Below are 140588 nucleotides of genomic sequence, written 5' to 3' on the forward strand. Positions count from 1 at the left end.
AAAATTTTCTATCTCGTTGATGATCAATTTGATGATATTACAGAGAAGATGAGCCCTAGTCTTGAGGAAGACAAAATCACTGCCATCCCAGGGATGAGTGATACAAGTAGTCTGAATCCATTGGGAAGGGGAAAACAAGGACTTTCTTGCATCTTTTTATAAAAGCTATATAGGTCCACTAGGAATGAATTATTTCTTTTTTTTTTTTTACATTAATGTTTTCTTTTATTTTCTTAACTATAATTTAGCAGTAAGTTTCTTTTTTAAGCTTTTTCTTTTCAAGACATATTGAGGAATAATTTTTCAATATTGGCCCTTGCATAGCCTTGTGTTTCAGATTTTCCCCTCCTTCCCCCTACCACTCCCCTAGATGGCAAGAAATCCAATAGATGTTATACATGTTAAAATATATGTCAAATTCAAAATGTGTAAACATTTATACAATTCTCTTGCTGCACAAGTAAAATCAGATCAAAAAGGAAAGAAAATGAGTAAGAAAACAAAATGCAAGAGAACAACAACAAAACGAGTGAGAATGCTATGTTGTGATCCACATTCAGTTCCTACAGTTCTCTCTCTGGCTATAATTGACTCTCTTCATCACAGAGTCATTGGAACTGACATCAGTCATCTCATTGTTGGAAAGAGCCACATCCATCAGAATTAATCATTGTATAATCTTGTTGTTGCTGTGTATAATCATCTCTTGGATCTGTTCTTTTTACTTAACATCAGTTCATGTAAGTCTCTCCAGGCCTCTCTGAAATCACCCTGCTAATTGTTTCTTATAGAACAATAATATTCCATAACATTATCATTCTATGTAGTGGTTCATAGTCATCTCCAAGAGTTCTTTCCCTGAGTGTAGCTGGTTCAGTTCCTTTCTGCTCTATTAGAACTAATTTGGTTCATCTCATTGTTGAAAAGGGCCACATCCATCAGAATTGATCATCATATAGTATTGTTGTTGAAGTATATAATGATCTTCTGGTCCTGCTCATTTCACTCAGCATTAGTTCATGTAAGTCTCTTACAGAACAATAATATTCAATAATATTCATATACCACAATTTATTCAGACATTCTCCAATTGATGGCATCCACCCAGTTTCCAGTTTCTTGCCACTACATAAAGGGCTGCCACAAACATTCTTTCATATACAGGTCCCTTTCCCTTCTTTAGTATCTCTTTGGGATATAAGTCCAGTAGAAACACTGCTGGATCAAAGGATATGCACAGTTTGGTAACTTTTTGAATACAGTTACAAATTGCTCTCCAGAATGGTTAAATCCATTCACAATTCCACCAACAATGTATCAGTGTCCCTATTTTCCCGCATCCCCTCCAACATTCATCATTATCTTTTCCTGTCACCTTAGCCAATCTAAGAGTTGTGTCCTGGTATCTCAGAGTTGTCTTTTTTTTTTTTTTAATTTTTTATTTAATAATTACATTATATTGACACTCGTTTCTGTTCCGATTTTTCCCCCCCTCTCTCCCTCCACCCCCTCCCCTAGATGGCAAGCAGTCCTTTATATGTTGGATATGTTGCAGTATATCCTAGATACAATATATGTTTGCAGAACCGAACAGTTCTCTTGTTGCGTAGGGAGAATTGGGTTCAGAAAGTATAAATAATCCGGGAAGAAAAACAAAAATGCAGATAGTTTACATTCGTTTCCCAAGGAATGAATTATTTCTTTGGGGGTATTGTGGAGTGCAACCACATATGATGATTTTCTAGACTTCCTTTGCACTGGATTTATAAAAAGGGGATCAGTTGAAAAGTTGATGTTTCTATCTAACATATATAGGACTGCTTGCCATCTAGGGGAGGGGGTGGAGGGAGGGAGGGGGAAAATCGGAACAGAAGCGAGTGCAAAGGATAATGTTGTAAAAAAAATTACCCTGGCATGGATTCTGTCAATATAAAGTTATTATAAAATAAAATAAAATATTTATATAAAAAAAAGAAAAGTTGATGTTTCTTTTCCCTTTTTAGAGATATCCAAGGGAAGAGAGAAATGATACTAGAGACATAAGAAGACAAAATTAGAGTGGAAGCCAATTCAAATGTCTCGTTTTAAAAGTTGAATAACTTGTCCAAAGTCACACTTTATAGCAAAGTAAGTAACAGAGTTAGTGATCAACCCGAAGTTCACTGATTCCAGATTCTGCAAGGGAATTTTGGTCTCTAGAGAAATGGATAGTTATGGAGAAAGAGGAGAAGAATGAGATAGAGCATAAAGGTAAGGGATGGTTGGGTGATTAGAAAATTCAGCTATTGCCCCTGAGCTAATCTTGTGCCACTTGTTACCCTATGAGAATTTTCAGAAATAAAACATGCTATCATTTGCTATTCCACATTCTTAAATTCTAGAACCTCCTTTGTGCTACTGGATCACATAAATAATGAATTTTGTCATTCATAAGTAATGAACAGAATTCAAAATATAAAAGTTGCATGGTACTATGCACAGAGTAGGCACTTATGTAGGGGACTGATCAGAAAACTCCATGATCAATTTGATGGTATTATAAGCAGGAGGACTTTTGTTTGAGACTTTGATCTGATAGCCCTGTAGCGATTGCATGGATTGATTCAGGAAGAATTGCCTGGTATGAACCATAATAAGCCAGAACCATTTTTTTGTGCTGGACCTGTAAAAAGTGGGATAAAGTGCTGTTAGTCTTTCTTTCTCTTTTAGGGAACATCCCAGGGGAAATGGGATTAAACCTGAGAGTAGATTTGGTCCAAAGAGGATTATGTATCTTACTTTTCCATCTCCTCCTTCTTCAATCCCAGAAATAGCAGCAGGTGGGAACAATGGTAGAATGAATGTTCCCATACATTGGATGCCCAGTGTCTGCACCCAGCCATGGAGAAAGAGCAACTAAGATCTATTACAGTTACACATATGCTCAACCATATGTCCCAGAATAGGGAAACCAAGCAGCCAAAAGAGTGGAGTACCTGAACTCCAGTCTCTTAGATAAAGTAGGAGGGAATTCCTTGGTAATATCAACTTCTAAATTTGGGATCCACCCTCCTATTTAGAAACAAGACCAACCTCTCAGAGAGAAGAGAAGCCTACCAAGAGGAAAGCAGGAGCTCCTGGACAGCCCCAGCCCCCTAACCTACAAAGCTAGAGTCACCCCATGGCAGTATAAAAATTCAATTACTATTTAACACTGCCACTAGTTAGATCTATGCACTGGTCTTCCATTACCCCCAACTGATATCATCTTTTGGGTCAAAAGAGTGCCATTTCTAGACATAGGAAAAATAGGATGAAAATTAGAAAGAAATTAGAGATAGAGAAAAAATAGAGTGTTCCCTGAGGATTCAAAATAATGTTGGGTGGCATTTATATATTGCTTTATGGTTTACAAAAGTCTTTACATACGTTAACTCATTTGATACAACAATCCTGTAAGGTAGATATAGTTATTATTTTTATTTTATAGTTGAGGAAACCAAGGCACAAAGGTCTTAAGTAATCTATTAAAGTTCACATAGCCAGTAAATATCTGAGGCAAGAGTCAAACTCAAGACTTATTGAGTCTATCCATTGTGACACCCAGCTGCTTCTATGCCAGCATGTAGGCATCTCCCCACAAACCAAGGATCCATTGCCCATCCAGAGCTTTCCAAAGAGGGAAAAAGTCTGACTGCAACTGGCCCTCCTCCCCCTTTTCATAAGCTCTGGCTCTCAAAAGTTCGTCTCTCCCTTTTTATAAGCCTGAATTCACACCCACAAAAAAAAATCCTCATTCCAGCCAATTCACGACAAATACATGCACACAGCCTCCACAGGGATAATCAATCAAAATCCCAAACAGAGGCCCACCTCCTTGTAACCTCATCAAGTTGAACTGGGAACTCCCAGCTCAACCCATTCTATGAGCACCTACTGAGTGTGTAATACTGTGCAAGCTTGATATTTCCAATTATGCTCATTACTTACTCACTGAGTTATAAAATTCAATAATTCACAATGAGTCTCCAGAGCTTGAAAATATGGGGTAGCAAATGGTAGCATATTTCATTCCTGAGCATTCCCATTGCATTGTTGCAGACACAAAGACATTAATACAGGACAACTGGTAAGTTTTCCAAATATCTCATAATTCTTTACCTCATCTTTTTCCTCTTTGCCTATTACTACCATCCTTTAACTCAGGAGTTCTAACCCTTTTGGCAGTCTGGTAAAGCCCCTGGAATCCTACTGAGAATAATATTTTTAATGAATGAAATAAGACAGATAAGATTGCAGCGGAAACCCATTCTCTTGAAATAATTATTATTCAAAAAAAAAAGTTAGCAGATCCCCTAGATCAAGAATCCCTACTTTAACTCATTTACAATCAACTTCTATCTTAATTTTACTGACCCCACTTTCTGAGTTGAAGAAATCTAATTATGTCTTTGACCAGGAAAAAATGATGAGACATCAGGGAGAGTACAAAGAAGACATTTCTAAGATATTCTGAGTCACTAAAAAGAACTAATGACAAATAAATACAAATTTTGGCATTTTTAAATCTCATATGCTATGCAGCATCCTGCAATACCGTGGAGTAGGTATAAGCCAAAAATCCATTCTTAAACAAATTCAAAAATAAAAACATTACTGAAAGACCTAAGGTGGTCACTAGCAAAAGCTAATGAAAGAGCTGAATGAACTATGGCTAAAAACCAATTCACAATCATTTTACAGCAGAGTTTTTTCTAGGTTTATCTCATTTAGTTAGAGTAGATAGGAAAGCAATTTATTATTAGTGCAAAATCTCTGGAAGCTACATCTGCTTCATGGAAAAGCTCTCTTTATATATATTCTGTTACTTGAACACATAATCATTGCTAAAAATCTCTATCTCTGGACCACTATGATACCCATCATCTTCCACAGTCTGTGATAAGATACCAAGTAAACTTTCCTATGATTGACTGCCAAGTTATCAGTGCACCTCTGATCTTAATAGCCAAGGCAATAATCTTAGCCAAACTAAAGACAAGGTGGCAAACTCCTTGGTAAACCCAATGTGCCAAGTTCTAATGCTCACAGACAATCACTCTGGGAACTGACCAGACTGCCAGGAAAAGCATTATTGTTCTAAGCGGGCCTATAAACTTTGGCTCAAAAAACTGTTAATATTTTAAGCAAAAATGAAGTCTTGACTTGCAAACAAGTTTTAGTTAAGCAACTCAGTTTTTAAAAGGGGGGGACTTGTGATTTCACTGGTTTAGGAAATCTGAAGATGATCTCCACAAAGATAAATTGAAATTTTTGGGATTTTGAGTTGCCTAGATTAGAGCAGAAGCATCAAGTATATTGATGCACAGGAAATAATGCCAAATGCAAAACTGACCAGCACAGTTTGAAATGTAATTAAGAAATTTTAATAAAATAAATAAAAATAAAATGAAATATGGATATTAATATGTTGTTTTTTTAAGTCAACATGCAGTCCAAAAGGGTATTTATTTTTGATTTGATAGTCCTCATTTCTGTGAGTTTGACACCAGGACCCTAGAGCACTGAGAGATTAAGTGATTTGCCCAAAGTCATACAATCATTATGTCAGACTAAAGATTTGAAACCAGGCCATGCAAGTGCTAAATCTGCTATGTCTTTCTACTTCTCTGGCATCAGAAAGATTTCAAGAAAAGGGTCAAACGAATACCCAACCTTCTCTCAAGTCTATTACCACCCTTTCCTGGTTTTTTTTCCTCATTAAGAAAAAAAATTTTTGGTTCTTAGTGAATATCTGTATTTTGAGCTTCCTGAGACAGATTATTTTTCCAGAAGAGTTCTACTTCTTGGGAAAGCTCCCTAAATTGAAAATACAAAGAAAAAAATTAATCCAAGACAAAGAAAGGAGCCAGGATCAGAAGTAGACATTTTGATTTACTTTACAAGACTTTAGTTCTTTGACCATAAAACAAAATGAGGGCCAAATCAAGGCTAAATCAGCTGAGGAACCTGATAGAATAAAGGAGAGATCCAAGGCAATCCTAACAAACTTTGGATAGAAACACCATCTGCATCCAGAAAAAGAACTATGGAGATGGAATACAAATCAACACATACTATATTTGCTTCTTTTTTCTGTTTTTTTTTTTCTCTCCCATGGTTTTTCCCTTTTATTCTGATTTTTCTCTCCCAACATGATTCATAAAGATTATAAGTAAATAAAAGAAAAAGAAATTTTGAAGTCCAAATATGAAGCATCATTCTAGGCAAGGAGAAAAGCCAAATGAGGCAGGCAATTTTCTTAGCCATGGGCTTAAATTAATTTAACTAATCCCTTCCCCAGACCAGTATCAGCTGAAAGTGTTAGTCACTTACTTAAAGCATAGATCTCCCAGTTCAATCCCTAAATCCCAGTATCTTACTATCTATCATCAAAACTTGCCTTCATCTCCTAGAATATCATTGTTTCCAAAGCTTGCTTCTCTTCTTCTAGGCAATGAAGTCTTGTCAACCTAAGTAACTAGCCTTCTGGGTTCCTAAGAATTGTTTATAAATGAAGTCAAAGTAACTCCACCCACAAAAGCCTGGAATCAAGGTGAGTGCCATTCATTGAGTTGTCAGTCCCACCTTTAGTCTGGGAAAAGATGACTTCATGGAAGCACCCCACTATATTATATAATAAACACAAAAAATAGCTTTCTATACTGTGTATATACCATTATGTATGCAGGTTATAGGATCATAGACCAAGAATTAGAAAGAACTTTACAAGTCATATGGTCTATTATGGGAATTTTTTATCTCATATTATTAATTTTTATTATTCAGGGCTCAGGGTCATTTCTCATACAACTTTTAGTTAGCTAAAATCTTATTTTTTGTTAAAGTTAACCCCACATAACCAAAACATGACTCATGTAATACTATTACTAATTCCACCTAGATGAAAAATTGAGGTGACTAAAATTTGCTAGGAAAAAAATGAGAAACATAAATAAAAGAACAAAATTCAAAAACAAAGACTAGCACCTGCTTCTATGCACTTGAATCATTAGCCCTGCCTCCCACAAATTGCTGTATCCTTGGGCCTACAATATGGGAATGGCAAATATTGAATTATATCCTGAATTTCATCACTATATAAATATTTTCTACTAGATAAGTATGAAGACTCAGATCTCCTCAGTGAAGACTGTTTGTTACTGCTCTGGCCTGAAGTAGGAAGTGACTTTACATCATCTTTAGAAAGAGATATTTATGAAACATTGTCTCCTATTTGTCTACCTCTCCTCCCTCCAACAATTATACAAGTACAGTCAATAGTCTATTATTTCTGGGCATAAATTATTACTCATCACTTGTGTTTGAAAATATCTACAAAGTTAAGCTAAAATGCATTGTAATCTTCTGAAATATAGTTCCCAGCTCCCACATTATAGAGGACCAAGGATTAGCAAGGCTGATCTGAAAGCTTAGTTTCCAGATGGGAATGAAATAAAATACTCATATATCATCTAAGAATTAGCAAAATCAGGAAAGCTATTTAGTGAGAATACCATGTTGATTCAGCTGAGCTTTTCAGCATCAGTGTTGGTCATGCTACCAATCTGTTAGAAGCCTAAGGGAAGATCCAGGTGATTATATACTTGTCCCTAAAGCACCAGGAAGCTATATTAAGTATTCAAGTCTTTAATGCTCTGAGATAATTCAACTTCAAAACAGTTTCACTACCTCTTAAGGAAAAGAACTAATTTAGCCCACATGGAAGGGAACTACAGTCCTTAGTCCTTATAACACAGAAGTAGATAGAATCAGTCTTTATACTTAAAATCCAAGAAATAACCCTAGTTTCGTGATATATATTCATCCCAAAGAGGAATTACATTTGTCCTAGGCTATTGTGGCTTGTGAAATCCTTCACAAACTTTACCTTTAGTGGGCATTTTAGGAATATCTTTCATTAAAAAGAAAGATTTGCTGTTAGGTGGTCCTTTTGGCCAGCTACTCATAAACATAATGTTGTTTTCAACGGCATCATTTCACACAGAATTTGCCAATTGAGGAAAGGTACTTTCCTATGCATTGGATAGTGGGAAATGTTCTTGCCTTGGATTTGAAACATAGGTTCATGGAAAATGAAAGGATGTCCATCAATTGGAGAATGGTTGAGTAAATTGTGGTATATGAATATTATGGAATATTATTGTTCTGTAAGGAATGACCAGCAGGATGAATACAGAGAGGACTGGCAAGACTTACATGAACTGATGCTGAGTGAAATGAGCAGAACCAGGAGATCATTATATACCTCAACAACGATACTGTTTGAGGATGTATTCTGATGGAAGTGGACCTCTTCGATAAAGAGAGCCTTAATTGATCAAAGATGGACAGAAGCAGCTACATCCAGAGAAAGAACACTGGGAAACGAATATAAACTGCTTGCATTTTTGTTTTTCTTCCCGGGTTATTTATACCTTCTGAATTCAATTCTCCCTGTGCAACAAGAAAACTGTTCGGTTCTGCACACATATATTGTATCTAGGATATACTGCAACCCATTCAACATGTAAAGGACTCTTGACATCTGGGGGAAGGGGTGGAGGGAGGGAGGGGAAAAATCGGAACAGAAGTGAATGCAAGGGATAATGCTGTAAAAAATTACCCTGTCATGCGTTCTATCAATAAAAAGTTATTAAAAAATTAAAAAAGAAAAAAAAGAAAAAGAAACATAGGTTCAAACTTGTCTTCGGTGTCTGCTTCAGTTGTTTTGATGGCCCTTGGAACAATTAATTCTTATCTACCCAGTCCTCCACATGGATGTCTACCCCACATGCTTGGGGTAGACATTCCCCTAACTCACGGGTGTTTTGAGGTCTATCAGTTAACATCAACCTGGTTTAACCCATCTGTGGAGACAGTTTTACTGGAGTGAGACCACTAAATATGCTGCAGCTTCTTGGAGCCACAGGTGAGAGTTGGGTGGCAGGTGAACATCAAAAGTGGATGAACAACCCCACATCAAAATAAGGTCAAAATGGATACATGATTTGGGCATAAAGGATGATACAGTAAACAAATTAGGAGAACAAGGAATAATTTACCTATCAGATCTTTGAAGACGAGAAGATTTATGACCAAAGAAAAACTAGAGAACATTATAAAAAATAAAATGGACAACTTTGATTACATTAAACTAAAAAGTTTTTACACAAAACCAACAGAAACAAGATTAAAAGGAAAGTACAAAGTTGGGGGAAAAAATCTTTACAGCCAGTATTTCTGATAAAGGTCTGATTTGTAAAATATATAAAGAACTATGTCAAATTTATTAAGAATACAAATCATTCCTCAATTGATAAATGATCAAAGGATATAAACAGACAATTTTCAGATGATGAAATTAAAGTCATCTATAATCATGCTCTAAATCACTATTGATTAGAGAAATACAAATTAAAACAACTCTGAGGTACCACTTCACACCTCTCAGATTGACTAAGATGACAGGAAAAGATGATAAATGTTGAAGAAGATGTGGGGAAAACTGGGACACTAATACACTGTTGATGGAGTTGTGAAGTGATCCAACAATTCTGGAGAACAATCTGGAACATGCTCAAAAGGTTCTAAAACTCTGTATACCCTTTGAAACCCAGCAGTGCCATTACTGGATCTGTATCCCAAAGAAATCATACAGGAGGGAAAAGGATCTATATGTGGAAAATTGTTTGTAGCTGTGATAGCAAAGAATTGGAAAATGAGTAGATGTCCATTAGGTGGGAAATGGCTGAACAAGTCATGGTATATGAAAGTAATGGAATATTATTATTCTATAACAAAGATGGTGAACAAGCTGATTTTAGAAAGGTCTGGAAAGATTTACATGAACTGATGCTGAGCAAAACAAGCAGAATCATGAACACATTGTACACAATAACAGCAAGAATGTGCGAGGATCAAATATGAAAGACTTGGTTTTTCTCAGCATTTCAGTGATCCAGGGCAATCAACATAGACTTTGGACAGAAAATGCCATCTGCATACAGAAAAAGAACTAAGGAGACTGGATATAAACTAATTCTTTTTTTTCTATTTTCCTCTTTCTCCCATGGTTTTTCCCTTTTGCTCTGATTTTTTTCTAGCAACATGATTCATAAAGCAAAGTATGTTAATAAATAAAAAGAAAAAAAGTGGATGAGCAGCCCTGAAAAGAGCTCAGCAAGCCCTCACAACAGAGGGGCTAATTTTCTCTAAACACCTACATACCTCATACATATCCTATTAGATAGGCATTCCACGTATCCCCATTTAATATACATATGAGGAAACTCTAGAGGTTAAATGATTTACCTGGATGTCACACAGTCTGTGTAACCTATAGCACAACCTATATCAGAACCAAGAAAAATAGACTCTTTGACCCTAAGAACAATGCTCTTTCCATTACATTACACTAAATGGGTTAAGCAGCAAATTTCCTTTCACCACAGTATTATTACCAGCACTTAGCTCATGTGCCTAGCATATTGTAGGCACTTAATAAATGCTTATTCACTAACAGAGTAGTTTCTTATGGAAATAGATATACATCCTCCTTTCCCTTTATTGCAAATGTAGGATCATGAGTATTGAACATCGAAGCTACCATCAAGCACAGTCAATATGTTGGAAAGTTTTGCTGCACAGCTTTTTAAAAAATCTTTCTTTTTCTCATCATAGTCAGCATGCTAAGAAAGGGGAGCAGAGGCACATATATGGACATATGATATAAAAATAAAAGATCACAAAGATAAGTTTATTTTTAAATAGATGCTGGAAATTATGTTGTATGTTTGACTTATATTCCCATTCCTCCATATTATTTCACTATAGCTTCTAATACATTTTTTCCTTTACCAACCTATTTCTTCTTTTCCAGTTCTAACCTTCTAAAATGCCATCTTTCCTAAATAGTTCATATTTATATCATGTTTTTATGCTTTACAAATTCCTCTCATCTCAAATCTCCTGTGGAGTGGGTAATTTCTGATATTACTACCCCATCTTTTGCATAAAAAAACTAAGATTCAAAGAACTGAGATTCAAGCTCTTTTTCTCTGATTTCAAGACCAGGTACCTTTAGGAAATTGAAGCTAATAAACCTACATGAGGATCCCTTTGGGTTGCATATTGATTTAGGAAACCACATTAACATTATGTTCTGTTGTATTTTTATTTTATTAAATACTTATCAATTGTACTTTTATATTATTTTATATATTATATATCAATTATATATGGCTTGGGTTATAGTTCTGTATTTGACAACTCTATAACCATGGTACTCATAAAGAAATAATGAAAGAAGATGAAAATATACAATTTATTATTCTATTTAAGGGAACTACTTACACCAACAACTTAAACATGCTTTAAAAAAAAAAAAAAAAAAAGGCTTGATAAACTGTAGTTGAAAATTTGTGAATGAGTTACCATGAAGACTTTCAATGAAGAGGAACAGAAGTGTTTGCATTAAACGTAGAAGGGCCGCTAGGTGGCCCAATGGATAGAACACTATACCTAGAATTGGGAAGGCTCATCTTCGGGAAGAGTCAGGAAGTCCATGACTGGACAATTCACATAACCCTGTTTGCCTCAGTTCCTCATTTGTAAAATGAACTAGAGAAGAGAAAGATAACTACCCTTAGAGCTTTGCCAAGAAAACCCTAAGGGGATCAGAAGCATTAGATACAACTTTAAAAACCTCAGAGTGCTGGGTTTGAATCAGAGGAGTTTTATTTGCTGAGGATTACCATAGTTTAATAGCTTGATTCTTAGAAAATCCAAGTCCTGATCTCTGCTACTTATTAACTTTGTAGCCTTGGGTAAGGATTTCTTTGAATCTCAATTTTCTCACTTAATTATGGGGATAGTATACTAAGACACAGGATTTTCTTGTGGGGAGCCATTTATAAACCTTTAAGATCTATATAAATGTGTGCTGGTGATATCCTAGCTCCTGAGGAAGTACCCAGAACTCTAGGCTATGAATTATTCCTTGGGATTGGGTGAAGGGTGTGTCCCTGGCAAACACTGCTTTCCTACAGAGCCTAAGTCAGCATTCCCAAGATTTCATAATTTGTGGCCATTGATTAAAAAAAAAAAAAAAAAAGTAAGTGTACTAAACGATAAAGCTAGATCTTGGAAATTTTACAGCTTGTGCCAATATAAAACTACTCCTCACTGAAAGGTCATTCTGACAGTGCTGACTTGTGCTTTGACAGGTGCTATTGTGGGTGATGTGGCCTCTAATTGTTGACCTTGCTCTATGATGCAAGAAAGACAAGGAACCCATTCAACAAATATTTGTTTTGTGCCTACTATGTGCCAGGCACTCTGCCAATGATGACATAAGAATGAACTGTGTTTCCTGAAAGAAAGATAATAGGACAGATAATTATAGGACAGATAATTACAAATTCAAAGTTGGGAAAAGACTCTAGTAGTGATGGAGTCCAATCTTCTCATTCTAAGATGAAGAAATTAAGACACAATGAAGAAATTAATATTCCCAGAATATTGAGATAGAATACTAAAAATCTAAGGTGGAATTTGAACTCTAGTCTTCCTAAATCCAACCCCCTTGTCCAAGCCCTTACAACTAGTGCTGCAATTATAGATATGATATAGACTTTCTTACTAGTTTTCAAAAGCCTACAGTTAGTGAATATTTTTAAATGTTGTCTCATTTGGTTGATGGGAAGACTTGTCAGTAAGCTCTAGCCTCAAAGAATTAGGTAGCCTGCTTCTTTTTCTAAACTAATCCCTCCACTATATTCTCAATTGTCTTTTCCCATTTCTTTCAGGATCTTGATTCAACAGCTTTTATCTTTTTTCTTGCACACTCTTCTTTTTCTTTTTTTTACTTAGCAGTATTTTATTTTTCCAATTACATGTAAAGAGTTTTAAACATTCATTTTTGTAAGATTCTGAGTTCTAAATTGTTTTCTTCCTCTCTCCTTCACCGCTTTCTCTTTCCCAAGATAGCAAGCAATATAATAAAGGTGATCCATGTACAATACATTTAAATGTATTTCCATATTAGTCATGTTATGAAAGAAAAATCAGAACAAAAGGAAAAAAAAGCACAAGAAAGAAAAAACAAACCAAAAAAAAAAAAAAAAGGTGAAAATAGATGTTTTGATCAGTATTTAGTCTCCATAGTTCTCTCTCTCTCTGGATGTGGATGGTATTTTCCATCACAAGGCTATCAGAATTGTCTTGGATCACTGTATTACTAAGAAAAGATAATCTTATTGTTGTTGTGCACAATGGTCTCTTGGTTCTGCTCATTTCACTCAGCATCAGTTCATGCAAGTCTTTCTAGGATTTTCTGAAATCATCCTCCTGATCATTTCTTACAGAGCAATAATATTCCATAACATTCATATACAATACCTAATTCCCCAACTGATGGGCAGCCACCCAGTTTCCACTTCCTTTCTGGCACCCTCCTCTTGAAGACATGTTGTTCACTTGGTACTCTTCTACCTTCTCCCACTCATCAAAGCCTGTGAGCAAATCTAACTTGTCACTTAGATAAGAACTGATAAATTATTTCATTGCTAAGTGAAAAGTAGGAGAAAAATTCTATTCCAATGTCTCATTGTGGTGTGGAGCTGAGCCTGGGTACTTGAAAGCTATGCCCATAACACAGGCTCTAGAAGGATTTGCTAGAAGGACTTAGAGTGCAGACCCATTAAAAACTGCTACTATTGCCTTAAAAATGAAGAGAGGCCCATTACCAATAGTTTGTCCACCTGCTGGCCATGGCAACCGGTGAAATAGAGCAAAATATAGAGGTCATCATCTTCCTCTGTTTCCTTACTCTTCTGCAATTAAGGTGATAAAATAGCTGAAGATGCTTAAAAAATCAAAGAGTTTTTTTCAAAAACCAACAATAAATATCAATTTAATCTACTAACTGAGAAAATTGCTGATGGTGTTAATTACATAATAAGGTGTGGTAAGAATATCAGCTATTAAAAAAGATAACTTGTAACAGAGAAAACTTGTATAAAGGTCACTGACTATAGTATCACTGAATCTAAAATAGTAATTTATTGTGTTCTCATAACCATATTATGCTGTAAATTCCATGAAAGATCTTAAAATTGATTTTTTTCCTAGTGCCTACATGTTGTTTTTTATATAATAAGTTCTTAATAAATGGTTCATAAGTTAGGAGTTATTCTTAGCTCTTCACTATCTCTCACCCTCCCCGTAACTAATTTGTTCCCAATCTCACCTCTGCAACAACCCTCAAATTTGTCCCCTTCTCTCCTCTGACACTGTCTTCATCATTCAGATGTAGGCTCTCTATGGGCATGCAGGGGAGCTCAAACTACGGCCCCGCAGGCCAGATACAGCAGCTGAGGACGATTATCCCCCTCACCCAGGGCTATGAAGTTTCTTTATTTAAAGGCCCACAAAAGTTTTTGTTTTTACTATAGTCCGGCCCTCCAACTGTCTGAGGGACAGTGAACTGGCCCCCCATTTAAAAAGTTTGAGGACCCCTGCATGGATCTGCCTGCCTCATTTCTCTTACCCCTACAATTCATCCTTCCTTCATTCAGCCACTAAAGTGATTTTCCTAAAGTGGAGACTCAGTCATGTCACCTACTTATTCAACACTTTCCAGTGACTCCTTATTGCCTCGAGGAATAAATACAAGTTTCTATTTGGGGTATTCAAAGGCCTTAATTTATAACCTACACTCCTCCTACCTTTTCAATATTCATATACTTTATTCCTTGACATGCACTCTTCTTCCTGGAATGTTTTGTTCATGGAACAGCCATCTCCAAGCTCTAGGCATTTTCTCTGGTTGTCTTCCATGCCTGGAATGCTCTACCTCATCTCCACCCACTGGCTTTCCTGACTTTGTTTAAGTCACAACTGAAAACAAAAATACAGAGAAGCATGAAAAGTTATATGAATTGATTCAAAGTGAAGTAAGAAAGAAAACTTTGTACACAATGAATGATAATAATATATATGGAAAGAATAAAAAAAACACATTATCCAAACTGAATTTTGTGAAATTATAAGGTACAAAGTTGACTCCAAAAATAAAATATAAGAAGATGCTTCCTCTACCCCCAAATCCACTGGTTCTGGAATATTGCCTGTAACATGAATTTTTTTCCTACATATTGATTGGTTTTGCTGAATTGTTTCTTTTCTTCCTTTGTTTAAAAAAAAAAAAAATCTTGTTAGAGTGATGTCTGAATTTGAGAAAAAACATTTGACAAATTCTATTATGCTATTGAGATGGATAGATATAAGGTAGATGATAGAACAATTTGCTAAGTTTAGAATGTTTTGAATGGCTGGCCCCAAAGAATAGTCATTAACATTTGTTGTTGATGTGAAAGTCGATCTCTCAGCAGAATACCTCAAATCTCTGTGCCATTTAATATTTTATCAATGATTTGGTTAAAGACAAAGAAGGCAGGCTCATCAAATTTACAAATGACAAAACCAGAAGAGATAGCTGATAACAATGTGTAACAGAACCATGATTCAAAATATATATCAGAACAGGGTTAAACAGATTTTTAAGATGAATTTTAATAGAAGCAAATGTAAATTCTTAAAAACTGTAAACTACCTGAGGTCAAAGATATATTATTTTTCTCTAAATATCTCTAGCAACTTGTACAATACCTAACACACTGCTGGTATTTAATAAATGTCTGTTGATTCCCTATAGAAGAGATAGAAACGGCACCAAAGAGTTACTGGGTTAGGTCAAATGTATGAGAAGAGTTTCCATACTGAAAGTTACACAGTTTTGAATGCATTGAGGAGTCAATTCACGGGGAGAGGGAAGATACCTTAGGAGTAAAAAAAAATTCAAACTTTATTAGCACCCCCAAACAAAGGTAACTGAAAACATTGACTGCTAGTCCAAAGCCCTATTTTTGTATCTATATAAAAATTTCATGAGAGTAATTTTTATATGCATCAGGGTCAGTTTTGATATTTCTGAAGGCATTCAAGGACATTTTAAAGAACAGGTAGATTTTTACAAGTAGTTCATAGTAGCCCACATTTTCACTATCTCACAATTGACTAAAAGATATAGAATATATATGCAAGATAAAAGGTAACATGAAGCAAGCAAGCCAAAAATACCTTCATTATCTCAACCACCAATACTCCTAAGATCTGGATAAAGATAGCTCAAGACCCCTAAAATAACAGTGGCCCCAGACTCCTGACCCTGCCACTGTGGCAGGCTCTTCCTCCTCCATCATTGCATTATATGTGTGGTCTCCACCCTGGAACATGAGTTCCTTGAGAACAGTCTGTTATGCTTTTCTATTTGTACAGCTTAACAGAGAATTTAGCCCAACACTTTACATATGGTATATATTTAGTAAATCCTTTTACTTTCATTCTTTTATTCATTCAAGATTTGATTTGCTTATTATTTCTTAGGCTTTTTTTAAAGCATGTAAGTGAGTAAAGAAAAATATTCATTCTCTCCCAATAAAATTTCCCATGGATACATCAAAATATTTGATTCCTTGAAAAATACAGCTTGAAAAAACTTTGGTAATCTTCTAATCTTTAATAGCAAGTGAGATATGAAACAGTAAGCATATATACTCACCAAAATTGTTTGCCACTAACATGGAAGAGATCCATCACAGGATCCAAGTTAAATAGGTGTTCTATATGGATGATGGAATCTTCCATATGTTCCTATTTGCAGTAAGTCCCAGAATTTTGTAGAGCTTCCTAGGAAAGATCAATAACTCAAAAAATTGACCCAATTATCCATACTGAGGAGAAAAACACACAGAGGAGAATCCTTATTGTCTAGAATATGATAAGCAGATTATGTGGATAATCTATATACCTCCTTCATTTGAAAAGCTACCTAGGATGGATACCACAAAGGGACCATTAATTGATCCCTAAATTAAGCAGATTATTACAGGTATAATTTCCTTAGGAACAAAGTTCCTCTAATGTTGGCAAATTTCTTCTGGGTACAAAGCCCCATATTTTTAAAAAAATATTATACTAGAAATGCTATATAACTGTCATAGAAAACTATGGTTTCCAAAGATTTTTAAATGTGTATCAATCAGAAGCAATGGAGAATTATGTAGCAGATACTAATAGGCTACTATTTTTTTAATTAAAGCTTTTTTATTTTCAAAATATATGCTTAGATAGTTTTCAACATTCACCCTTGCAAAACTTTGTGTTCCAAATTTTTTCTCCCTCCCTTCCTCCCATTCCCACCTTAGACAGCAAGTAATCCAATCTATATTAAACATATGCAATTCTTCTATACATATTTCCACAATTATCATGCTGCACAAGAAAAATCAGATCAAAAAGGGGGAAAAAGGAGAAAGAAAAAAAGAACAAACAACAACAAAAACTGAAAATAGTATGTTGTGATCCAGTCCTCAGTCCTCTCTCTGGGTTCAGATGGCTCTCTCCATCACCAGTTCACTGGAACTGTAGGTTACTATTTAAAAAAAAAAAAAAAACAACAATGATAACCAAAAAGCAATAAAAAAATCAATCAACAACCATTTAATAAGTACTTTCAGGGTGTCAAGCATTTTTCTAGGCAGTAAGTATACAAATGTAAGCATTTTTTTAAAATCCCTATTCTTAAGGTGACATTCTAAATAGAAAGAAAAGTACATATATAAATATAAAGAGAATTAAATAAATTAAGATAAATACAAATAAGTACAAAATGAAAGTGGGAGTGCTAGCTGTTGGAAAGATCAGGAAAGGTTGGAAGCAGTTTGAAAAAAAATCTAAAGGGTTTAGTTGACTACAGTTTTAATGAGTCAATATTTATGATATAGTAGCTAAGAGCCTAATACAATTAAAGGCTCCATTAAAAAAAGTATAGTGCTCAACATTACAGAGGTGATAGTCTCACTGTTCTCAGCTCTGATCCTATCAATTTTGATGCATTATGTTCAATTCTAGGTACCATATTTAAGCATAACACATGGCTCAAATTGCATTTGCATGAGACTATTCTCACTAGTGGAGATTGATTATTCAATGATCTGTGTCACTATACTAAAGAATCTGGGAAATATCTTCTTGATTGAAATCTGGGATCCTCACTCTTGGTTGAGCTGAAATGATTTTCCTCCCAATGGGAAAGTACAGTCACCCTGTCTGTTCTATAATTACATTCTCATATGGACATTTTTTTGATTTGTTTATTTTCAGTTTGTATAATTTTGTTTTGTTTGTATTTGCTATGCATGTTTGTTATAGACCTGATATTTAGTAGGAAGGAAATCAAACCTTGAATATTTTGGAGACACTCCTTCTACATGAAAAGATAGCCATTAGAAGCTCAATTTGAACCTAAAAATTATTTTCTCTAGACTATATTTAAAGAAGCAGATAGATAAAATTCTAGCCCAATATCCTTTCTCTTTGAAGGGAATAGTCATCAGCTTTTGGCCCCAATCTCCTGCTTTCCCTTCTGCCAGGAATCAGTTTTCTTTAGAGAAGGGTGAGAAAAGCATATATGTAGTCCTTCCTCTCTGAAAACCACAACTGGACAGATCCATGTGAACACATAACTTTTAAGCCATAAACACAGAACAACATGCCTCTTACTAAGGATGGACATTCACAAACTGGAGGAACTCTAAAAGAGGACATTCAAAATACATGTATTCTTGAAATCATGTTATATGGAGAGAAATTGAGGGAAATGGGAATGTTCAGCCTGTAGAAGAGTAGATTTAGAAGGGATAACAGCTATTGTCTCCAAGCATCTGAAAAGCTCCACATGTTAAAAAAAAATTATTAATTTGATCTGCTTTAATAGAAAGTAGAATATGGAGCAATTGATAGAAGTTGCAAAGAAGCAGGTATAAGCTTAAGGGAAAAAATAAAAGTTCCTAACAATGAAAGCTGTCCAAAAGTGAAATGGGACGCCTCAGAATATGACTCCTCCTCATTGAAAGTCTTCAAACCAAGGCCAGATGACCACTTTGTGGGAGAAGGGAGAGTGAAGAGAGAATCCTTATTCAAGAACACACTTAATGAGAGGATCTCTAAAGTGCCTTCCAACTCTCAGACTTTGTGAAATGTCCAGCAGGTAAGTGAATCTGAACAGAGCTATGGTAAGAAGACAAACTTGAAGGTCAAGATTTGAGAGATATTGGCATAAAGGTAATAGATGAAATATGAGAAAAAATTAGGTTTCAGAAAGGGAAATTAAATAAGAGCAGGGTGTCAGTTTTAGGAAATGGTCAGAATAAGACAGGAAGACCAAGAAGGAAAAAAACACAATGAACTTAATATTTTCTATATAACAGATGACCAATAGAAGTTTTATGAATGAATGAATGATCAGAGAAATAGGAGTAGAATTTCTGTAATATATCATGTCACTCATGCTCACTATCTTAGAATCATATTTGACTCCCTATCCCTATTCAATTAGTTTTCAAGTTTTGTCGATTAAATTTCCACAATTTCTAATGTATAGGTCTGTCTGATCATATGATTTTCCTTCTCAAAAATGTCTTAAAAGTTCTCTATTGTCTAGTTTATAAAAATTCAAACTTTTCTACCCTGACATTTAAAGTAGTTATCTACTAATCTTTCCAAACTCATCTCACACTACTACTAGTCATCTACGCAGCAATATAACTAAGCTGAAAGAATTACCCATCCTTTACTTAGGATATTCTCTGAACCAAAACATCCACCACCACAGCTCCTTTTTTCTCCATTTGTCTTCTTAGCTGTCTTTCAAGGCTCATATCAAATGCCAACACTTTGATGAAGCCTCACTGGATCCTAAATTGATCATTCCTCATATGAGTTCTCAGAATGTCATTTTTTATGTACTTTTTGTACCCTAATTTGTCTTATATTTATTTGTTTGTGTGACTAATCCTACCTGGCTAGATTATAAATTCCTTTAAAATTTCTGAATGTCTTCCCCCTTGTCTATATGTGCTGCTTTTGCACCCCAGGTTTCCTTATGCCTTTGTCTTTTTTCCTTTTTCCCATTCCTTTGTTTGGTTCTCTGGCTATACTTGTTTCTTGTGAAGTACCATATTGGATAGATCCATGCAATGAGTTCTGCAAGTCACATTCTCTTTCTCTCACACACACTCAGATAATCCCAACATAAACTTTGAGCATCGAACCACTTTCTAAATAGGACATTTCAACCCTTTTCAAAGTCATTTCATAGTTCTGATCTGCCACCTTGTGGCTAATTTTTGCATATAACAGCAGAATGGACCTGAATTGCTTCAATGTAACATTTCTTCATTTAAATAAAATTAATAAGCATTTATTTAACTTGTATACAGTGCTGACCTTGTTGAAGAAAACATTTGTTAAATATAAATATTAATTATATTATAATCATGGATGAAACAGCTCATTGGGCCTTCCCTCCAACTGCATATCATATCCTTTTTGGCTCAGAATGAATATAAATAGCAGTTGTTAGCCAGAAACTCTGAAGGTCTTCCCATCCCGGATTGATTTTTTTTTTTAGCTAGGTAAAAGAAGCCATTTTATGGCTCATTTTTTTACCTAGCCCTAACTACTGTTGGGCATTGCCTCAGTCAAACTAAGACCTGTTAAAGACCTTAACTTAAAAAGGCCACCCACTGCATCCAGGGCCATCTGCAGTTGTCCTAATGTGTTTTGCCACTGGTCCCAGATGACTCTTCTGGAGAAAGTGAGGCAGGTGACCCTGCACACTCCTCTCTCACTTAAATTCAATTCACTTGCATGTCATGGCTTCATTTTCCTGATGTCATGGTCCTTTTCAAGAGTGAAGAACAAATAACAACAATATCACATTCTGAACAAAGAGCATCCTTCAAATTGCACATGTTTAACATTTATTTGGATTACCCACTATTTAGGGGAGGGGGCAGGGGAAGGGAGGGAAAAAAAATTTGAAACACAAGATTTTTCAAGGATGAATGTTGCATTGTAAAAATATTAAATGCTCTTGGATTGGGCGAGCAAATATAATAAAGATGACAATACTACCTAAATTAATCTATTTATTTAGCACTATACCAATCAACCCCCGAAAAATTATTTTGTTGACCTAGAAAAAATAACAACAAAGTTCATATGGAAAAACAAAAGGTCATGAATTTCAAGGGAATTAATGAAAAAAAAAATCAAATGGTGGCCTATTTGTACCAGATCTAAAATTATATTATAAAGCGGTTACTAAAACCATCTGATATTGGCTAAGAAATAGACTAGTTGATCAATGGAATAGGTTAGATTCAAAGGACAAAACAGCCAATAACTTTAATAATCTAGTGTTTGACAAACCCAAAGACCCCAGTTTTGGGGATAAGAATGCATTATTTGACAAAAATTGCTGGGGAAATTGGAAATTAGTGTGTCAGAAACTAGGCATTGACCCACACTTAACACCGTACACCAAGATAAGGTTAAAATGGGTTTATGATCTAGGCATAAAGAATGAGATTATAAATAAATCCGAAGAACATAGGATAGTTTACCTCTCAGACCTGTGGAAGAGGGAGGAATTTATGACCAAAGAAGAACTAGAGATCACTATTGACAACAAAATAGAAAATTTTGATTATATCAAATTGAAAAGCTTTTGTACAAACAAAACAAATGCAGACAAGATTAGAAGGGAAACAATAAACTGGGAAAACATTTTTACAGTCAAAGGTTCTGATAAAGGCCTCATTTCCAAAATATATAGAGAATTGACTCTAATTTATAAGAAATCAAGCCATTCTCCAATTGATAAATGGTCAAAGGATATGAACAGACAATTCTCAAATGAAGAAATTGAAACTATTTATAGCCATAAGAAAATATGCTCCAAATCATTATTAATCAGAGAAATGCAAATTAATACAACTCTGAGAGACCACTACACACCTATCAGATTGGCTAGAATGACAGGGAAAGATAATGTGGAATGTTGGAGGGGATATGGGAAAACTGGGACACTGATACATTGTTGGTGGAATTGTGAACACATCCAGCCATTCTGGAGAGCAATTTGGAACTATGCTCAAAAAGTTATCAAATTGTGCATACCCTTTGATCTAGCAGTGTTACTACTGGGCTTATACCCCAAAGAGATACTAAAGAAGGGAAAGGGACCTGTATGTGCCAAAATGTTTGTGGCAGCCATGTTTGTAGTGGCTAGAAACTGGAAAATGAATGGATGCCCATCAATTGGAGAATGGTTGAGTAAATTGTGGTATATGAATATTATGGAATATTATTGTTCTGTAAGGAATGACCAGCAGGAAGAATACAGAGAGGACTGGCAAGACTTACATGAACTGATGCTAAGTGAAATGAACAGAACCAGGAGATCATTATATATCTCAACAACGATACTGTTTGAGGATGTATTCTGATGGATGTGGATTTCTTTGACAAAGAGACCTAATTTAGTTTCAATAGATCAAGGATGGACAGAAGCAGCTACACTCAAAGAAAGAACACTGGGAAATGAATATAAACTGCTTGCATGTTTGTTTTTCTTCCCGGGTTATTTATACCTTCTGAATCCAATTCTTCTTGTGCAACAAGAAAATTGTTCGATTCTGCACACATTTATTGTATCTAGGATATACTGTAACCTATCCAATATATATAGGACTGCTTGCCATCTAGAGGAGGGGAGGGAGGGAAGGAGGGGAAAAATTGGAACAGAAGTGAATGCAAGGGATAATGCTGTAAAAAAATCACCCTGGCATGCGTTTTGTCAATAAAAAGTTATTTAAAAAAAAAAAGAAAAGAAAAAAAAAGGGATGAATGTTGCAAATTATCTATGCATATATATGTATATGTATATGTGTGTGTATGTGTGTGTGTGTGTATATGTATATATATATATATATATTTTTTTTTTTTTTTTTTTTTTTTTTTTTTTTGCTGAGGCAATTGACTTGCCCAGGGTCACACAGCTAGGAAGTGTTAAGTGTCTAAGACCAGATTTGAACTCAAAACATCTTGACTTTAGGGCTGGTGCTCTATCTACTGCACCAACTAGCTGTCCCATCTATGTGTAAATTTTGAAAATAAAAAGCATTAGTAAAAATAAAAAGCATCCTTCACCTACTTGTTTCTTCCCTAAAGATGAATAAGCCTAATTCTTTTCAAGGGATGTAAATTTCATTTAAGAGGCATTGTAGTATCCTAGGCTTTATGCAATCTATATAATGTTATGTGTAAATAGGAAAATCCAGAAGATTTTGCCATTTGTATCTAATCCCTCCTTTGTGTGTGTATGAGAGGGAGAGAGGGGAAGAAAGAGAAAAGGGAGAGAGAGACAGAGACAGAGAGAAGAGAGAGAGAGAGAGAGAGAGAGGAGAGAGAGAGAGAGAGAGAGAGAGAGAGAGAGAGAGAAAGAGAGAGAGAGAGAGAAGAGACAGAAAGAAACAGAGAGACACATAGAGACAGAGACACATACAGGGAGAGAGAGAGAGAAAGAGAGGGAGAGAGAGAGAGTGTGTGTGTGTGTGACAGAGAGATAGAGAGATCATTCTTATACATACTTCTATTTGTTAGTTGTTTCTCTTGATGCAGATAGTGTCTTTCTTCATATGTCTTTTGTAGTTAATTTGGGTATTTATAATAGTCAAAATGATTTATTTGCTCAAAGTTATTCTTAAAACAATAATGCTATGACTGTATACTGTGTTTTCTCAGTTCTGCTCATTTCACTCTTCATTACTTCATGCAAGTCTGCCCATGTTTTTTTAAGATCATCAAGCTCATTATTTCTTATAGCACAGTAGTATTCCATCACAATCATACACCACAACTTGTTCAATCATTCTCCAACTGATAGGCATCCCTGAAATTTCCAGTTTTTTTGACACTACAAAGAGAGCTGCCATAAATATTTTAGAATATATAGGTTCTTTTCCTTTTTTTCCTAATCACCTCTAGAAATAAGACCTAGTAGTGCTGGGTCAAAAGGTATAGACAATTTAGTAACTCTTTGGGCATAATTCCAAATTGCTCGCCAAAATAGTTAGATCATTTTACAATTCTACCACCAATAAATCAATATCCTTTTCCACATCCCCTCCAACATTTGTCACTTTCCCCTTTAATCATTTTATTTTCTTCTTGAAGGAAAATTTCTAAGGTTGATTGTTATTCTATCCCATTGAAGGCTTTTAAATAATACATATGTATGTATAACAACAGTGGGATTTTGTATTCTCTACATCTTTCAAGATCAATGACATAATTGTAAACATGTGATCTAAACATGAAAGTTATTTTCAAAAGTCTGCCTGTTATCTTCTCATGCTTTTACTAACGATATTTTTAAATGTATGTAGATTATCCTCATATTTTGTAAATAAAAAAAAAAGAAAGTAAGAACAGATGGTTCCATGGTTATTGATATTCTCTTGATCACTTTTTGTTGGTAGAAATAGCACTTGTGCGTTACACACACACACATGTATATACACACATACTTACATACATACCCAATCCATTCATTAACTTCCCTATTAGTTTGAAAATTATTCCTTCAATGTCCTTAAAATTGTATTGCTTCCAGCATAGATATTTTTTATATATACTTGGTCTGATCTAGTTGCTCTAGTTGGGTTCACAGAAGAAACAAAGAAAATAATTGAAGAAAGTAATTGGTTATAGAAATGTTGAATTATTTTCTCACTTTTCAATTGTTTAAGTAATACTCAAGAAAGTCTGGTTCAATTTGGTCTCACTGTGAAGCTTTACACTAATTCGTTTTTCCTTCCATTGCTTCTGACAATTCTTTTAAAATTCATTTGCTTACTTAAGTATACTGTATCCATCTTATTAAAGATACTTTTCATTGACAGTTGTGGTAATTCAGGAAGGACATAGGCAGTTGACAACAACTATCAAACAACAGCTTTCAAACCCTCCTGCTTTGTGGACTGCCAAAAATCATAGTTACTATAAAACTCAGTGGTCTTCATTTTATACTTGAAGCAGAGAAAGTTTATAGTGAGAATGGACACTTTCACACTATGTGTTAATAACTTTTCACAAGTCTACTGACTTTGAAGAAATGAAATAAAAACTATAATATTCTCAACTAGAAAAAAATCCCCCAAATGAAGAAACTGCAATTCCTTTGGGAGGCTATATATGGACCAAAATTCAATTCCAGATTGCCTGAAAGATTGGTACCAACGCAATTGATTTTAGAATGGATGAAAGTAGGAAAGGGGGGAAGGTCCTGATAATTCCCTGTGTTTGGAGGAAATTACATAAATGCTTATAGAAGACAGAGAAGAAATACAATTTTTTTACATTATCCACTCTTGCCCCAAACTGGAAGACTGAGAGGGATATATGTCCATATCAATGTATGTGATATGCAACTAGACCAGGGATAGGGGAAAGGAGGAAGGCGTAGGAGGAGAAGCACATGTGAAAGGTAGTATCAGAGAACCTCTTTTTTGTAGGTCTTCTCAAAAAGAGTCCTTTCAAAACTTGTCTTCATCTGGCCTTGATCCTTTCCTTAATTTGTAGTTGATTTTTTTTTATTTTTATTTATTTTATTCTGAACTTTAAGAAATATAAAACAAGTATTTCTATAACAAGTATGTTTGATCTTAATCTTGGCTTTAACATATTGAGATTTTGAATACAAATAAGTGATTTCATTATTACTCAGTAAGCAGTCATTTACTATCAAGATATATTTTCTTGTGATCATGTCCAGTGCCTCTAAGTCTCTAAGTCTTTTTGGCCTCTTTCTTTAATAAATATATAAATAAATGTTAAGTGATATCTTTTAACATCACCTAGAACTTTCCCTCTCTAAAGATATCCTTCTGTCTCTCCCCACCTCCCCACCATAGCCTTCAGTATAATAAAGAATTACTTTTTTTTTTTTTTCCTAAGAGCAATTGGAGTTAAGTGACTTGCCCAGAGTCATAGAGCTAGGAAGTGTTAAGTGTCTTGAGACCAGATTTGAACTCGGGTCCTCCTGACTTCAGGGCTGGTACTCTATCCACTGTGTCACCTAGCTGCCCTCAAGAATTATTTTTTAAATAAAAGAAAAAATCAGTCAAATCGTCCAAAAATCTGACAATAACATGCAATATTACATACCAATGGATCCCTCACTTCTAAAAAATAATGAAGGGAATTAGTTCCTCATCCTTTAATTACTCTTTCATATTTTCCAGCATTTTTTTCATTATCTTCCTCTATTCCTACTTTAAGTCAAGAAGCATTATAAATGTTTTAATTAAAATTAGAGTATCTTATCAAGTTTTTGTGAAGATTTTCTAGTCCTTTTCATATGTGGCACATAAATTGCAGTTATCTTAGTATTGATCTTTTTATTTACATATTCATTATTATCATTCCAGGGAAGATGATCTAATAATGCTTTCTTATTGGCTTTTAATTATGTAGGGTCCTAAAGCACTGAACCTAACATCAGAAAGATCTGAGTTCAAATTCACCAGAGTCAAGATGGGGCGAAAAGGTAAGTGTGATCAGTTCAGGGGAGGTGTTCTGGGAGAGAATTAAGGGGGAAGGTATCAGAGGTCATTGTGTGGAAGAAGAGTGGAGTTTTCTAAGGGAAGGCAAAGAGAGAGATAAAATGTCAATAAACATCAGATTAGATGGGGGATTTCAGAATTCTTTAAAATAGATGTGATACTTTTGTGGGTGGTGTCAACATCAAAGGTATGATCATGTTTGTTTGTGATGGAAGTGGGGAGGAAATAAGTAGATTGAGGAAGTGAGTGGTTAGAGTATTTGAGGAAGAGTCAATATGCATGTTGAAGTCTCTTAATATGAGGGTAAGAGTTGAGGAAAAGAGCAAAATTATGAGTGAGGTATTGAACTCATTGAGGAAAGAAATAAAGTGATCTGAGGTCTGTAAACAACATTTACCAGGATTTTGTTTGGTGGTAGACATGAACAGCATGAATCATAAAAGAAGAGAGGTTACTGAGTGATGGAGGAAGAAGGAAAATCTGTAAGTGGCAATACAGAGCAAGGAGTGTCCTAATTCTCCTTCCTCATGTAGGGAGCTGAGGAGAATGAGTGAAGGTGTAGCTAATAGTAGAAAGGATGGCCAGGGAGTCTGTGTAATCAGAAGGGAGCCAGGTTTCAGTAAGAGATTGAAGGTAGAAGGAGTCAGAGAGGAAAAGATTTAATGTGAAAGGAAATTTATTTATATAACAGGTATTCCAGAGGATAGAGAATTGGGTGGAGTTAGGTTAAAACTTTAGGATGGGAGGGTAGAGGGGGTTGAAATGAAGAATTAAGATTTGGAGTTAGAAATTGAAGTTTGGAAGATGATCTATAGGAATTCAGAGTCACTTGGAAGTGAAGGGTATATTCCTTATTAAGTGGATTCTAGTATTTTTCTACCTAATGGATATTGGAAATTAGGATGAAGATAAGTGACTAGGGGAGGGAAGACAAATTTATTCAGAAGCAAAAGTGATGTTAAAAAATCAAATAATATCAATAAAAATAAAAATTTTAATTAAAAAAATATTTTCCTACTATAATGTCTCATCTTGGTAGGGAGTGACCACTGAGCCCCTGAAAGCTAACACACTGGTGTGCACCTTCCTTCTGATGGACGTGGCTCTCTTCAACAATGAGATGAACCAAATCAGTTCCAATAGAGCAGTAATGAATTGAACCAGCTACACTCAGAGAAAGAATTCTGGGAAATGAGTATGAACCACTACCTAGAAGTCCCAATCCCTCTATTTTTGTCTGCCTGTATTTTTTATTTCCTTCACAAGTGTACATTATTTCAAAGTCCGATTCTTTTTGTACAACAAAATAACTGTATGGATATGTATATCTATATTGTATTTAACTTATACTTTAACATATTTAACATTTATTGGTCAACCTGCCATCTGGGAGAGGGAGTGGGGGGAAGAAGGGGAAAAATTGGAACAAAAGGTTTTGCAATTGTCAATGCTGAAAAATTACCCATGCATATATCTTGTAAATAAAAAGCTATAAAAAAAAATTTTTTAATACAAAAAAAAAAAAAAAAAAAAGACAGGCTTTTTTTCAAGTTTGATAAGATATACCAACACTTAGGTTCCAATTACAAGGCCTTCAATATAGTCATCTCTTTGTCGGACAAAACAGTCAATAACTTTAATAATATAGTGTTTGACAAACCCAAAGATCCCAGTTTTGGGGATAAGAACGCATTATTTGACAAAAATTGCTGGGAAAATTGGAAATTAGTATGTTAGAAACTAGGCATTGACCCACACTTAACACCGTACACCAAGATAAGGTCAAAATGGGTTCATGACCTAAGCATAAAGAATGAGATCATAAATAAATTGGAAGAGCATAGGATAGTGTACCTCTCAGATCTGTGCAAGAGGAAGGAATTTATGACCAAAGAAGAACTAGAGAGATCACTATTGACCACAAAATAGAAAATTTTGATTATATCAAATTGAAAAGTTTTTGTACAAACAAAACAAATGCAGACAAGATTAGAAGGGAAACAATAAACTGGGAAAACATTTTTACAGTCAAAGGTTCTGATAAAGGCCTCATTTCCAAAATATATAGAGAACTGACTCTAATTTATAATAAATCAAACCATTCTCCAATTGATAAATGGTCAAAGGATATGAACAGACAATTCTCAAATGAAGAAATTGAAACTATTTATAGACATATGAAAATATGCTCCAAATCATTATTAATCAGAGAAATGCAAATTAAGACCACTCTGAGATACCACTACACACCTGTCAGATTGGCTAGAGTGACAGGGAAAGATAATGCGGAATGTTGGAGGGGATGTGGGAAAACAGGGACACTGATACATTATTGGTGGAATTGTGAACACATCCAGCCATTCTGGAGAGCAATTTGGAACTATGCTCAAAAAGTTATCAAACTGTGCATACCCTTTGATCCAGCAGTGTTTCTATTGGGCTTATATCCCAAAGAGATACTAAAGAAAGGAAAGGGACCCGTATGTGCCAAAATGTTTGTGGCAGCCTTGTTTGTAGTGGCTAGAAGCTGGAAAATGAATGGATGCCCATCAATTGGAGAATGGTTGGGTAAATTGTGGTATGTGAACGTTATGGAATATTATTGTTCTGTAAGGAATGACCAGCGGGATGAATACAGAGAGGACTGGCGAGACTTACATGAACTGATGCTGAGTGAAACGAGCAGAACCAGGAGATCATTATATACCTCAACAATGATACTGTTTGAGGATGTATTCTGATGGAAGTGGATCTCTTCCATAAAGAGAGCCTTAATTGATCAAAGATGGACAGAAGCAGCTACACCCAGAGAAAGAACACTGGAAATAAATATAAACTGCTTGCATTTATGTTTTTCCTCCCGGGTTATTTATACCTTCTGAATTCAATTCTCCCTGTGCAACAAGAAAACTGTTTGGTTCTGCACACATATATTGTATCTAGGATATACTGCAACCCATTCAACATGTAAAGGACTCTTGCCATCTGGGGGACGGGGTGGAGGGAGGGAGGGGAAAAATCGGAACAGAAATGAATGCAAGGGATAATGCTGTAAAAAAATGGCATGCGTTCTATCAATAAAAAATTATTAATAAATAAATAAATAAATAAATAAATACTTCCTTTAGTCCCTAATCATGTTCCAGGAACTCTTTTTTTAATGAAAGGAAGAAGCTTGTTCATAAGATAAATTCCTAGTATTGTCTATCATAGGATGCTTAACTTGGCTACATTTTGTTGCCTGTAGAGCAGCAAAGACCACTCTCTTAGACATGTGGTCCCCAGACAATCTTTCATTAACTCGAATACCACTTCAATACAATTTGTTGGCTGAAAACATTTTCTTCATAAACTTCAAAAAGTTGGAGATGAATTTCTGCTAGGGGAACACTTTTTGCTTTTCAAAATCAAATCCCAGCATGCGCTTCAATCTGGAGACCATATGTCTAGGAAAACAGTTCTTTGCAACTCAGGTCACACTAAGTTAGTAACAGTCTTAGCCAATCTACTTTATAGTGTTGCCCAACACGCCTGACAAATTCATTGCGTTCTTCCTCTTTATTGGTCCCATGCTGGGAGTTAAAAAGAGGACTGTGAAAGAAAATTAGATGGAATCAGTCAGTGCTGATTTTATTTGGTATCATTAAAGAAAGGCCCTGTTGATTAACTGGAGACACTGAAGGCTAGGAGCACAGAGTTGGAAGGCAGGAACAAGGGAAAGTCACTAGAGCAGCACCTGTTTCCTAACTCAGGTGGCAAGTAAATACTTTCAAAACCAGCGTAATATGTGCTGCACTACTGCCTTTGCACAGTGTCTCTCACAATGGCAAATAGTTTCTTCAGAATGGGAAGGGGATTGATAGGGAAAATATGCTGCCAATGATGACCCCAGATTTTTGAGAAAGAAGAAATGTGAAGTTCACCCTGCAAGGCTACCCCTTGGACTTGATCCATTGTTACATTCCTTTGGAATGTGTGTCAGCATTCTTTTTGGGTCCAATAGATGGGATTCTTGGGTCAATCATTCCATCCACCAGAGCAGCTCAGAAATTCTGAAGCAGTATTTTGAGAAGGAGTAATCTTTAAGAAAAAAATACAATATATGTATACATATTTATACAGTTATCTTGCTGCATAAGAAAAATCAGATTTAGAAAGAAGATAAAAATAACCTAGGAAGAAAAATGAAAATGCAAACAAACAATAACAGAAAGAGTATAAATGCTATATTATAGACCACAGTCATTTCCCATAGTTCTTTCGCTGGGTGTAGCTGGTTCTCTTCCTTACTGCTCTATTGGAACTGATTTGGTTCACCTCATTGTTGAAGGGGGCCACGTCCATCAGAATTGATACTCATATAGTTTTGTTGTTGAAGTATATAATGATCTTCTGGTCCTGCTCATTTCACTCAGCATCAGTTCATGTAAATCTCTCCAAGCCTCTCTGTATTCATCCTGCTGGTCATTTCTTACAGAACAATAATATTCCATAACATTCATATACCACAATTTACCCAGCCATTCTCCAATTGATGGGCATCCATTCATTTTCCAGTTTCTGGCCACTACAAACAGGGCTGCCACAAACATTCTGGCACATACAGGTCCCTTTCCCTTCTTTATATCTCTTTGGGGTATAAGCCCAGTAGAAACACTGCTGGACCAAAGGGTATGCACAGTTTGATAACTTTTTGAGCATAATTTCAAATCACTCTCCAGAATGGTTGAATCAGTTCACAACTCCACCAACAATGCATCAGTGTTCCAATTTTCCCACATCCTCTCCAATATTCATCATTATCTTTTCCAGAAAGGTGGGATCTTGTTCAATTTGATTAGTTTCCCACCTTTGAAGTTATGGACATGAGAGATGAAAGTTTCTAATATGGTAGAGATTGTGAAACTAACCCTAATTTAGGGAAAGCCTGAAATTAATTGTAAGTTCCAGAAAAAGTCAAAAAGGAGAAGGAGGTGCCAGGCATAATGTCAGAGAAAGGAGGAAGAGGGTAATATGACTTTAATATATTTAACATGTATTGGTCATTCTGCCATCTAGGGGAAGGGGTGGGGGGGAAGGAGGGGAAAAATTGGGACAAAAGGTTTGGCAATTGTCAATGCTGTAAAATTACCCATGTATATGTTTTGTAAATAAAAAGCTATTAAATTTTAAAAAAAGAAGGTAATGTGAGAAAGAACCAGATATTGCCCCCAATTGACCTTGTTAATTTATTTTTCCAAATAATCTTTTATTATTATTATTATCATTGTGCTGAGGAAAGAACTAAGCTGTTCACTACATTTTTGTTTCAATTTCAATTGCCCTTTCTTCTCAAAGGTCCCAAATTTCCCAATGAGAGACACTTGTTTAAACTCCCAGAGCACTCACCAAAGCAAAAGGGATGAAAAAATCCAAGAAGAGGATTACAGGAAGGCCATTGTGTTCACTGCACCTTCTTTCTTTTACCTTTATTAAATTGACAGCACTTCTTAAGACATGCTGAAAAATTCCATAAAGGTTGAACATTATCTCCAGATCCTATAAACTGAGAATATGATGTCTAGGGATGTAACTAACTTTGTTAAACTTCTACTATAATCAATGCCCACTTATTAAGATCCCACAATGTGCCAGGCACTGGACTAAACATTGGAGATAAAAGTAGAAATGAAACACTCATTGTCTCCAAGGCATTTACATTCTAATGAGAAAGGCAACATGTCAAAGTGAAATTCCATTCAAAATAACCGTTGATAGCATAAAATATTTGGGAATCTATCTACTGAAGGAAAGTCAGGAATTATATGAGCAAAATTACAAAAAAGTTTCCACACAAATAGAGTCAGACTTAAATAATTGGGAAAATATTAAGTGCTCTTGGATAGGCCGAGTGAATATAATAAAGATGACAATACTCCCTAAACTAATCTATTTATTTAGTGCTATACCAATCAGACTTCCAAGAAAATATTTTAATGATCTAGAAAAAATAACAATAAAATTCATATGGAACAATAAAAAGTCAAGAATTTCAAGGGAATTATTGAAAAAAAAATCAAATGAAGGTGGCCTAGCTGTACCTGATCTAAAATTATATTATAAAGCAGCAGTCACCAAAACCATTTGGTATTAGCTAAGAAATAGATTAGTGGATCAGTGGAAAAGGTTAGGTTCACAAGACAGAATAGTCAACTATAGCTATCTAGTGTTTGACAAACCCAAAGATCCTAACTTTTGGGATAAGAATTCATTATTTGATAAAAACTGCTGGGATAACTGGAAATTAGTATGGCAGAAATTAGGCATGGACTCACACTTAACATCATATACCAAGATAAGATCAAAATGGGTCCATGACCTAGGCATAAAGAACGAGATTATAAGTAAACTAGAGGAACATAGGATAGTTTATCTCTCAGACTTGTGGAGGAGAAAGAAATTTGTGACCAAAGATGAACTAGAGACCATTACTGATCACAAAATAGAAAATTTTGATTACATCAAATTAAAAAGCCTTTGTACAAACAAAACTAATGCAAACAAGATTAGAAGGGAAGCAACAAACTGGGAAAACATCTTCACAGTTAAAGGTTCTGATAAAGGCCTCATTTCCAAAATATATAGAGAACTGACTCAAATTTATAAGAAATCAAGCCATTCTCCAATTGATAAATGGTCAAAGGATATGAACAGACAATTTTCAGATGATGAAATTGAAACTATTACCACTCATATGAAAGAGTGTTCCAAATCATTATTGATCAGAGAAATGCAAATTAAGACAACTCTGAGATACCACTACACACCTGTCAGATTGGCTAAGATGACAGGAAAAAATAATGATGAATGTTGGAGGGGATGCAGGAAAACTGGGACACTGATGCATTGTTGGTGGAGTTGTGAACGAATCCAACCATTCTGGAGAGCAATCTGGAATTATGCCCAAAAAGTTATCAAACTTGATCCAGCAGTGCTACTACTGGGCTTATATCCCAAAGAGATACTAAAAAAGGGAAAGGGACCTGTATGTGCCAAAATGTTTGTGGCAGCCCTGTTTGTAGTGGCTAGAAACTGGAAAATGAATGGATGCCCATCAATTGGAGAATGGTTGAGTAAATTGTGGTATATGAATGTTATGCAATATTATTGTTCTGTAAGGAATGACCAGCGGGATGAATACAGAGAGGCTTGGAGAGACTTACATGAACTGATGCTGAGTGAAATGAGCAGAACCAGGAGATCATTATATACCTCAACAACGATACTGTTTGAGGATGTATTCTGATGGAAGTGGATCTCTTTGATAAAGAGAGCTAATTCAGTTTCAATTGATCGAGGATGGACAGAAGCAGCTACACCCAAAGAAAGAACACTGGGAAATGAATATAAACTGCTTGCATTTTTGTTTTTCTTCCTGGGTTATTTATACCTTCTGAATCCAATTCTCCCTGTGCAACAAGAGAACTGTTCGGTTCTGCACACATATATTGCATCTAGGATATAATGCGACATATTTAACATATATAGGACTGCTTGCCAACTGAGGGAGGGGGTAGAGAGAGGGAGGGGAAAAATCAGAACAGTAGCGAGTGCAAGGGATAATGTTGTAAAAAAAAAAAATTACCCTGGCATGGATTCTGTCAATATAAAGTTATTATTAAATAAAATAAAATTTTTAAAAAAGAGAAAGGCAACATGTGTATAGATATAGATATAGATATAGATACCTGTATGAATGTGTGTATTTATTTGTTGAGAGAGAGAGAGAGAGAGAAAGAGAGAGAGAGAAGAGAGAGAGAGAAAGAGAGAGAGAGTCAGTCATAATATATAAGGTACAAAATAAGAGTTATTTTGGAGAGGTGCATCAGTCCATGATGGAACTCACACTTTTCCTTCTAAACATACCCCTCTTATAAACTTCCTTATTTCTATTAAGGGCATTAATATCCTCCCATAATACAAGTTTAGCACTTCGGAGTCATCGTTTATGTCTTCTCTCTTCTTCACCTGACCAATTAGTTGTCAGTCTTAATGATTTTATCTCCATAACATCTCTTGTATCATTGGTTTCCTCTCCATTCACACTGTGGAGTTGCTTTCATTATTTTTTCGCTGGACAATTACAATAACCTCCTAATTAGTCTCCCTGCTTCCTCTCTATGGTTTCTTCAATCAATCACCTTCCACATGGCTGCCCAAAATAATATTCTTAAAATATATCTGGCTATGTCAATCCCTTGCTCAAAAATCCTCAGTAAATTCCTATCATTGGGGTGAAAAAAAAACACACACACATATCTCAGGCTGCAATTTAGGATTTTACACAATGACTCCCGTCACATTTACAGGCTTATTTTATATTACTTCACTCATAAATTCTAAGTTCTAATCAAACCCATATATCTAGATATTCTCTGATCTAACTCCTTCTTCTGAAAATTTGCATAAACACCCCAATGTAACCCCATAACAGGATCCTCTTATCATCACTAATTCCCAGAATCCTTATTTTCTTCTTTCAAAGTTCAGCTCATCTCCACCACCTTCTGTTCTTACCAGTTCTTAATGCTTTCTTCCTGCCCATATTACCTCATATTTTCTTATCTATGTACCAGTTGTATCCATCTACCCTTCAGTAAAATGTAGAATCTTGGATTTATAGAACTCCTTGAAGGTAAAAGTTGTTTAACTTATGTCTTTGTAGCCCTAGAGCCAGGCATACAGTATACACAGTGTTTGTTTACCTCATTTGGATTAAAGAGTTTCTGAGTCTCTGGGACCAAGTGACCAAGGCCAAGGGAGCAGCAACATCTGGGAAGCATTGGTCCAGCACCAGAGTAGCCTTCCTGGCCCAGTCCAGCAGCATCCAAACCTATATAGGAGCCACTATGCCCCCTGCATGATCCAATTGCTCAAACCCACTCAGAATAATGATTTTCTATCCACAATCTGGAAATAAAGAGCAAGCACAGCTGATTGGTGTTGCAAACTTGTGTATTACTAAGACCATACTCCACAGCATGTCACAAGCACCCTCAGAAGAAATTAAACTCACTGAGACTCTGAGTTCCAGAGTTATGTGTGTTCCCTTCATATCCATTCTTCCCCACTCTTTGTGTATGGTTTGCCCCAGTATTGATGGAGAATGCTTTGTAATTATTATTTTTTGGATAAATTTCCAATTTAAAGTACTGAGTTTCCTGACTGATTGTTAAGGGGAAAGCATCCACTGCGGCTCAGGAGCAAGTGGTAGGATAATTTCAACTCACAGATCCAAAAAGTAATAGCAACCCCTACTCTGGTGACCTAAACTGCCATTGCCAGTGTGAGCTGAAAGAATGAACCCAGAGAGGGATATTTTAAAAGGGGGGAGGTGAGGTTAATGAATTTTTTTAACATACAAAAGATAGCAGAAGGGGAAGTGGAGCCAAGATGATGTAGCATCAGTTACAATATCTCCATAATATCTCCAAACAAGTATTGATAGATAACTCCAAAGAAAAAAAAAATTTGTAAGTGGATGCTTTTATCCAGCCCAGGTTATCACATAGAGAGGGAGAGAAAGGTTCCTGGACAAAGGGAATAAGTCTAGCCAGCAACAGCCATGTGACACAGCCCAACATTAGAACAAAAAGAGATTCTAAACCCAGTGGGGAGTTGGGAGAAGAAACCCTGTGGAGGGTGCAGGAATAAATGCCCACTGGCAGCTTTGTTTCTTACTATCCAATTCTGGGTCACAGATCCAGGGCCACTAAGGAGGGGAACAACACCAGCTGGGGAATGGTCAGAAGCCCTAAGCTCTGCACTGAACAAGGAACAACTTCAGAAGCAAACAATTTGTCATTTAAATGATCTAAATTCAGACCAACAACCCAATTTGAAGTCTGCAGTGAAATAATCAGCCAAGATTAACAATTCAAAGAAGAACTTCTCTCACACCCAGTAGAACTTCCCAACTATTTTATAGTGTCTGGTTCTAAAAGCAGTCTATCACAACATCCACCAAACAATCCAACAGATATGGGGATTAAGAACTTGAAGAGCTGAGAGGGTAGAAATTAAGTTTTGTTGTTTTTTTTGTTTTTGTTTTTGTTTTTTTTTGGGGGGGGGGGTGGAGGTTGGTTTTTTAGTTACTGAATTATATCCATTTATGGATAAGCATTGAAAGTTTGCAAATTTTCAATATGAACTGTCTCTGACATCCCAACATTCAATACCCCAAGAAGGAAGCAGCAAAACAACTCAAGTTGCCCTGCAAGTGCACAGAGACTAACCCAACATCAGGTCCTTTTGTAAAAAAAAAAAAAATTTAAACAAATAGAAAATAGAAAATAAATGAAATAGAAAAAGAAAAAAAAAAAACATAGTCATGTGCACAGCACTCATAAGAGAGGATTCAGAGTATGTAACAATAAATTTTCATTTCAAGAACCCAACCAAAGTTACTATAAGAAAAGGGAAGACTGGAATCCATCTTCAGAGGAGGATATTGAAGTAAAAGAAAAAAAAGCTTCTCATACCCCAAAGAGTAATATTAATGGTTATCTGCCCCAAAAAGAATTCATAGGAGAACTCAAAAAAGAAAAGCAAATGAGAGATTCAGGAAAAAAATTTTAAAACATCCAAGAAAAAGATTATGAAAAGAAAGTCAATCAATTAGAAAAGGAGATCCAGTCTTAAGGAAGAAAATGACTCTGAAAATTAGAATTGGATAAGGGGAAGCCAGTGAAATTATAAGAGACGAAGAAAAAAGAAAAAAAAGAAAAAAAAAAAAGAAGAGAATGTGAAACATCTTATTAAAAATAAAAAAAGGGAATAAATCAAGAAGAGAAAACATAAGAATAACTGCACTACCTGAAAGCTCTAACCAAAAGAAGAAACTCAACACAATAATACAGGAAATAATTAAAGAAAATTGTCCTGAAATGATAGAACAGGAGGGGAAAATAGAAATAGAAAAAAAATCTACCAATCATTACCTGAAAGGGATCCCCCAAGGAAAACATACAGGAACATCAGGATTTCAAAAATCCTGGATCAAAAAGAAAATTTTACAAATAGCAATAGCAACAACAACAAAAACATTCAAATATGCTAGTTACATAGAATCACATAAAACCTATCAACAGTGACAATAAAAGACTTCAAGTCCTGGAATACTATATATCAAAATCAAAAGAACTAGGGTTGCAACCAAAAATATTATATTCAGCAAAATTTATATTGAATGAAAAAATGGATATTCAATGAACTGTCAGATTTTCAGGATTCTGTTGCAAACAAATTTGAACTCAATACAAAATTTAACATATAAGAGTCATCATCAAAGACTAATTTCAAGGGACTTAGTAAGGAAAAACTTTGTGTTCCATACCTGGAACACAATACCTGCTAAGATTGTCATTAGTAATTCGGTAGTCCAAAAGAAAGAGTGGGGCAGAGCTGAGTGTGATGTGATTCAAAACAAATGCAAAACAGTAAAGAAAAAGATAAAAACATTAATTATGCTATAAAAATGAGGTTTGAGAGCAAGAACTGACACAGAGGAATTCGATAGGGGAAGAGGGTGGATAGTTCTGAAATCCTTCTTCTATCAGGAATAGGTGAAAGAGGGAACATATACATATGTACATATTTTCTCTCTGCATACACACACACACACACACACACACACACACACACCCTGTAGAGGGGTATAATGCCCTCCAAAATCTATAAAGTAATAAGAGGGGGAAGGCATAGGATGGGAAGAGTATAGAAGGGTGTGTAGATTAATGGCAATGGGATAAAGAAGGAAGGAACACTTGAGGGGAGAAGATCCCATCAGAGTAGAACTGATTAAGTAATAACAAGGCAAGTTCATGAGTAGAAATAGTTAGCAGGGATAGAAAACATGAAATAATGCAACTATGTGTGTATGTGTGTATGTATATACATATATGTGTGTATATGTGAGTGTGTGTATGTGTGTTTAGGAAGGGAAGGGAAGGGGAAAGAGAGGAAGAGGCGGGAAGGGAGCGAGGGAGAGAGGAGAGAGAGCAAAAGAGAGGAAAGGGAGAGAGAGGAGAGAGGAGAGAGACAGAGAAAGAGAGAAAGAAGGAAGAGGGGGGAAGGAAAGAAGGGAGGGAGGGGAAAAGAGCACGTGCAAGAGAGAGAGAGAAAGAGAGAGCGAGAGAGAGAGAGAGAGAGAGAGAGAGAGAGGTATGAATTCTTTTTCTGTATTTTATTTTCATTATTTCTGTGTCTCTCCTATGACCTGTATAATATGTGCAAGCTCATATCTACTTGAGCCTTGGCCAGCTATAAACATATTTACTTAACCTGAGCTGATGACATTTATCAGTATTTGATTTTGATTTTATCGACCACTGTCTGCTTGATTAAGTCTGAAGGCCTGATTTTCTGTTTCCTAGAAATCAGGAGATTTCTAGGAAACAGAAACCTTCCATTCCAATCTCTCCTAATAGCAACAACCATTTAGATACCTCCTCCTCCCCTTCTCAATGCTCTTTTACTTGTGATGTAACCTCTTGATTAAAAGCTATGTATCTTTACTACTTCTTTAGCCCTTCTACTATGAGCTTTCTCTTTCTTATCTCGTGATGGGATGGCTCATCCTCCCGAGGTTTTTTTAATAAACAACTTTTCTGCTTTCTACTTTGAGTGATCTCTGAGTAGTCATTTTGGGTAAGGGTCTTCTACATCCCTCACACTACTACTACACACTGAGTTTGTTGTTTGTAATTTAGTTCTCAAAGAAAATCATGATATCAGGAAGTTTGAGGACTTAAGTGAGGGAAGGCTGTACAAAGTCACCAATCTCATTTTCTCCTCCAGAGCCATCTCATCAGGTCAAAGAAGCAATACTACAGGCATCCAGTTCCCACATGATTTAGCAACTAAGACTGTAAAGGACCAGAGAGCTTCAACTACAATATTTTTAAGGTCAAAGGAGATAAGCCTATAATCAAGAATAATCTACCTATAAGACTAGGTACAATCTTATAAGAGAGAAAATTAATCTTTAATGAAAAAGTTCCTTGAAGGCAGAGATTTTATTACTAGTTTTTATTTATAATTTATTATATATATAACATATAATATATATTAGCATACATTATTTATAATGTTACTAGTATTTGGCATAAAAATTAGAACACAAAAATACTTATTAAATTCTCTATATTCTTTGTATTTCATTTTTTATTACTAGCTTATTACATTATGGTCAACATAATACTTATGCCTTTCTACATTTTCTTACGATATTTTTATGCCTTTATATATGATTAAAAGATTCAAGTAATGCTGGAAAATGTATGTTTTTTAATATTTTTCACTCAGAAAGCAACCATTCAAATTCTAACTCATTTTAATCTTTTTTTTTCCAACAATCTGTTCAGTGTTCTAATATCTTTAACTTTCTTAACCTAATTCATAAAGGAAATAGTAAAGTAACTTGAAATTGTCATTATTCACTTTTTTCATTGTGGCTTTTTCCTTTTTAAAACTTGGATATTTTGCTGTTTGGTGCATGTATATTAAATAATGATAGTGTTTCATTGTTTATGGTGCCTTTAAGCAAAATATGCTTTTCCTATTTAATTTTCTCAAAAACACCAATTTTCACTTTTTTGCTTATCTGAAATCATGACAATATTTCCTGCTTTCTTTAAATCATCTATAGCATTATATTTTGTTCCAGACCCTCAATAATTTTCCAGAAAAGTGATACAAAAAAAAAGAACATTATCTAAATACTTTTCTAAAGACACAGAAGAGAGTAAAAGGAAGTTCAGAGGCAGACACAAAAAAATAAGGCTATTTTATTACCTTGTGGTAAATTTAATGTATTCTTTAAAAAAACAAATTATATGCAATAATTCATAAACATGCAATTTTTATTCTATGTTAAAAGTTTATTGATATATAAAGTTTTTAATAAAAAAGAAAATTTGTATTTATTGTTTATGCATTAAATATAGTACACAATTTGTTTTATATTCAGAGATTCAAAATTGGGGAGGAGGGAGGAAGGAATAGTTGTGAAGTAGGAGCTACAGCCACTTTTTCCCATAAAATAATTTTTATAGACCCTCCCCCTTCAATGTTTCCAGGAAAGAAGAAATAATATACATAAAAAGGACAAGCAAGAGTAAATCTTAGGGAACAATAATGAAGCCATTTTAAATCTCCTAAAAGCATTAAGAATATTGATTTTTTTTAAGTGCTGGAAAGAAAAGAGTGTCTAGTTCAACTCCTTCACTTTGTGGATGAGGAGTAAAATGAGATTCAGAGAAATGAAAACTGTTTTCAAATATATCTGAAGGCCCTATGGAGCAGAACTAGAATCAATGGACAGAAAGTGCAGAGACTGATTTTCATTCAACATAAAGAGTAGCTTTCCAATGATTTAGTGCTATACAAAAACAGAAGGCTTGTCGTGGCTTGGTGACAACTACTAGAGAGTTTCGCTAAGAGATTGGAATGCTACTCATTAGAGTTGTTGAATAGGGGGTTCTCATTTGGATATGGGTTAGACTTAATGGTTCCCGGAGTTTTTCCCATTTAAGTCACCTGCCAACAGAGACAGACTTGACATCAAAGACCCATTTCTCCCTGACTTCCTGGTTCAGTATTTTATTATATTGCACTGTATCCTTCCTAGTTTTTAGGGAATCTGTTATTTGGACTAGGTTTACTATTTTCTCCTCTAAGCTATTTATTTTTCCAATTCTTTTCTGCTATTATAGAGCTTTGGTTTCATTTCTTTCTCTTAATTCATTTCTTCCAGAAACTTTTGTAGTTCTTGTGTGGGAAATCCAATTTTTCCTTTGGATCACTGTTTACAATTGTTACACAGTTGCTCCTCCTTTTGCAGAGGAGCTCTAGATTCACTATACTTTTTGATATTGCTCCATTCTTTGTTTTATCATCTCTCCAACTTTAGAAGCTGAATTAGGAATTCGTGCTTGAGTCAAAGTATGTCTCCTATTGTACTTTGTGATCTATTCTACTTTGACCCTCCCTCCGTATTTATAACTAAAAAAGGATGATTTATAAAGGAGTAAACTAGATCTTCTAGAACAAAATATCTGAAAATAGGGGGAAAAAATGGTTTTATAAGATACAGACTTTTGTCTAAGATGTCCAGTTCCTCTATACCTGTTGCAATAAGAACCTGAAAGTCACACCAAATTAAATAATGACCAAGAAATCCAATGAGAAACTATAGTAAGTTATTTCTTCCACCTCAGGACTTTACAAAAAGTCAGTCAACAGTCTCCCATCAATAGGAAAGGAGGCCTCCAGCAAAATCAATCAGGCACATGCAAATGAGCCCCATAACTTTCTGGTAAGATCAAAACATGTACAAAGATACATGTAGTCTGGAGCCTATTTGAATCATTTCAAAAGAGCAAATTGTTAAATATTGGGGGTTAGAATTTACCCTTTAAAAATTAGCAAATACTACAAATTAAGACTTGATTTATTTCTAACCCTAATTCTATCTTGCTGAGAGCGATGGAGAAAAGATTAATAAGGTAAGTTAAACTTAAAAGTTGTTTCTTATGCACACTCTGAGGTTTGGGGGAGGGGGGAGAGGTTTTGGAGTCAGTTGTTAAACATTTATCAGTATATTCAAAAATGTAGTCTATCTGGAGGGAGCAAGAGAGGAAGGAGAAATCCCCATAGAAGACCCATAGTGGTGGACCTTGGGGAGCAGCAGGGACCTGTGCAGACAGAGCCATGATTCCTGTAAACATGGCTCAGATTAGAACATCCCAATCTAAAACCCGACATGAAAAAATGCTACTACAGACCTGAAGATCTAATACTCAAGTCTAAAATTTAAATATTTTAGTTCAAAAGAACTTAGTTTCCTCTCGTTAATACCTTTGAATTAATTCACTGAATTTGTTGTCACTTTGGAAGGCAGTGGAATACAGGATTTATTTATAGTGGACAGTCTTATTATCCTACTCCAACTTTCAAAACTTGCTTATTATATGTGCTCTTAAATAGGATGACAATTCTCTATGCCTTGTGTCAAAATGACTTTTGTAAATTAGATATGATCATACTGTCCTATCCCAGAAGACAGCAAAATGCAATGAAAAGTATGCTACATTTCATATAAAAAGCCTTATATTCAAATCCCAGCTTTATTTACAACTTCTGTGACTTTAGGCAACTTTTTAATCTGTAACTCAGTTTCCTCATCTGTCTAATCAAAGATCAGAAATTAGAATTTGAATTTAGGACTCAGGTCCAGTACTTTTTCCTATATCACAAAGATCCCAAGAGGAAAAAATTAGCTATGAAAACTTTTTGGATGCACAAAATATCTTACAAATTTACAAGTGTTAAATTCATTGCTTTTCTCTCTCTCTTTTTCTTCAACTTTTTATTTATGCTTCTTTTTTACATTCTTTCTCTTCTTAAGAATGCAATCTTTCCTTAATATTTTTGTGTTATTTTCTACAGGTTTCAATGTAGTAACTATGCTGATTTCCACTCATTATAACATTTAATAAGGATAATTTTTTTACATTATTAACAATGATATTGGGAGGTGATTGCTCCTTATTCTAAGTATTTGTTTCCAAGAGGCTCAACCAGTATGAGGATTTACCCCTTGGAAATCTGCAAACAAATCAGAAATAAACAAATTATTGTTTTGTGATTGGCTACAATTAAGAAAGTAATGGAGAAAATGTTAAAAATGTCAGTTAAACTTAAAAGTGTATCATATACACATTTTTGAGATCCACTTATAAAGTATTTACCAGCACATCCCTGTTTGTACTTTTGCCTTTGAACTTAGAACTTTTACATTTTGCTTGTACTATAATTATTTGTGTATGTCATCTCATCTATTGGCTTATAAACTTGTTTCTTCTTCTTAATGTGACATCCGTTTAGCTCCCTGTTGACCTCAGGATCAGCAAAAGTCCTTGGTCTTTAGGGGGAGAAATAAAGGAGACAGACAAACCTCCACAAAGCTCGCCACCAACCTCCTCTATAATTCTCTGTATATGCCAAAAGATCGAGCCAACAAAGAATAGTGAGAAAGGCCATTTTCCAAGCATATGCTAATAGAGTATTGTCCAATAGGTAATTAGCCTTAAGTGCCTGGTTGTCTGATTCTAGTGCACCTATTCAGAGTTTCAGACCTTTGCATCTTTACATACTTTTTATGTGGTAGGCACTTCATAACCATTTGTTGAATAAATAAATGTCATTCCTTTCAAGATGATTAAGAGCAAATTTGGGCATGGGAGGATTTGAAGGGGGACCAATACTATAAAAATAGTACTGTCCAAAAAACTCAACAAAACTGTGTCAGGGTAAGTAAAGCTATATAAATATCAAAATATAACTTCTGGATATGTATCTGTAACCTGATCCATCTTTCTGTCAAGTATAAGGAGACACATCCTGCACCACCAGCAGACTGATTTGGGGTGGGGAAATGGGGGAGGACAGAGGACCTAGGACCATCAAAGTTGAGCCATCTCTTCTACCTCCAAGAAGATTTAGAATTTTACCTATCTGCCACTCTTTGAATATCTCTTATCCAGAGATATGAATGTAAGTTCAGAATGAAAACCATTTCCCTAATTGCTCTGAGAGGGTAACCTTTAACTAATACTCATCAGCTTACTGCCAAACAATGGTTATACAAAAAAATTAGTATTACTAACTAATAAACCGATTTATCAAAGAAAATTACAAATAGAAACCGGGCTGGCATATAATTTAGAATATAAAGAATACACAAGAATAAATTAATACTTCAGCTGAGAATAAGATAGCTCAACTCAACCAAAGAAAAAAGAAATATATGCATCACAGAAAATGTTCCCAAGAAGGGACAGTTAGTTGATGTAGTAGATAGAGCACTAGCCCTGAAGTCAGGAGGACTTGATTTCAAATCTGGCCTTAGACACAACACTTTCTGGCTATGTAACTCTGGGCAAGTCACTTAACCTCCAAATGCCTCAGCAAAAAAAAAAAAAAAAAAAAAAAAAAGTTCCCTAGAACTAGCGATATAATTCAAGATGTACATATAACCCTGATATACCATTATGTATACTTACTAGGGCTAGCAGTACATTAATAACACTGACATCCATAAATGTATCCAATAATGCTTCATTAATGCACATGTCATCATCTATTTAACAATATCAATCAATCAATATTTAACAAACAATAACAATAATTAATCCCTCTAGGAACAAAACCACCAACATGAGTTGCTACAGGGCCCCGTGAGAATGCTTTATACTGTGCTCATGATAAAGTTCTCTCAGTGTCTCACCAGAGACATGTCCAAGGTGGTGGTCTGAAAAGTTTCCTCTCTATCAAATGCAGGGAATATAGCAGTCAGATCTGTTGATTACCCAGAAGCAGAATGATGGCTGAGGCTGTTGGTTTTCTCCAAAATCTGATTGGTAATTGATTGCCCAAACTTATATACGGATGAAAAGAAATTACCAATCAAAGCTAATATTATAGACAAGTGTCTACAAGATTTGAAGTTCATACACATTAACAAGTTAAACCAGCTAGAGTGACACACACATATTAACATATTAACCCACTCAAAGTGTTTATAACTGGAAAAAAAAAACCTTACATAACTATTCACAAATTGGTTACTTAAGACAAAATAGTTACTAATGCTAAGTTAACATTCCCACTAGAAGGTGCTGCAAGTCAAGGGACATAATATCAGATACAAACACATCTGCAGCTTTGGGGCTATAATATAGTATTCAAAGTCTCGGCTCACCCGTTAACCTGTCTTTCTGCAGATCTGGATGTTTCTCCAACAAACTCCCTTATGAAGGTACACAGCTTCACACTAAACATTTTTATATCACACAGCTTGAAGGATAAGGTTAGTCCTCAGGAAAAAACCATTACTTCACCTGGGTGGAAGTAGGTGTTATATACTTGTGTAAAGAAAAAAAAAGTTATTTATACCTTCTGAATCCAATTCTCCCTATGCAACAAGAGAACTGTTCGGTTCTGCAAACATATATTGTATCTAGGATATACTGCAACATATCCAACATATAAAGGACTGCTTGCCATCTAGGGGAGGGGGTGGAGGGAGGGAGGGAAAAAAAAAATCGGAACAGAAACGAGTGTCAATATAAAGTAATTATTAAATAAAAATTAAATTAAAAAAAAAAAAAGAAAAAAAAAAGTTAAATTTCTAAAGGTATCATTATTTCCCTGTGCAAGCTCCCATTTTCAATGACAAAAAACTAATCACCTGTTTCTAATAAGTAAAATTACATCCATTTATAGCTAAAGAGAACAATTTGGTCACAAGTCAGATACCCAAACAATTATTCAGAGAGAGAGAGTATATTATAGTAATATTAATCTATTATTAACTTATCAAATATTTTATGCTGAAATCTAAGTATAGTATGTCTATAGCATTCCTTTTGTAGCAGGGCTTTTTAAAAATTTCCAGAAAATGATCAGAATGGTGTAGAGGATAAAGGGTGTGGTCTGAAATCAGGGAGACTTGTATTACTGAGTTCAAATCTACTCTTCAGACATTTACTTAGTAGCTATGTGATCCTGGGCAACTTAACGCTGTTTGTCTTAATTTCCTCATCCATAAAAAGCTTAAGAAATGGCAAATCACTCCAATATCTTTGCTAGGAAAACCCCAAATAGGGCTACAAAGTCAGACACAAATGAAAAATGACTCAATAATAACAAAAGATCAAAAAGACTTAGGAGAAATGGGTAAATACATTTGCCACATACATATATGGTTCTCAGAGCCCTTTATTCTTGAAAGAACTTCATTCCAGGAGATTCTCAGATTTGGTGTGGAAAAAGTGATATTCATCCAAACTGTACTGAAATTTCTTGTGGGAAAAATGTTTTGCACTCTAGTATCACTAAGGTAATCAAACAAGATGGGTCAGATCAAAAGATGAGGAATCAGGGGTGTTGTCCAGCCCCACGTGGTGGATAGTGGGAAGGAAGTTGTTGCAACAAACTCTACAACATTCATTTTAAAAACCATTTACTATTGGTCCTTCCAGGTTAATTTGATCATTTCAATATTTCACAGACTCATTTAGGGGGAAAAAAATTAGTCAAATCTTATGAGTGGAGAGTGGAATGTGGAGGCCGCAAGAATCAAAACATGGAATGGATATTCAAAATGGCAGATATGAGAGGGATTTCATACAATCATAATTTAGAGCTGGAAGGAACTTTAGATGCCATCTCTAGTTCAATGTTCCTCCAGTCCTTTAAGGATTGTGCAAGGATCAACAAGTAGGCCAGTTTGACAGGATTGTAGCAGTGTTTAGAGAGAAAGAAAAAGTAACTTAAAAAAGGGTCTAGGTTATAAAGTGCTTTAAATGTCAAAAAATTTAAATGTTTATTTCTAGAGGTTATAAAGGCACTGGAATACATAGTAATGATCAAGAAAAGAGTGAAGGTGGAAGAAAACTTAGATGTATGCTTTAGAAAACTCATGTTAGTAGCTGGATTAGAAAAGGGACAAACTGATAAGGCTATTGCATTCATCCAGGCAAGAAGATAGCTGTCTAAGTGCAGAAAGGATGTATATGACAGGTGTGGTAGAGGTTACAAACAGTATTTTGCAACTGAATGGCTATCTGGAATAAGGAATGAAATGCACAACGCTGCAAATCAGAGTAAAGGAGAATATGATGCCATCTTTGAATAAGGACATTTGGGAAATGTGTAGGCCTCAAAGAGAAAGATAATAAATTCCACTTGGCATGTGATGACCATCAGTTGAAAAATGGCTAAATAGTGATATGAAGGTAATTGACTGAGTAGAGCACAAATTTATATGAAATGATACAAAATAAAGTACACAGAACCAGGATAAATTTATACAATGATAATAATAAATGAATTGTAATTGAAAAAGAAAACTACAAATTCTATAAAATTATAACTAAATGGATTATGAGAAGGTAGCTCTCACATCTTTACAAAAATGAGGAACTATGGTTAAAATGTCAGTTATTTTTAACATGTTGATTAGGTTTTTTCTCTTTTTATCTCATTGTATAAGGTTTCCCAGGAGAGACAGAAGAGAAATCAGCATTAGGAAACATAAATGATAAACCAACAAAATATATCAATAAAAAATTATTGTAAAAATGTATGTGTGCTGAAAATCAATCAAATCATTAGTAAACATTATGAGAATTTCATCATTTAGACTTTTTAATTTTAAAGAAATGAGATGATTTTCTTATCTTTCCTTTTCTCCAAGATTTCCAAAATATACTCATTGCAACTCAGATATCAACTCAGCAAATTCTTTCAGTACATTAGGATATAGTCTCAATTTTTTCAAATTGAGAGCAACTCTCTAACAGCATTTTTTCACTTAAGAGTTTTAATACTTGTTTTACCACTTTTATTCTATTTTTTCTAATCTGAAAATCATGCTTTGTTAGGAGAAATGGAAACAAAACGGAAGTCAATCTAACAATAAACATTTATGAAGCATCTACACGCAATATGTCAAAACACTGCTAAATGGCTGGGGATACAAAAAAGCAGCAAAATAGACCCTGCCTTCAAGAATTTCACAATCTGCCTTCTTTCTTTCCTCTTATGATTGTTCATGTTCATAGTTCTTTCATATTATTATTCTAAAGACTTTTCCATTAATTCCCTTCATCTTTAATTTCCTACTCCCCAATTGAATTATCTTTTCTAACACAGACACAAAAAAAACTTGTCTAACAATTTATACAATATTTTATTCTAGGAGTTCATCACCTCGGTGATAGAAGGATGAATTTCAATCTTTTCTCCAGTCTTCATGTATGGTTTTTTTCCCATTATTCAGTTCAACTTCGTTTTCCTGACATTTTTTCTTCTATTACAGTCTTCTTTCTTCTAATTCATTCTGCCTAAGATCATGGAAGGCTCATGCTTCTCTGAATTCCTCATATTCTTAAGTGTACAATATTCCATTCATTCATATACCAGCTTCTCAGTTATTTTCCAATAAAATGGGTATTTTAAAATATTTCCAATTCTTAATTATCACAAAAACGTTTCCTATATTTTGGGACATATTGGACATGTTAGCATGTAAATTCTTTGAAAGGAGAAATTGTTTGGCTCCTTGTAGCTATATTCCCCAATCTTAAAACAGTTATCTAGAAAGTATGAAAACATTAAAAATAAATGCTGGTTGAGCAGCTAGGTGGCGAAGTAGATAGAACACCAGCCCTGAAGTCTGGAAGACCCAAGTTCAAATTTGACCTCAGACACAACCCTAGCTGTGTGACCCTGGGCAAGTCACCTAACCCCAACTGCTCCCCAGTCCCTCCTCCCCCCCACCCACCTCCCACACACAAAGTCTTAATAAAAATAAATTCTGGTTGATTGATTGATTTTTGATTCCTTGGGATATGTGCCTTGTGGTGAGATCATTTGGTCAAAGGATGTTTTGGGCTGTTTCAATTCTCAATAATTGGACCACTTAATAGCCATACAATGCTTTAGTGTGCTTGTCCTCCTAGTCCTTCCAATTTTGTCTTTTCCTTTTCCCATCTTTGGAATTTGCCTGGAATAGATGTAAGCTCAATTTCCCTTTTTTACCTTACTATTGATGACCTGGAGGATGCTTTCATGTAGACATATTGAGAAAATCCTTTAAAAACTTTTCATGTCAGATAACGAATGTTGGAGAGGATATAGGAAAACTGCGACACTGATACACTGTCAGTGGAACTGTGAATGAATCCAACCGTTCTGGAGAGCGATTTGGAACCTTGCATATGTGACGACCACGCTAGCACCCCAGATACCTCAGAATCAGCCAGTCAGGATAAGCAAAAGTCCTTAGTCTTTATTCGTGGTCCCCAGACAGTGGATTGAACAGGATTGGAAGCAGAATCTCCGCAACCACCTTCCCCCTCATCTAGCGCCAAAGAGTGACCCTGGCTAGTCTTACTCCACCCTCTAGTCCCTCCTACAATCCCCTGTACAAACCAATCATTGAAGCCAGCACGGATAGCAGAAAGGACCATTTTCCAAGAAAATGCCCATAGAGTATTGTCCAATTGGTAGTTAGCCTCAAGTGCTAGGCAGTCCTGACCTCAGTGCATCAACTCAATAGTTTCAGCCCTCTACATGCATACCCCCTTTGACCCAGCAGTTTCTACTGAGTTTATAACCCAAAGATATGTTAAAGGAGGGAAAGGGACCCACATGTGCATAAAACTTCGTGGCAGCCCTTTTTGTAGTGCCAAGAAATTGGAAATCATCAGTTGGAGAATGGCTGAATAAGTTGTGGTATATGAATATTATGGAATATTGTTCTTTAAAAAATGACCAAGAGGATTGATTTCAGAGAGACCTGGAGACACATGAACTGATGTTGAGTGAAATGAACAGAACCAGATTATTATACACAGCAATAACAAGACTATACAACGATCAATTCTGATGGATGTGGCTCTCTTTGAAATGACATGATTGAAACCAATTCCAATTGTTCAGAGATTAAGAGAGCCATCTACAGCCAGATAGAGGACTATAGGAACTAAGTGTGGACCACAACATACATTTTCACTTTGTGTTGTTTGCTTTGTAATTTTTTCTTCCTTCTTGATCTGATTTGTCTTGTGCAGCAAGATTAACTATATAAATATGTATACATATATTGGATACAACATATTTTAACATATTTAACATGTATTTGACTACCTGCCATTTAGGGGAAAGATAGGGGGAAGGAAGGGAAAATTTGGAACAGAAGGGTTTTGCAAGGGTCAATATTGAAAAATCAGCCATGTATATGTTTTGTAAATAAGATTTAATTTAAAAAATAAGATATTTTAATATTTAAAAAAAATTTCCACAATTGCATATACTAAGATTAATTCAAGCAAAGCATTTGAATATCTTCTCTCAGGAAATGTAAATGTACTTTAGTTCCGAAGATTACACATTAGTATTGAAAAATTATCCATGTTTTGTAAATAAAAAATCTTTAATAAAAAAAAATCATTCCTAGATAAAGTCATGAATAGAAAAATAAATTAAAAAAAAAAACTTTTCATGTCATTTAGCCACATTTTCAGGACTGGCCCTTGGCATTATACCTTGGAAACAATTATATTTTGGATTTTGATTACTGAAAACTACTGTAAATAATTGTCCACATTATATCATCTCTAATATTTACTGATTTTATTACTAAACAATTTGGTTTTCAAAGTAAAAATTATCTTTATCTTTTATAATCTCTACCCTCTAATATTCCACAACTTTCTGAAAAGCCTACTTCCTTCTGAACTTTGAATTTAAAAGATGAACATTTTTTGACATGACCAATTAAAACAAACTCAGAAAAAGAATGACTCACCCACAATCATGCAAAATTGGGATTTTAATCCAAGGCCTTTGACTATAAATCTGATGCTGCATCAACTACAATAACCGTATTTTGAATCATTTAATTTCAATTTAAGTCAAACATGTGCTTTCTATAAGCCAGGCATTAGAGTTACAAAGTCAAATAAAAAGACTAATTTGATTTTTAGCCCTTTTCAAATGACAAAATGATCCTAAGAGAAACCCCCATTTTTCTTGATTAAGGAAATTTTATATTTTCAGTGAAACCCCATTTAAGAGCTAAGCTGCTGAGGGAAGTGTTATCTATTTAGGTCTTCAAACAAGAACCAAGGCATGGAAAAAAACAGTAGATGCCTCTAGAAAGAATCCAATCAAGTCAGAGATTCCTAAGGGCAGTCTTAATGAATATTCATTACATGTGCATATTTCAACATTGGTGAAAACAAGAAAAATTAGCCCTTTCAAGGCAATAGTATGAACACTTAAAAATTCAACAGATAATGGCCCAAAGGTAATACCAGAGAGATTGATAAGCATACTGTTTACAACTATAATAGCAGGCCTTAAGGGTTTCTCCATAAGAACTCATTAAGTAAAGCAATCAAAAAATATTTATTGGGTTTCTAATGTGAGCATCACATAGTACTGGCAATATACTCTCATGCTCCTGACAACTTGCTTAAGGATAATTTCTTCCATATAAAAATGGCTCATTTTCCAATCCAACTAGTGAGAGAAAAAAAATGAGAATGAAGGTAGTTTGGTTTTGTTGTTGTTCCTGTTGTTAAATCCCAACACTATGAAAGCGTTACACTATAAATTTCCTTCCCTTAAGAAAAAAATTAATTTTCTTTTCAATTTTTAAGGAAGACTACAGAAGCCATTTTGCCATCTTTGTCTCTAGACAAGTTTCAATGAACAACAAATAGAAGGGGGAAAAGCTTTTAATTGAAAAATAAATCAATACATCTCAAATAAGACAGTGTGTTTTACAACATACAATATAATTGGTTGAAGAGAATGGTTTTCCTAAGTGGTATGGTGAAATTTAAACATTTCATTTTGAGCATATACAATGCCCCCATCCCCCAAACTCAAGTAAAAATTCTCATACACTTTCATTCTGAACTTATATTGGTGAACCCTAGTCTTTCCTAATTCATTTACAAATGGAAGACAGTCTGAAACATATCTGATTACTTCAATTTTTTTATTTTCAGTCTTAGAATTTTTTGTTCCATACCTAGGGACTTGGTACCTGAATAAACCTCCTACAATAGTGACATCATTAGCTCCATATTCCCAAATGGGAACTTTTTAAAACATTAACATTATGCTTATGCAAAAGTCTTATGCAGATATATAGAGAGACATGGTCACCCCAAACATTACAGATATTTAACTTAAGTCACAAACTAAATAGGCTACAGTGCTTCAAAAGGCAATTCTTTCCAATGAACTACCAGTCAATTTATACACCATAGCCATTCGGGTTTTAAAGTTATAGCCAAGTCTCGAAATACTTTGATATATTTAAATTATTCAACTATTGAACTTATTGCTTTAAACTAGGGGAAAAAAATTAGGTCAAAAGTCTTTTTTTTTTTTTTAGTTATAATTGTAATTCCAAGGGTATGTAACCAAAATGATAATGTTCAAGTATGTAGTTAACTTTCACTCTTTGGAATGACAGAACAGAGGCTATGCTCATTTATGTGTATGGCTTCCTATGTGATTATTGCGGACACCCATAAGTAAGTTACTCTTGTTTGAAAAATTTTTTTACAAAATATCACTTCCAAAATTAACATCTTTATTAAATCAGTTAAGAAATGTTCACTGTAGAAAAGTTAACATTGAGGGTTTTAACAAAACCAAAATAGAATTTTTTTACACAATATTAGCAGCAAACTACTTTTGAGGTTTCCATTTTCTGCTGTTTTTAAAGATAGCGTAAACAGTATTCATTAGCATGGAATGTCAGAGTCCACTCTTTATCCCAATTCTGTGATTTAGGCCCTCCAGTGCAAGATAATTTATGATGCATGTGCTAGCACTCAATTCCCACAAGTGAAGACAAAAAAAAAATGCACAAGGTAATCCTATCACTACAAAGTCCTGAGATAGACTTTCTGGCTTAAGAATTTATTTTCTCATTACTTTAGTCTCTTTATGACAAACTCTTTATGAGTGCTACACATGCATGTAAACTCAACCTTCTCCATATCTCTTCCCACATCCCCCCTTCCCCCCCCCCCAAAAAAAAAAAATTAGCAGCCAACTAGACAACCTGGCATTTGGTTTCTGAGTGGGTTTTTGGAAATTTAGTGACTATACAATATTTAACTAGTCCAATAAAAACCCTTTGACCTCCATATTGCTTTTCCATTTTTTCATATCTAAGCAGATAACGGTGCATGTATATCACCTGCAAAAGTGCCAAAAATATATAGCATACACCTTAGCCTTTGTGAATAAAAGAAAATTTCTTATATACATAGAAGAGGATATACCCCATTTAAATTACCTGTTTATCAGCATGTAATACCTTCAACTTGAAAAACGTTTCATTAAACTCACTGCTGTCATAACTACTTAGTATCACTACTATTAAATTCTGGGACCAAGGGTTGCTCTCAAGTAACTGTTTCTTCAGTGTTAATGGTCTTTGACAGTCTGAGATTACGGATTTAACTGTTTTCCACAGAAATAAAACTTAATTTCTTCCCAATGACAAAAAGGAAGTCACACAGCTATGCAATACTCCACATTTTTAACATAAGGAAACAGAATGGAAACATTCACCTTCCTTTCTTTTAAGTGTTAATATTACTAAAGAAATCTCACTACTCTTCAAAATACTAGAATCTATAAATATAATTTTAAGATTAATTTTTCAGCTACAAATCACACAAAAAAGATGACTTTCCATTTAATTCTCAAAATTTCCATTTTGATAGTAGTAATAACTGGCTCAGATTTATAAGGGTTTAATCCATTTAAAAAAAATTTGCTATTATTTACTGCACAATGAATAAAGTGGAAAACTGCATCAAATTAAAAAATGAGAAATGAGAAATTCAAGAAAGCTTAACATAGAAAAGAATAAGGTACAACATTTACATCAGCAGATTCCATTTTTCACCATCACCACAGGGAAGTTCTTTCTGTTTAAGTAATACTATAACCTCCATTTTTTAAAAGTCTATTCTTGTTTTACAATAAAAACAGAGTAGACTGAATTCCTTTTTATTAATATACACATCAGGTTACTGAAACGTGAATTCACGTAGCTTTTCCCTCAAAGATGGCACTTGCAGATAGAAGATGCAGATGACTACAACCTTCAGAAGTTTACTTGATAAGATTCTTCAACAGCAGTTTGATACTGTGTTTCCTCATCTAACTGAAGATTCTAAAGAAAAAAATATTAACGATTAAAATAAGTTATCATTTAGGCATATTCCACGATTCCAATCCATACTATATAAGAATTTTTAATGCTGATCAAAGGCAGCTAAATAAATAATTAATTTTTAGCTTCAATGAAAGAGGGTAAATTTTATTTTTCACAAATAAAATTAGAAAATTCATATTTGTCGTTATATTTGGTTCGTTATTCCCAGTCTTTATTTTCAATCTTTATAAATGAATTTTAGTCACCACATTATCTTCTACATAAAATTAACATCAAAACTGTACCAGTAAAATACCCAATTACTGTTTATAAGACTGAAATTTACATTCTTTTAAAATATTGCATAGAACAAGAATGTTTTGGAACCTAAATGCAAATCCAAGGATACATTTAAAATCTTATTTTCTTGAGTTTTTCAGTCTGTTTTCTTTTGCAACATGGCTAATAAGGAAATGTATTACATTACTGTATAAAGAGAAGTCTTATCTTAATTGCGAGGTGTTTTCAGATTGGGGAAGAGGGAGGATGGGAGAGAGAATACAGAAGACAAACTAAAAAAAATGTGAGAAGTCAAACTTAAAAAAAATCTTTGAAAACAAATGTGTTTACTTTTGCACCTGGGAAAATTTGAAGTTTTTTTTTAGTTTTTCATAACTAAACAGTAAACAGACTTGGTGATTATAAAATTTCACAATTTCTGCTATACTGTCACATAATTATATATTATATTTAAATATATTATAGTTTTACCACACATAGCTTTAAATGTTTCAGCTATCAAGGTGTTTTGTGTGTGTGTGTGTGTGTGTGTGTGTGTGTGATTACTTTTTCTATGATTTGAAAATATAACATTTTGAAATATAATAAAAAGTTAATGGTGAAATAATATTTATTAAGTGCCAATTATACACTAGGCACACTACACACTAAGCCCTGGTAATAAAGAAAAAGGCACAAAAACCTCAAAACACAAGAACAATAACAACAAAAAAGTTACTCAATTGAATCAATTGCCTGCAGGATATCTCTATCTGGGTATTAACAATGGCATCTCAAACTCAATACATCTAAAACTGAACTCATTAGCTTTTTAATTTCACCCTTCCTCAAACATCTATTCTGTCAAGGGCACAACTAACCTTAGTTACAATGTTCAGAATTTTGTAGTCACAAAAATATAAAGAATAAAAAAATGATCTTAAAGATCACCTCCCTCTTCATTATCATGAAGATGAGAAAAATAGGGCGCAGAAAGAAAAAACTTGTCCAAGATTACACTAAGTGGCAGAGTCACCACTGTAGCTACATCTTCAGACACCATATTCATCTTTCTTATCTTATTCTTGATATTTCCCTTTCTTCCTTCCCCCATATCCAATCAATTACCATATTCTTCCACTAACCTCTCTCATACATTCATTTTGTATACATCATTACTGTCTTAAGAATAGCTTTACCCTTCACCTAGACTAATGTACCAGACAGTTTCTACTCCTTGTCTCTCTCCTCTTAAAGATTTATCGTCCATATAATTCCCAAAATACTATGATGAATCATTGTCTTGTGTGAACAAAATCAACACAATCAAAATTAGAAGGAAACCAGAAAGTCGTTTTTTTCTCTTTTTAGATAAAATATATCTCAAATAAAGGCCTCATTTCTCAAAATATATAGACAACTGGGCCAAAAATTTAAGAATACAAGTCATTCTCCAATTGATAAATGGTTAAAGAATATAAATAGGGAGTTTTCAGATAAAAAAAAAAAGCTATAGTTCACATGTAAAAATATTCTAAATCATTACTGAATCAAGAAATGCAATGTAAAAGTCCCATATTTCATACCTAGTAGACTAGCTAATATTAACAGAAAAGAAAAATAACAAATGTAGAGGGGATGTGAGAAAACTGAAACACTAATGAGTGCTGGTGGAGTTGCAAACTTGTCTAGCCATAACGGAGAGCAACTTGGAAATATGTCCAAAGGGTTATAAAACTGGGCATAACTTTTGATTCAGCAATATCACTAAGGCCTATATTCCAAATGGATCAAGTAAGAGGAATGGGGGTGGAGGACCCAATTTTACCGAAATATTTATAACCATTCTTTTTGTGGTGGCTAAGAATTGGAAATTATGGGTATGTTCATCAAATGAGAATGGCTGAACCAATATGTGCTTTATAATTATGACAGACTATTGCTGTGCAGTATGAAAAGATAAACAGCATAACTTCAGAAAAGCCTGGAAAGACTTAAATGAACTAATGCAAAATGAAGTGAGCAGAACCAGAACTCTTCTCAGTAACAGCAATATTGTACCAAGAGGAGCTGCGAATGATTTAGCTATTATCCGCAAAAAAAAGATCTAAGACAATCAACAAAGAACTCATGACAAAAAGTAGTATCCTCCAGAAAAAGAAAAAAAAAAAAAAACAGAACTGATAGTCAGTGTATATAGAATCAAAACATTATTTTTTGCTATATTTTTTCTACTAATTGTGGGAATTTTTTGGTCTGTTTTCTTTCACAACTTGAATAACATGAAAATGTTTTTCAGGAGTGCACACATATAAGCTACATCAAAATTGCTTGCCATCTCAGGGAGGAAGATGTTAAAAAGGTAATAATCAAAAACCACAAAAATTTTATGTGGGACCTTATTGCCTCAAGGATAAAAAAGAAATTCTTCAAATCTACAATCTAATGCTCTCTAAAACCTAGTCTTTTCCAACCATATTTCATGTTACAGTACCACCCCCAATATACATACACACTATTAGTTGTTCCCTGAATTCAACATTTCTTTTTTTATCTTCTTGTATTTTTGTCAATCATTATCCTCCTCTCCTCTATCACTTATCTTTCTTCAAAAATCAGTTGTCAGTTCCCCTATGAAGTCTTCCTTATACTTCTCCTAGTTCCCCTTTCTTAGTCATACTCAAAGAATCCTGTCATCTGTATAACATGTTCATTAGAAGGTTAAGTTCCTTGAATCCAAGAAACTATTTAATTTTATTCTCATACTACTCCCAAGCGTCTCTACTGAATAACACTGCCATCAACTTTTATAGGATATGGAACTGCAAGGGACCTAAATTATAATATTTGTCAATTCTATTTTATAAATAAAACTGAATTCTTAAACCCCAACTATAAACCCAATTTTTCTACTACAGTAAGAGGTCTTCAACAAAACTAAAGCCACGCGTCTGTTAAGAGACAAATGACTTTTAGTACACAGGTAAGCTTTGCCACTTTAGAAAGTATACAGCATGATTTTTTGGAAATACATATAGAAGAATTTCACAGGTTTAACATACATTGGATTACTTGCCATCTAGGGGAAAAGGTCAGGGAAAGGGAGGGAAAAAATTTAGAACACAAGATTTTGAAAGGGTGAATGTTGAAAATTATCCATCTATATAGTTTGAAAATAAAAAACTAATTTAAAAAAAGAAAAAATTATGGTATTTATATGTGGGATTGTAATTATTGAAAAAAGCAGTAGCTACAAAAATTTGTTAATCGGTTGCATATTTAAATCCTGAAGGCCCTGAAATCTTTCTTGATAAAGAAAGCAAAACTTTCTACTAATTTATGAATAGTTTTTATATTTAATACAACACAACCATTAACTGCAAGAGTAAATGAAAACTAGGTCTACATTATTTCTAGATAAGATTTATTTTAAAAAGTCAAAATAAGGACTCCATAATATTAGTCATACAACAGTCTAGTCAAAACACAATTTAGATTAAAAGTTTAATGTAATTGACTTACAAGAGTGAATTTTCTTACTTTTGAATAAAATACTTACCACAAATTCTCCATAATCAAACTGATGTCTTTGATTTAGATGGCTAACAAAATTTCTAGTAATCTGGCTAGGATCTCCCCATGGAAGAGACACACAAATAGGACACGTCTAAAAGAGAAAAATATAACGATATTAAAACCAATCATGAAAAGGAATAATCACACTGTTAAATTTCACAAAGCTATTGCCCTACCCATCTACCTGACACCTAACAATGCTAAAATAAAGTAATAGTTCTTACATCCAACTTCCATTGGCCCTTTCCCAACCAGCTATAACTTCCAAGGGGGCAATCATAGAACCTGATCTGGAAAAGATGTCAGAAAACATCTAGGCTAATATCTACTTGAAACAAGAATCTTTCTTTTACAATAACATCCCAAAAAAATTAGGCAGGCACTAACCATTAAATACAACAATGAATCAATCAACAAGTATGTATAAAGTATCTACTATATGCCAGGGATAGAAGCTTAAAGAAACATTTTTAAGGGAACAATCCTTCCTGACAAAGAGCTTATGTTCTAATTCAATACATATCAAAATATATAAAATATTCCAACTGCACTAAATTGAAACCACACTAACAATTTTGGCACATTCTATATATAGCATACCATTAAGAAATATAATATTTGTCAACAAATAGATTTGTGGAGTGAGACAGGTTGAAGAAGTCAAGAATTATCAAACCTGGGAGACTAACACTTAGCAAAGTGTCTGGCACATAGACCCTTTACTAAATTGCTTATTTCCTCCTGTCTTACTAGAAAGATGAAAGTGAATGACAGAAGTAACTACTATTTACATAGTTCTATTATTTACATAGCTCTTTTTGGTTTATACGATACTTTCAACATACTAAATGCATGTGAACTACACAAAAATCCTTTAAGGTTCAGGCTATTATTATCCCCATTTTATAGATGAGGATACTGAGACAGACTAAAGTGCGTTGCATAGTGTCACAACAGCTAGTGTTCCAGGGTCAGCATATTATCATCATTATGACACCTAACTGCTAGGCAAATGGAGAGCCCCAGGTATGTTTTAGCCCAGAAGTAGGAACATCCAGCTCACAGGTCATAAGGCCTGAGAAATCATTTGGTTTTACCCTACACCAAGGCAACCATAAACAACAATAACCTCCCACTGCTTGATTTCTGTAAGTTAATAATTTTTGTATGGCCTATGAATGAGGTTAAAATATTCAAATGGTCTTTTGACAGAAAAAAGGTTCCCTACCCATTTAGCCAAAATACAGAACCTGCAAGCGTCCATATATTTAAAAAAAAAAAAAAAAGTAACAAAAACCAGTCACACTTTCCAAGAAGACCTAGCAACTTTTACTATAAACAAGAGGCAATCTAGAAATTTATTATAGCAGGAAACAAAATAAGTTTATCTAATTTCAATAACAAAAATGTTTCCTGCAAAGCTGATTAAAATTTGGGGGAGGGGAGAAAGGTGGAGGAGTAGGGTGGGAAAATGGACTTTAAGGGAAACCACAACTTTCAGTCACTCCTAATTAAAAGAAAAGAGAATAGAAATTTTGAATCTAAAAAAAATGCAGGAAGGGAATATATAGAATTATTAAATTTTAACATTCTATTAAAGGGGGAAAAAATTTCCCTTCAGGATATTAATATCGTCAAAAAGCACTAAGGGTAGTTAAATAAGATAATGAGAAAATCTGTGGGTGGACTGGATCTATACTTAGTTTAATACATTAGCAGAGGAAGGAGGAAGAAGTGGATGGAACTTTGTATTTCTAACTGGAGGGAAAAGAAAAATATGCAAATATGGAATTTATATAAATTCATGATCTCTGGGGGTGGACAACATTTTTCTTCATAAGTACTTTGGAAGAGTGTTAGATCATGTCTGAGAATAGCTAAGTCACTCACAATTGATCATTGTACAATATGCTATTACTATGTACAAATGTTCTGATTCTGTTCACTTCTCTATGGAACTAAGCATCCCTTTTCACATGACTTTCCAGGTTTTTCTGAAAGCATCTTGGTCATCTTTTCTTATATATCACAATAGTAATCCATCACAACCATAAAGCACAACTTGTTCAGCCATCCAGCATTTGATAAGATGTCCCTTCAATTTATGATTTTTTTTGTCATCACAAAAAAGGGCCATTATACTTTTTGTACATACAGGTCCTTTTGCTTTTCTTATCTCATTGAGTTACAGAGCAAGGAGTTGTAACTGCTGAGTCAAAGGGTACATCTAAGTAGGGAAATATGCTAAACGAGTAAACCGTACTTGGGAAATACCTTAAAATAGATTCTTCTGATAAAGATTTGATATCTAAAATGTCCAGGGAATGGATTCAAAATATTTAAAAACAAGAACTATTCCCCATCCAATGAAGAAACGGTCAAAGAATATGAACAGGCAATCCTCAAAGGACGAAATACAACTTTTCAAAATCCATCTTAGAATGTGCTCCAAGTCACTAATAATAACAACTCTCCATTTCTATCTCCCCCATTACTGGAAAAAAAAATAACAAAAAGTGAAAATTACAAATGCTGGGACCAGCAATTTTAGTATGTGCCAGGCACAGTGCTAAGCATTAAATATACCAAAAAAAAAAAAAAAAAAAAAGGAAAGAGACAGCTTCTATCTTCAATGGGCTTTACAATTCATTGGGGGAAACAAATATATATACAAAGCAAGGAATATGCAGGAAAAATTTAAAATTTAAAAGGAAGCTAGGAATTATACTTAATTTTTAATAAATTAGTTTTAAGCACTTAGCAATATTATTTTACAATTATAAACAGCTTTACAGCACTGTACTTAAAAATGTAGGCAGAAAGAAATAAGTATATACAAGATAGAATTCACAAATGAAGTAAATAAATGATATATCATACTTTTTTTTTCAAATTTTAATTAAGACTTATAAGAACTTATGATACACTAAGTGAAGTGAGTAGAACTAGAGACTTAGCTCTTCTAATACAGTGATCCAAGACAATTCCATTTGGGATGGAAAATGCTATCTGCAACCAGAGAGAGAATTATCAAGATTGAATGCGATCAAAGTCTTTTCTTTCTCGTAGTTTTTTGTTGTTGTTGTTCTGATTTTTCTTTCACAACATGTTAAATATGGAAATGTTTATTAAAACAATTGTATATTTATAACCTATATCAGAGTGTTTTTGCTGTCTTCAAAAGAAGTATGGTAAAGATGGGAAAAAATGTACAACTCAAAATCTTACAAAAATTATTGTTGATATATTGGACTACCTGCCATCTGGGGGAAGGAGGAGGGAGAAGGGGAAAAGTTGGAACAGAAGGTTTTGCAAGGGTCAATGTTGAAAAATTACACATGCATATGTTTTGTAAATTAAAAGGCTACAATAAGAAAAAAAATTAAGGAAGAAAATCAATGTCGAAAACTATCCTTAAATATACTGGAAAAATAAAATACTATTGAGAAAAAAAAATAGTTAAGACAAATTGTCAAACATACTTACCACAGGGACTATCTGAAAGAGGTGACTATTATTACAATGATCCAGTAAACGTTGTCTTGTAAAGTTTGCTTCTTGACACAAGGGACACTTAAATGTGGGATGCCCAGGAGAACTATGAGACAAAAATGTTAAGAAACTGAACAAGAGGCAATAATAAATAACCAATAAATTTAGTCCTAAAGAAGAGTTAAGAAAATGTACTTCCCTTCATTTTTTTACAGAAGTAGGGAACAATTAGTGTGAAATACTGCATTCATTGCCATACTAAGTTGATATGCTGCTTGAGTTTGCTGACCTTAATTTACTTTTCTTTTTTATTCCAAGAAAACAAGGAACCAATCACTGAATAGAAAAGTGGGGAGGGATATATTTAGAAAATGATGTGATGCAAAAACAAAAGATACCAATATTTTTTCTTTTAAAATGTTACATTAAAACTTAGCTATTTTCAGTAATATAATGATCTCTGACAATTCCAAAGGACTAACTGTTGAAACAAACTATCTGCTCCTAAAAAACAACTGATAATGTTTGAATGAAGCATTCTATTTTTTTCAACTCTCATTTTTTTTCTTTAATTCGAGTATTCTTGTACACAGTGACTAAAATATGAAAATGTGTTACATAATGTGCACTTGTATAACCTATATCTCATTGCTATCTTGGCGGGGGAGGGAAAGAAGATCAGTAGAGATAGAATTTGGAACTTTTTTTTTTTTTTTTAAATCCAAATCTTAAAAATTGTTTCAACACATAATTAGGGGGAAATAAAATATATTTTTAAAAAATATACCTAATAAACTGTTATTGAAAACAACATAAGCTTAAACAGATTCATTCAAAATACCAAGAAAGAAATTATTGGATCCTTCCATTTTATACTGTAATATTGCTTTGGCTACAGTTACCTATTTAATCATACTTCCATGACTTCCCTGAAGTTTTAACTTAAGTTATATTCTCATTAAACGCTTTCCTTCATGTTTAACACTATACATAAAGTTAGTAGAGATATTAATTTTCAAGAAAAAGTTCAATACTGGCAACTCCCTAATAATCTTCTGTGCTCTTGGAATTAGTTAGCATGGACACTAAATTGTCAAAATAGATTAAAAAAAATTTTTTTTTTCAAAACGTTAATACATTTGAACCTATCTCATCAACCACACTGTCAAAAAGTCAATTTTCTGCACATATTTAACTGGATTTCTTGCTATCTAGGGGAGGGAAAAGGAGAAAGAAAAATTTGAAACACAAAGTTTTTCAAGGATGAATGTTAGAAACTATCTTTGCATGTATTTCAAAAATAAAAAACTATTTAAAAAAAGTCAATTTTCCTGCAACTGACAATTTCCACAACATATTGACTAATAACTGGTTCAAACTACTCCTATGTCACTGATTTGTACAAATCAATAACCTTAAAACCTAAAATTTTTATGTAAAATAATTATTTTGTGAATATAAAAGCTTAAAAGTTTTAATCCAATAAAAAATACTTTAATTATTTAGTAAAAACAACAGATACCACTTATTTTAAAAAGACAAATTTTCAAGATTACCTTGCATCTCCTTGATAGGTCTCTGTGTTATCAGATGTAGATGTCTCACTCCTATTACTTAAGAAAGGCATGGGACAAATTAAATATAAAATTAATTGTCATAAGTGGCTCAAATTTAAAACCAAAAATTAAAGTACAGGAAAACCTCATTTGGACTTACTGAGTGGAAGAGCCTGAATGAGAATGGAAACTTTGGACTTCAGAATATTTATGAAAAAAAAAAGTTTAGAATTTTTAAAGCAGTCTTATATTACTCTAAAAATGCAACTCATCAAAATTTGAACCAACAAGAAAGGCAAAGTACTTTAAAAAAATAACATCAATGGAGTATAAGAGGAATGGATCATTTATGCTTATAATTTAAAAATAGAAAAAATATTTTTCCAACAGTAGTATCTTAAAAGTACTGTTCTATTATAAAATCAGATATTTGTTTGATATTTCAAAATCAGGTGTCCGTTTCCTATTTCTCAAAACAAAATATGATTTTTTCTTCTCTGTAAATTGAGGAAAATAAAACTTTGGGAACACAGCAATATTAACAGCTTGTAGATAATATTTAAAGTACTTTTATGACCATGTGTATTTTTTCTTCTTATCGCATTCAAAATTTGTTTCTAAGTCTTCATTCCTCTCCATTCTCATTTCCATTAGCTCATCCAAGTCCAAGCCCATGCCTGGACAAAAATAACTTTAACTGGGCTTCCCTGCAAATGTCTTACATACTACTGCCATAATTATCTTCCTGAAAACACAACTTTCTTCAGGTCATTCCTTCTACTCAAAAGCCAACAATGACAGTTTACATACTGATAGTACTTTACTGTTTTCCAAATGATCTCTTTAAAACAACCTTATTAATTAGGTAGTGCAAGTATTATTATCCACATCTTAGAGAAAAGGAAAATAAAGCTGAGAGGTTAAGTGACTTGTTTATGGTTCCATGGCTAGTAAAATTAAAGAGCCAAAGTTTGAACACATATCTTTCCAGCACAATGGTACTCTTTCCATTACAACATGTATAAATAAATACCAAGGTTTGTTCTTTGCTCATCAAAGGCTCCCTTTTTTTACACTTATCTCAACAACTGACTCTGATGGAGTCAGTCTCCTGCTGTCCCTGAAATATTTCATATTCATTTCCTATTCTTCAAGACCCATATCTAGCTCCATCTTCTTAATAAAGCTTTCCACAATTAGGCTGACCAATGCTGATTTAAGATAGTCACATGAACTTTGGCATGAGATTCCTTTGGCCAAACCACATGCATCCTTCTTTTGAACCCTAATATACTTATGGGGGGTGAGGGAGGGAAGAGGGAGAGAAATCAGAAGACAGAACTTGAGGTGACACCTTAAAGAATTATTAAAATCTGAATAGGTAGAACAGCAAAGAGCCAATTATATTAGGGGTAAGAAGGTATTGAACATAAAGGAAAGAGAAAAACTACATAGAAAGGAAAAGATAGGAAATCAGATATGCAACGAGAAAACTGACTTGGTTGAACACAGTAGAGGATATAGTAGGGAGTCAGCTATTAAAGAATGAAGAATAGGAAAATGGGGCCAGTTAATAAAGAAACTTCAAATGGCAGAAAATTTAGACTTATTTTATTAAGGTATAGTATATAAAGAGCATTTAAACCCAAGTCAGGAGATATGCTTGACCATGAGCAAGTCATTTAACTTTGTACCTTTAATTCCTTATCTGTAAAAAGTGGGTACTAAGATTTATACTACCTAAAATGCAAGGTTTTTGTGAGGAAAACATTTTAAAAACTATAAAGTACCTAAATTCTATTTTATGTTATTTATTTGCAAGTATAATTATCCTACTAGATTATAAATCTGAGGAGACGAAATAGATTTCATAGAATCTCTATATCCAGCAGACAGATAAAATAGTATCGAATTTTTTTTACCTTATTGACTATAACATAAGGTACCTGCTAAATGCTGGACTATTAATATTTAATTCACCAACAAACATTTATTACACAAAACAATGCACTAGGTACTGGATATATATAAAAGGAAAACAATACTTTACCATGATGTATGTTTCTCTATTTTACCTAAGTAACTCATCTCTCCAATTAGACTAAGTTTTCTAAAGAGAATAGGGTCACTTCTTTTATAATCCTCATCCAGATTATAATTACTCAATACTTTCCTGAAATCTATTTTTCCCTTACAAAATATTATAGTTTGAATTGAATTTAAAATAGTACTTCTTCCCCTTCCCCGGTTTCCTTTAACTCCAAATACATAAAGAGAAATAATATAAAAAGGGAATGTAGAAAAGGCAGATTTTCTTGGCTAGATATAATTCAAGTTCTTCTGTCTGAACTAGCATCGATTATTCAAAAGAAATTCTAGGCCTGAATATTCCCAATAGCTATAAAAGTTATAGTTATAAAATGTTTTTCAAAGAACTTCTTTAGCTATTATCCTTTAGATTCAAATAAGATCATTTAAAGTGGACTAGGTCAATGTCTCCAAGACAAACTACTATAAATTTATTTTTCAATATGAATTCTGCCCCCTTCTAAAATCACTGTTTTAGTCTAGCTGTGACAGGAGTGTTAAATACTGTTTTCTTTTGTTTTTTTAAGGGAAGCAATAAAAATATTTAAATAATAAAAGTTTACTGACTTACCCAAGGTTACACATCAAGTTATCGGCAGAACCCAGGCTACAACTCAGGTGTGCTGACTCTAAGGCCAGTGCTCCTTCCACTTAGATATGGATTGTCTACCTACCTGACAGGGTTGTTGTGAGTAAAGTGCTTTGAAAACCTAAAAGCACTATATAAATGTGAGTTGTGATTATTAAGAAAAATTCTGAACCAACATATTAAATGCACACAATCTCTAGTAAGACCTTGGGGTTACTTGAAAAGTCTCTTCCCTGTTTTCTTTCAATATATTTATAAGTTTTCTGGTATAAGGTGGTATAGTAGCTATGGAACCACAAAGCCTGGGTTCAAATCCTGTGTGGCATGGGCAAAGTTACTTAAATTCCCTGAAAATATCTAAGCATTTCTAGCAAATACCATCACAGGGGCAGTTTCCTAAATCTTATAGCACAATACAAATGTGAGTTAATATTAAAACATCATCCTGAATTCCTGCTTACAAAGTTAATTTGTTTCAAACTATTTTCTTTGCAAATACTACAAATTCCAGCCTGGTCCCTTCTCAGTTCATACAAAATTCCAAATCTGCTTCAACTTTCTTCAATGATTTAATTTCAAAATATAAATAAAACTTAATTTTAAAATACAAAAAATTGACAAATACTAAAATGAAATATTAAATGTTTCCACTAATACTCTCAAGAGTTTAAACTGTCTAAAACTTGAAAATACATTCAAAAACAAATCAAAAGATTAGTTGTCAAAAATGTTTTCCCAAGAACTGCAAATTATATAAATATATGAAAAAGCATGCTTAGAATCATTATAAGAAAACAAAAGAACCTTGAGACTTCATAAATAAAATGCAATTTTGTAAATATTACCAAAAAAACTGATAAACTATTGTTGGAGAGGCTACTATAAGCCAACCGCACTAAAGCATTAGTGGAGCTATGAAGAGATTCAACTATTCTAAATTTCAATTTGAAATTACACAAAACAGCAAGTAAATAATCTTTTCCTTTTGACCTGTTTAATGATGTCATTTATCCCATGAAAATAAAAATAGCAGCATTCTTGGGAGTGGTTGTTAAGTCCTTTTTTTCAGTCATGTCTTCTTCCTCTCTTCATGACCCCATTTGGGGCTTTCTTGGCAAAGATATTAAGAGTGTTTGCCATTTCCTTCTCCAGCTCATTTTAAGCTAAGGAAACTAAGGCAAATGGGAGGAGGAAAGGATTTGCCCAGGGTCACATAGAAAATGTACAGCCAGATTTCAATTCATAAAAGTCTTCTTGATTCCAGACCTGGCATATTATCTACTGTGCCACCTACCTGGACCATTCTTTGGGGTAACAATGAAGTAAAAAATAATGAAGAAATATTTTTAAAAAACAAAATATATAAATATATCGGAACATTACTATGAAGCAAGAAATGGTAAGAGCATTCAGAAAAACATTGGAAGACTTATATGAACACTAAAGCAGAACACTAAATGAACAGCAAAAAATATATACACAAAGAATATAATAATGTTGAATTTTCAAGGACTGAAAAGGCAATGAAGAACAAACTCAGATGTCAAAATATTGTCTATTATGTGAGATTGGACGTACTAAGTGTTTTCCTTATTTTACTATGTCACAAAGAAAGTGGGGGTGGGGGGCAAGGAAGAAATAACTAATATAAGGGGGTAAACCATTAAATAACATTTACTTTAAAACTGGGCAGGGCTTTTTTTTTTTTCCCAAGTAAACTTAAAATTAGGCACAAAAAATTACTATGTTGTTCATGTCTTTTGACCTTGCTAACCTCACTGCTGGGTTTCTATCCCAATGAGTTTAAATGAAATCAAGGAAAAGACAAGAAGCAAAAAAATATTCATAGCAATATTATTTCAAAATTGATGAAAACAAACTATGTGCCCAAGACTAGGAATGCCTGAACTGAGAAACATGAAAAAAGTCAATTTGTGCCTTAAAAATGACTTCTATTAAAGATCCTGGAAATCATGGGATGTTTCTTCAGTGATGGAAATGGAAGAAAGAAATGAAAAGTAAGAATCAAGTACTTGACTGACTACAACAATGTAAAAGACAATTAATGTCAACAAGACTTAGATTATAATACTACAATGTTAACAGCTACTATAAAAGTTACATATAGTAGTTTTCAAACTATGTAAAAAATAAACTAGAAAGAGAAGAATCCTTACTTTGCTCTTATTGGTACTGGGAAAGCTTTCAGTGTTTCTTTGTTGCAAACAAAATTAACTTCGAATGAATGCTTATAGAAAAAAAAGGTCTCTTCTATGCTTATACTTTTAAGAATTTTCAACATAAATAAGTAATGTTTTGTCAGAGGTCCTTTCCACAACTAGGGAATTATTTTATGATCATATATATTTTCCCTAAAATCTTGTAAAGATGCAGCTTGATTATTGAAAATTTTTCTGGATATGTTATGATTCTCCTTGAGATTTCATTCACATTTTTGCATCAAGATTGGTTAATGATAAGAGTTGCATTGTTTCTTTCTCTACTTTGTTTCTCCGTAGTTTGGTATTAAGATCACATCTGTTTTATAAAAGAGATACAGTGCTATCTCTTATTTCTCAGGAATAATTTTTCTAACCTAAATATAAATTATTCTTTAGATATTTGGCAAAATTCACCAAAAAATTCAAATGGCTTTATGGGCAACTCCCTGTTTTTTTTTTATTTTATTTTATCTCTTCTGCTACAAATTTTACAGATTTCTTTTATCGTGATAATTTGATTTTCCTATCTTTTATTTAATTGGTTCAGAAAATGATTTATGTATTTTGATAATCTTTTCAAAGAATCAGCTGGGTTTTTTATTTTTAATCAATTCCACAGTTTTTCAATTCTTTTTTACTTATCTAACACTTATACTTGTTTTAGGATTGCTAGTTTATTTTCTGGCCTTTTTTATTGCATGCTCATTTCATTAAGACTTTTCCTATTTTGCTAAGTGTTTTTTTCCTCTGAAAACTGCCATTACTGCATTCTCTAAGCTTTGGTGTGTAGCCTTCATTGTTAACATAATTTATTTTTCTTTTCCATAGTTCTGCAACTCACTCATTATTCAAAATGCTATTCTTATTATTCATTCATGTGTTCTTTTATCCTTTGATCATACTTGCCTTACTATTCTCTAATAGCTTTACCTTATTATTTGTGACTTTTGATATTTATTTAATGGCCAACCAAATGATCAACTTTTGCAAAGGCACCATAGGACATTTAGAAATATATACTGAATTTCACATCCCAGTCAATCATCTTACTCAGGTCATCTCACTATTTACCCAAAGGACCTCTACACTGTTCCTTCCCACCTGGGTAAAGCAGCATCCTTCCTCAAATCAGACCCTCAGACCAAGAGTTGAAATCACTCCCCATCCCTAGTCAAATTAATCCACTCATCTTTGGAGCTCCCCAAGACTCAACAGGTGACTGAGTAGCCCACTTAGATTACTACACCTACTTGTTAAATATCAGATCAGCTCTCAGTTTCACCTTCCAATCCAAGCCTGCTTGCTTCTGACCACGCTTCCTTGCCCTTTTGGATCAGGATCATTTTCCACACTAGATCTGAAACCTAGATCTCTTTCTATATTGGGGTCTTTCTGAATCCACTGAAATAATAATAAGCAATTCTTCGCTAACTCTAACAAATATAACTCAAACAATATGAGACCAGAAGTCAGCACAACTGGGAGATAGAATGGTACAGTTAAAAATAGTACAGAACTCATAATCCTGAACCAAGAGTCACGGGACTGAAGTTCTACCTAACTCTACCATCTCTACTATCTTAAGTGAGCTAGGAATGTCAACCTGAGACACAATTTTCTCATATGTAAGATGAAGTAGTTTAGGCTCAATGACCTCTAAGCTCTCTCCCAGTTCTATGATTCTAATACACTTGCTAAAAAGTCATTTATCATCTCTGAGCTTTAGTTTCCTAATGCATCATCATATGAGGGAACTGGAATATTTGAACTGTGTTCCATATCTGATGTAAAACTCAATTTTTCCCCTAGAATTTTCCCAATTTCTACCTACTGAAAATTGGTACTTGTAAAAATAATGACTCATAACTACTACTTCTGATGTAAAGAAATAAAATCTGAGACCTTAATTATGCAATAATTAAGAATTTTCACTAACAAGTCAAACTTTGTAATATGCTGAGTTATATGTCAAGTTTAATCAATATGCAACTCGTTAATGATAAAGAACTTAGAAAGAAAGCTGATACTTGATTCCAACTTGACAAATAGGAAATTTTATTATAGGTCACAAAGCAATTAAGTTGTTATGCCAGGAAGAGAAAAAAGTATTTCCTGACCAAAAACACTAGTAAAGTTCAAAAGTCTATAGACTTTTTAAAATCAATTGTGCTCTAGATATGCTACAATGTTGAGGCCCAAAATTTAATCTACATATCCCAAATAAAATTCTGAAATCATTTCCCTAGCAACTTTACAAGAGTCTAATTTCCATACCATTGCTTCAAAATTCTGAGTTTTAAATACTTAACAAATTATAATACATAAACTACTTTTAAACAAACAAAAATTATTTACCTATTCCCTACTGAATCTTGAGAGATCTGAAAGTTTGGAATGATGGAAGACACACCATACTCATCCTGATACTTCTTACAAGATTTGTAATGATGTCTCATGCGATAAAATTTGATCTGTAAATGAAATCCACAACAAGTTTGCATTTGAAACAATTCTCTCACAAGATTACAAGTTCTGGGAATAACAGAAAAAAGCCAAAGGTGAAAATAAAGTAAACACTCCAACCAAATTAAAATAATTCTTCTCTTGTTGAAATTTTTAAGTTAAAAATGAACTTTTTTCCTTTCCAAGTGCTGGACTTACCTAAGCATGAGTAAAATATGAAACTCACCTATCAAGTACATAAATAATATAAATTATTATGCGACTAAACCTTGGCAATACAATTACTGAAGCTTATTTTCACTAACAATTTTAATTGTTATGCTTTATTGCCATTGCTTAATTTTAACTATTAATAGTAGCTTTAAGAATTATTCACATATATCACCTACATTTTTACTTAACATCAAATTTTTTCCTATTTTTCCTTCAGAGACTGAAAAATGAAAAGTTATTAGGTTAACGTTTTTCATTTCAGCAAAGAGGAGTGGAGTCAAGTGTACCTAGCTTCAGCCTATTTCTCCCATCACTTATGTATCCCTCTCCAAAGGTCGAAAGGTATATCTGACGTGGGTAAATGCATCAAACAGGATCTGGCATTGTTTACAAAATTCATCAACTAAAATAAAGCAATGTTTGTAATAGTTCCAAAGACACATCATAATCTTCCATTACTCCACTTCCCCATGACTAAATCTTTAAAGTTTTTTATGGTGAACAAGTGAAAAATAAATAAAAGTTGTCAATGTCAAATATTTTGTGATTGTTACAATAATTGAGCAACTGGTATTTTTTATTTTACTCTTAGTTCCTTAGCGCTCCCTATGTAACTTGTTGAAGATCTTGTACATAGCACAACTTCTCTAGTCTTCTGTTTGCTCCTCTATAAAACCAGAACCTCTAGGGACCTTCCAATTCTTAAGTCTCTGATATTATCTATAAAGTTATAACAGTATTATGATTAAAAATAAATATCAAAAATGATAATTTTGACAAATCCAAATGAAATTCTCTAACTATAACTTAATACGGAAAACTTGACTTTCAAATATTAAATATATCATATTTTACTCTACCTGTTTTGCACAGCATCTGCAACTACCAGAAAATTTCCTCATGACATTTTCAATGTCTAAGGCCCGTTCAGGACATGCTCGCTCTCTTCTAGTTACATTTCCACGACAGAGGGGACAGTGTATTCCACTTTCTCTCATAGCAGTCAGGAAACATTTTCTACAAAAACTAAACCAAAAATTAAGTAATAAATCATCTAGTTAATGAATAAAATGTTTGTCATTCTATGTTAAAGGTATAGTTATATTTTTATGCCACATAATTTTATCCTTTATTATATCCTAGTTCATTTTTTTTAATTCTGCATGACTTTATTTGCCTATTTATGTAAGTCTTCAACAGATTCATTCAATAAGTTTAAACCAATAAGAGATTTATCACTGCATCATGTATCTATTCCAATTAATAACAGGAACTGAAATTTATTTCACTTTAAGAATTGCAAAGCACTTTACTTACATATTACCTCATTCAAAGAACATGTCAATACTTGTCTATTAGTATTACAAGCATTATTATAATTATAATTTCATGAATTCATAAACTGAGTCTTAGACAAGGTTAAGTGATTTACCAATAGTCATACATCTAATCTTTGTCCAAGGCAAAATTCAAAACCCAAGTTTTACTGTCTGCACTTTTACACCACTCTTCTGTCTCTACATTTCAGAAGAAGCAACAAGAAGGCAAGTTCAATAAAACTAAGTCATTTCAGAGATTTAGGGTAGTTGGGATTTTTTATATCAACTTTTACATATGCCTCAGGAGTCATAATACATTTATGTTAATTTTCTACACCTATGCTACCCACCCTACTCAAAATATTGTTTTAACAATAACCAACCCCCTTCCCCCCTTTTAGGCACTGTAAGATCTTATAAGAAACATTCAATTGTATTTAATGTACATATATTGCTGTAGTAAATCACTGTGTGCAAAATATTAACACATTTTAATACAGCTTGTTTACTTGAAACTAATCAAAACATCCATTCTTTGAATATTCTAATTATGCTTTATAATTTAAAAGCCTTTCAAAAATATGTTATGTGTATAGGATGGTATATAAGTGATCTAGGGAAGAATTTCAGTTTTTTCCTTACTGACAAAACAAAAAAATTTAACTAAAATACCTTCCAACTGTATGAAGATAATTCATAGATTTCTACATCCAGCCCTAGTTCTCCTTAATTCTAGGCCTGCATTACCACTGGACATTTCAAAATAACTAGTGAACTCCCCCTTCTCCAAATGAAATTTCTTTTTCTGTGAAGAGCAGCATCACCCTTTTATTCTCAGTTTCTTATACTCAGATTTCTTTATGATTATTTTCTTTCTTCACTTCAATTAAGTCCATCAACTGCTCCTTCTGTTTCATTTTCATGTTATATATACTTCTTTACTCACAGTCTCACTATTCCCCATTCTAAATCATCCTCTAAAACTGCCAATGTGATTTTCCTAAAGAGGAATTCTGAACCAATTTACTCACTAAAATTTCAGTGACTTTCTAGTACCCTACCAAAAAATATAAATTCCTGTTTTCTTTTTAAACAGACCTTCACATATATTATCTCCCAATATATTTTATCATCATCTTTCTTTCTTAAAAAAAAAAAAAAAAGATTAAAAAGATCAGATAGGATGGTAGGAGATATCAGAAACATCTATTGATCACAATTCTCTTCCCCTTCTATACCTAATTTCCATTTTAAAAATACCACACAGCTCACTGACAATATGAAAAGCACTAATGTCTAGGCAGATGAAGAATCTAAGAAGCAGTGATGACTTATTTTCAATTATTTCCATGCATACATCTTCTGCCATTAGAAGAGTTGTGCTCTTCTGCTACCAGAATTTTTGTTGAGATAAACTTTAAACTATCAATACAAAAGTTCTCATAAGTAAATAAATGAAACATTTCAATTAATACACAAATATTTATTAAGTATACATACATGGCACTGGATTAGGTGTTGGGATTACAAAGAAAAAATGAAAGTCACTACCCTCAAAGCAAGTTATATTCCACAAAAGGTATGTACACCAATAGGTATATATGCAATAAATACAAAGAAAAATACTTTGGAGGTATGAGGAAGGGAAAGAAAAGGTTTCATATATAAGTGTCACTTTGGCAGTTTTAAAGAAAGCAAGGGATTCCAAGATGCTGAAATGAAGTAAGAGTGCATTTTCAGATGTGAAGACAAACTTTGCAAAGATACTATAAGTATTACTATGAGTGAAAAACAAAAGTCAGCCGGTTTGGCTGGATCACAACATCCAAGAAAATAGTAATAAAATTAGAATGATAGATGGAAGTCACATTCTATAAAGGTCTTAATAAACTATAGTGGTTTCTCTCATTGTTCTTTGAGGATCAGCTATAAGTTCTCAGAACCTTTTCTTTTTTTAAGTAGAGAAGTGACACAATAACATGCACTTTAAGAAAATCACTTTGGCAGCTATGAAAGATGGATTGGAAAGAAGCTGAGATTTGAAAGGGCCAAACACAAGGCCTATTTTAACATTTCAGGTGGAGAAGTAGTAAGAATTAGGCTAGTGGCTCTGGGAGGAGAGAGACAACATCAAGAAATAATGTATAAGGAGACAAAATTCAGTAACTGATTGCAGGTGTGGATTAAAGAATAAAGGAATCAAGGATAAAGGTGTCAAGGAAGGGAAAAATGATGAATTTAGTTTTGTACATGCTGAGTTTGAAATGCCTATGAGACAAGTTTGAGCTATACAAAAGACAAATGACCACTGATGCTCAATTAGAATTAGAGATATTCAGTTGAGAGTCATGTGCACAGAGATAATTAAATCCAAGGAAATTCAGTCTAAAGAAAAATCAAGCTCACCTTTTTGTTGTTAAAACAGTATAAAGTAATTACTGAAACTATCAATTAATCCTAGAAGTTCAATTAAGAATTCAAAGTACTCAGTTAAGTATTTAAAGTAATCAAAGTTAAGAAAAATTCAGTTAATGTAAATATTATTTTCCCAGACCCTAGTTAAATATCCTTTAATTTGAGATCAATATAGCCCTGGGTAAGAACTTTTGACTCATTATATCCCTTCTCTGTATTATTCTCTGTACAAAGGGCAAACTATCAAAACACCATAATGATTCAAATACAGGGGGGTACCTAAATATAGACTGAATCCCTACAATTTGATCTCTGAGTACACACAAATATTCATAAGGATTTCACAAGATACATATGAAAGGGAATAAAACTATGTTACGATGTTTCCTTTTTCCCCTTTATTAACTAAATACTAATTGATGACTCATATAGTCAATTATTTTCTTATCTATGTGTAAACACAATGACCAGCACCACCAATAGTTTGTCCATCATCTCCCCTCCTGCCTTGATGCAGAGAGCCCAAAAACCTGAACACAAATCCTTGAAAAGAGCAATGCTTCCACAGTCCAGTGTCTATGGTCATCATAAATTTTAGGAAACAAACCCTATGGAGAAGACAGCTGGCACTAAGTGCTCTTGGAAATACGCCATCCCATCTTTTGAATGGGCTCACCAAAGTCTCTGGTTCTCTCAAATTATTCAATATCAGAAATGATGCAAGTTTTATCAGTGAAAATGACACTTAAAAGGCTTATCATGCTTCATGCTAAAGACCAGACCTTTCAGTATAATTTGCAGCTGAAATTTTCCATAAATTGTCTGCCCCATTAGAACATGAGCTCCTAGAAAGCAGAAATTATCTTACTTTTCTATTTGTATTGCCAGTGCTTAGCACAGTGCTTTATATACAGTAAGTACTTAAATAAATGCTTCATTCTTGTCAACTGCTGGCTTGACAACTTCCCAGGTGTCCTATAAGCACCTCAAATTCAATATGCAAACACATACCAGAGCATTGTAGATACCATCAAGTATTTACATATCTTTGAATGTGATTTATCCCCCTTAGTAGAATGTAAATTCCTCAAGTGTAAGGACTACTTTTTTTCCCTCTACTCTTAGTACCTAACCCATAATAAATGCATGCTGCCTAATGATTATTAAGGAAAAACTGAAATGATTCTGGAGTTCCACAGCACACTAATGAGGAAAATGGCAAATAAATACTGGAGGATTTATGGGAAAAGTTATAGTGATATACTATTGCTAGAATTGTGGATTGGCCAAGCCATTCTGGAATGCAATTTGGAACTGTGCCCAAAAATTTGTTAAACTGTGCACACCCTTTGACCCAGAGATGGAACTGTTGGATTTGGCCTGAGTAAAACAGCAAAGAGAAAAACGATTCCTGTATATATACAGGAATATTTATAGTGGCTCTATTTAAGGTAACAAAGAACTGTAAAGTATGAGGGTAATCATGAATTAGGGAATAGCTGGACAATTTATAGTATGTGAAGGTGATGGAATATTATTGTGCTGGTGGAAGTGAAAGAATGGTTTCAGAAAGCACTAGGATGACTTATGGGACCTGATGAATAGGTAAACAGAACCATAAGAATAATTTATACAATATTTTCATCAAGACTATCAAATTTAAAAAAAAAAACTTTTAAAAGACACTACTTTGAAAGTCTTAGGAATTCTGATCAACACAATGACTAAGCACAATTCCAGAGGAGATTCCAAAGAATTCATTTTGTTTTGTTTGACATGTAAAAGGGAATTTTATTTCTCCATTCAGGGGAAGAGAGGTGTAAGGAGATAAACTAGAAAGGAGGAATATCATTTGATAAAGTCAATCTGATTTTTCAAAAATATAAAAAAATGAATAAGTGAATGAATAAATAGTATGTTGATTTGCCAGTGAAAAAAGGCCTTAACTACTACAACTGAACTGAGGGAATCTTAATTGAGAGAATTGATCAGTCTCAAAATTGGCATTTAATTAGCATTTTTTTTAATAGTTGTTCAACAGGAACAGTATTAGGATAATAGTAGTAGCACAATAGTAGTAGTAACCCAAGATATTAAAATTACTTCGTTTGAAAATCAAAATAATGAATATTAAGCAAAATTAAGGAAGATGTCCCAAGGCAAACTTCCAAACCTGAAAGACTGAGTTCAAGCATAGAATTTGATCACTAGGAAATCACTAATTGAGACCAATTTGCTAACTCTATCTTCTCAGAGATAAACAATAAACTCGATTTCTTTACTTTCTCAGTTCCCTTTCATTGTTTGTATAAATTATCTTTCCAAGTAAAGTATACCTGAGAATTATTCCTTATGTTGCTAAAGAGCATACCACTTTAAAAACTTTTAAAGATTGAAGACCAAGATGACATTTCCCTCTAAGTTATATGAAATACACACACACACACACACACACACACACACACACACACACACACACACACACACACACACACATATATATATAAAATCTATCTCCAATCCTATAAAGCAACAGAACAAGCAAGCACTGACCACAAGGCACTGTGGCTTAGGTATCAAACCCTTCACAATCTGGCTCTACTGTTTTTCCATCCCCCCCTCTCTTACTCTATGCTATCCTTTCCACAGTCTCCTATGAAGACAAATTTCTATGAATGAATACCAACACTCCCCACAAATTGCTTTCTTTGCACATAGCGGCACATAATGAACAGCAGACTGAATAAAGTGGTTGTGGCAGGGATGAGACATGTGTCAGGCTTTGTTGAGAAGGACTTCTAATCTCTCTTCCAAATTGGAAGGGAAAAGCAATTCCTCTATTTCTCAAAACATCTATTTACTTGGTATATATTTACATATGTCTGTGTAAGCTTTCTACCATTTTATTTTTAACCCTTATTTCCAGGAAATAGAACATAATAGGCACTTTTGTTTATTGATTGAACTTAAAAGAGAAATTGTGTTGCCAAAGATAATGGAGGTTGGTTGTCTTTTAAAGTCCCTCCATAAGTAATGATACTGGTATTCTCGTTGTTCCACGCACTAAACAAATCTCCTGATTTTCTTTCACACTTGAAGATGACAGTGATATCAGGGAAGTAATGCCATGAAACAGAAATGAATTTGTATTTGAGTAAGAGTTCAGCCTTTTTTTCTCTTCTGGAGCCATATGGGTCCAACGGCCAGATATTTATCAGGATGTTTCACTTGCTGCCTCTGTGCCTGGAATTCTCTTCATCTTTAATCTCCTGATTTCTCTGGCTTCTTTCAAACCTCATCTAAAATACTACCTTCTACAAGAAACCTCTTCCTCTTTTCCAGAATAGAGTTCCTTTCCTCTCTTTCAATTATCTCCAATTTATCAGATGAATAATCATGTTTAATATACAGTGGTTTGCATGATTATAAACTTGAGTCCAGGATATCTTTTTACTTCTCTTTGCTTGCCCAAGCACTTAGTGTAATCCCTGCTGACTGACAATAAAATGGGCTTTTTTTTCCAATAGCCCTGAGGAAATGATAAGCCAGAATGTATTTTCACCATCTTATCATTTGAGATTGAAAGTATTTAAAACCAAAGGATTAAGAGTATAGAAAGAACACAACCATCTAAAATCCCATGTATAACCCCAATTAGAGTAAGAACTCTAATGACATGCCTTAAAGCTTTTGCAGTTATTAGTTCTGCAGAAAAGCACAAGACTCCAGAAAATAGCCTTTATCTACCCATACCATAACAGCTACTTCTAAACATCAAAGCTAGAAGGGAAATTAAGAGATTATTCTCATCCAACTCTTACATGATTCACAAGTGCTTTGCAGTATAGTTAGCTGTTAATAAAAGCTTAAAGTTGTTCATAAATCTCCTCTTCATCAATCATTTTTCATATCCATTCATCATGTACTACACAACATACAAAACCTACACTTGTACACACCTATTGATGAGGAAAATTCATTATTTTATTTTAATAGATTTAACTGTTAAGATAATTCATTCTCCCTTATCTTAACTAAACATAAATATGCTTCCCTGTAATTTCTACCTATGGATCTGAGTTCTGTTGTAAAAAGTAAAACAGTAACTCTAATCATTTTTCTATCATGGCAATCCTTGCAATACAATGACATTTTTTCATATGAAATGGTATCTAGTCATAGCTTATCAATCCTACAGATAACCACATTAGAATATTTTTGTTTCGGTTTACCCCACCATCACAACTTGTCAAATTTTTTAATCCAATTATCATTCAAGCTTTATATCATCAACAAATTTGCCAACTGTGTCATTTGTCTTCATTCAAGGGAATGAAAGTTTAAAAATACCACTAAATAGGATAAAGCCTGGCAGAAACCCTGCAGTATATCATTAGAGACTTTCTTTCCTCAAAATTGACATTCAGTTAACATTCTTTTACAGGAGCTGTCCATCTATTCTGATGGATGTGACGTAGTCCAATCAGCTCTGAAATTATCTAAAATTTATTTTCATTTTTTTCATCTCCAAAAAGCTAGTGTGATCAACTCAAATGCCTTGTTGATATTCAATAAGGCATGTCTACATTATTTTCCTAATCCCAGTCTTAATAATCTTATCCAAAAAATAGTTAGTTTCCCACATTTTTAAAAAACATACCTGTTAGTCATCTATGATAATCAAAGTCTCCCTTCTTTCCTCTATACACTATGTATAGTGTTTACAAACTATATATTATATAATCCAATCTAAAAAATTCCCCTCCATTAAAGTTCTACTCAAATGTCTCTTCTAATTTAGAAATACCTTACCTCCCCTCCAAAAGACTGCAGAACTCTGCCAGGTCTCTCCAATTAAAAATGTTTCAAGTATAAGCTTGGCAACATTTTAATGTCTTTCAACTAAGCTAAACTGGCAAAGAAATACTTGATCATCAACATTATTCAGACACAACTCTAAAAACAATCTCCCAGGTAGAAAAAAGCTTGTACTTTCCCATCAGTGGGCACTAATGCCCAAATAGATGGGAGTACTGAAATTTAAAAGTATTTTCAGAAATTAATATCAAGTTCATTAACCTACAGTTGGAAAAATCCACGTTGTTCTCCCTTTTCAAAATTGGGACAAATAGCCATCCATAATCCCATGGAGCCTCTCCTACAGTCATTAACAGCAATTAAGCAATCATATATAAAAATATCTTTTACTTCCTAAAAACTACCCAACTAATGTCTCCCAAACCTCCCTAGGAAGTTACCAAAAGTATGTGTCCACTAAAGAGTACATAGAGAACCCAGAAAAACTTCCAACAAATTGGCTTATTTCCCTCTAAGGAATTGTTTCTGGGACCAAATTAGTCTTGTCTTCTGTGCCTCCAAAAGAACAAGGTGATCCTACTGGTCTGTATCAATTCAATTCAAACAGACATTACATAGCAATAATTTCTCAACTTAAGAAGCATATTGGTTTATTACAGGGATAAAACAGGCAAATGAATATAATACTAGAAAACAAGGGAAAAAAGATTAATTACTCAGATACATTTGGAACTAGCTGAGCAAAAGAGTAGCTAACAAAGTTCCCTAACAAACTTGGAAGATGAGATAGAATAGTTATCAAATTTACTGATAACACAAAGCTATGAGCAACAGTTAACACACTGATGGCAAATTCGTAATTCAAATAGATGTTGATGAGTTGTAACACAAAGCCATGAGCAACAGTTAACACACTGATGGCAAATTCATAATTCAAACAGATGTTGATGAGTTAGCAAACTCATCAACTAAGGCAACTAGGTTGAAAAGATGATGGAGCTCTCAGACCTGGAGTCAGAAAGATTCAAGCTCAAATTCAGCCTCTGATTAGCTATGTGATCCTCAGTACAAGAACTAACTTTTTTCCCTCAGTTTCCTCATCTCTAAAATGGGGATAATAACACCTATTTTCCCATAATTGTGAGGATATCAAATGAGGTATTTGTGAAGTGCTTTGCAAACTAGAAAGCCACTATGTTAAGTGGCTAGTTATTACCACTGTCATGGTCGTTGTCATCATTGTCATCATTGTCATCATCATCATCATCACTATGCCAGATATACTAAAAATCACATTTGTCTATTAAATTTAGAATTTTTTATTTGGGCTTTTTAAAAAATCAACTTCATAATGAAAAGATGTCCAGAGAGCAGTTCAGCTTAAAAAAAAAAAAAAAAAGCGGGTTTTTAGTGAATGGCAATCTATTAATAATAAAATCTTAGATTATACTGAGATGCATTTAATCCATGACAGAGGTGTGATGATCACATAACACTAGGCCCTGGTCAAACTACAGTTATTGTTGTCTAGTTCTGGGTGCCACATTTTATAAAGAACATTGATGTTTATTAAAAAATAAAAACAAAACAAATAAACAAAAAAACACCCAGGATTGTAAAAGTTCATGCCTCGAAGACACACTGAACAAGTTATATTTTAGGAGAGTTGGCCAAATATTTCCCTTGTGTATGAACTATAAGGCTTAAATATCTTGAGCACCAATGACTACAATAATCTATTGTTTGATAAACCCAAAGATTCCACTTCTGGGTTAAGAACTCACTAGGGACAAAAATTGTTGGGGAAAATAATATATATGTCAAAAAACTTAGCACCCCTTACCAAAATAAGGTCAAAATGCGTATGTAATTTAGGTAGAAAGAGTAATATTATGTAAGCAAATTAGTAGAGCAAAGGATATCAGATCTAAAAAGGAAGACAATTTATAGCCAAAAAAGAACTAGAGAACATTATGAACTGCAAAATGGACAACTTTGATTACATTAAATTAAAAAGGTTTTGCACAAACAAAACCAATAGCCCAGATTAGAAGTAGAAAGTTGGGGAGAAAAAATTTACAACCAGTTGTTTCTGATAAAGGTATCATTTCTAAAATATACAAAGAATTGAGTCAAATGTATAAGAAAATAATCCCCAATCCCCAATGGATAAATGGTCAAAGTCATATCCAGACAATTTTCAGATAAAGAAATTAAAGTTATCTAGTTATACGAAAAAATGCTCCAAATTACTATTAATGAGAAAAATACAAATAATCTCTCAGATTGACTAAGATAAGAAAAGATAATGATAAATGTTGGAGAGGATATGGGAAAACTGAGATACTAATGCATTGTTGGTGGAGTTGCAAACTGATCCAAATAGTCTGGAAAGCAATTTGAAACTATGCCCAAAGGACTTATTTAAACTCCATACCCTTTGACCCACCAGTGTCATTATACCTATGTCTATACCCCTAAGAAATCATAAAAGGGAAAAGGACCCACATGTACAAATAAGTTTACAGCAGCTTTGGAGGGTATCAAAGAACTGGAATATAAGTAAATGCCCATGTCAAAGAACTGGAATAGGAGTAAATCCCATCAATTGGGGAATGGCAGAATAAGTAATATGAAAGTAATAGGATATTGTTCTATAAAAAATGATGAACCACTGATTTTAGAAAGGTTTACAAAGATTTATTAGAACTGATGCAGAGTGAAACTAGGTTTAGCAGGAAAATATTGCATAACAACAAGATTATGTGATTGATATACTTAGACATAGCTTTTTTTCAACAATGAGGTGATTCAGGCCATTCTAATAGACTTGTGATGGAGAGAGTCATCTTAATGCAGAGAGAAGACTATACAGACAATGTGGATCACAAATTAATATTTTCACCTTTTTTATTATGGTGGTTGGTATGCTTCCTTGGTTTCTTTTTCTTTTTGATCTGATTTTCCTTGAGCAACATGATAAACGTGGAAATATGTTTAGAAGAATTGCACACATTTAACTAATCTTGGATTGTTTGCTGGCAAGGGGAGGAAGGAGGTGAGAAAGGAGAAAAAATTGGTACACAAGGTTCTATAGGGAATGAATGTTGAAAATTATTTTTGCATGTATTTTGAAAAAGAAAAAAAATGAGAATATTATTGCAAAAAATGAACAAGCTGATTTTAGAAAAAGCCTGGAAAGATTTACATGATGCAATAGTAAGATAGTACAATGATCAACTATGTTAGATCTGGTACTTCTCAGGATTCAGTGATATAAGGTAGTCCCAATAAATTTTGGATGGAAAATACCATCTGTATCCAGAGAGAGAACTATAGAGAATAAATGTAAATCAACACATGCTAAGTTCAGAGTTTTTTCCTTTTTCTTCTCTTTTTTTTTTTTTCCTCATGGCTTTTCCCTTTGGCCCCGATTTTTCTCTCCCAACATGATTCATAAAGAAAAAAAAAATAAATGTCCACATATAAATGTTAAAGAAAACTACTAGTAAAACTGTCTGGACTGGACTGGGCAAGACTGGCAGGTCTAAGTGACCTTAGACTAATTTGGTTAGACTGATAAATGAAAGCATGTTTTTAAGATCCAACCTATCTCTAACACTTAATTCAAAGCTATTTTCAGTCATTTCAGTCATGTCCAACTTTTCATGGCCCCATATTTGGAATTTTCTTGGCAAAGATATGGTATGTGACATTTCCTTCTCCAGCTCATTTTACATATGAGAAAACTGAGGCTAACAAGATTAAATGACTTTCTCAACGTAACACAGCTACTAAGTGTCTGAGACCAGATTTGAACTAAAGAAGAGGAATATTCTTGAATCCAGGCCTGACACTATCCACCGTGCCACCTGGTTGCAATGGAATTCTGACTTACCAGGTCCTCTAAACTCCCTAAAGCCAAACTTGTATGAATTATGCTAAGTTTAAAAATGCATGGTAAGAGATCATTATATATGTCAACAACAATACTATATGATGATAAATTCTGATGGACATGACCCTCTTCAACAATGAGATGAACCAAATCAGTTCCAATAGAGCAGTAATGAACTGAACCAGCTACACCCAGTGAAAGAACTCTGGGAGATGACTATGAACCATTACATAGAATTCCCAATCCCTATATTTTTGTCCACCTGCACTTTTGATTTCCTTCACAGGCTAATAGTACACTATTTCAAAGTCTGATTCTTTTTATACAGCAAAATAACTCTTTGGACTTATAGTATTTTATTTATATTTTAACATATTTAACATGTATTGGTCAACCTGCCATTTGGGGGAGGGGATGGGGGGGAAGGAAGGGAAAAAGTGGAACAAAAGGTTTGGCAATTGTCAACGCTGTAAAATTACCCATGCATACATATAACTTGTAAATAAAAAGCTATAATAATAAAAAAAAATGCATGATAAGGATAGAAAAGATATCTAGTTCTAGCACTGCTTCAAAACATTGTTTAATCCTAGATTATTCCTATTAATGGTTCCAAAATAAGTATCATCAGTCCAACTAACCAACTCAATAAAGTTTTAAATCTTTAAAAGCCTTCAATTCTAATTTCATTTTGTTTTGATTTAGATTCAATTCAAGCTCTTATTGAATAATTGCCTAATAAAATAATAGAGTATCCTCAAGGGATTTATAATCTAATAGAGGATAAAGCACCAACACAAAAAACTAGATAATTGTAACATTCCATATTAGAATGCAAGCTCATTTCCAGTAAGGATTGTTTCATTCTTCATTGTATCTGCCCTGGACTGAGCACAAATGTCTAGTACAAAGCAGTTTAAATATTAGATAAATAATTGATTCTAAACTGAAGTAAAAATTTCACCTACAAACTTTTCTACCTACCCCTTTTCTCCAAGTACTTGAATATAATAATCAGTATAAAATTAACCCCCCCATTTACCCTTGAGCCTTACTTGATAACTGTTCAGGTCAATGGAGTCACAGATGATACCCATATATTGATACTCTGCTGGTTGTTAAATAATCAAGTAGAATAAACCACTCATATAAAGACAAAGTTAAATCTTTAGAAAAACAAAATCTCCAACATTAGTTAGAACAGCATTTTACCTTCATTTGGATGTTATTAATAAAGTACCTCAACCCTTCAAAGATATATGCCCCCAATCAACCCATTCCTATATGCAAGACACTGTAGTAGACCTATAGACATCTCAAAAGACCACAAAAATAGAAGTTAAATTTCTTTGTACTAAGATAGCTTAACTATAGACAAAGACATTCTTTGTAAATTCTAAATTCTGCATTACTTGACCTCTGATATTAATGTTATTCCCCCTTCTAACTCTTTCAAAAACCTTTTTTTCCTCAATTTCAGAACTGTATCACATTCTTCTCAGAGACTTTCGTAAAAATAAACACAGATAAAGGGGAAGGGGAGGTATAGTGAGAAAATAAATGAAAAGACTACCATAATCTTTATTTTCATGTTTTCCAAGAAAAGACAGGGAGAAATGTACAGTCATCTAAACAATCTGAATGATCTTCAATTCCTTTTGTTATCAATATTCAGATTTTTATAGATCTAGAGGAGGGATGCCATTCTGAAGACTAGGAAATCAATGTTCATAAAGTGACTGAAAATGCCACCATGATAACTGGAAGAGATTTTAGAAGTTATATAGTTTTTACATTACTCATTTTTCAAATGAAGTGGCCCTGAGAAATGACTTGACTAAGACTATATAAGGAGTCCAGTAGAAGTGTGAAACAAAAAAGGACCTGAGTTCAAAAGTCTCAACTTTATCAATTACTTAATTGATTCCTTAAGCAAGTTTCTTTTCTGTTATAGCTAGTCTCATCTGTCAATTGGAAATATTTCTCAAATCCCAATTTTACGTAAGATACTAAGTATTAGAGCCAAGTACACTTCAAATCGAATGCTTTTTATCAAATGCACCACACCAAAGTCCTTTCCATACCTATTACATTCCCCCCTACAAAATAATATCTACCCACCAAAAAAGTCTTGCATAATAAAGAATTGTGGCCAAGATGACTGCCTGAAAAGTCTGAAGAGCAGGCTGCTCAGCTCCTCAACATCTACTACAGAAAAAATGTGAAATTCACAGCAGACTGAATAATGAACAAGATATTCATTGAAAAACTAGTGATTTTAGCCTCAGATTTTACACACAGTCAGGGACAAAAGGAAAAGGGGGGCCCTAGGCCCTACTTGGCAAAGAAAAGACAATGGAAGCAAATCAGATAATTGTCTCCAAGCATAAGTAGGAATAAGTCAAAAACATGAAAAACCTGCAAACCAATGCAATTAACAGCAAAAACAGAGAAAGTACAAGGATGATAGCTCATAAAAGGGAATGGCAGCTATCAAGTGAAAGTGTGGCATAGTGTAAAGGGCTGGAATTTTGAAAAGGTATATTTGAATCAAGGACATCATGGTGCTTGTGGTTGAGCACCTACTCAGTGTGAGATGATGGTTCTCTATGGTGATGTAACGGTTGTGCATGCTCAGTGTGTTGTAGTGATGTAATAGTACTGAGGTATTTAAGGGAGTCTCACAGAAGGCTCTCTAAGCCAAAGGCAGAAAAGAATTCAGGCTCCAGGCTCCAGGCTCCAGGCTCCAGGCTCCAGGCTCCAGAATCCAGCTTTGACCAGCCACATGGTAGCTCTCCTGCCTCCTTCACTTCTCCATCTAAATACCAAGGCCTGTCCTGGGACTCTCCAGAGAACTAGCCTGGACATTACAGAATAGCATACTAATTCAAAGAGCCCAAGTGTCCAGAGAGCCTAAAATCCCTTAGCATTTAGTCCTAAGATGTTAGAGACTCTAAAAAACAAACACCTAAATCTGAAATAAACAGGATGGTCTAACCTCAGGAAGTGGAACTCGGGGAACACAAAGCAAGATCAAGTAATGTTGATGAGTTTCTCTTCCAAAAAAGAGTGACATAGCACAAAGGCCCAATTCAGGAACAAAGATTAGAGAGAGAAATAAAAGTCATCAACAAACATATTTAGGGATATCTATTTTACCTAGAGATTCTCCAAAATTAGGAAATTTTACTCCATAACAACTGCAAGCAGAAACTCAAAGGGAAAAATGAATTTTCTACAAGAACTATATTAAGTACCCAGAAGAAATTAAACAAGAGATAAAAGATGAAATGAAAACAGGAAAATTAGAAGAACTAATAGGGAAAAAGATCCCCATGTGCAAAATTTGTAGCTACTCTTTTTGTGGTGTTCAAGAATTGGAAATGAGTGGATACCCATCAAGTGGGGAATAGCTAAAGCAAGTTGTGGTATATGAAGTTAATGGAATATTACTGTTCTATTAAAAAAATTAACAGACTGATTTCAGAAAGGCCTCTAAAGACATGAACTGATGATGAGTAAAGCGAGTAAAAGCAGGAAAACATACACAGCAACAGCAAGATTATGCGATGATCCAACTATGATAGACCTTGATTCTTAGCAGTTCAGTGATCCAAGGCAATCCCAATAAACTCTGGATGGAAAACACCATCCACATTGCCAAGAGAGACTATGAATACTGACTGTAAAACACATGCCATGTCCACTTTTTTTTCCCTTTTTTCTTCCATTTTTTTTTCCTTGTCGGTTTTCCCTTTGTTTTGATTTTTCTCTCCCAAAATGATTTAAAGATTTTAAAAAATGTTTTGTGTAACCAAAAAAATAATGTTTTTACATGTAACTGAGGAAAATAAAAAACTAAATAGATAAAAAGACAGAAAATGGCAACTTTGCCCAAGTAAGGACTCTCAATATTACAATACAGCAAACAATTGACATCCTGAAAGAAAATTTATAACAAAATTAAAATATTGAAAAAAATTGGGAAAATGTAAAGATTGAAGGAGAAATCTAATTTAGGAATTATCAGATCTCCCTGAAAAACATGATTTAAAACAAAAAAAACCTATTTCAAGATACCAAAAATGAAGTACCCAGATCTATTAAAGCAACAGCGAAAACAAAGAAATCTACCAATCACCTCATCAAAAGATACTTAAAAAGAAAAGTCTCAAGAGAGTCATAGGCAAAATGTAGACAGCTTCCCTTATAAATATTACAAAGAAATATTGGAATAGAAAATTCTAAAAAACCAAAGATGTAAATTGACAATCAAAAACTATGCAAATGCAAAAGTAAAATAGTCATTTTTCCCATGAGAAAACTAGAGAAATCAGAAACCTGCATATCACTGAACAGTACTCATATGTGCCCTGTTGAAATACAAAATGCTCACACACAGAAAAAATAAGACAGTGAGCTATATCCACAAAATCTGAATTCTTAAGTTTTTGTGTAATTACAGAAAATTCTCCTTCCACCACTTCACAATAACTTATAAGTTTCAACCGTAACAAGGCCCACTTTTACACACACACACACACACACACACACACACACACACGCACGCACAAAAATCCTTCAGCTTTCTTTAAAGTGAAGTACCACTGGGAGAATCTCAGAATCACTGAGGCTGCCCTGGGCTCCTTATAATACATTAATTCTGCCAGTCCAGTTCAACTGGTAGCAACACACAGGTACAGACAGAGCAGAGACCAAGGCTATACACTAATATTTTACTTCAGTGTCACAAATTTCGGATTAACTTTGTAAGTATTAAACTGTGCTACAACTTTTTATTAGGGTATCTTTTTTAGGGGTATAACTGATGATGTTTTTGAGAGTTGTATTCCAAATACCATTTTCCCCAGAAGCCCTGTGGTTTTAATTATGTGGTTATTTTTGGAAACAAATACATTATCAGAATTGAAAAGTAGAATCTTATAAAAGGGATAAGTGGCTTTTAAAGGCAAAGTAGACTTGCGTTTTAGAAGTAAAGACCAAAGCTGAGTAAGGAACTCTGAAATAAAAACAGAGTTAAAAGACACCAGAAGTAATACATTTACTTGAGCATCAACTGAAAAGACATGTATAATAATGTAATACCAACATTCTAACTGACAAAGTATCCCTTCTGGATATTCATGTTTTCAAAGAATATTAAGAATAAGAGGGTCTGGGGATTGGAATGCTTTTGTTCTGAGAATTTGAGAGAAGGGAGTGTAAAAGGAATACACATACATAAAAGAAAAAGGGAGACCCTTTCTCAATATTAGAATGCAAGAAAGCAGTAGTACACAAAAACATAGAAGGAACATAAGATGTATCTCACTCTTCAGACAAAGGGGAATCAAAAAAAGAATTTTCTATGGGGATCCATCAGACTCAAGAAGAAAACAACCAGGAGCAGATAAATAGAAACTGGGTGACAGAGAAGGTCAAAAATGCTAGAAAAGAAATAACTGCAAACAAAACCAATCTGATTCAAGGAATGGATTGGGGAAGAGGGAGAAGAGAACGAAGGAGAAGGGAAGAATTAACGGATTCTAAGGGGAGGCCCATCAATTGGGGAATGACTAAACAAATTGTGGTATATGAATGCAACTATAAGAGACAATTTCAGTTATTCTTTGGTAATATATATTAAGAATGAAATAAGTATTCCAAAATACCAGAATATAATTTATATATCATAACACAGTGAGAAAATTTTTCAACACTAAAGAACTTAATAGACTCAAAGACCAAATATACCTCCAGAGGCCCTCTGATGAAGCATGTTATATACACCTTTTGAATGGGGTGATCAATACAAGGTATATAAAAAAGCACGCATTTTCCAATTATTTTTTTGCTTGACTATGTTTATTTGTTACAAGGATTTTTTTTCCTAAGTTTTTAAATTAAAGGAGAGGCTTTTAAGGTAGTTACCAACAGTGAAGCAAAAAAAGCCATTGAAATTTTTTTTTAAGTAATGTTCTGAATAGGATGAAGTTCCAAAGTAAGCACAGACAAGTAAAAAAAATTTTAAAGTAATATTGCATTTATTACATACTTTTCTTAAAAAGCAATAAATATGAAATGAAAATTCAAAACTTCTTTTACAATCCCTTTTTTTGGTTCTGTCTTGGAGATGAAAATGCTTTTAAAATTATTTTAAGTTCAGAACAAAAAACAATAAAAATGAGAGATCTAAACCTGAAGAAATACTCCTTATGAATAAAAAAATAACAATTTTTACTTAAATTTACTTAGTGTAATAATTGAAATAGTAAAAAATTATTTTACAGAACTAAATAAATTTATCTAGAGAAAAAAATGTCAAATACCTCAAAAGAAGTAGTGCCTAGCAAACCTAAATCTCAAACTATGCAATGAAACAACAAGATTATTAAAACCAATTTAAAAATGGAGAGGGCCAAAAAACTTTGTATACAACAAAGAAAAATCAAATGAACAAAGGAGCCTAGTATATGATAAACCAAACTACTAGTATAAGGAGGAACATTACAAAACCTGCTAGAGAAATTACAAAGCAATTTGGCAGAAATTTGCTATAGACCAAGATAGCCTTTTGAGTCATGGTCCTCTTTATCATTCTGATAAAACCTTTGAACTCCTCAGAATGTTTTTAAATGTAAAAAATAAAATGCATTTGATTACAAAGGAAACCAATTACATTAAAAGTTATCAAAGAGTGAAAAGGAAAAAAGTCTGATAGAGATAAAGCATCTCATATCAACCACACTAAAATAAATATGATATTCATAAATAAATTGGAGAAGCAATTCAAGTATCTTCCCCAACTCTGCCATTAGACTGAAGCTCCATGCCAAGGACTATCTTTTTAAAACCAGGCACAATACCTGGGACATAGTAAGTAATTATTAAATGCTTGTTGATTGACTATGGAGAGAGAGAAGAGAAAGATTCATAATAAAATATAGGAGATGATAAAAAATTATATATCAATTACATTAAAATTAAAGATTTTACCACAAACAAAACCAATGCAGTTAAAATTAGCAGAGAAAACATAACTGGGAGAAAAAAAATCTTTATAGTAAGTTTCAATTAATTATCTAAGAAACTGATTCAAATTTAAGAACAAGAGCCACTTCCCCAATACATAAAGGCTATAAACAAGTAGTTTACAAAGAAAGAAATCCAAGCTGTCAGTCATCACATGAAAAAAATGTTCTAAATCCCAGCTACTCAACTGCAAGTAGCCATCCCATATGGAATCTTATAACTATGGGGGCCGTGAAATTATAATTTGTTATTAGTAAATGTTTGATTTGTATACCTATTTTATATATCTATATGCCTGGGGTCATGAAAATTTTCTCAAAACTGGGTCAAGGAAAAAGAAGCCATAGAAATGCAAATTAAAAACTCCGAGGTTCTTCCTCATATCCATTCAAGATTGGTAGAGGGCCAAAAAAAAAAAAAGACAAGTGACAGAGCCTGAAATAAAATAAGGACAATTATTATACCGTGGCGCTATGAACTGGTCCAATCATTCTAAAAAACAATTTGGAACAATGCCCCAAGTTACTAAGTTGTATACCTAATTTAATACAAGGATACCACAACTAGGCCTGTGACCAAAAAAAAAAAAAAAAAAAAATCCAAAGATAAAAAGAACCCATGTTACAAAAATAGTTATAATAGCCCTTTTTGTGGTGGCAAATAATGGGAAATTAAAAGGGAAGCCATCAGTTGGGGAACAGATAAATTCTGGTACAGGAATGCAATGCTCTAAAGGATGCAAGGAAGAGTTTCAGAAACACTGGGAAATTTTCATAAACTGAAGCTCAGTAAAGTAAGAAGGACCAAAACGACTTATATCATTAACATTTAAAGACAAATAACTTTGAAAGACTTGAACAATGATCAAACAAGATAGAAATTTCAAGAGGAATGATGATGAAGCTTGCTAAGCAAAGACAAAATAGTATTCAAAATGCAGAACAAATCATACACATGAACATGTGAAGATGTTTTGTTTATTCACATTTGTTACAAAAGGCTTTGTTTTTTCATTTTCTTTCATTCTGTTTAACAGGGAAGAGATGAAACTAGAGATAGGTTCCCACTTTCCCTCAAAAAAAAAAAAAAAAAAAAAAAGAGAGAAGAGAAGGAATCAAGACAAGTAAGACAGCTTTTTAAGTTACATGTTTTTAAAAGTAAAGGAAGCCATACATAATAGATTTGAATTTTTAAGTACAATCCTTTCTGTTCTAATATGGTATGTCAATGTTCGTTTTATTGGCTGTTTAAAATTCTGAATAAAAAAATCTATAACTTTGAACTAAATTTTTAAAAATTAAATCTTGAATTCTTAATCTTCCTTTATCCTATTATGACCAGATATTAGCATGTCTTTAAAGCAAATTATGGCACTATACTTCAGACAGGCTAAGGAAAAAGTTAAAGTAGCTCAATGTATGGGAATTACACTGCTCAGAAGACCAGTAAAAGAACACTGTTGACTTTTTAAGCTATAAAAATGGAAAGGGTTCACAGCAATCTCAATAAGATAAAATAAGCCAACTAATTTTTTTTTAAAAATTGTGTGGGGAAACATATACAAACAACATCTACAGTTATGTTACAGGTAAAATTCATGTGTTATGAAAATTGTAAACTTAATTTCCTTCTCTTTTTATTTAAGAGTAAGACAAGGGATGTAAAATGTATATATTGTCAAACACATTCACTATGTTGTGATTAGTTATGCTAAATTGCATTTTTTCTTCTGATTTATTCTGTTAAAGGGGATAGCACTGAGTACAAGAGAAAAGGAGAAATAAACGTGATATAAAGATAAGATGAATAAATAAAAAATAAAAAATAAAATAAAATGGAAGCCTATTGCTAAAGTACTAATCTAGCTAATTGCTTTTTTTTTTAATCATGAAGGTGGAAATGCCTAAGTGAAGAAAATGGAAATGTAGGGGTATTTAATAGAAAAAAATTAAAATTTTAAGTTTCAAAGCAATGGTATTAGTAAGAATAAAACTGAACTGTATACATTATTGCATTTTTTTTCTTTTCAAAATATTTACTTATAGACACTTAAACCTTAATATCAGTAACTAAAATATTCCTCTTAAGAAACTCCATTTTATTGAAGCTGAAACAAAAAGTTATCAAAGTTGTTTCTTCGGATAACATTTTTAATCCTCAAAAAGGGATTCTTAGCTATAGGAAAGCAGAGGTGATCATCTCTTAAAGATTATCAACTTAATGTAAGCATTTAAGAGTTGCCAAAGGCCCTTTTATTAATAGTAAGTGGCTAACCCCACCACACTTTAAAGTACCAAGGTCCACCAAATTCCAAAACCAACAAGATCCACTAAGCAAGATGTAAATTTTTTTTGCCTCAGGGACTTTGGAAACCAGTAACCCGTTCTCAGGATGTCTCGGAAAAGTATAAAAAAATAGGATCATAAGGAAAATCAATTATATTGAAATACAGTTTATTTCAAATTACAATCCTAGGTTTAAGAACCCTTTAATTTTAAAAAAAAAAAACTTTTAAAGGACCGTGGGATTTGTTTCAGGTGTTAAAAGAAAAAACTATTAAATGAGGTTAATAAGCCATCCATGCTCCTTTCTTTACTGTCACAAGTATTTTCATTCGTAAAACTTTTTAAGACTCGTTGACAAAAGAATTATTAATCATTTGTGTAGTCTCCAAAAATCAGTATCACGGATGTTATGCAAAGAAAAAACAGGTTCATAGCTCTAGAAATGGAAGGAATCTCAGAGGATACCTAGAAGTGCCCTCTTATTTTCTAGATGAGAAAAACTGAGGCCCAGGAAGCTTAAGTAATTTTGATCAATTTGGATTTCTGCTCCTTACTATCTGTATAATCCAAAGTCACAACTTTCCTGGCCTCCGTTTCCTGTTACAAATTCGGATGAAAGGAGGAACTAAATTTGTTCTAAGATCACTTCCAATTCTAAATCTCATAATCAAGTTGCTTTCAATTCCTTACTTCAAAATTAATCCTACATTCCATGCTTCTGGGTCGTAAAATAGAATAAAAGCTTCAAGCAGGCAGGAGCAGCCTCGCTTTTAAGTATTCAACCGCCCAGTTATCAGCATTCCACCACCAACACAAAAAAGCTCCAAATAAAAGCTTCTTAATTGACCTGAATCCCCCAAAGATACAATCCCCATTCTGCCCTCTTTTCTCTTCACTTTACAAACAAAACAAAATGGAAACCGAAGGGATTGGAAACCGGAGAGGGAAAAAATGCTACAACTCTCGGAAACGGAAATACTATTCTTTTTTTCGAATTAGAGGAACGAAAATATTACTATATCCTCCAACTCAAAAGAAATCAATCCACAACAACCAGACACCAAGTTTTCAGAGAGCCTTTAAACCAAGACAACAAGCATTGATTGAAAACCCACTATGTCCTACTAAAGCGCTGATAATACAAAGGAAAAAAGGTGGCTGGCTGGGGGCCCTACACGGTAAGTAACCCATCCGAGAGATGCAAAACCTTTAAGGGACAAGAGGAAAACGTGAAAGCCTTTGAGACCCCGCCCTCCACCCCAATTTCGTGAGAATGGGAGGAGGGGAGATACCACAGCAGCGCCGGCACAACTGCCCGGCGGACGTCGGTCTCCCGGGCGACCTGAATAACTGAAATCCAAATCTAGCCCCAAAAGCGCTCTGAGGACACCACCTCCGCCCCACCCCCACTCCCCCGGCCCCCATTCCTGACGACCTCTCTCTGAGGCCAAGCAGGATAAAGGGGCCTGCAGGCCCGGATCTGCCGAGTCTGGGGTTCGAAAGTCCCGGGGGTCTCGGGGAATGCGGGATAGGAAGGTGGGGATCCTCGAGGCCTGAGTCGAAGGGGGGGAGGGGCCGAGCCGGGCCAGAGGAACGCTGGCCGGGCTTCCAGTCGCTTCCTTCCATGCCTCGAGGAACACCCCCGGGACCGCTCTAGAGTGCACGGAGTGGGGTGCGCGCCGGACCCAGACCCGGGGCTCGGAGTGGGGACCCCGGGGAGAAGGGGAGGAGCTTGGGGCGCGCATTTACTCACACGTGCTGACAGGCCGCGGTCCGCACTGGGGTCTTGAACACCTCCTGACAGACCGGGCAGTAGAAGTCGTCTTCGGTGTAGGACGTGGCGGTGGAGAGCGTCTCAGCCATGGTGCGGGGCTGGCGGGAGGCGGCGATGGCGGCGGCGGCCCCGGGCCTGGCTCCCTGCGCGCACCGAGGGGAGGGGGAGGGGGAGAGGGAAGCGGCAGCGGCGGCAGCGTCAGGAAGCGGCTCGCGCCAGGAGGGGGGGGGCGGGGAAGGGGGGGAAGGAGTAGGAGGAAGAGGAGGAGGAAGAAGAGGTGGACCCCAGGGAAGGAGCCGAGGGGGAGGGGGCGGGCACAGCAGTCACAGCTACTTCACCCATGTCAGTTGCTGGGGCGGATGATTATGATGAGGATGGGACCTCTCCCTTCCCATCCCCCTCCGGGACCCCTCCCTCCCACTCCCATACAAACACGGGCATCTCCAGGGCCAGCGGGGGGAGGGGCCCAGCCCGGAGATCTGCCCCGCCCCTCCCCCAGCCAGGTCCGGGCCCCGACCCCGCGAGGAGAAGGAGGAGGAATAGGCCCTAGCGGCCTGGCCTTACCTGGGCAGCTTGACGGCTAGTTCGCTCCGTGCGACTCGGCCCAGTCCGTCTCGGCCTGGGGAGAGGAGACAGGAGGGGGAAGGAACGGGAGGAAAGGTTTCACTTTCGTTTTCGCGCGGCCTCCCTCTCTTGGGTAGGGGGCGCCGGGAGACTGAGGTAGACGATTCTCCCGTCCAGTCCCCGCCTTCCCAAAGCGGAAGCCACCCTCCCCCCACACTGTCCTGCAGGGGGCAGAGCCCTGTCCGCCCAGGGGAGGAGAGATGTGTTCACTGGCTCTTCTCCCCCCCTCCTTTTTTCTCCTCCCCGCCCCCGGCCTGCCCCTTGCCCCTGCCCCTGCCCCCGTGGGCTGAGGGGCCACCAAGCCCGAGAGCCGCTCTAACCCCGCCTGGTACCTGGCTAATTAGCGTGGTTGCCGCTCCTCCTCCTCCGGCTGCGGCTCCTGCTGCTGCTCCTCCTCCTCCTCCTCCTCCCCCATTCTCTCTTCCAGCTCTCTCTTCCCACCCCCTTCCTACAAAGTCCCCCCTCGTTCCTTTTATCCCACATTCTCCCGGAACTCACGAACACCCTTTCCAGCTACCTTTTCCTCCTTCATCCTTCTTCATCCTCCCCCTCATCTTCAACATCCCATCCTTCCCCCACTTCCATTCTCCAATGCCCCCATTTCCCATCGTCTCTCCCGCAACCTCCCCCTTCTTTCCCTTCCCTCCCCTGATGCCGCCCCCGGCCGCCTCCGCTCTTCTGCCCTTGTAGCCGAAGACACTGACTTAGGAGGCCGGGAGCAAGGGCGATGGTACGAGCGCTTCTTTTCTGTCCCTTCTTTATGAAGACGTGACCCAGACCCGGCCTCCTGTTCCTTCTTCTCTGGCCGCTTCTGCCGCTACAGCAGAGGGAAGGAAAGAGGAGAAAGCAGGGAGGGCTGCGTCTCCCCTGCTCAGCGACCCTGCAGGAGGGACGTCCCCAAGCTCATGATGCACACGGTTCCTCCCGCCCCCCACTAGTAGCTCTCCCATGGCACTGCCCCTGCCTGCTGCTTGCCTTTCGGTCCGCTGTCCAGAGGACATGGACGAGAAAGAAAGCAGGAGTGGGAGGGGGTCCTGAGAGTGGGAGACGACCGGCGGGGCTTCCATAGCAACCACCTAGTTTGGCTTTGGAGCAGGTTGTGACATAGTAAGCTGCGGCAAAACTCATATTCATGAGCTCCTTCTTAACCTTCCTGTTTCTTCACTTCATAACATCCCCCGAAAAAGATAAGAAAAAGAGCTTGAAGATGATAACTAAGACCACTTGATTTCCCACTTCTAAATCAGAAGGGCAAATTACACATTCAAATTCTCAATTTTGATTTAGCATCACAGTTTAGAGCAGGAAGAGATCACTTACCTAATCCCCCCACTTTTTACGGTTGAGTAAAAAGAGACCCTTGGAGGTACAATCATTTTCCCCAAGTTGACGCAGTAAGTGGCCGAGCCTGGAAGAGATCTTTGCATTCTAAATCCAGGGCGCTCTCATTGAGCTCCGAGGATTCTAGAGCCCTTCTATTAGAGCTGACCTTAAGGTATTCCGACTCACCTCCACCAAAGGACTTTACCAGTGAAGGGTAGCTGCAGCTTTTGTGTAGATTCTTATGTCACTAAACGGGCTGTGACTAAGAAAATCACTTTTGATTTTTCTGTGCCTTGGTTACATCGTGCTGCTGTCAGAAGAAAAAAAAACAAGGGATTTGATGGGGAGGAGGAATAGTAAGAGTAGCATCCAGACAAAGAAAGCTTTCTTTGCTTTTGTTGTCTGCTACAAAGTTTTAGACTAGCTCTAGACTAGACATTTTTAAGCACCTAAATTCTAAACTGTTCTAAACTGGGGATCCACAAAGAGGCAAAGTACAGTCAAGCCATAAAGGAGCTTACAATCTAATAAGGGAAACAACAAATAGATGCAACGCAAGTTATATACAGAATAAATAGGAAAAATTAAAAGAGAGAAAGCACTGATATTAGATGTCTCTAAGATAGTAGTGTCAAACTTAGAAATGGCGGCCCCTAATCCATTCATAAGGATCCCTATAAACTACTTATTTATGTGTTTAAAATGTTGTTTTCTATATTTTGTTGTACTTTTTCTTTTATTTTGTTAAATCTTTCCCAATTACATTTTAATCTGATCCAGCCTGCACCTTGGAATCTGGAAGGCAGAGCCCACAGGCCTCCTCTTTTCACACTTCAATTCTAAGGTACATTTCTTATGCTAAACTTTCTAAATTCTGAATGATGTCATTAAAACGTGAGGAATATTCCTTGAAAAATATAGAAAACTGTCTGCAAACATATATTGTATCTAGGATATACTGCAACATATCCAACATATAAAGGACTGCTTGCCATCTAGGGGAGGGGATGGAGGGAGGGAAGGGAAAAAAAATAGGAAAAGAAACGAGTGCAAGGGATAATGTTGTCAATATAAAGTAATCATTAAATAAAAATTAAAAAAAAAAAAAGAAAAATATAGAAACCTGGAGGTGGAGGAGGCATTAAAGATGCATAAAAGTAATTTAAACTTTGTCCACATTCTCCCCAGTTTAACTCAATACAATTGAAAATCATGTAAATAGGCTTAATTATCTATCTTTGAGACATAAATTTCTCTTCTCTCTTAACCCCAATGTAAATCCTCTAAATATAGTTTAATCTGTAATCTTATTTAGTTTGCCTAAAGTCTGTTTCTTGAGGGGATGTATGTATATAAGTAAAACCCATAAGATTCTGTTTAAATTTGTGGTATATGAGATTGATTCTATTTATTCAATTTTTATGGTCTACAAAGATATATGGTTGCTATAGATCACAATTATTTTTCTGGAATATGGAAAGTAAGTGCCTCTTTGGCAGGAAATAGACTTAATCGCTAAGTTTAGTAATAACAATTAAGAAACATGAAACTATCAATGAAAGAACTCTTGAAATCATCCAATCTAACTTCATGTTTTAAATGAGGAATCCGAAGCCCATAATTATGGAGTAGTTTTCCTGAGGTAATCTAGCTAGAGGCAGAGCTGAAATTCAAATCTAGATATACTGACAATCTAATATTCTTTCCACTCTATTATACCATATAGATGATAGTTAATTTCCAGTGAATGGTAGGCTTTTCTCTGTAGTTATCATACTCACCTGCAACATCTCAGTCCAAATCTACCTTGTATTTCTGATGTATTTTCTGGAATGCCTGCTTCATAATTAATGAACTTCCTTTCATCTTAAACTTCTTCATTCTGGAATTCCCTGGGTTAATGGTGAGTGGAAAATTTTTGATATTTCTTCAAGAGGAAGATACAGGATCATGTTTCCCCTGCCTTTCTGCCCTGACAATTCCCAAGATATGGGTGGACAGAACAATTCTGAGAATGTATAGAACAAGCTGACCTAGTCCATATCTACTGATCCCATACATTGAGAATATATATCTCAAAGTCAGTAAAAGACATGTCTTTGTTAAATTCGAATTTATCTGTTGTTTCCCATTGTTCTAGCACCTTTTTCCCAGCCAGTGTCTATCAGATTGTTTTAATGACTGATAGTTTCTAATATAGTTTTTCCCCCCCTTTTTTGCTGAGGCAATTGGGGTTAAGTGGCTAGCCCAGAGTCATACAGCTAGGAAGTATTAAGTGTCTGAGATCAGATTTGAACTCAAGACCTCCTGACTTCAGGATTGGTGCTCTATCCACTACACCAACTAGTTGCCCTTCCTAATATAGTTTTTTTAAAAATACAGCTTTCATGCTTAGAATGTAAGGCCATATCCTTACCCAATGAGGATGAGGCAGCAAAGAGGGTAAGGGGAGTGTTAATATTCCATCAGGAAACAGATATATTGCTTATGATATTTATGATCAGGGCCTTACTTTTACCTCTTGTATGGTGAGAGTGATGCCAGCTTCTCACGAGATATATATAAAACTTTTTTTTTTGAGAGTTCTCTGAAATTTATTAGGTGGGTTATATACCACACAGTTGGGGGCTCGTCTGGGATCCCATGATCATTGAGGGTCACCAGGCTCTTGGAACTTGGCAAAAGGAGCCCTGCAATATTTTGGAAGTTTGCCATGATTTGAGAGTCCTTGCCCCCCCCCCCCTTGAAAAGTGACCAAAAGAGGAGGAGCCTGGGTGTAAAGTGGAAGTAAATCCATGGTTGAAAACCTGATGGGTCAGTGAAAGTACAGCACTCAGGCAACTTTTGTGCACAGGACCCAATTTTGGTAAGCCTCGACCTTGGAATCTGAGGACACTAGATTCCTTGAGGGTCAGGACTGTTTGGGTGACTGAGAGTGGGGGCAATTCTACCAAATTGGGTGTAAGAGACTGGGATTTAAGCATACCTGATCCTGAAAAGCCTCAGCCAAGATTCGAAAAGAGAAGGGCTCAGTCCCACCCTTCCTCCTTGGAAAAGAAAACAGAGATATTAACAGTCCCTTGGGAAATAGATTAAGCAATTGGGATGAAAACCAAATGTAAAGGAAAGAAAATTGGGAGGAAGCTCCTATGGCTAACAGAGTATGTACGTAATCTGTACGTAAAAGCTGAAAATAGATTTTTGCATGCATGTCTGCTTGCATTCTGTGTTCTATGATTAAAAGTTAACAAGCTTGTGATAAGGATTCAACCTCTGTGCTGCGGTTTGGAAAAGATCAGGCTTAATTGTTGGAATTGCTGGGATTCAAAATAGTACTCCTTTCAGTGACTCAAGCTAAGATCTTTTTGTGAAGTCACTCTGGATGGAGGAATTCATTGTTTTTTTATCTTAATAAGGGAACTCGGGAGCTAATTCTGAGCTCCTTAGGGATTAGGATGGTGTAAGAAAAGAGAGAATCTTTTTCTCTTTCTCTCCAAGTCTGGCTGACTGCAGCAACTTTGCAGAAGATGGGGAGAGAAGATAAAATATATTTAATACAGTGAAGATGGTAAAAGCAGGTAGGAGAAAGGAGATATATGAATACAGAAAGGTGAGGGAGAAAGTTTTAAGTATGTATGAATGAGAAGAGCATAGACTGAAAAGGATCACACAATTTGGGAACTTTTGAGAAAATGAAGAAGCAGTGTGCTACCACTTTAAAGACTCCTGTAAGCAAGGGACCTGTAGCTTTGTTATTAGAACTCAGACCTGTGGAATCCTACCAGGAAGAATCATAAGTAAAACCCATATGGAGCAGGAATGGGTCCTTAACTCTTTCCTGGCTTACAAAAAAGAAGAGGTTTGTGGGAATCAGGAAAATAACCAAAAGGCAATTCTGCTTGAATGGAACATCTAAGTAGATTTTAGGGAATCATACAAACTAAAATTTTTAGTTAATTTTAAAATAACTTTAAATTGGTATGAATTAAAATTGGAAACTTAATTGGTTATTATACAAATTGGTTCTGTTCTATTTGAACTGATAAGCAATGGATTCTTTCTGAGACCATGGAACCCAAGTTGGTTTTGTTATCTACTACCCTGAATGTTATTAGAATATAAATTGAAAGGAAAAAAGCTAACAGGAACTGGAAAATGTGTTTAAAAATATGTTATCAGCCTTGCTAACTCAGTAAATGTAATTTAGGAGATAAGGTATTTCCACCTTTGCTTGTGAATTAAGAGGAAATTACAACCAAGACCATTTTGGCTATTATGTAAATTCTGAGATTGATCATTATGTTAAAACCTATAATTGGTAATTACTGTGTTTATAGAACAAGTGTAAAAAGGGAAAAGATTCAGTAGTTACTGGAGTGGAGAGATCATCAATTTGTAAATTAATCCGAAATTTAAGGAATTGTTAATGGATGGGAGTAAAGGAAAAGACAGACTTTTGTGCACTTATATAGAAGTCACTACTGAATATGAGAAAAATTAAAGGATAGGTGTAAATCCCAGAGATGGAGAATAATTTGTGAGGTAGAGATTGGATTATACAATTGGTATTAGAATTAAAGGTATTAAAATATCAAGTAGTATTTAAAAGGCATCTTCTTTTGATAGAATGTGAATGGTAGATGTTAGAATCCTAGTGTTAACTCAGTGGAATTGATACAATGCTTATTGGTTCACACATTAGAGCAAATCCTTACAAGGTGTTAAGTCACTAATATTGATAGAAACAATATTTGAGTTTACATCTCTAAAAGAGCATAAAAAGAGCTTCAGTCAGTCAGTCAGTCAGTTCAGAAGATTGCCAGGAGTCGGAGTTGAGCTAGAGGCAAAAGCTGGCAGAGGCAAAAGACTAGCAACAAGAGCTCTTGGAACCAAAGAAAGCTAACTGGGCTATTTTGGAAGAGATAATAAAAGATTGGATTTTAACTCCTGGCTGCATTTAAGTGATTATTACTCTGAACTGAAACTAAGGCTGCCTCCAGAAAACCTCCCCAAGAAATCTGCTCCCAGAGAGAACGATCATATTTTAGAGAAAAGAAGAATATCACATACCCACCCTATTCCCACTGAGAAAGCACATGTGAAGATATACAAACATTTCCATAAAAGACATTTCTGCATCAATTTTTTTTATATTTTATTTTATTTTATAATAACTTTATATTGAGAGAATCCGTGCCAGGGTAATTTTTTTTACAACATTATCCCTTGCACTCACTTCTGTTCCGATTTTTCCCCTCCCTCCCTCCACCCCCTCCCCTAGATGGCAAGCAGTCCTATATATGTTAGATATGTTCTGCATCAATTTATAAAACAGAGGGTGAGATGAGGCTGACAGTCAGGGGCACTGGAAAATAATGCCCAATATCTACAAAAATCTATGGAAGAAATAATGAACAGTTTGGGATTGCAGCTGTAACAGCTGACTGACCTATGCTCACTAATTATGTGAATGGAATTCTGTTAGAAGGATTGGTAGACACAGGTGCAAATCATACAGTCATTAGAGGTGCCAGCTGGCCTAGTCACTGGCCAAAAATTAAGGCAGACACCTGCTGGTTTTCAAGAGGTAGAGATAGGGGAAGTTTAAAAATTCCCCACTTAAAATCAATCTGAAAAATCCAAAGGATGTGGTGTGTATGTTAAACAATATCCTTTATCGTTGGAGGGGAAAAATCAGTAATAAAGGGAATAAGAACAACATATTATCTGCAAAGAGTGATAATTTGATTTCCTCATTATCTACTCTAATTCCTTTAATCTCTTTTTCTTTTCTTTTTGGCAAAGCTAACATTTCTAATACAACATTAAATAGTAATGGTAATAGTGGGCAACCTTGTTTCACTCCTGAATTGATTGAGAATGGTTCTGGTCTGTCCCCATTAAATATGATATTTTCTGATGGTTTTAAATAGATGCTACTGATCATTTTAAGGAAAAGTCATTTATTCTTATACTCTCTAGTGTTTTTAATAGGAATGGGTATATATGATGTCAAAAGATAAGAAACTTTGGCTATATAGGGATATGTATAACTGCCATATCCAAAAAAAATTTTTTTTTTTAAAGACATTTCTGTGTACCCAGAATTAGCCAGTTTGAGCCTGCAGAAATAGTTAAAAGTTACAGAACTGTTAAAAACATTTTAGCAGATTTTGGGGGTTTTGAGAATAAGTTTTAAGTTGCTTGGCATTGTCAACTAAATTGAGTTGATCTATTGAGTTTTTAAGTAGGCCTAATTACATGATTTCAAGGGGGAAAAAAATGAATAGCTCTCTCACTGGGATTTTCCCGAGCTTTTCAGGTTTATGGAATCTATTCCTATTGTGGAATCCCTTGGCTAGGGAAGTGCCCCTGGCTGGCCTGAATTCTGGTGTTTGCACTGGTGCCCCAACATCTTTGACATGGGCCCCCTCCCCAGCATTTTTGGCATAGAGGGTAAGATAGTCACTGGGCCATACACTTATAGCTAGACACCTGGTGAAGCATGCTACTCCCCCAGAAAAAAAGGGATGGACTCAGAATGCAAATTGAGTCTTTTTGTGGGGAGGAAGGGGGAGATATGGCTAATAGGAGTTGGTTTTTGTTTTTTGCTTGATTACATATGTTTGTAATGGGTTTTTTTCTTGCGCATTTACTATGTATCAAGCATTGTCCTCCAAGTCATAATTTCACCTGCTCTTGCCTTTGGTGAGATAAATGTCTTGGATCATCCAAGACACATCCTCACTTCCCACAAAGGTGGGTCTTGATGGAGGGCCTTGAACAGGATAATCACTCCAACCATAAATATGCTGACTTTTCCTCAATGATCTTCATATCGGGGAGCTCTGAAACTGTCCTTTCTGACTTTGAGGGGGAAGCCATGGGGTGAACTCTTGAGAAACTCTTCTCTGGAGGGGCCTGCTCAGGGAATCAAGATAAAGTGGCTTCATTCTGTTATCTTGGTGGGACTAGCTGCACTCTTTGGAAATTAGTCCAGGACTACTCCTATTTAGTTTGAACTTAAGTGGGCTCATTCAGCTGGAAATCTAGGCCTGGAGGCAGTGACAACATTGAAGGGATCTCATTCAATTGAAACTTCAGCCTCACATGGACCCACACTTAACACCATATACCAAGATAAGATCAAAATGGGTCCATGATCTAGGCATAAAGAACGAGATTATAAATAAATTAGAGGAACATAGGATAGTTTATCTCTCAGACTTGTGGAGGAGAAAGAAATTTGTGACCAAAGATGAACTAGAGACCATTACTGATCACAAAATAGAAAATTTTGATTATATCAAATTAAAAGGCCTTTGTACAAACAAAACTAATGCAAACAAGATTAGAAGGGAAGCAACAAACTGGGAAAACATCTTCACAGTTAAAGGTTCTGATAAAGGCCTCATTTCCAAAATATATAGAGAACTGACTCAAATTTATAAGAAATCAAGCCATTCTCCAATTGATAAATGGTCAAAGGATATGAACAGACAATTTTCAGATGATGAAATTGAAACTATTACCACTCATATGAAAGAGTGCTCCAAATCATTATTGATCAGAGAAATGCAAATTAAGACAACTCTGAGATACCACTACATACCTGTCAGATTGGCTAAGATGACAGGAAAAAATAATGATGAATGTTGGAGGGGATGCGGGAAAACTGGGACACTGATGCATTGTTGGTGGAGTTGTGAACGAATCCAACCATTCTGGAGAGCAATCTGGAATTATGCCCAAAAAGTTATCAAACTGTGCATACCCTTTGATCCAGCAGTGCTACTACTGGGCTTATACCCCAAAGAGATACTAAAGAAGGGAAAGGGACCTGTATGTGCCAAAATGTTTGTAGTGGCTAGAAACTGGAAAATGAATGGATGCCCATCAATTGGAGAATGGCTGGGTAAATTGTGGTATATGAATGTTATGGAATATTATTGTTCTGTAAGAAATGACCAGCAGGATGAATACAGAGAAGCTTGGAAAGACTTACATGAACTGATGCTGAGGGAAATGAGCAGAATCAGGAGCTCATTATACACTTTGACAACGATATTGTATGAGGATGTATTCTGATGGAAGTGGATTTCTTTGACAAAGAGACCTGAGTTTCAATTGATAAATGATGGAAGCATTTATGAAGCAGCTACACCCAAAGAAAGAACACTGGGAAACGAATGTGAACTATTTGCATTTTTGTTTTTCTTCCCAGGTTATTTATACCTTCTGAATCCAATTCTCCCTATGCAACAAGAGAACTGTTCGGTTCTGCAAACCGAACCTGGATATATTGTATCCAGGATATACTGTAACATATCTAACATATATAGGACTGCTTGCGATCTAGGGGAGGGGGTGGAGGGAGGGAGGGGAAAAATCGGAACAGAAACGAGTGCAAGGGATAATGTAAAAAAATTACCCTGGCATGGATTCTGTCAATATAAAGTTATTATAAAATAAAATAAAATATTAAAAAAAAAGAAACTTCAGCCTCAGCTTTCCTATTAAAAAAACACAATTTTAAACTCATAATTTGAAGAAGCCCAAAATAGGAATTATGCCATGCCAAGGAACCTCTCTCTCCTTGGCATAGCTGCCTGCCAAGACTCCTGCCCATTGTGAAGACATTCTCTTTCAGTGGTAACCCCTTTTATTTCTCTGCCAGGATTCCTCTGCTAGGACCTTTATTTCTCTGCCAGGATCTTGCCACTGAGGATGTCAGTCTTTCTGGCATAGCTGACTTCTGCAGTGCCAACAATAAAACTTCCTTTTTTGCCACTAATATTTTGGGTTTGTGAATTCTTTCACATTGAACTTGGGCCATCCAGAAGGGGATTCTCACACCTCAACTCTCTGTACTGCCACTAACAGTATTACTTTCACATTCTTCCCAACTCTGTGATTCTGAACATCTATTGCCAATGTACAAAACCTATTCTCCATCTTTTACCAACTCTTACTCCTGTCTCCCTCAACCCTACTCCTGCAACATCCCAATCCAAATCCATCCTTTCCTTCTGATGTATTTTCTGGAATACCTACTAAAAAATTAATAAAATTTATACTTCAGATTTTATAGATTAAAACATCATAATCTTACCTGAGTATCTCCATTTCCCCACACACATACACCATATATTCTCATTTCCCCCTTTCAGCTCCTTTTTGTGCCTTGGCTTCTCCCATTAGAAAGAATAGAATAACAATTGTACAATTCTATGAGAGAAATGATTACTTTCTATTATAACCAATTATTAAATTGGAATTGAATTTTGTTTGTTTTTTTTCTTTCATTCTGATACCAGTCCTTGTCAAGGCTGATAAATGAATTAGTGTAGTCCTCCAGGAGTAAAATTGATTTTGGGCAGGACCCCACCCAACTTGGAGAATTTCCTTCTAATTAAAGTGTAAAGAGAATCTAAAAGAAAGAAACAGCTGTGTTGTGTTCTTTCATTCTCCCTTTCCTTTCTTCTCTCTTTCTTCCTTCTTTTCTCTTTCTTCTTTTCTTCTTTTCTCTGTCCTGTCCATTTGTCTCTCTTCTTTTATTATACCACAGTTCTCAGTTTCCATAATTATCTGACCCAGTCCTGACTCAGTTTCCCTGCTTCTCAGTCCTGCAAAACCTTCCCTCCCTCTTTATAAAATTAATTGATAAGCATATAAGATCTTATGTTTTAGAATATCAGAATGCCTCTCCCCATCCTAAGCTATTAGAATATCAGATACTGTCTTATCAAGATGCCTCTGCCTCCCCCTGATTATGTCATCCCACCTCCGGTGGCTCACTTCACCGTCAGAGTCCTGTTCTGCTCTCAGCACTCTGACTCCACCCCTGCCTTAGTCTACCCCCTGCATCTGAGCCACATGTATATATGTCTTTGAGAACTCACCTTGGTGGCTGGATTCTTGGAGAATCTAATCTCATTCAGCCCTGGGACCAAACCATGGATCCATTTGATCCCATTATATCTCTCCATATTAAATACTCTCTAATCTCTATCTTGCTCAGTTTCTCTGGCATTACACTTTCCCTTCCTTTTTCCATATTGAGTTTCCATACCCTTACCTGTGGGTACTCTGCCCAAAGGAATTAATTTTTTTTAATTATTATATAGTTTTTAATTTACAAGATATATGCATGGGTAATTTTTCAGCATTGAAAGCTGCAAAACCTTATGTTCCAACTTTTCCCCTCCTTCCTCCCACCCCCTTCCACAGGTGGCAGGTGACTAATACATGTTAAATATGTTAAAGTATAAGACAAATATAATATATGTATATATGTCTATATAGTTATTTTGCTGTACAAAAAGAATCAGACTTTGAAATAGTGTACAATTAGCCTGTGAAGGAAATAAAAAATGCAAATGGACAAAAGTAGAGAGAGTGGGAATTCTATGTAGTGGTTCATAATCATCTCCCAGAGTTCTTTTGCTGGGTGAAGCTGGTTCAATTCATTACTGCTCTATTGGAACTGATTTGGTTCATCTCATTGTTGAAGAGGGCCACATCCATCAGAATTGATCATCATATAGTATTGTCGTTGAAGTATAGTATGATCTCCTCGTCTTGCTTATTTCACTCAGCATCAATTCATGTAAGTCATTCCAGGCCTTTCTGAAATCATCCTGCTGGTCATTTCTTACAGAGCAATAATATTCCATAATATTTATATACCACAATTTATTCAGCCATTCTCCAATTGATGGGCATCCACTCAGTTTCCAGTTTCTGACCACAGGAATGAAATCTTTTTCTTAAATTACTGAAACCTCCCAAAATGTCTTGGGGTTATGACCTAAGTTTCTTCTTAAGGACCTAAATTTCTTGGCCTATTATTGGCAATCAATGAGAGTTAAAGTGCCTTAAGTCACTTTAACTCTCATTGATTGCCAATAATAGGCCAAGCCCCAACTGGTAATTATTTTGGGATCTTATTAGCTAAAAGTAAATGTAAATATCAGTTGTTTCTATTTCAGCCAAAAAACCTGAGGATCTTTTTTTCCCAGACTGATTTCTTGTTTGACCCAATAAAAGAAGGCATTCTTTGTGTCAATTCCTAGGTATCCTTTATCATTGATTGGTTCTGCCTCATTCCAGCTGAGAGCTGTTAAACCTTAACTTAAAAAGAGGAAGGTCTCCCACAGCATCCAGTACTCTCTCCGGTCCTGATCTATATCTTGCCATAGGACCCAGAAGGCTCTGGAGGAGAAAGTAAGTGACCTTGCACAGCTCTCCCCTTACTCAAGTCCAATTCACTTGCATGTCATGGCATTCCCTCCTTGAGGTCAAGGTCCTTTTCGAGAAGTAAGAACAAACAATTGAGGTCTAGATGAATTCCAACCCCAAATGGTTTGGGTTCTTGTCCTTGAACTGCCACTCCCCATGCCTGTCCTTCCACTTGTATGGTCTGTGGAAAGATTCCCTTCATCTAGATTTCCTGAGAGTAGGAGTGTTCTGGGTGAAGCTTGTTTTGTCCTGAGCACAGCTGAATTTCAGGATCAAGACAAATTCTCACCAGAAGGGGCCAAAAACTTGGTCTACCTCCTCATTAATATGTCCACCCCATCATTAATTGTTCACCAATTAGGGGTGATCTTCACCTATTTAGGGTTCCCTAAGTATTCAATGATCTCCATGATTTTAATGTGGTGCAGGTTCTAGGAGAGATGTAGCCACCTGGCCTTGGAAGGAATGTAGTTGGAAATGATACATTTCTTCCCCTAAGTTATCCTATCCCAGTTTACTCTCATGACCAGGATGCCAGGACTACAAATATTGCTGGCTTTCAGATAATAGCCTGTTTGTTAGTTAGTGATAGCAAAGTTTCTGAGACTAATGAGCAACAATAATGAGATGCTTAAAGTTGATGCAGGTGCAGAACAAAATTGGGTGTCTACCATTTGACCTAGTGATATTTCAGGCCTAAGAACACACCTCTGGAACGTTTCCCCCTAGAACTCTGCCCAGAGATTTATGGGTATTGCACTTTTATACAAAATCAGAACTAGACCATTTCTCAATCTTCATCTCTAAGCCATAAAATTAGCATTTCAGTGACATTAAGTACTCAGTTTCTCTAACCTTTTCCCTATAAATTTATCTTTTTCCCCTGGTTCTTTGCTAATTTTTTGGCCTGCTTTAATTGGGCAATAGAAAGATAGATGGACAGATTGGTAGATGGATGGATAAGTAGATGAGAAGATGGATGGATAAATGGCTATATATAATATAATTGTAATATATCATAAACTTTTTCCCTTGGAGATGGGTATGAGCCTGCTAATTCTTTTAAGACACCTCATGACACCAGTTTGGAAACCCAACCTTTTTGGAGTTCCCCTTGAACCTCAACAATATTTGTCTTTGATTACTGAGATTGCTGATCATCAATTTATTATTGCTAGCATAATTAATAAATTGATAATTAATTGCCCAGAAACTGTCTCTCAGGCTTTTCATTCCTCTCACCTAAATGGGTTTGCAAAGCGCTTTACAATGATCAATTGACTCTCAAAAAACCCTATCAGGTAGGTGTTATTATTATTTTACATTTTACTAATGAAAAAACTGAATATGACAAGTGACAGAAGTAATCAGTATTTAGATTGTAGCAGGAAAAGTACTCTGACAGAATAAACACAAGTTTACACAAAAATAATAGAATTCAAGTCTCCTTGACTCTTAAGATCTTCTGTCTATTCTCTGGGCCACCTTGAGGACAAGAACTGTTTCTTTTTTTCTTGTATTTGTATCTATAGCACTACGCAGCACATGCCTGGCATATGATTGATTCATAGGTTGTCCTTAGTTCTCAAAAAGGATCAAAATGACATCACTACATTGGGATCAAAGTTAATATGTCCAACTTTGGCTGATCAGAACAATATATAAGATCAGGCATGAATAATCCATATGAATATTTGGAGTAGAGACATATCTAAATTTTCACATCTCACATTTCTTTTGTGCTACTACAATTCTGCTTTGCCCTTAGACATAATCTTTTAGGTAAATATACATTTGGTATTCAATGAGTTGTGCTGATCCATTGGAGTTGTGCTTTCTTCAAGTAGCTTCAGCTCAGGAAAAGACTTCAGAGTCCGGTACTTCAACTTGTCAGGTAATTTTCAGAATCTTCTAAGCCAAACCAAAAAGAATTGTTTCCTGGCATGGCATTGTCTGGGTTTCCCAGTCATACACAATGAATTCATGACGGTGGCTCTGTACACCTTCAGTTTGGTAGGCAGACTAATACTTCTATGCTTTCCTTCAGAGCTTCTGAACTAGCTTTGACAATGCATGTGACAATTTCATCTATGTGTACATCCCTGTAAAGTAGATTGCCAAGGTAAGCAAATTTTATCCAAAGTATTTGAAATTTCTCCATTTTCTGTAACAGATGATTCTATATATAAATGCGTAGTGCTGGCTGGTAGAGAACCTCTGTTTTCTTGGTGTTCGTTGTTAGGCCAAAAGTAGTATAATCATTAGAGAATCCATATTTGGTTGTAAATCAGAGACATGAAACATCTGCAAACAAAAAGTTAGCTACCAATTCTCCCACTTTAACCTTAACTTGTAGTCTTTTCAAGTTAAATAAATTGTCATCAGTTTGGTAGCTGACCTTGATGTTTTTTTCATCCTTCTTGAAGGCATCTGATGATGGGCGTTACTGAAAATACACTAAAAGCATGGGAGCACGCATACAGCCTGTTTCTCTTTACTGGTGACTGGGAAGATGATGGAACATTGTCCATTATCCAGAACTGTGCAAGCATGGCACCGAGGAACTGTTCTACAATACTGACAGACTTCTCTGGACAACTAAATTTTGCCACAATCTTCCACAAGCCCTCACAACTGACAGTATTAAAGGCCTTGGTCAGATTAACAGATATTGTGTATAGATCTCTGTTGTTTCTCCTGGATTTGTTGGGTAGCAGACACCATAGAGATTGTTCCTTGGCCCTTTCCGAAGCCATTCTGGTTCTCAAGTAGATGGCTATCTCTCAGGGGAAGGAGCAGCCTTTTAAGAAGAATTCCTGCAAGAATTTTCTGGCAGTCACTAAGAGAGAGAGAGAACCCCTCCTCACTATTTTTTCCTTCCTCATGATTGTAGCAGGACAACCTATTTCTTTACCTTTACAGACATGGACATTGTGGAGGCATTTTTGAATTCCTGGGGGATAATCTCTTCTTACCTTGTAACCCAGAAGATTTCACTCAACTTTTATATGAGCAGTGGACCCCAACTTGTAAATCTCAGCTGGAATAGAATCAGCAGCAGGAACTTTGCAACAGTCTAATGATATTCAAAGTCTCTTCTTCAGTTGGGATTTCAGCTAGAGAAGGATTGATTTCAACCTGACATAAATGGTGAGTGGCTATTGTACTCCATTCTCAGAGGACCAAAATGACATTTCTACATTAGAGTCGTCTTACAGTGGGTCTGACTGTGGCTGATCAGACCAAGACAAGCATGGAAGGCTCTGCCACAGGTCAGATACAAATCGTCCCTATGAACATTTGAGGCAGTTTCTCTAATTGCATATCTTGTGTTTCTTCTGAGCTATTTTAATTTTACTTTGCTCATAGAGCATCATACCTTTTTCTAATAGATAAGGGTATGCATACTGGGTGGTCCTGTACCAATTTATGTTATTATTATTATGTAATCAATTCTAAAATTCTTTAGATCTTGAGAATGTTCTTGTGTCACTTTATTATTATTATTATATAGCTTTTTATTGACAAAACATATTAATGGGTAATTTTTCAACATTGATCCTTGCAAAAATTTCTGTTCCAGCTTTTCCCTTCCTTCCCTCCATCCCTTCCCCTAGATGGCAGGCAGTCCCATACATGTTAAACATGTTAAAGTAAAATATGTTAAATACAATATATGTATACATATTTATACAGTTATCTTGTTGCACAAGAAAAATCAGATTTAGAAAGAAAGTAAAAATAACCTGGGCAGAAAAACAAAAATGCAAGCAAACAATAACAGAAAGTGCAAATGCTATGTTGTGGTCCACACTCATTTTCCAGTGTTTTTTCACTGGGTGGGTATAGCTGGTCTGTTCATCAATGATCACTTGGAACTGATTTGGATCCTCTCATTGCCAAAGATTGCCACATCCATCAGAATTGATCCTCATATAGTATTGTTGAAGTGTATAATGATTTCCTGGTTCTGCTCATTTCACTTAGCATCAGTTTATGTAAGTCTCTCCAAGCCTCTAGGTATTCATCCTGCTGGTCATTTCTTTCAGAACAATAATATTCCATAATAATTATGTTCCACAATTTACTCAACCATTCTCCAATTGATGGGCATCCATTCAATTTCCAGTTTCTTGCCACTACAAAAAGGGCTGCCACAAATATTTTTTGCACATGTGGATCTCTTTCCCTTCTTTAAGATCTCTTTGGGATATAAGCCTAGTAGTAACACTGTTGGGTCAAAGGGTATCCCCAGTTTAATAAATTCTTGAGCATAGTTCCAAATCGCTCTCCGGAATAGTTGGATCTGTTCCCAACTCCACCAACAATGCCATCTCCTCCAACATTCATCATTATCTTTTGCTGTCATCTTAGCCAATCTGAGATGTCATGGTATCTCAGAGTTGTCTTAATTTGCCTTTCTCTGATCAATAATGATTCAGAAAATCTTTTCATATGAGTAGAAATTGTGTCACTTTTTCTGAGCACCATGTGAAGGTTTACCTTGCATGAGTTCTCCATAAAATAGTCCTTTTGACAAACATACATTTGGCATTCACACAGCATGGTCAGCTCAATGCAGTTGTGCTCTGCAGTAGGTTGGAATGCCTGGCAGTTTAGTATGAGAAAAGACCTCAGTATCTGGTACCTTATCCTGTGAGGGGATCTTCACAATCTTTCTAAAACAATTCAAATAGAAGCAATTCAGCAATACCATAGTGCTGGTATACTGTCTGGGTTTCACAGGTGTATAACAATGATAGTCAACAACTTTAGCATGGATTGGTGACGATCTGTTAACAATACTATGGAATTGTTGAGCCCATCTCTCCAGGATCATGCCTTTATCACTAATCAATGTGGCTCCAGCAGCCTTGAGTAGTTGAGATGGGCTATAGATCTTTGGCCCATCAATAACCTTTCAGAGCATCATAAAAATAATTTGGATAAAAGTGCTTACTATCAATGTGAAACTAAATTTATCTTCCTTTTACTAAGCCAAGAATTGTGCATCTCTCTCTTTTTTTATTAAAGCTTTTTACTTTCAAAACATATGCATGATAATTTTTCAACATTGACCCTTGCAAAACCTTGTGTTCCAAATTTCTCCCCTTTTCCCTACTTCCTCCTCTAGATAGTAAGTAATCCAATGTATGTTAAATATGTTAAAAATAAATTTCAAATTATATATATATGTATATATATATATTGCACAAGAAAAATCAGATCAAAAATTAAAAAAAAGAGAGAGAAAACAAAATGCATACTACATCTCTCTAAGCTGTGTTGCACTTTATTTTTTTTGAAGTTAAATAGTGCTTTCTTAGAGATGGATAAACTAATCTGCTAGTAAACCCTATAGGATTCTAATTTTTCATTTAGCATCTTTTGAATTTCCTTATAATTTTTATCAAATCAATCTTGATGAATAAAAGTGATATTATACACCAAATCTCTGAAAGCTGTCTACTCCTTTTCTATCTCACTGTTGCCAATTATATGTTACCTCCACTTTCCTTTTAACTTAGAAATAAACTGTTTATTCTGTGAGAAGTGCTCCATATCTGTTGACATTAAATCTGGAGTTTTTGCCTTGAAGCTGCTGCTTCTGTTAAATGTAAAATGTAAAAAATTTGAAGATAAATCTATGATCCCTCCATCACTCTGGACCATCTTCTTACAATTGTGTGCACCAGAAACCATTAATAAAACAACTGGATAGATCTCTAGAAGCAAAGCAAAGTTTATTAATACTTCCTCGAGAATGGATGTCCCACCCATTGAGCAGACAATTGAAGGGAGGAGGCACTGTAGGGGGCAGGGTCGATGCTTTTAATCCCTAACACAAATTCCCCTCCCACCACTGACCCTCATCCTTATTGGCTGAGGATCTTACATTCTAAACGCGGGAACTATTCAAGAAATTGAACTTGACCAATAAGTACATAGATGCCCATATTTGGCTGAAATAGGGAGGATAACAAGAAAGGGATTTAAGTATGCCCTTCGAGGGAGGGGATAGCAGGGAGACTTTAAGTATGTCCTTAAGGTAGCAGGGAGGAGACTTTAAGTATGCCCTTAGGAAAATAGCAGGGAGGAGACACTTTAAGTGTGCCCTTGACTTAATAAAGTCCTTCAGGCCTACTCAAACTTTGAAATAGATGAAGCCTTACTCAATTTTCACAACTGTCTTGAAAGATCTCACTTTATCTCGTTCACAATGATCTAGCCAATTAAATGTCAATATTTGTTGTGAGGGTGAATCAATGAAGTTTTATTGCCTTTAGGTAAAAGGAGGAGGGTGTTGGTGAAGAGGTCATGAGAAGGTGAAGAAGGTCATGAGAAACACAAGTCTTTGACAGCAAATTACCATTTTTGTTGCTATTTCTGATTCCATTTCTCCCAAGGTCTCCTACCATATTTGATAGTCTGCTTTTTCTGGCATTTAAGTCATCCAGAATTATAAGCTTGTCTTCTTGTGGCACATTGATGTTGAGGGTCTCTGGATCTTCATAAATTTTCCTTTGATCTCATCAGAGTTTATCAAGGTGGGAGCACACACCCTGATGATGGTGCTTGGTGCTTTCCTGCAAGTGGCCATTGATGTGGCCCTGCCCTTCACTCCTTTTGGAGCCATTGTTGACAAGATTAGTTGAAAAGTTTTTGTAAAAACAAAACTAATGCAGACAAGATTAGAAGGGAAACAATAAACTGGGAAAACATTTTTACATTCAAAGGTTCTGATAAAGGCCTCATTTCCAAAATATATAGAGAATTGACTCTAATTTATAAGAAATCAAGCCATTCTCCAATTGATAAATGTTCAAAGAATATGAAGAGACAATTCTCAGATGAAGAAATTAAAACTATTTATAGACATATGAAAATATGCTCCAAATCATTATTAATCAGAGAAATGCAAATTAAAACAACTCTGAGATACCACTACACACCTGTCAGATTGGCTAGAATGACAGGGAAAGATAATGCGGAATGTTGGAGGGGATATGGGAAAACAGGGACACTGATACATTGTTGGTGGAGTTATGAACACATCCAGCCATTCTGGAGAGCAATTTGGAACTATGCTCAAAAAGTTATCAAACTGTGCATACCCTTTGATCCAGCAGTGTTTCTACTGGGCTTATACCCCAAAGAGATACTAAAGAAGGGAAAGGGACCTGTATGTGCCAAAATGTTTGTGGCAGCCCTGTTTGTAGTGGCTAGAAGCTGGAAAATGAATGGATGCCCATCAATTGGAGAATGATTGAGTAAATTGTGGTATATGAACGTTATGGAATATTATTGTTCTGTAAGGAATGACCAGCAGGATGAATACAGAGAGGACTGGCGAGACTTACAGGAACTGATGCTGAGTGAAACGAGCAGAACCAGGAGATCATTATATACCTCAACAACAATACTGTTTGAGGATGTATTCTGATGGAAGTGGAGCTCTTCGATAAAGAGAGCTAATTCAGTTTCAAGTGATCAAGGATGGACAGAAGCAGCTACACCCAAAGAAAGAACACTGGGAAATGAATGTAAACTGTTTGCATTTTTGTTTTTCTTCCCGGGTTATTTATACCTTCTGAATCCAATTCTCCCTGTGCAACAAGAGAACTATTCGGTTCTGCACACATATATTGTATCTAGGATATACTGTAACCTATTTAACATGTAAAGGACTGCTTGCTATCTGGGGGAGGGGGTCAAGGGAGGGAGGGGAAAAATCGGAACAGAAGTGAGTGCGAGGGATAATGCTGTAAAAAATTACCCTGGCATGGGTTCTGTCAATAAAAAGTTATTTAAAAAAAAAAAATTAGTTTTGATTCTGAAAACCTACACCAGCTTCACCACACTCCCTATCACTATGGCCATTCAAGAAAAATGCTTGTCTAACTCTGACTTTGGTAAGCTTCCTTCATTTGCCAATCTTGTTTTATTCTTAGGCTGCTGATTGGATGTGATACCTACTGACTTCTCTCACCACAAGAGTCATTTGTCTTTCAGGTCTACTGGATTTTGTATTATCTATAAATATGTGCACATTCCATGTATCAGTGATGAGTGGAATCATTTTTGCAAAAGTTTTTGGACATTTTTTGTGTTTTGAGCATAAGATAAGATCTCTCCTGCTGCATAAGCAGGCCAGGGGTAGCTTCGGTGAAAGACAATTTTTAGTGTAATTTTTCTTCCCCCTTCCTCATACCAAGAGGTGAGCAGTGTGGTCCTTTAAAAAAAAAAAAAAAAAAGGTGCTTGCATGATAAATGTGGAAATATGTTTAGAAGAATTATACATGTTTACTTGTGTCTTGGGGAAAGAGATGGGGGGAAGGAAGGCAGAAAAATCTGGAACACAAAGTTATGCAAGGGTGAATGTTGAAAACATCTCCCCTCCATTTTCCCTTAATATATCCAGAACTCTCTCAACTTGGTCTCCCAACCAAAGTTCTACTCCCAGGACCTAGAACAGAAAAGAACAGGGATAACAAAAAGAATTGGGCCTACTTCTCTGGGGCCAAATGACCTTAGAGCAGGGAATAAGGTCCTAAGGTCTTTCCCTTTACCAGATAATCTCTCCTCAGGTTCCCAAGAAGAGTCTTGTACTTCCCCCAGAAGCCCCCCAGAGGGCTGAAGCTGCATCTGGTTCTTTTCTGGAGATGCTCTTCTTCTAAAGAAGTTTTCAGTAGACAACCAATGGACAATAGTTCCTCTAACTCCATGGTTAGCCAAGCAGAACCAGTTACAGAATGTCCACATATGATCCGCAGGCTCTCCAAGACTCTCATCTTCCTTGTCATCGGGATGACCCAGAAGTCTCCAAGCCTTTCCAGGAGGGAAGCTGCATCACATGCATAGACATAAACGTGTCTATGTGTGCATATGTATATGTTGTGCTAAAATGTCACAGAACTATTGATTTAGTCCTATATTAAGGCTAAAAAAAAAAATTCTCCCCAAACCCAGTTTTCTTCTGTGGGGACTGGAAGAGTATAGGAAATGAGAGAAAGATGTAGTATAATGTTGTAAACAGAATTTTTAGACATCTAACAAAGCTTGGAGTTGTGTCCCTCAGAAAAATGATTTAGGTTACTAGTAGGGGGACTCAGATCATTTCACCTGATTGTTCCAGTGCAAGGAGCAGATAATTCAACATAAACAATCAGTGAATATACAGTTCCCTGAACATCAGTCCCAAGAATGATTTTGGGGAACTTCCAGGATAACTGTTCTTCTTGAATGAGATGAGGTGAGATCTCTCAAGACAGTTGTGAAAATCTAGTAAGATTCATCTGCTTCAGAGTTGGAGTAGGCCTGAAGGTCCTTGAGCATTGACTCAAGGGCACACCTAAGTCCCCTTCCTGTTATCCTCCCATGACATCATTTTCTCCCTACTTCAATCAAATATGGGCAACTATGAACTTATTGACCAAATTCAATTTCTTGGGTAGTTCCCGTGTTTAGAATGTAAGTCCCTCAGCAAAGGATGATGATGGTCAGTAGTGAAAGGGGTATTTGTGTTAGGGACTATATAAAGTGTAAAACCTGTCCCAGAGAATCCTCCTCCCTTCAATTGCCTGCTCAACAGGTGGGATGCCTGATTCTCATTAGAACATACAATAAACTTTTGCTTTGCTCCTAGAGATATCTCCAGCCTTTTTTAAAAATGGTGACCCCTCACCACTTCTGGGCCACACATTCTGGATATCAGTTTTTGTTCTTGTTGGAAGGGGCTCTATGAAAGTCAGGGTTATACAAATGATGATTATGAATGTAAAACTTCTGGCCCATAGCCCTAATATAGGAATCTGAACCAAAAGAGTATGTTCTATGGGATTCCTCCAAGTATATTCTAGGGCTCCTAGTGTCCTAGAACTTTCCCAATATGCACTATATATATAGATAGGATATAGATAGATAGATACACATACATACTATATATATACAAATATATACATATTTATACTCACATACTTGTGTATATATACATACACACACACACACATACATATACAGAGAAGCCATTGTGTAATAACTGAGGATATTTATCCAAAATACAGGTCAGGAGGTTCTAGCAAAATAGGTTTTTCCTTTTCAATAGAGAAAAGATCATTTCCTGACACTTTATTTTCACCAGTACATATTAAGTGTCTGTAAGGCATGGTGTGATGTTGGAGATTGAAAAGCAAAAATAAAAACAACTCCATCATTTAAAACCTAACATCCTCTTGGGGAGGAAGGGCAAGGAAACATATACAAAAGAAATACAAAATGCATATCAAGTAGTTCCTTGGGAGAGAATGCTAGCAATGTCAAGATTCAGGATACCTGGCTTCCTAGGAGATAACATTTGTTGTTATTGTTTGTTCTTTATTCTTGAAAAGGAGGAGGACAGCAGGGAGTTGAGGCCATGACATGCAAGTGAATTAGATTTCAGTGAGAGAGGGCTGTGCAAGCTCACTGGCCTTTTCTTCTCTGGAGTCATCTGGGCCAGTGACCAGATATAGATCAAGACAACTGGAGATGGTCCTTGATGTAGTGGGAGACCTTGGTCTTTTTAAGTTAAGTTACTGTTTATCTGAGGAAATAGCCAATCAGTGATTAAGGATAGGTAAGAAATGGGGCATGGAATGGTTTCTTTTATTAAAAAAAAAAACTGAAAGGGGGAAGACCTTCAGGGTTTCTGGCCAAAATTTAAAAATTGGTATTTACATTCACTTTGAACCTAAACAATGACCAGCTTGGTCTGAGTCAGTACCAGTGAGTGAGTACCAGAGTGATTTGAGTTTAAGGCATGCTGTTTAAGGAAGAAATCTAGCCAGTCCAAGAAATCCTGTAAAGTTTCAGGGATCAAAATTTACATTTCTTTGGGCAAAGCACCATATTTATGTGGATAAAGAGAAGAGAAAGAAAAGAAAGGGAAAGGAAAGGAAAGAAGAGAAAGGGAAAGGAAGAAGAGAGAGTGGGAGTGAAAGAAAGAAGTTTGGGTGGATTAATATGTATATTTACTGATACATAAAAATGGCAGATAATATGACATATATAGTATATGTACATATATCCTAATATAGCTATATATTCATGTATATGTAAAATGGTATGTATGTATATATTTACATGTAAATATTATACACTCACATTTTAACTATCTGTCTAACTGCTCCTCCAGTCTCTTATCAACAGGTCTGAACCAGTCTCCAATCTGTGAACAGCTGAAGCCAAAGAAAGTGGACTAGAAATAGGAGACTAAAGAGTCAAACAGAAGTTTAATTTGAAAATGAGGGAAAGGGTTTGTAAGTAAGGACACCTGTGCTGGAACCCCTTCTCCTAGAGGGGAAACCTGCTTTAGTGTGGCCAGATCTAATTATTTACACCAGCGGCTGGACAGTGATCTGTAGCCCAGACAATGAAGAGTACCAGCAGGATCAGATTATAGCAGGGTTCCGTAACCAGAACGTGGCCACAGCAGGCGCTTGTCTGAACTCAGAGACGGTCAGAGAAACATAAAAATGATATGAAACAATTCTGAGATCATCCATAGGGTGAGTGCAAAGGATTGTTATTATGCCAAACTCAGGGCACAACTTATATGCAGGGACCTTTGCTCTGGAGAACAGGTGTCTCCTGATATCTTGCCATACTTATTTGCTAGATTTTAAATCAGCTGATGCCCAGTAACCTTGGATTAGACCTCTTTTCTCTCTCTCCTTCCATAGTATTTCACTTGATAATTTCACCTGTTTTCATTGACTCAATAATTATCTCTATGCTGAGGATTATCAGACCTACTTATGAGCCCTAACCTCTGTACTTACTTCCAGCCTCATATTTCCAACTAACTGTTGGATATCTAGAAATAAATGTCCTTTGGACAGCTTAAAATCAACATATCCAAAATGGAATTCATCCCTATTATTATTGTAGATATCACCATCCTTCTAGTCATTCAGGCTCACAAGCTAGATTTTATTTTCTTAAAGCTTTTTATTTTTCAACATTAACCTTCTGTTCCAATTTCTTCTCCTTCCCCCACTCCCTCCCCTAGATGGCAAGTAGTTCAATATATGTTAAACATAGTAGAAATATGTGTTAAATCCAATATATGCATACATATTTATACAATTAGCTAGATGTTGTTTTCAACTCCTTACTCTCTCTCACCTCCCACTTCCCATATTCAATTTATTTCAAGTTCTGTAGATTCTGCCTTAATAATATCTTTTGTATAAAATCCCTTGTCTCCTTGACATTGCCAACATGTTAGTACAGGCCCTTATCACCTCATGGCTGGAATACTATAATAGCCATTTAGTTGGTCTCCCTGACTCAAGCTTCTCCACATCCAGAATATCTTCCACCCAGGTAACAAAATCATCTTCCTACACCAGGTCTGGCTGATGTGACTGATGTAGACACCATTTGACAGTCAGCACCAAAAGTTGGGGTTTGGTCATGTGAAGAATTCACATGGTCAAAGAGAATGCTCTTTAGCAAAAGGTAAATTTATTTAGGAGAATAATTTATGGACAAAATGACGGATTACAATAGCAGCAGGAATGGTAAATATAAAATAAATTTGAAGAGCATGAGAAAGAAATAGTCCTCAGGGGAATTCACAATTACCCATCAGAAAGGGAGCACCCCAGGAAGTTGGGGCAGGTTTTTGGCTGGCAGGCTAAATCCTAAAAGGGACTTAGAACCCTAAAAGGATTAGTTATAAGGAAGAGAAGTGAGGTTGAGAAGCATGGTGGAGTTAAGGGAGATGCCACATGGCATGGGAGAAGGGAAAGGAGAAAGCCAACATGGACACAGAGTTCCCTGGTAGACTGACCCAAAGAAGGGCAGTGAATATGACATGGCCATAAGCAGATTTTATAGGGAAAATTTAGCCTCAGGACATGACTGGGATTTCTGACAGGACATGGCAAAGTGAGGCTGCCCAAGACCCCTACAAAGAGTAGGTCTCAGGGGTTTGACATAGCTTGGGTTTCAGACTGGACGACCTCCCCAGAGGGTGAGACCTCAGAACTAAACTGATCTCTTTCACTGACTTCTCCCCGCCTGCTTCAGGGATCAAGTCTTCAGTTTTTTTTCTCCACCCAATACACTCACCATTCAGGACTTCATCAAGACCATTTTCACTCCCCTATTCACTAAACCAGCTACTGTGCTAAATACTTCCTTGTACGTCCTTACAACTTCAAGACTCTTACTTCTTTTTAGGTAGAATAATTTCAGCTGAGATTATTTTAGAGATAGTATGAAAGAAAAATCTGAGCAAAATTAGGCATTTCTTTTCTTACCAGTTTGATGGAGGATAATCTACTTAAACATGTTAAAAATCAGTTCCATTTTGAGTCAAAGTTATGAACTGGGCAGAATTTGTCCTTTAGGCCTTTAAGTAATATTTTCAAGCAACAATTTTTCAATAAACTAGTTTTCCCTTGAACCTTCATCCCAGGTAGGTGATGTCTGTTCTCTCAAGCAGTAACTCATGACCTTTTTCTCTACCTCATTCCTTCCATCAAATGTTGGTGTCTTGTGTCCCATTTCCTTGGGTTTCTAGTTTCTATAGCTCAGGTAAATTAATTTATGCTAAGGAGTTATTGGTTGAACCTGGCCAAATAATTTATTCTTCTTGGACTATTTTCATTTTGGTTGTGGGGTCCATTAGAAGAAAAAAGCTATATTCCAAAGAAATAATATGTAATGGAAGACTTTCATGAGTTGGGCAACTAATAGGAAATAATTTTGTCAGGGGAGCTTTCCAATAACTTTAAAGTATATCACAACTGATCCAGTCATTCTAGAGAGCAATTTGGAATTGTACCCAAAAGGCTATAGAACTGTGTATACGTTTTGATCCAGCAGTGCCTTACTGGGTCTGTATCCCAAAGAGATCATAAAAGAGGAGAAAGGACCCACAAGTACAAAAATGTTTGTGGCAGCTCTTTTTGTAGTGGCAAAGAAATGGAAAATTAGTAGTTGCCCATCAGTTGAAGAATGACTGAATAAGTTATGGTACATTAATGTTATGGAATATTATTGTTCTATAAGAAATGATAAACAGTCTGATTTTAGAAAATACATGAGCTGATATTGGGTGAAGTAAACAGAACGATACCAACAGCAAAATTGTATGATAATCAACTATGATAGACTAATCTCTTCTCAGCAATTCAGTGATCCAAGGTAATCACAAAAACCTTTGGATGGAAATTGCCATTTGCATCCAGAGAAAGAACTATGGAGACTGCAGATCAAAGTATATACCATTTTCATCTTTTTCTTTTTTTTTCCTTAATTGTGTTTTTTCCATTTTGTTCTGATTTTCCTTCCCCAGCATGACTCATTTAGAAATATGGCAAAAATGAACGTAGTGTAATCTAAAAAAAATTAATTTAAAAAAATGTCACGATCAGCCACTTTCTTTTCCATCTTAGCCACTGCCAAAAATCTGGTAGCCCCCAGGTCTGTCAGACTCTTAGGGGTATACCTCCCCCATCTCTGGACCCTCTTTTCCCACAAGATGCCTTTGGAGAAAACCTGACAGCATATCCAACCTTTAAACAAAGAGAAGATGTGAGATCTATTTGAGAGCAGCATGCTACCAAAATACTGGTGATAACAAAGCTACAAGAGTAAGAAACAACTTCCAATACTGAATAAAATTAAATTTTTTGTATCATATGTCAATATGAGTGAGCTAATAAAAATAATTTTTAAAATCCTATAGCTGAATGCTAATCAAACTTTCTTCCTATTGGCTAATAGACAGCATGACAAACATTTCAATATATATTTCCTTAGTATATAAAAGGAAGAAGGAAACAGATGGATTCTTGTATGTAGTATATGTCTCAGGAGATGTTAGAAATAAATTTTCAATGGAAGATCTAATATTAAGTTTCTATTTTGGAATTTTTTTAAGCCCTCACCTAGGAAAAAAGAGATTTCACCAACTGAGATTGATTGATTCATTGAATTCCATCCAATTCACTGATATATTACTATCTTACAAGTTTTTAGTAAATTTTCTTGAATTACATGCCAATAAGTTTAGTTCCAAAAACATATACAGTATGAGAGAAAAGAAAAAGAGAAAGAAAGAGAAAAATTCTCTTTCATCAACGATATCTTGCTTTTTTTTAAGTTTTAGGTTTGGAAACATATTTCACGTTCTAAATGTAATCTTATAAAATAACAGTCTTTGTTCATGGAAACTGATCATTTTTATAGAAAGTTTTTTCTTTAACTGTGAAAATATATTTAAGTAGGTCTATTAAACGTCATCTATTTTTTCCAAGTTCATTTATCATCGGTGGCTGTGACAAAACAGGATAAATGCTAGGGGTCAGGGCAAAAAAAGTCTAACAAATCTTTTTCATTTTTTTCTGTTATATATATATATTCATTTTTAAAAAACACATTTCCTTATGAATCATATTGGGAGAGAAAAATCAAAACAAAAGGGGAAAATCACAAGGGAAAAAACATATAAAAAAGAGGAAAAAACGAGTGAACATAACATCTATTGATTTACATTCAGTCTCCATAGTTTTATCTCTGGATACAATAGTGTTTTGCCAGCAAAGTTAATGGGGACTATCTTGAAACACTGAACTGCTGAGAAGAACCAAGTATTTCATAGTTGATCACTGCACAATCTTGCTGTTATTATATACAATGTATTCCTAGTTCTGTTTGTTCCCTCAGTATCAGTTCATGTAAATCTTTCCAGGCCTTTCTAAAACCAGCTTGTTCATCATTTTTTAATATTACTTTATTTACATTACTTTCATATTCCATAACTTGTTCAGCCATTCTCCAACTGCTCATTTTCCAATTCTTTGCAACCACAAAAAGAACTGCTACAAATATTTTTGCATATGTAGGATTGTCCCCCTCTTTTATGATGTCTTTGAGATACAGACTCAGGAGTGACACTTATAAATTTCAATCTCCTAAACCACCAACTTTCTTGCGGTCCTTTTTTTGTTAGCTTTTTAATTATCTATACAGAACAAAAACATGGATTTGTAGGTTAATTGGATAATTTAAATGCTCGGCTTCTAAAAAAAATTCCTGAAAACAAAGGGATGACATTTCTTATATCATAGGTTTGCTTTGATTTAGAGACTCAATCCAGTGAGTGCTTCATGAAAACAGTTACATTGAAATAAGCCTCTTCAGATCCAGAAATAAATTATATCATGCTAAAACTTTGGAGCATTAAAATTCATTTTGCCCTCCCTTGAACCTTTTGTATTGACTTAGTCTGATTTGTTATGTTTCAAGTAGAAAAGTAGCTGCTTCATAAAAAATTTTTTATTAAAATTTTAACTATAAGTATACTCCAGCTATCACTATTTATTATTATTATTATTATTATAGCTTTTTATTTACAAGATATATGCATGGGTAATTTTTCAGCACTGACAATTGCAAAACTTTTTGTTCCAGTTTTTCCCCTCCTTCTTCTCTCCACCCCCTCCCCCAGATGGCAGGTTGACCAGTACATGTTAAATATATTTTAAAAATATTTTATTTTATTTTATAATAACGTTATATTGACAGAATCCATGCCAATTTTTTTTACAACATTATCCCTTGCACTCACTTCTGTTCCAATTTTTCTCCTCCCTCCCTCCACCCCCTCCCCTAAATGTCAAGCAGTCCTATATATGTTAGATTATGTTAAATATGTTAAAGTATAAGTTAAATACAATATATGTATATATGTCCATACAGTTATTTTTCTGTACAAAAATAATTGGACTTTGAAATAATGCATAATTAACCTGTGAAGGAAATTAGAAATGCAGGTGGACAAAAATAGAGGGATTGGGAATTCTATGTAGTGGTTCATACTCATTTCCCAGAGTTCTTTTGTTGGGTGTTCCAGCTATCACTGTTAATCAAAAAGATACTTCTAACCAAGGTATGTGCATGCTATTTTATAAAGGAAAATGTATGTAGCAAAGGGGTAAAGCTGCTTTCAACACAATGCTTGTCAGCTTCCTGTACTTTTGTAAGATTGACAACTTAATTTCATGAAGTATCACAGAAAGCTCACTAAAGTATATATGTAGCAGATAAGCTAAATTTGCCCTTGTGAAAATTATTTACTATATAACAGAGAAAAAATGTTTTACTCCTTTTTGGCACTATAGTTAATAAATATATACAACTTGTTTGTCTTTAAAAAAAAAAGTGTATTACACATGTGACTTGCCTGTTTCTTCTATAGAAGCTTTCAAATTAAAACTTTGAGTTAAAAAAAAAAAAAATTAAATATGATTAAGGAGCTCTGTGTAATTTTTGGATTCTATATGAATAATTAATGGCGTCTCTGTTGTTTTTTCAAAAGCTATAGTTAGATGTATTTTAACATGTATAACATATATTGGATTACTTGCCATCTAGGGGAGAGAATGGAGAGAGAGGGGGAAAATTTGGAACACAAGTCTATATAAGGATCAATGTTGAAAAATTATCCACGTATATGTTTTTAAAATAAAAAAGCTTTAATAATAAAAAAGAAAAAAAGAAAAGTTATATAATATGAAAAAAAAGCTATAGTTAGGCCTTTCCAAATTATGTTTCATAATTGAAAGTCAATGTTTAATTGATAAATGGTCAAAGGATAGGAACAGACAATTCTCAGACGAAGAACTAGAAACTATTTCTAGCCATATGAAAAGATGCTCTACGTCATTATTAATCAGAGAAATGAAAATTAAGACAACTCTGAGATACCACTACACACCTGTCAGATTGGCTAAAATGACAGGGAAAGATAATGCGGAGTGTTGGAGAGGATGTGGGAAAACTGGGACACTGATACATTGTTGGTGGAATTGTGAACACATCCAGCCATTCTGGAGAGGAATTTGGAACTATGCTCAAAAAGTTATCAAACTGTGCATACCCTTTGATCCAGCAGTGTTTCTACTGGGCTTATATCCCAAGAGATCTTAAAAGAGGGAAAGGGACCCACATGTGCCAAATGTTTGTAGCAGCCTTTTCTGTAGTGGTCAAAACCTGGAAAATGAATGGATGCCCATCAATTAGAGAATGGCTGAATAAATTGTGGTACATAAATGTTATGGAATATATTGTTCTGTAAGAAACGACCAGCTCCTGATTTCAGAAAGGCCTGGAGAAACTTACATGAACTGATGCTGAATGAAATGATCAGAACCAGAAGATCATTATATACTTCAACAACAATACTATATGATGATTAATTCTGATGGACCTGGCCATCTTCAGCAGTGAGATGAACCAAATCAGTTCCAATGGAGCAGTAATGAATTGAACCAGCTACACCCAGCGAAAGAACTGTGGGAGATGAATAAGAACCATTACATTGAATTCACAATCCCTATATTTTTGTCCGCCTGCATTTTTGATTTTCTTCACAGGCTAATTGTACATTATTTCAGAGTCTGATTCTTTTTGTACAGCAAAATAACTGTTTGGACATGTATACTTATTTTGTATTTAATTTATACTTTAATATATTTAACATGTATTGGTCATCCTGCCATCTAGGGGAAAGGGTGGGGGGAAGGAGAGGAAAAATTGGAACAAAAGGTTTTGCAATTGTCAATGCTGTAAAATTACCCATGCATATATTTTGTAAATAAAAAGATATAATAATTTTTTTAAAAGTCAATGTTTAAAAGTTTTAGTACTCAAAAAAATATAAATAATTATCTTACAATTTAATTTTCTTAGCTGTGTTTTTTGAAGTGTCAATGAAAATTAGTACAACTGAAAAACAAACATCTCTCCAGCAGGGAGCTAGAGGATCATGAGGAGCTTATAGTATCTTTTCCATTTTTGTTTGCACTCAGACCAAATATGTTTAGCTCCACCGACTGGTGACTAGTGTCTTGGTTCCTTTTTAATCATTTCTCATTTTTTATAAATGAGCATTTAATTTGAAAATGTAGCAAAAAAAAAAAAATGTAAATATTCCCCATTTCGCAAACACTTAGAAAGGTATTCTTAGCTAAGTTTCCACTTAACATTGATCCCAACAAATTTTTGTTTAGATGGGGCCTGTAGGCCTTCTCTAATTTCTGTTATCCTGAATATGGGGTCATTTCTCTCACTTTAGGGCATTAATGCAGGGCTAACTCCAAAGCCCCTAATACTTTAGGATTCCCAGATTATGGTGACTTTTTCCAACTCATAATATTGGAGATTCCATTCCCTTTTACCATTCCACTTAAAAGGCCTCCACCCTTAAGTCTGTATGGTTTTTCCCAGACATCTCTGAGCAAAAGAAATGTGACTGAACAGAGAAGCTCAAAAATTGAGTCAAAGAAAAATGGCGGACACCCAGCAAGGCCTTTGGAACACTTCTGAAGCCTAAGAGCCTCCCATTCACAATATAGTTAGCAAATAAAACAAATTACACAATATTTTCTTTATAAGTTTGTCATCATGACTCTCCCAGAAGGATTCTCAGCATATCCTTATGGAGAAACCTTGACATATTGTGTCTACACCATATTCAAAGACTATCTATAGAAATAGATAAACAAATAACTATATAAAATTTATCTGTGCCCTAGCTTATAATTACAAGTATTGTACTTAGAAGAAAATATACTCCTAAACTGAAGTGGCTCTTAAATGTCACCAATGTGGGTATTTCCTGAATTATGCAGATTACAACCATTTCATACCTACCAGTCTTAGATGAATGCTTGCTAGACTTGCATGCAACGTCATCACTTAAAACGCAACTAAGTCCCACAAACATTTAATTTTTGTACCTTTGCAAGAAACTGGCAAGTGAGAATGATGGTCATAGGATGAAGGAATTATTTTAAAATATCTTAATGAATTTTTTTTTCCTATTTTGGTTAAATGATTTTCCTAAAGCCTTGAGTGTTTCTATAATGAGATGAGGCTCCTATCTTACTCTATTATCTAGGCAAACCCCACAATTTGTTAGATAGGTCTATATATCTTGTGTGACTTGAATGGTATGGAAGCAACAGTGGGTAGTTAAAGGGATCTTCCAGTTCCAACAGACTTGGGATGGAAAATGCCATCCAGGTCCAGAGAGATAATTATGGAGACTGAATGTGGATCAAAGCATAGTATTTTCACCTTTTTGTTATTATTTTTGTTTGTTTGCATGGTCTTTTTTCCTTTCTTGTATTTTTCCCCCATTTTGGTCTGATTTTTCTTGTACAACATGATGAATATGGAAATTTGTTTATAAGAATTGCCCATGTTTAACCTATATTGGGTTGTTTGCTGTGTTGAGGAGGAAGAAGGGTGAAGAGAAGGAGAAAAAATTGGAACATAAGGTTTTGCTATGGTGAATATTGAAAAATATCTTTATATATATTTGTAAAAATAAAATACTACTAAAAATAAATAAGTAAAATAAGATAAAAAAATAAAGGGGCCTTGGACCTTAAGTGTGAAAAGCTGGCATTGAATCCAAATCTGCCATTAATTTTATTTTATTTATCCATTTTTTAATTTTTGCTTTCCCTAGTTAGAAGTAAAAGCAATGTTTTTTTTTTATTATACATATATGTTTATTTTTAAATATATATTTTCTTATGAATCATATTGGGAGAGAAAAATCAGAACAAAAGGGAAAAACCATGGAGGGGGGGGGAGTTAACTCAGCATATGTTGATTTACTTTTAATTTCCATAGTTCTGGCTCTAGATGCAGATGGAATTTTCCATCCAAATTTTATTAGAATTGTCCTGGATCTCTGAACCACTGAAAAGAACTAAATCTGTCATAGTTGATCACCATGCAATCTTGCTGTTGCTTTAAATAATGTTTTCCTGGTTCTATTTGTTTCACTCAGTATCAGTTCATGTACATTTTTCCAAGCCTTTCTAAAATCAGCCTGTTCATCACCTTTTATAGAACAATTATATTCCATTATTTTGTAATACCACAACTTATTCAGCTATTCCCCAAGTGATGGGCATCTACTCATTTTCCATTTCTTTGCCACCACAAAAAAGAGCTGCTACAAACATTTTTGTACATGTGACTCCTTTTCCCTCTTTTATGTTTTTTTTTTAAGGATACAGACCTAGTAGTGGCACTGCTGGATCAAAGACTATGAACAGTTTTATAAGCCTTTGGACATAGTTCCAAATTGCTTTCCAGAAGGTTTGGATCAGTTCAGAACTCCACCAACAATGTACTAGTATCCCAATTTTCCCACATCCTGGACAACATTTATCAGTATCTTTTCCTGTCATTTTAGCCAATCTGAGAGGTGTGAGGAGATGGTACCTCAGAGTTGTTTTAATTTACATTTAGAGCATTTTTTCATATGATTATAGATAGCTTTAATTTCTTTATCTAAAAATTATCTGTTCATATCCTTTGACGATTTATCAATTGGGAAATGACTTGTATGTAATAAATCTGCTATTAAACTAGCTGAGTGGTCTTGGGCCAATCATTTGATCTCTCCAACTATCTTTTTTTATCTTCAAATTTGAGATAACATCTATACAACTGACCTCTCAGCTTTCTCCTAAGTGTGAATGAGATAAAATATTTTAAAAGCATCTTGGTTGGATTTTTTAAAAATACTGTTAAAATTTTTTGTTTATAAGAATTTTTAATATATTCCTCCCTAATGACCCCATTAGCCCACTTTTGTAACAGGGGGAGAAAGTTAAGCAAAAGCAATTATGGTAGGGACTGCATCCTTTTTATGTAGGCTAGTCTACTTTAGGATCAAGGAGATTGTTCATAGGATTTGGTTGGTCTTTTCACCAGAGAAATTTTTACATGACCCCAGGTATTGTAGGCATATTAAATAGAAATACAAATTAAACGTTAACTGATAATAAATCATGATTTTGTGACTTCCCATATTTGGTTATGAGACTCTATATGAAGTCATGAACTACAGTTTAAGAAGCTGAGATGTCACATTTGCAAAAATATTTGTAGCAGCTCTTTTTGTAGTGGCAAGAAACTGGAAATCCAGTGGATGCCCATCAGTTGGGGAATGGCTGAATAAGTTATGGCATATGAATGTAATGGAATAATATTGTTTTATAAGAAATGTACAGGCTGCTTTCAGAAAAAGCTAGAAAGACTTACATGAACTGATATTTAACGAAGTGAGAAGAACCTGGAAAGCATTGTACACAATAGCATCAAGATTTTGTAATGATCAACTGCTATAGCCTTAGCTCTTCTTAGAAGAGCTTTCTAGGTTTTTCTGAAAGCAGCCTGTTTCCAAGGCAGTATTCCAAGACAATTCCAATAGATTTGGAATAAGAAATGCCAGAGAGAGAACTATGAAGACTTAATGTGGATAAAAATACACTATTTTCACCTTTTTTTTTTTTCTTTTTCTTTCTTGTGGTTTTTCCCTTTTGTTCTGATTTTTCTTTCACAATATGACTAATATGGAAATATGTTTAAAATGATTGTACATATATAATTTAGATCAGATTTCTTGTTGTCTTGGGAAGGGAGGAGGTAAAGAAGGGAGGGAGAAAAAATTTGGAACTTAAAATTTTATAAAAGTGAATGCTGAAAACTATCTTTACATGTAATTGAAAAAATAAAATACTATTAAAAAAAGAAGAAGTAGAAGAAGAAGAAGAAGAAGAAGAAGAAGAAGCAGCCAGGTTCTGAAGAATTAAGACTTAAATCACTGAAGGAATTCCTTGTCTTCTGAAGAAGCCCAGTCTATGAGAGGTTGATGATAACCTAGAGCTTTGGCTGGATTCCTACCACTGTGTGGAACAATCTCTGACTCTGGGCTGTTGCTATGCCCTGTGCTAATATGGAGGTAAAGGGGAGCCTCTTTCCCCTGAATTAATGAAGTAATCATAATAATCCTTTTTAAGTTTAGTGAATTTTTCTTTTAAAAATATTTTATGTTTCACAAATGTCTCATTTTGTTCATTGTTACAGCCTGAAGGGACTTACCTGAGAAATCCTTGGTCCAGACTTCTATCAACCCACACAGGGAGTGCATCTGATTGTCTAAATCCTATTCAACATCCAGCATTCATAGTTTCTTACCTTATTACCAAAATAAGGAAGTATTGCTGTTATTATTTTTTTTAAATTAGGGAGTTATTATTGGTCCTCTGCTAATTCAAAAGATTTGAAGCATCTTTAAAAATGATTTAGGATCTTAAAACTTTTGTGTGGAACATATCAATCAAGTAATATATATGTAAAAAATACAATGTACAAAATTTTCCTACTTTTTTGTAGAATGCATCCACTGATAATAGATCTAAAGATAGAAAAGAACTTTGAAATTATTTTGTCAAACTCCCTTATTTCTAGATCAGGGAAACCCAGGAAAGTTAAATGATTTGAATAGGATCACAGAAGTATTTCAATGTTTTTTTTTTTTTTTTTTCCCCTCTTTCTTTCTTCTTTTCAAGTTTCAGAAACTTTAATGCAAGGCAGGGAAAAGCTACTTCCATCAATGAATGTCACAAAATAAAATGTGTAAGATCAAATCTAACCAGAGACATTTGATTACAAATCCAGTGCTCTGCCCACTGTACGCCCCTCAGATAACTAGAAAAATAGCTGTGCATCTCCTATATGTCTCTTCATTGTAGTACACAAAGGCTACAGAAGCTCATCTTGTTTTACTGGGTCAGCTAAGCTAATAGAATGAATCTGTAAGAAAAATCAAAGATTTGGAGTGGGAAGGGATTTATTCTATACCTCTCATTTTTGCATGTGAGTGAACTGAGGCTTGGAGCCATTAAGGGCTTTGCCCAAAGTCAAAGAGCTAGTAAGTGGCAGAATGGGATTTGAAGCTAGATTCTTTGACTACATATACCCTTGTACCTCTCTAGCATGTCCTGCCTGTCTCATGTATTAGTACTAGATTGATATTGCTATCTGAATATATAATAGCTCTTCTATTCTGTAAAATGCCCCAGTTATCTATAAAATGAGCTGGAGAAGGAAATGACAAACCATTCCAATATTTTTGCCAAGAAAATCCCAAATGGGAATACAAGTGAAAAATGACTGAACAACAAAGGAGCAGCTAGGAAGCACAGTGGATAGAATGCCAGGTCTGGAGTTAGGAAGACTCATCTTTTTAAATTCAAATCTGGCCTCAGATACTTACTAGCTATGTGACTCTGGGTAAGTCACTTAATCCCTTTTGCCTCCTTTTCCTCATCTGTAAAATGAGCTGGAGAAGGAAATAGCCAACCAGTCCAGTATCTTTACCAAGAAAACCCCAAATTGGGTCACAAAGAGTTGGACACGACTATACATCCCTCCTTCCCCCCATCACTACCACCACTTTTCTGGATTTCAAAATCATCCACAGCTGCTTTCTCATTCTGCAACTCACCTCTGTGCCAGGAATCTCCTTTTTCTGGAGAAACCATGCCTCCATCCTGCTGGCCCCCTTCTCCCTTTAGCTTCTTTCTAGGGCTTCCATTTTGTGGTAGATCCAAAGTTAGTCAAGTTTCTTTCTGGACTTCAAAATCACGGGGCCCCTGAAGAGTATTCCCTACCCATTTTTCAATTCTCTTTTTCATGTTGTTTTTTTTCCCATAACCATGAAAGCTCCTGGAGGTCAGGATATGTGTCTGTATGTTTCTGTGTATGTGTATGTATGCACATAGACTTTAATTTGTAAGCAGAGGGCCTGAAACAAGGACTTAATGGTGCTTACTGCCTTACCTGGTTCCACTGTGTATTTGTTATCCTTCATTTCCAAAGAGAACCAAAATGATATCATTATTTTAGAATCCAGTTACAGAATGTCTGACTGTGGCTGATCAGATCCATATGAGCTTGGAGTGCTCTGCCATAGATCAGATACAAATAGTCCATATGAACATTTGGGGTGGATTCTCTAATTTTGCATATTTTGCATTTCCTTTGGGCTAATCCAATTCTGTTTTACTCATAGAACACAGCACCTTCTCTGCTGTGGTTCTGTGCCAGTGTCTTCCATGTCATACAAGCTATTCTAATGTTCTCAAGAGATATTTTGAGAGTGTTCTTATAGTGTTTTTCTGACATTCTTGTGAGGGCTTGTCCTGTGTGAGTTCTCCATAAAATAATTTTTTTGGCAAGCATACATTTGATATTTGAACAGTGCGGCCAGCCCAACAGAATTGTGCTCTCTGCAGCAGAGGCGGAATGCTTGGTAGTTTAGTCTAAGAAAGCACCTCAGTGTTTGGCACCTTATCCTGCCAGGTGATCTTCAGAATCTTCCTAAGACAATTCAGATGTAAGAGAATCCATTTAGTAGCTTTAAGCAAGGATGCGCAGAGTACAACCAAGACATGTGTACATATGAAGAATCATTATCTCATTTTGTTGAAGTTTAGAGGGGACCCCAAAAGGCTGGGGGTCACAGACCAGTTTCTGGAGGTGTCTTTAAAAAACTTGCAGGCAAGGGACAAAGTTTATAGTAATTGTAATGCCAATTGAAGTGCACTAAATTTCAAAAGGATTTAGCAAGGAATCAGGAGCAAGGAGACACATTTACCCAGTTCTTCATGTCACTGATATGCTATTTTATGGCTCAGAAGTAGAATTGAGGATTGGTCTCAGGAATTTGATTATCACTGACCAACAGATTATGTATTTGACAGTCAGCAATTTTTGTAGGATTATCCTTAAAGCCAGCAGACTTTAGAATCATTAACAAGATTGTTAAAACAATAGCACTCTAACATCAGAGGGCCTTAGGATCCCTAATATATCTACCCTAAAGTAGAAGGGAAGAAATATTATTTACAATCACTGATGGACAGATTGTTAGAGCAATCTATAAGGCCAGGGGATCTCCGGGTCACTGATTGTAAAGCCAGATGACTTTAGAATCATTGAAAGATTGTTAGAACAGAAGCACTCTGAGATGTATATGGGGGGAGACTTCCTTATTGCTGTTTCCCTAGAAGCTATTATCCATCAGTTTTATGGAAGTACTTATAGGGTCAATGACTTATTCAAGATCATAAGGCAACCTATGGAATTGGAAAAAAAAAATCTAAATCTCCCATCTTCTAAGCTAGTGTAGCTACTATAGACTAGTTCACATATACAGAATAATAATTACATGCTTTAGAAGGAGAAAAACTAAAAAAAGAAAGATTTCAGGAAAGGTACTCTTCTAGGCCCTTAAGATAGAAACCAAATGAGCAATTTTAGAGCATAAAAATGACCACAGCTAAATTCTTCCTTTCTGGGCACCAGGCCCAGTAAAGCTACAAATCAGTGATGGTAATTAGAATGGTTTTATTTTTTGCTTTTGCCTGTAAGCCTTAGTGCATTGTAAGATTTGGGAACAAACAAAAGATTGTTGTTTTGTTTTGTAGGGAAGAAAATGAATCTATTTACAATTTATAATGAAAGCATATTAACTTTGAAATTAGAAAATGGGTTGAAGATCTGGCTCTACTATATGTTATATAGTATATATATTATATGGTAGGCAAATCATGCCCATTCTGAACTTTAGTTTCTTCATTTCATGTTAATCAATAAAGTATTTATTAGGAATCTAGTAAGAGCTTAGTGCTGTGATTAGTAGTTTAAGAAATAGAATTTTAGTATTAAAAAAAAAAAAAGACTTTAGGAAAATCATCTTCATTGAAAATGATGTTGTCTTAGTTACCCATTGCTTGCTCCCAGTCTGCTTATTGAACAGAGTTGGGGGAGTATCTAGTGAGAGAGACGCCAAGTCTGCAGTTTTTGTATCATCTGTTTTTTGTGACCTTGGGGAGGAACTGAGATTCTAGGGCCCCACTTCTTTTGCCCAGAGGAAACAATCTGCCTTATCTTAAAGCTATCTATAAAAGCTGATCTTTAGTGATGAATTGCTATCTTGATGTAATTAAAACAAAATTCTTTTAATTCTCTTTGAAGTTATACCTCATTAATTATGGGGAAAGCCAAAAGAAAGACTTTTCCTTTCCACAATCTTGCTTCAACCCTGGTTTTACAAAAGAGAAAACTGCTACCCTGGGAGGCAACAAAACAAAACAAAACATCAACAACTAAACAACCAAATCCTTGCCCACAAGGAGCTTATATTCTACTGAGAAGACAAAATGCAAACAACTATGTAGCATACTCTAAGGGAATTCAGATTCCCTTAGGAAAGGAAAAGGAAAGAAAACCAGAGGAAGATGATGCCTTTGAATTTATCCCATTATCTGGATTCTCCCATCACCAACTGCTTATTGGACATCTCAAACTGTGTGTCCTATAGACAGATAACTCAACCTCAATATGTACAAAGCAGAACTCCATCTTTCCCCCCTGAATTTTTTTTTCCCCTGAGGCAATTGGGGTTAAGTGACTTGACCAGGGTCACACAGCTAGGAAGTGTCTGAGATCAGATTTGAACTCAAGTCCTCTTGACTTCAGGGGCTGGTGCTCTATCCCCTGCGCCACCTCGCTGCCCCCCAAATTTATTCTTTATCAATATTCCCTACTTTATTAAGCAACTGTTAACAACTATTAGGGAAGTCTCTGCAGATAAGCTTTTCCAAGGTCCATAAACTACCACTTGGCTCAGGATGTTGTGCCACAGTTCCCTTTCAATGTCCTGACCCAGTTTCCCTAATTGTCCTACCTCACTTACTCTGTCCCAAGACCTCAGGCTATAATCATTCCCTCTTAAAGTTTGATGGGATAAAGGGTCTTTAACCATTTTAGACATCATTAGAGTATCAGCAACCTCTCTAGTATACCCCATTAGGTCATCCCCAGATCAAGTATTTCCCCCATTATGTCATCGTTCTTATTACCCTATAAAAGAATCTTGTATCCAACTTTCGAGGCTGGATTCTTGGAGATGATAGTCTCGTTCAGCCCTGGGGCCAAATCATGACTCTATTTGGACCCAGTAAATCTCTGCCTTTCAAATAAAATATTAAATTGTTCACTAATCTCAATTCTGTCTCAGTTTCTTTTTTTTTTCTTTCTTTTTTTAGATTGATAAAAATGGTTTATTATTAGGTTTGGAAGTAAGGAGATAGGTGAAGATAGAGATAAGGAGGGCACTGGACAGAGGGTCCTCACATGGGTACCATGTTTGGAATCTCTGCAAAGAGGGGTTCCCAGCGTGGGCTTTTTATAATAGGAGACTTAACTCGAGGGGCTTTGGGGTGTAGCCCCAAAGTTGGCTCAGATCCGGGTGGGGCTGGGACAGGTCTGGATCTTCTATTGAAATTCAAAGGGACCAGGATTTGTGAGTTAAAGAGTAATTTACATTATTAACTAGGAGAGGATGGGAATCTAGAAAGGAATCTTTTCCACATCATTCCCCGGTCAAGCAGTTGGAACTTAAATTCATTTAAGGAAAAAGACATGGAAGAAAATTGAGTCTGTCTCAGTTTCTCCCGGATTACAAGGATGGTCTTCAAAGCTGGTATGAGTTTCCAACTGAGTTTACTCTCGGTCATCACGAAGGTATGTCAACCTTCTCTGTCCCTTAGCTAATACAGCTAGTCCTCATATAGCCCTTTTTGGTTACTTGGATCATTGAAGAGCTCAAGCACAAATTCACTTATATAGTAGACATCAGATATCTACAGAACACAGGGAAGAGGCCAGCACTTAAAAGGAAAGGTCACTTATTGAAGATAGGATTTGAACTGAGTCTTAACACAAGTTTGGGAAATAAGGAGGTAGAGGTGAGAAAGTAGAGCATTCTAGATAAGGGGATTAGCCAGCAAAAAGGAAGAGAAGTAGGACATTTCTGTGAGGAACCTCTAGAAGGCCTATGATGAACTGAGAGGAGTAAAATGTAAGGTGTCTAAGTAAAATGACCAAAGAGTCATAGAGATTTTGCAACTACTGTTAACTCCAAAAAATACCAAAGAGCTCACATAAGCCAAAAAGCTTTCTTTTTCCATTGCGGGAGAGAAATTGGATGTGTGTTCTATTGGGTTGGGACCTCCTGTAGTAGGAAATGTGAAGCAGTGGAGTTAAACCTTGATCTATATATTGGTGGCTAGATTAAGAACCAAAAGTGTAGTGTAGCAGCAGTATTGAGGCATAATAGCAATAGTGAGGCAAAGTTGTTTAGTGACAAAAAGTCCATTCATAGTGGGGTTTCATGTCTGTGTTTGCTGGTGCTATCCAAGCTCAGGGGACCATCAGTTCTGTAATTTAGATGCAGTGTTCATCCAGAAAGTGAGTGCAAAGGATTGTTGTTATGTCAAATTCAGAGTACAGCTTGCTGACTAGGCCTTAGCTTTGGAAAACAGTATGTCCTAAGAGTAAAAGAGACAGAGAGACAGAGAGAGATAGAGGAACAAAAAGAGTAATCAGCATGGGAATCCTGACAGAAGAGAATAGAAAGGTAAGAAGGGGACAGACTGTAAAAATCTTTAAAAGACAACTAGAAGATTTTATATTTCATACTGGAATTAATGAAGTTTATTGAATAGGGTTTGCGATTTGGTTAGATCTACATTTTTTTAATAATAGCTTTTTATTTTCAAAATACATGCAAAGACAGTTTCCAACGTTCATCCTTTCAAAATCTTGTGTTCCAAAATTTTCTCTCTCCCTTCCTCCTACTTTCTCCCCTAAGACAGCCGGTAATCTATGTTAAACATGTGCAATTTTACTATAAATATTTCCACATTTATCATGTTGCACAAGAAAAATCAGATCAAAAAGGAAAAAAAATGATGAGAAAACAAAGCAAGCAAGCAACAACAAAAAAGGGAAAAATACTATGTTGTATTCCACATTCAATGCCCACAGTTCCCTCTATGATGCAAATAGGTCTCTCCATCATAAGTCTAATGGAATTGGCCTGAATCACCTCCTTGTTGAAAAGAGCCAAGTTCATCAGAGTAGATCTGCACTTTAAGATTATTTTGGCAACTGAATGAAGTAAAGGAAGTCAACTGAGTGAGTGAACTCAGGAAGAATTAAGTTCAAGTATTGCCTTAGACACCAGCTGTGTAAGCAAATAGCCTGGGAGTGGAGAGAAACTTGAGGCAGGGAGACAAAGTGATACCGTGAAGGTACAAATGATGAGACTTGCAACAGGTTGGATATGAGTGAACAGGTAAGGTAAGGATTACACCGAAGTTTTAATTGCTTGTGAAAAGAATAAAGCTTTCAGTTTATTCATAAAGAAAGACGATAATTGAATCTATCAGAAATATGATAAAATAGCAAGAGAAAAGAAAAGGGTCTAGAACAGAATATTGGAGGATACCCAGTTAGTTAGGTTAACTATTAACTACCTATTCCTGTAGGAAAACCTAGCAAAGGAAGATTTTAAAGTCTTATAAGTAGGAAAACGTAAGATGTAAGAGATAAATATCTCTTATAGAATTCTGCAGACTCACTAATGAAGCCAGGAAAAGATTTTTATTTATGATCTTGCAAGAACACATGTCCAAAAGAATAGGCACTACCTTAAAGAGTCAAAGCATAACTTTTTGTACCCTGTCCTGAAACACAAATACTTTCCCTGATTCCCTATTGGCTGGGTATTACAAAGGTTACAGCTGATGTGGAGCACCTAATCCCCCCAGGTGAGTTCCTACCTCCAATTATATTTCCCACTGGCATTCACTTTATTTGGTCATATAAGTGGGTAATTATATATGTATTCCCCTTTTTCACTTCTTTGATATAGAAGCAACATTTCCAACCATTTTCTATAGAAAGGAACCAGAAATGAGCAGAATCACAAAAACCTAGAGAGGATCCAGACATGGTAGCTCCTGTCTGTAAGTCTCTGTTGCTGGAGGCTGAAGCTGTTCCCACAGTCCTCTCTCTGGGTGTAAATGTCTCTCATCTTCACAAGATCATTGGAACTGGCCTGAGTTATTTCATTGTTGAAAAGAGCCACATCCATCAGAACTGATCATCGTATAATCTTGCTGTTGCTGTGTACAATGATCTCTTGGTTCTGCTCATTTTCACTTTGGGATCAGTTCATGTAAGACTCTTCAGGCCTCTCTGAAATCATCCTCCTGATCATTTCTTATAGAACAATAATATTCCATAACATTCATATAGAAAAGGTCATGGTTTTGAGAATTAAAAAATCACTGGTAATTTGAGAGAGAACATTTTCAGGACAATGATAAGGTCGGAAGCAAGATTGAGAGGGATTAGAAGAGAATGAGAGGAGAATTGCAGACCATGATTGTAGATGGCTGAGAAATTGGGATCACAAAAGGAAAAAGAGATTATAGTTTACAGGGATGAATTGGATCAACTAAGGACTCAGGGTGGGGATAACTGAGAGGATAATTGTCTGAATTGGATTAGAATGGGCTGAAGATTGAATGTAGAGTGGTTTACCTTGGTAATGAAAAGGACCACTTCTTTCTATGAGACAAAGATAAAGAAGTAATTTCCCAAGGGTGGGCTGGGGTTGGGAGGAGTGCGGAGGATGTTGTAGAGGTGAGGAAAGAAACACTGAGTGATATCAGATGAGAAGGGAGGGAGAACTCTTAATGAATGGCTTTAATATGTATCAAGGTCTTTAGATGTGATAGATGATTGATTGTATTCCCATTTTATTGGGCCCCTATTTTATTCCAAATCAGTATTCACCAGTTTGATATGATTTCATAGAGGTGATTATAAATTCTGATAGCAGAATTTAGAGCTGTGTGTTGCAGATTGTAAATTTACATGCTGAATCATAAGAACTTAATTAGAAGACCTCTGCCCTCGTTTTTTCCTTGGTATGGTGACCAAGCCCAGCATGAAGGAGGTTGCCCCCCAGCTATTTTTGCTGCCCCTCCATCCCTTGTCATTCCTCTGTTGCTCAATTTGAGCCGATGTGGCTTTGACCATGAGGGCAATGAGTGACCTTTGTTACTGACCTATTGCTTATCTTTCGGCCAGAACATGAGTGTGCTCATCAGTACCTCCTGAAAGGTCAACAGGTCTATTAAGATCTGCTTACTAACTAATTGATCATAAATAACTAATTAGAATAACTAATATTCTGCTTTTTGTGTAGATCCTCCTGGAGGGTCAAGGGCAAGTTTGTCAATCAGTGATTCCACTAGCATTGTCTTAATTATCAAGACTATAAAACTGAGGCCCTGGAGGAAGGGAGTAGTTATCAAGGCCATAAAATGAGGCCCTGGAGGAAAAGGGCTTATAATCTTATGAGGAAGATTTGAGGTCCATTTCATTGGAGGGGGCCAAGGATCTTTAATTGGCTCAGAGCTCTGCCTCAGTTGTTTTACTTGAAGACTGGACTATTTTGAAAATTCCTAACAGTTGAATGGAGGAAGGGGTGAGGGGATGGGAAGAGTGGGGAGGAGACACGGGAGACTTAAAGAGGGAAAAAAATATTTGCAATAGCTATTGTGTTGAGTGGAATAGTAAATTTATTAAGGAAAATATAAGAAAATTGCTTTACTTTACAGAGAATCCAGTTGAGAATAAATAATAACTTTGTAGTGGAACCAACTTCTGTTGTTTAGATTTCCTCATTTTTTCTACGTCTGTTCAGCAACATATGAATAGGAAGAAAGGCAGCAGATGGCAGGATTAATCCTAGATTAGGTTTTAGCAAAAGCTAATTAATAGGATAAAACTTGAAGGGATCAAGGATAGAGGATAGGATAAAATTGAACTGGTTCACCAAGAGCTTAAGATAGTAAAGGAAAGAGAGTATGGTCAGTGTAGGCATGGTGGTCTAGGAAAAAAGTAGAGATGAGGATATTGGAGATTACTATAAGAAATGGGAACAGCTGGGCAGTAGTAAAGATGGATTGATGGATAGAAAGATTATGATCAGATAAGGAATTTTGCGTTGTTGACTTGATTATACTTGGGCAAGCATATTAAATTAGAAATGGAGATTTCAATCCTACTAGATCATCATTAGGATTCATATTTTCTTTTCTGGCAATTCTGAAAAGAATTATGGGAATTTTTAAATTTCGTTATTATTTAGGATTTGGGACTTTTCATTTTGTAAATTTTGGTTAACTAAAAGTCTGTTTTAATATGAGCCACACCCGAATAAAAGCT

At 35.2% G+C, this 140588-nt stretch overlaps 1 protein-coding gene and 1 long non-coding RNA gene across 4 annotated transcripts; one reads left to right on the forward strand and one right to left on the reverse strand.

The window, feature by feature from the left end:
* Positions 1-51889: 51889 nt before the first annotated feature.
* RNF138 (ring finger protein 138) lies at positions 51890-96515 on the reverse strand. 3 transcript variants are annotated; one of them, XM_051970282.1, is made up of 9 exons: positions 96324-96515; positions 94944-94998; positions 94359-94522; positions 71699-71864; positions 70518-70633; positions 63264-63320; positions 61702-61813; positions 58199-58306; positions 51890-54378 (listed from the first exon to the last, which is right to left on the reverse strand). In XM_051970282.1, the coding sequence occupies exons 1-9, from the start codon at positions 96428-96430 to the stop codon at positions 54310-54312; spliced, it is 954 nt and encodes a 317-aa protein (XP_051826242.1). In that variant the 5' UTR covers positions 96431-96515; the 3' UTR covers positions 51890-54309. The 3 variants fall into 3 exon arrangements, with proteins under 3 accessions (XP_051826242.1, XP_051826243.1, XP_051826244.1); XM_051970283.1 differs by lacking the exon at positions 96324-96515 and adding an exon at positions 95708-95745; XM_051970284.1 differs by lacking the exon at positions 96324-96515 and adding an exon at positions 95336-95351.
* Positions 94987-111046, forward strand: LOC127543913 (uncharacterized). Its single transcript, XR_007949338.1, has 5 exons — positions 94987-95099; positions 97107-97170; positions 107402-107552; positions 109615-109689; positions 109994-111046. It is a non-coding gene; the product is annotated as an uncharacterized LOC127543913 (long non-coding RNA).
* The last annotated feature ends 29542 nt before the right edge of the window (positions 111047-140588 follow it).

This window comes from Antechinus flavipes, chromosome 1, assembly GCF_016432865.1.
Source record: "Antechinus flavipes isolate AdamAnt ecotype Samford, QLD, Australia chromosome 1, AdamAnt_v2, whole genome shotgun sequence".
In the NCBI taxonomy this organism is placed as follows: Eukaryota; Metazoa; Chordata; class Mammalia; order Dasyuromorphia; family Dasyuridae; genus Antechinus; species Antechinus flavipes.

Excerpts from the sequence above, each read along its gene's own strand:
- RNF138 (XM_051970282.1), bottom strand. The coding sequence starts at position 96,430 with ATGCAAAGATCTCTTCCAGGCTCGGCCACTTACTGCGTCAACTTGGGG. Across the intron at positions 71,865-94,358 it reads ACCGCGGCCTGTCAGCACGT|TTTTTGTAGAAAATGTTTCC; the intron begins GTGAGTAAATGC and ends TTTTTGGTTTAG. Across the intron at positions 58,307-61,701 it reads TCTTTCAGATAGTCCCTGTG|ACGTGTCCTATTTGTGTGTC; the intron begins GTAAGTATGTTT and ends TTTCTCTTTTAG.